General features: G+C 37.0%; 2 protein-coding genes, 1 long non-coding RNA gene and 2 pseudogenes across 6 annotated transcripts; 2 read left to right on the top strand and 3 right to left on the bottom strand.

Moving 5' to 3' along the window:
* Positions 1–366: 366 nt before the first annotated feature.
* UHRF2 (ubiquitin like with PHD and ring finger domains 2) lies at positions 367–77712 on the bottom strand. Of its 3 annotated transcripts, none has more exons than XM_025432123.3 (16): positions 77229–77708; positions 71486–71719; positions 59774–60033; positions 42031–42249; positions 28875–28984; positions 26080–26266; positions 22219–22342; positions 21850–21957; positions 19492–19596; positions 13830–13936; positions 10330–10492; positions 9508–9648; positions 7761–7857; positions 7425–7582; positions 2337–2435; positions 367–1394 (listed from the first exon to the last, which is right to left on the bottom strand). In XM_025432123.3, exons 1-16 carry the CDS (start codon positions 77379–77381, stop codon positions 1248–1250), a joined length of 2412 nt encoding a protein of 803 aa, XP_025287908.1. In that variant the 5' UTR covers positions 77382–77708; the 3' UTR covers positions 367–1247. The 3 variants fall into 3 exon arrangements, with proteins under 3 accessions (XP_025287908.1, XP_048972042.1, XP_025287909.1); XM_025432124.3 differs by having other exon boundaries at positions 1254–1394; positions 7430–7582; positions 77229–77712; XM_049116085.1 differs by lacking the exon at positions 71486–71719.
* Positions 77713–83758: 6046 nt separating this feature from the next.
* On the top strand, positions 83759–84331 carry LOC112650299 (60S ribosomal protein L21-like). Its single transcript, XM_035696656.2, has one exon. The coding sequence runs from the start codon at positions 83795–83797 to the stop codon at positions 84275–84277; it is 483 nt and encodes a 160-aa protein (XP_035552549.1). The 5' UTR covers positions 83759–83794; the 3' UTR covers positions 84278–84331.
* Positions 84332–86468: 2137 nt separating this feature from the next.
* Positions 86469–86561, bottom strand: LOC112650625 (small nucleolar RNA U3; annotated as a pseudogene).
* An 11525-nt stretch (positions 86562–98086) lies between these two features.
* LOC112650360 (60S acidic ribosomal protein P1-like) lies at positions 98087–98498 on the top strand (annotated as a pseudogene).
* Positions 98499–107776: 9278 nt separating this feature from the next.
* Positions 107777–110040, bottom strand: LOC125756044 (uncharacterized). 2 transcript variants are annotated; one of them, XR_007413965.1, is made up of 3 exons: positions 109775–110040; positions 108701–108885; positions 107777–108224 (listed from the first exon to the last, which is right to left on the bottom strand). It is a non-coding gene; the product is annotated as an uncharacterized LOC125756044 (long non-coding RNA). The 2 variants fall into 2 exon arrangements; XR_007413966.1 differs by lacking the exon at positions 107777–108224 and having other exon boundaries at positions 108542–108885.
* Positions 110041–117762: the final 7722 nt, after the last annotated feature.

Genomic DNA, 117762 nt, shown 5'->3' with positions numbered 1-117762 from the left:
GCAGGGAGCCCGACACAGGACTCGATCCCGGGTCTCTAGGACTACGCCCTGGACTGAAGGTGGTGCTAAACCGCTGAGCCACCCAGGCTGCCCAGAAAATGTCTGTTTTAAAATATAAAATGAGGAACACCTGAGTGGCTCAGTAGTTGAGCATCTGCCTTCAGTTCAGGGCTGAGTCCCACATCAGGCTTCCTGTGAGGAGCCTACTTCTCCCTCTGCCTATGTCTCTCTGGCCTCTCTCTGTGTCTCATGAATAAGTAAATAAAATCTTAAAAAAATATATGTATATATATGAAATACTGATTAATTCTTAAAAATATTCACTATTAGCCAGACAAATGTAAATAAATGAAGTAAGATGAGCTATTTTTCTGGTCATAAAATATTTATTAAGGTATACTTTAGGGAATATAGTGAATATAAAATTTAGGGTCACAATATGAAGCAATTTCATTCCTCTCAAAAGTCAGCCCAGCCCTCAATGCTCTGCAGATGTAAAACCACTGGTGAGACTCACTAAAAGCAGTTTGACTAGTACAGAATAGGCTTTCATGAACATTTACAACTAGAGCATCTGAATACCTCTTGTAAGTGCAAAACCACACCACATTACACTAATGCAGCAACAATGCATTCATATTGTTCTCATTAGTCATTAGTAGTCAACTTGCATAAAACACCAGAAAAAAGCACAATGGCGCTCACAAAATGGGCTAAAAAATGAACCTGTCCTTGCAAAACACATTGTAATGGAAGAAGACATTAAAAATGTATTATGCACAATACAGAAGCTGTGTTCCAAAGATCTTGAGTGTCATTTCCTTTTCTGTAAAATCAAATTACACGAACCAGGCACAACTAATATTTGGGAGGCAGTGCGTAGCTAAAATTTCATTTAACTAATTACTCAATGATTTAAAAAATTCCCATAAGTCTTTTCTGTCCTGAGGTAGTTGCAAAATAAATCATAACTTGGATATCAACTAGAGCTGAGGCTTTGACTTCTTACTCATTTAAAACTAGTTGTTACTGACAGGAACTACCTTTTGATATTTAAAAGACAGTTGAGAAATGGGCCTCTTACTACACAAACAACATAATGGCTATGTAGGAAAGAGGATTAGCTGCTTCAGAACGTGAGAGATATGGTCCACCATTGCGCTTCCACCCTCCCCGCTCCCCCCAACCATTTTAGATTCCTTATTGTCCAAAAAGCCATCAAGAGCAACACAGTAGAAGTAGACAAATCATCGTCCTTTGCTGTAGCCAGGGAAGAAAAGGTCAAGTAGAGTCTGCAGAATCTCATTGGGAATCATGAGATAATTCTGGCCCAGATCATGTCGGCAAGCAGGGCAGGAGAAAACTTGAGCCTTAAAGGAGCGCTGTAAGCAATCCTAAGGCAAAACCCAAAACACAAGAACATACCCAATTTCATCAGAGTAATAGTATGTAGAAAAGTCAATGATTTATACTTTTAAATAGGAACTAGAAACTTAGGATGAATCTGCACTGTGAAAACTTGTCTACAAACACAGATTCAAGTTCTACTTCTAGCACACATTGTGAGACTTTTGGTAAATGACCAACTTTTGTGTGCTTTCATTTTTCCTCATCCAATAAAATGAGAGTGTTAGAATTCATGTATGGTTTCCACTACCTTGATCTTCCAGGTTGGATTTTAATCCTGTTCTTTCATGATAGAACACCTAAAAAAAATTTAGGATTCCCTTGCTCAGAACTAAGTTATACATTTCATAAAATCACCAACGTAGAACGTGTCTTCCAGAATATAGGTCAGGCACAAACACGTATGCGGAGGGTTTACTTCCATTTTACTAAAGAAACTAAAGTTCAGAAATTAGGTCAGGGCACATAACCACTGAGCAGTAGAGCAGGACTCCATCCGTGGTTTGAATAAAACTCAGTTTTTCCCTTCACACCACACTAATAATATAATATTCAACTCCTCTGGGCATGCTGCCAGACAGCATCTGTTTTAGATTCCATTAAGTGGATGCAATTATTTCAGTTTGCATTATAATATAGGAAACCTATATAAGCTATAACGTAAAAAACAGCAATGACACCACACTTTCTCCATTTCAACCTCTTCTCAATAACTACAAACATAACATACCCCAACTATACATATTTGACTATTACTGCAGAACTAAAACAAATATTGCCACCAAAACGTAATGAATTAATTCTTAACTGACAAGGTTCCACAACTGTTCTGCTGCACAGAAATATGCTTTACATGCTAAAAACATGTTTGGGGGTTAGTGTATGCTTTCTCGTCCTAACAACGGAAAATGAGAAAGAAATCTACTTACTTTACAGACATTATGGAGGCAGTCTGTTGTCACTGGCTGGTAAACTAGCTCCTGGCAGCAGACACACATAAAAGATTGTTCCAATTTTTTCAGAAAATTCTAGAATGATACCCAAGGGGAAGAAAAAAAGGTTAGCATTTCATAAAATAGTAATAAGATTTTAAGTAATTAGGGAAAAAATGTCTTTGTCACTATAATACATTTTATATTAAAAAAAATGATGGTAACCATAAGCAAACACATAAAATAAAATTGAAGAAACTCTATTCATTCTATTAAGATACACACTTAGTTTTAAACCTTAGAATTGGATTGGAAAAGGTGCAAAGTCAAAATATACAGCATTAAAAAGTGAACGTTCCCCTTAAACCTCACATTCCAGAGATGACTATTATCCCCTTTAAAACAATCACAGACATATGTTAACAAACTGGAATTTAAATAAAAACCTGGAAAAAAAAAAAAAACAAACAAAAACAACCCAATCATGGACAGCTTGTCTCAAAGTCAGCACATACAGATCTTTTTTCAAAAAACGCTGGTGTATTCTAGTATGTGAACATATATTATTTATTCAGTCTTTTGCTGTTATCATACTTCAATATATATTTTTTTAAGATTTTATTTATTTATTCATGAGAGACACACAGAGAGAGAGAGAGAGAGAGAGAGAGAGGCAGAGACACAAGCAGAGGGAGAAGCAGGCTCCATGCAGGGAACCCGACGTGGGACTCGATCCTGGGTCTCCAGGATTGCACTCTGGGCTGAAGGCAGCACTAAATCACTGAGCCATCTGGGCTGCCCTACTTTAATATTTTTTAAGTTAAAAAAATAAAAGTACTAATACTCTGTATCTAATGCTTTGTGAAGAATCAACATTTTTCTTTTTTTTTTTTTAATTTTTTATTTATTTATGATAGTCATACAGAGAGAAAGAGAGAGAGCCAGAGACACAGGCAGAGGGAGAAGCAGGCTCCATGCACCGGGAGCCCGACGTGGGATTCGATCCCAGTCTCCAGGATCACGCCCTGGGCCAAAGGCAGGCGCCAAACCGCTGCGCCACCCAGGGATCCCAACATTTATTTTCATAAGATTATCTTCTGTGGTATTTTAACTCAAATATTAAAAAAATCCCGTATTTTCCTAATGCCAATCTTTATTCAAACTGAGACTAAATTATAAAGTCTAGTAGAGCCATCTTGGGGCCCCTGGGTGGCATAGTTGGTTTCAGTTCAGGTTATCATCTCAGGGTCTTGAGCTTAAGCCCCATATCAGGCTCTGAGCACATCAAGAAGTCTGCTAAAGCTTCTCTCTCCCTCTGTCCCACCCTGTGGCTCGCCCATGTGCTCACGCTCTCTCTCTCAAATAAATCTTTTTTTTTTTTTTTAAAGATTTTATTCATTTATTCATGAGAGACACACACACACAGAGAAGCAGAGACAAAGGCAGAGGGAGAAGCAGGCTCCATGCAAGGAGCCCGACGTGGGACTAGATCCTGAGATGCCAGGATCACGCCCTGGGCCAAAGGCAGGCGCCAAACTGCTGAGCCACCCAGGGATCCCCCCAAATAAATCTTAAAAGAAAAAAAAAAGTCAGAGCCATCTAAAGCAAAGATGATCAAATGGGTAGGTACTTTTATGCTCATCAAAAGCCATTACTGTTCCATTTTACCCAATTGTTTCTTTTAAACTAGAATGGTAAGTAGTTTTTTTGAATAGTCACATGCTAATCTTCCATTCAGTTATTTTGGGTAGTACAAGAATATATATATATATATATATATATATATATATATATATATATATATATATATATTTTAAAGATTTTATTTATTTATTCATGAGAAGGGGGAGGGGGGAGAGAGAGAGAGAGAGAGACAGGCAGAGAAACAGGCAGAGAGAGAAGCAGGTTCCACGCAGGGAGCCTGATGTGGGACTCGATATCGGGACTCCAGGATCACACCCTGGGCCGAAGGCAGGTGCTAAACTGCTGAGCCACTCAGGGATCCCCACAAGAATATATTTTATGTCTGTTTTTTTGGTCAACAAAAAAAGAATGTCCAAGAATTTCAGGCAAATTAAATCAAAGATCTCATTTTGAAGTTTTACCTTGGAACTTATTTATGAACACTATATAAATTATCAACAAAGTATTACCGAACACACTGAAAGAATATACCATTTAGAGGAGATATGGAAAAAACTCAAACTTTAATACCAGGTACCCTTCTCCATGACACACTACTTTGTTAATGACTGATAATTTCTATGGTATCTCCATGATATCTCTAACATGTATTACAAATATTATGAGTTCCTACAATGTGTCAAGTACTCATCTGTGTAGTGGTGATAAAAATGCGAAGTCTGTATTTTCATGGAACTTTATATACCTTTCAGTAAGCTATTTCAGTAAGCTATAAGACAAAAAAAATCAATATCAGATTGTAGTACCTGAGCAAACAAAGCAAATTAAAGCATGAGTAAAGAGTGGCTGTTTCTGAAGGGTAGTCAGGGAAGGCTTCTCTGAGGACTAGTATTTTGCAGAGACTTACAGGAATGAAGGAGTGAGCCACAAGAAGGTGTAGAGAAGCAGAAAAGGTATAATGGCTTAGGAGCAGGAACTGGTATTTATATAGCACAGAGGTCATTGTAGCTCAAGCAGTTTGGGCCTGAGAGGGTAGCATATAAAATATATGCATTTATTTAAAAGTCACCATTAGCTAATACTTGAAGTTTCCTGGTTTAATGAATGTGTTCCTGGTTATAAAATCATAAAATCTGCCCATGACAATAGTATATAAACATCCAGATGTATGTATGTATACTAGCAAGGTCACAATCATCTCAGGCAGTAAGATCCTGCCAATAACAGCCTACCAAATATTTTGTCTTTTTTTTGGTGGTTTGAAAACTGTCAACTGGTGACTATTTCATATAAAAATAACACTGAAAGAAGAGTTGACAAATGTTGATTTGCATACGTTTGCCAAGTCTCACAGGATATAATTACTTCAATATTTTTTTTAATTGATAAACAAGATATACATATTAAAAGTCTCACACCGAAGCCCAAATACACATGTCCAATCCAGTCAACAGATGTGCCAAAGAACTTCCCAGTACACTTATGTGGCCTTTTCCTTCACCTATATCTACTACTTTGTCTCCTGCCTACAAAGGAGCTGGAACTCACCTGAGTTATCTCTAACCATCTGTATCCTCTCCAATCAGAATAATTAGACTATGATCAACAACTGTTGGCTGTATCTTGCTTTCTCTAAGTGAAAAGGACTTACCAGAATCAGATTCTCATTATGCCTGGGTCTCTTGGCTAAAAGCAAGTTAACACTTCACATAGAACTAAATTAATTTCCTTCTGTCCTCCAAGCATGTAAGCCTCATTTACCAAGAATAACCCAACATTTCACTTTTATAAGTAAAGGAAATGATGACTCCAATATAAATCTAAAGAGTATTTGAAGGGTATGTGCCTGGGTAGCTCAGTCAGTCAAGCATCTGACTCTAGATGTCAGCTCAGGTCATGATCTCAGGGTTGTAAGACTTGAGCCCGCATCAGGCTCCCCCTACTGGCTGTGGAGCCTACTTAAGATTCTATCTATCCTCACAACACCCATGGTGCTCTCCTTTAAAAAAAAAAAAAAAAAGTATTTGATATAGCTCTAAAAGCTTAAAAATTAGGGGCACCTGGCTGGCTGCCTCGGTCTGTAGAGCATGAGCCTCTTGATCTTGGTGTTGTGAGTTGAGCCCTATGTTAGGGGTAGAGATTACTCAGAAATAAATACATACATAAAATAAAAATAAATAAAATAAAATGAATAAATAGGGGCACCTGGCTAAATCTGGCTCAGTTGGTAGAGCATGTGACTCTTGATCTTGGGGTTTTGTTTTTTTTTTTAAGATTTTATTTATTCATTCATGAGAGACACAGAGAGGCAGAGGGAGAAGCAGGCTCCTCAAGGAGACCCTGATGCAAGACTCTGGGATCACGCCCTGAACTGAAGGCAGATGCTTACCTGCTGAGCCACCCAGGCATCCCAATCTTGGGATTCTGAGTTTAAGCCCCATGCTGGGTGTAGAGATTGCTTAAAAGTAAAATCTTAAAAAGCATATATTTTATATGAATTTATAAATATATATTTAAAATGAGTATACAAATGTTTAAAAATTGTACCGGGGAACGTTCTTCCTTAATATTGGTGACTATTTTTCAAATAAAAAGCAACACAAAAACAGAGTTCTCTCTAAATTTAGACAGAAGGAGAACTAACCCCATTTCAGACACATGAGAAGTTCTGTATTGCACAGACAGAAATAAAGGGAACATTGGGAAGAAATTACTAGAAGATGACAGGATAAAAATTCAAGAGGAGGCTAAAGCTCACTCACAATAGTTGTACAGAGGTAACAAACCCAGAAAAGTAACTATATTACACCTAGCAACGGGTTGCTATCTAATAAAATGGAATATTCCAACTTCAAGCATAATTAAAGACATAATAAAAGTGAACCAAGAAGGAATAGACAATTCACATTTGAAATTCCAGCTTCTAGGATTTGATAAACATTTGCCTAATACTGCTTAACAAAACAAAATCCACACATCAATTTTAATTTCCTTTCACTTTAAAATTTCATGACTACCAAAAAGTGGGAAAAAAATCCAAAACATATAAAGTATTTAAAGAAATCAACATTTTTTTGTTTTTTGTTACTACCAGGTTAAGCATGTGAATTGCTTAAGACTTACACCATCAGATAACTTTGAACTACAGCAAAAAATTTCCTGATGAGTTTTTAAATTAAGTGTGCTACACAAACTTAAAATTCTTCCCATGAAAGGTGCCTTCAACATAAATGATTAGGTTCAGGCACAGAGAGGTCAAACCAACAAAGTAAGAGGCCTAAAATCAATCAAAAAGCATTTAAAAGTTTTACTTTGGATTATTTCTGAAAGGTAGTGGCCCTGGATGAGATGATTACATAAAAACAAAGTTTTGACTGACTTGTAAGGATATTAATTTTCACTATTTGTTAATATTACATTATTTAAAAAACCTTTACATACTGGACCTTCCACAAGAGATGCAAGCACTTCATCCCATAGCTTCTGGTTTTGGTGATCTTCTCTAATTAGATGCTGTTGTTGAGGGGTTAGTTGGAAAGCCTCAACTGCTTCTGCTGAATCTGATGTTTTTAACACTTTGGAGGCACTTGGACAATCACCTAAATTTATTTAAAAATACATAAGCAGACTTATGAGTGGTTCCAAGCAGAACTATGAGATCAAAGAGTTAACTGGCACCAGTAATGTTTAATTTCTTATGAGTTTCTCAATTTATTGTCTTAATATTTTTATCAGTAACTATGTTTTACAGTATTTATGTCCAAAATCATTACCTACCATCTGTAGATGGCCTTTTCGAGGCCTCACTGGCCTGCTTCTTTGACTGTCCTTTAGTCTTCTTCCCTTCCTTATCTGAAGGGTAACCTACTGGATACTGAGGGGGGGGGGGGAAAGTACAATATAGATTTAAGCTTCACAGAGAACGGGGTGGTTTCTAGATGCTGCTGAGAAATTAAAAAGGGGAGGGGTAAGAGTATATTTTTCCTAAACTGACTTTATATATAGGAAACAGACATTTAAAGGACAGAAGACCATCAATATCCCCAATTCAGTGTAAGACCATGTAGTTTTGACTGTTAAGATATTCCATTTCATAAAATAATGATCTTAGTTTCAGCTCTAAAAGAAACACAAGTTTTCAGCAGATTTGCCTAAGTGGCTTAAAAAGTTTAAGAGAAGAATCTAGATATAAAGTGAAGAGATCAACCAGAGAGCACAGGATAGTCCTCATACAGATGGTATTACACTCAGTTGTGGATCCAATCTTTAAAAAAGAAAACAACTCCCACCCTCCCAACATTAAGGGCCAAATTTCTTATCTCCCAAAATAAGAGGGGAAATGGGGCTTTTAAAAGACTGAATTCTTTATCAGCTAAAGGTCAGATTTTAAGGAATAAATTCTACCTATTTGTGTTTTATTGGATACCCATTTTTTTTGGGGGGGGGCATGCTTTGTAGATAACCCTGATATTTAAAGCTTAACATGTTTCAGGCCCCATCAACATTATTAACTTATCACAGTAGATGGGCTTACATGCTTCTGCTTACAGTTTCACATCTAACCTTTCTAGAACATTGCTCTGCTGAACAATGGATCTAAAAAAATCTTTTGAAAATGGATTTAATAAGTTATAAAAAGAATTATTTTGGCAGTTATTTTAGCAGCTGATGGGTCTCATTTACTTAATGAAACAATTAATTCTACAAGTTTAAAAAGAGAACAAAAACAGACAGACTTGCACTAGAAAACACACACTCACCTGCCTGGGTGGTCAGACACTTGCCCATAGTTCAGCCCCTACACATGCAGTGTGGGCAGAGCCAGGGGAAATGAAAAGCTGGTAGTCTTTACAGGAAGCACAACAATGGGGAATGATGGAGGATGAACTCAAACCATGCTCTGAAGTCAGTGTCAGGGACAGTCTAGGGTGCATAGGCAGTGGATGGGGAATGTAGCCATACCATCCATTATGCACACAAAACCAACAAAGTCTTATATGGGTTAACAGCTGAACATGGGCAAAGGGGAAAAAAAAGGCAAAGCACTAAAGGTGGTGACAGGACAGGGAAGCAGCTTTGAGGGGGAAGAGAAAAAAGGGGTGAGGAAAAGTGAGAAGGGTAGGAAGCAGACCACTCTTTCAAGCCACCTCCCCGTTCCCCTACCAGAAACATACCCCGTGCCCTCTAGAATACATGTCCCTTCTTAAGGCCTCCTTTATGTAAATTTTATGTACCCCTCTCCCTCATTCTTCAAGTCATTTCCAAATTGAATTGGAAATATTTTACTTTTCATTAAAGGCCCAGGTTTTCCCAAGCACAATGGTTGGTCTTAGGGGAGTTTTGACACCCGAGAATGCTACCTTTTTACTTGTTTTCCTCCTGCATACTTGCATGATTTCATTCCTCACCCCTTACAGTCTACTGATTGATTGCTGTGAGTTGTATCCAGTGTTAAGGCACAAAGATACTACAGAGGTATGCGTTTTTGTGAACATACAAGTGGCCTAGACAAATGTAATCTAACCTGTAAACGTAGACAAAGTCTCCTTGACCGTTCTATTCCTTCTGAGGTCCAAGGAGCAGGTTCAACATCATCTCTTCTTAAAAGGTAGCGCCAAACCAAGAATCCATGGCTTGATGAAATCTCTGGCCAGTATTTCACCACCTAAATCATAGTATTTTGTAGTTTGAGATTTAATATTTAAGCTTATTCATAATGTATTATTAGTTTACACTTGACTGAACTAAATGCAACTTCAAAAGATACTTGCTTTGCTATAGGAATAGTAAATAAAAGATATTTCTTTTCAAAGCACTAAAACATTGCTTTGACTTTATTTCCTAATTAAGATAGTTTCCATTTAAGTACACATTGCTATAAATTTGAAATATTAACAGGATTATGCTTACTAATAGAATCTTGCATAACAGTAGATAAAAATGGTGGCAGTAAATGCTTCTGTTTTTTAAACAAAGAAAACAACCTATTTTACAAACTGTAACATGCTTGGCTTTGAAATCTATTACAATTAAAATAATTATAAAGATGTAAAGAATCAGTATCTACAATGGCCACATTATGCAAACAGTTTTATCATAGAGAATATATACTTGTAACCCCAAATTTAACTTTGCCCTTATAGATTTCAAATAAGCATTAAGGGAAAAGCATCAAAGCTAGAAGGCTCACTTTGTGCATCTGTTACATTTCTAGAAAAAGTAGAAATACCAACTAAGGTGATCTACCGTTTCCTTTAGCCCACCCCAGTAGAGTAGTTCCCCATGGCAACCCTGTCTTGAAAGCCCAGGAAGAATGACGAACAAGATGTCATGCCAGATAGAGCACCTTATAAATGCCATCATATCTGTTGCCTTCTTCAGGAGCATATTTGCTGATCTTCCTCCCTTTAAAACTGCGTATCACTCTGACTGGCTTACCAGCTCTCCAATTCCGAGACTCTGCTCCAATTTTATCATCCAATGGAGCATCACAGTTTAGGGCCAATGCCCTAAAAAATAAAACAAAGTCTTTATACCAAGTAATCTTTAAGTATATAATCGCATTATTAGCTCAATTAAAAGGTGAATTATGCCTTACCTGATGGTTAAGATTCTATGATTCTTTCCATATTATTCCAGATAATAGGATTATGCTTTCCCCCACCAGCAGAGAAGACAAATCAGTTTTCTGATGTCACCCCCAAGCCAGGGGATTGGTTCTCAGATAGCCTGTAGGGTTCTTCTGAAAGTAATAACATCTGTGCCACGTATAATAGAAAACAACTAGAAATACATGGAATTTTTTAAAAATAACGTTTGTTGAGGGAAGGGAGAAAGTTGGAAAACTAAAGCAAGTGATTGTTGTAGTATTTATTTTTGATAAGGGAGTGAGGTAAATTGCTGGAATAATGTAGAAAGAAATTCAGGAAAATAAATTTGTCAGCAAGGTACAAATGACCTTTCTAAGTCTACTTTCCACATTCCAGATGAGAGAGATTCCTTAATGTTTAGAAGCTATTAAAGAACAAATTTAATATGAGAGTATCGTTTAAAAAGACTTCCAGTAAAAAGTTTAAATAAAACTGAAGCATTCAAATGCCTGTATTAAGTCATGACGATACAGATTTTTGGCTCCTCCAGATCACTATTTTTACAATGACACATGAACAAGGAGGAACACTGAGGGCGAAGCGCCTGATTTATTTGAAGCTTCCTTAGTATGTGTACTCACTTAGTAATTAATCAGTAAGGTTATGTTAGAAGACCTTTCTTGGGAGAACTTAGTCCTGCCAAAAAACAAAAACAGCAACAACAACAACAACAAAAAAAAAAAACCCCAAAAAACAAAACAAAACAAAAAACCCACCAAACTAGAATCTATTTAAAATTATTTTCTTCTTTTCAGATATCTACTTCCTAACTTCAGTGAAAAGAAACTACTGAGAACATATAAGATTAAAATACACACACACACACACACACACACACACACCCCGAATTTGGTAAATTCAGATATGATACAAAGTACTTTTTCAAGGTATAATTCTTTTTATGAAGGCTAAAAACAAAACAAAACAAAAACAAAACAAAACAAAAAAACCCAAAACCAAAAAAACCCAAAAAAAAACCACAAAAAAAGGCCTCATGACCAAATGTCTAATCTACTCAAATCTCTTGATCAGTTATATTGTTAAAGTAAATGAAGTGTTTTGTTAAAAAAAAAAAAAAAGAAGTCTTATAAATGTGGTCAAATAGTTAAAGTTGACCAAGTTATCTTTTTCATCTCAAAGGGAGATCCATTAAAATCTCTCAGAGGTAGAAGAAAATGAAGCCAACCTTCTAGGGCTAGTATTCCATCTTATTAATGTAATACCTATTAAGATATACATGCTTCATCTCAAAGAGCTAGGAAAAGGACAAATACTCTTTTGATATTAATGAGGGGAATACTTTGGTGCTTACAGGCACCTTCATTCAGAATGACTGTCACCGCTAACTGGCATAAATAACTCACTTCTAGCTTCACATAAGTATGTGAAGAATCCAGGAAGATCAAACTAGGTGAAACAAGGCTTTTTCATAACTCTACAGTTCAATCAATTGCTTGTAACTGCCCTGATAAAGGAAGGACAGGTTACCTTGCTGCCCTCTTCAGTTTCATAAATGAAAGAGCTGAGAAGAAATAGGAACAAACTTCTCAAAGCAAGAAGCAGGCGCCAAACTACCTTTTAGTGGAGAAGCAAAAATGAACTTGACCATATATTAGGAAAGAGTATAATATGTGTCAGAACTAAGGGTCTTTCATCTCAGTTTTCATGTTTATAAAAAATACAGGTATCCTTGCCCAGAGGTCTTTATAATCACAATGCGTACTCAAAGCTTTTCATGTATTAACTTATTGAATGGATGTCAGAGTCCCTATGTTAAGTCAATCCTAAATGGTTTGGAGTTAGTATTTTATATTTACTACCTTCCTTTCAATATAAATATTTTTACTACTTGTCAATTATTTCCTAATAAGATTATATAACATATGGTACACAGGGTTATACTTGATTCTTTAAAAGCTTGGAAAATATTTACCATGTATATTACAAGTACAGGTAGTTAGTAAACAAACTTCATTCAAGCAAAATAATTATTAAAAGGTAAATATAATTTTCAGATTTGACAACTTGAAAAAGCCCCTTTGCAAATTCAAGCCCTTTTGCACTTTCACTGACAAAAATACATCAAAATATCTCTAATTACTTTCAAGATCATTCCTACTGAAGAGCTGCTATTTTGCTAGAAAAAGACTAGCTGGGGACTGGATTCCTGCCTCAGGAATGTTTTCACCAGCAAATCTGACCTGTCTCCTCTGCTGGTTCAGTTAAATAATCCTACTGTCAGAAATAATATAGAAGGAAGACATAAAAAACAGACTGTATATAATTTGGTATGCAACAAATTCTTGAAATCATACTGGCATATTCTTTACTTCACACGGTAATCAGAAATTAAGGGCACACTACTTAAAACCGAGTGATTTAGACTCAAGAAAGAAAAATACTCATTTTTACTCAATAATCCATAAAACACCTTTAACAATAGGATATAGAAATTTCAACTTTATGAAATTGATCAAAAAATTATCAATATGACAAGTTATAGTATGGTCATTGCTATATGATTTGGTTCACTTTATTACTGCTACTAGCATGCATATAAAAACATTTTGAAGTCATTTTTTTTGTTTCCATGAAGTTGGAATATCATTAATACTCCTATAGAACAAAGTTGCACAAGGTGGCTCTTTTCGTAATGCTTTATGAGTATTTACTTAGAAAAGGTCACTTTTATAACTAAGCATTCTCTTTTATAACACTTAAAAGACAGTATTATAAATTCTAAAAGCACCCTGAGTGTGGTTCTGATTAAGTTATCTGATGTGGCTCCCAAAAATAAACGTATTTCACTAGTGAGTTTCCTTTAAAAAGAAGTTTATTACTTTAAAAGATAAATCTGTGTTGAGTAAAACATTACTTTGACCTATGGGGTAGTAGATAATGCCACCTTGTCCTCAATTTCAGTTATTAAGGTTCCCTTCCTTCAAATGTTTTAACATGTTTTCAAATACAAAGCACATATATTAAGACTGGGAATTATGTCATTTAAAAAACAGTATGAAGACATAAGTTAGAATGCTTACATACAATTATATAATAAGGTAATGGGATTTTAAATTTAGATCTTTTAACTCTTAATTTAAGATTCTTCCCTACAGTCTAACTTACAAATTATATTACTATAATCAAACTTTTATACAAAGCCCAAATAGTCTTTACAAACTCTAATAAAGAGTACCTGTTCATGTTTGTTAATGTTTGATCAGCCGACGGTGCACCAATTCTTTTATTACCAGCAAGATTTTTACCACCACTCCCAGTATATGTGAATTCATCACCTCGGTCCTACAGGAAAAGATTTTCAGCATTAAGATACCTAAACCCAAGTATATTCTTGCCGATTCTTATTTTACAGTGAGAACATCTGGTTAGGATGTTATGAATTTACACATTCTCTCAAGGTATGTTGAGAGATATTTGCCAAAGTATCTCAAATGCAGCTGTGTATGTAGTATATCTTCAAGTTATATATCACTTGATCATTTTAAAGTTAGAACTTCCAGTACCTCCAAATGTGGCCATTCTTATATATATAATTGAATAATCTCTAGAATGTTACAAAATAAGATCTTATGGATTAGGAATATTGTTTCATTTAATTCAATGTATTAAACATCAATACTATCTTATAGGTTTTTATAGACTACCATTTTAGTAAATACTTCATATCTGATTTCCTGTCAGCAATCTATGCCATACTCAAGTTTGCTGTTAAACTTCAAAATTAAAAAAAAAAACAAAAAACAAAAAACAACTTCAAAATTAAAATCCTAACAGCATAGTAAATTCCCCACATTTCATACTGTATAGGTTCACTCAAACTACCTTCAGGTGAAATAACTGCCTATCATTATAAAGAACATTGGAAAAGAATTTAAAAAGTAAAATTTGTATAAAGTGTCTACTAAATATGAGAAAAAAAAAACATGCCAAAGGAAGTAGATCTTACATAAACTAGGACCACAAATACCTCTGTGATAGCTACAAATTTATATTAATATTACTAAGTCTCTATTTGATTCAGTATTCAAAATGAATTGAGAAGAGTAAGAGTATACAAATTAACTCTACTAACATCAAAATAGTGGTGTTTTTTTTTTTTTCTGATTACAGTTGATGCACATTGTTAAGTCTAGGTGTATAACATAGTGATACAACAAGTGCATATATTCAATATGCTATGCTCACCACAAATATAGCTACTGTCACCATACTGTGCTATTGCAATACCACTGACTGTACTCGTTATGCTGTGCCTTGTATTCCGGTTATAGAAAGAGTACCTCCTACTACTCCTCTTCACCCATTTCCCCCACCCAATAGTGCTTCTTCTTCATTTCAAGATTTTATTAGGCTGAACTTAAGATAACAGAATTTTCCCTACTAAGTCCTTGTCTATAATAAAGGTCAATTATTTTGCATCTTTTTTTCCTTTGGATTAAGTCATAACTAAAATCTCATGTGTTTTTTTTTTTTTTAAAGATTTTATTTATTCATGAGAGACACACACGCAGAGAGAGAGAGAGAGAGAGACACACACACACAGGCAGAGGGAGAAGCAGGCTCCATGCAGGGAGCCCAACGTGGGACTCGATCCCGGGACTCCGGGATCACACCCTGGGCCAAAGGCGGCACTAAACCGCTGAGCCACCTGGGCTGCCCAAATCTCATGGTTTAAAAAATGTTTTTATCTATCCAAAGTCTTGACTTCACTTTTTATTCATCTAATATTGAAGACTACATTTTAAAGACTAAGGCATTAATGAATTTCATATTTAGTGTGTATTCCATTTGAAGGAAATCTGATAAACTACAAGCCCAGAACACTTCTTAATCAGAAACAGTCTTCCAAATGGTATCTGGATGGACTTCACAAAGTTCATATTCATAACCCTGTCAACTTACACTTGTCGCAGTGCTATAAAGGAAAAGGTACTGTGACTAGGAGAGCAACCTAAGCTCAGTAGTGTTTAAAATGAAAGAACAAAAATGAAAGTTTCTGATTATTGTTTTCAAAACGCAAATAATCAAGTAAGGGTACTTAAAATTCTATGTCATTAACTCATCTATACTTCAATCATCATACTGACAGAAACCCTTAATTATTAGGGGGAAAAAAGAATTGTTAGACTGTCAGAGCTCAGCCAATATATTAGTTCAGATTAATTTCCCTAAGGAAAAATGATCAGCCCAAATTTGTTACTTATTCTAGTCCATACTCCACAAAGTTGTATCCCTATGGGTCAATAGCCTAAAGAAGACTGCTTATCTGGAAATACCTCATCACATAAGAAGACATCAGCTATAGGAGATATACTATACTGCCCCAGAGTGACTCAATTTCCCAATCTCAACTCTTCTCTCAAGTTGTAAAGTAGCTGCCTAACACAGTAAGGTGGATGCTGCCATTCCTGTCATCACTTTTATCAAGCAAAAGACCTTTATCTCAATCTTCTCAGTACCTGTGACCAAAGACTATAAGGTAAATATCCTAAAGCATAGTTAAGATCATTAAACTTTTCCCAGACACCTTTAATGATTCCTTAATTCAAAGCTATCTAGAATACAGTTTTAATCTCTGCCAGTTTCTCTCATAATATCCCTTATGTTTGGGACACCTGGGTGGCTCAGTGGTTGAGTGTTTGCCTTCAGCTCAGGGCATCATTCCGGGGTCTTGGGATTGAGTCCCAGATCTGGCTCCCTCCAGGGAGTATGCTTTTCCCTCTGCCTGCATCTCTGCCTCTCTCTCTCTCATGAATAAATTTTTAAAAAATATGCCTGTTTGCAAAACCGGATACTACCACTACTGCTGATAACAATACCTACCTAGCATTTACTCTGTGTCTGTGTGAAGTTAGGCTAAGCATTATACACATGATTCTTTTAATATTCACATTAACCCTATGAAATAAGTAATTTTTAATTTCCCTCTGCCTTATTTTATAGATGAGGCAGAGGTTCATTAACTTGCATAAGGTCATTTAAAACTAGTAAGAGATGGCACCAGGACACAAACCCAGAGAGTTTGGTTTCAGAATCTGTTCCTGATCACTGAGCAAACTACTTCTCAGGACAATTATAAAAGGCAGATCATCTTTCTGGGTCCTCATTCCTCATGTAAGGTCACCCTAACAAAGGGCACTAAAACTAGCATTTGATTGTCAAATTACTAGACTAAAATATTAACTAGTTTATCAACAGGTATTCAGTAGTTTCACTTCCATTTATCTGAACAGAACAAGGATCATGGGCTCCATGAATGTTATACTAATGGTTTCAAAACAAATTTTTTTCTCAAATGAGAAAAATTTATTCACATTTCCTTCTCCTATTTCTGTAGATATGACCTGCCTGCACTAAGAGATCAAAAGATTGAAATTGCTTATAAAATATATTAACATCTCCAGATACATGTTAGCTGGCAATCTAAGCCCATGTGTTTTAGTTCCAAAATGAATTACCGTTACATTATTTAATTGACTGAGTTAATTGCTTAAGACCCATAATTAAAAGCTCAACAGTACTTTTCTCTACAAATGTTTAATGTTTGACTAGTAACTATATTCAAAAGATGAGGAAAACGGGAATAATAACCATCCCAATTCAACTTGGTACTTGTTTTCACTTCCACATGTTTATATTTTGTATATTAAGATAAGCTTCTGCTACAGACAATACAATTGTTTGAATCCTTGTTATATACTAATTCTACATAAATTACCTCATTTAATATCAAGAATTTTGATATAAAATGGTGATACTATTTTTTCTATTTTACACACGGGGAAACTGAGGTTTACTGGAGTAAAACAATTAGGCCAAGGTCTCACACACAAATGTCAGAGACCAGATCAAACACAACTGGCTCGATGCTAAAAACATGTTGAAAAGATCCCACTTTTAGTTGGCCTGTCTCCTTAAAAAGCCTTAAAAAAAAAATTAAGTGCCAACTGTAAAAAAAACATACAACATCCTTGTATTTCTGAAAAATACAGCTTAAAAATATGCATGTTAAATAAGTACTCAAATAATTACCTTGCATATTTCCATCTTCAGTTTCCTTTGCCATGCTAATGTAAATATACTGCCAAATCTGCCTGTCAGAAAAATGGCAAACTTTTCTACCTTTGTCTGAAAACATACATCTTAGCCTCTACATAGTTGCTTTAATTCATCATTATAATATACCATTGAAACAAACCAACGAAACAGACTGGGAGAAAATACCTGCAAACTACATATTCAAATAATACCAGAAAAAAAACTAAATATGTCTCAATCAGAAAATGGGCAAGATAAAAATATATCACCAAAGAGGCTATACACATAGCAAAAAAGCAAATCACGTCCATCATCACCAGCCATTAGGGAATTATCAACTAAAACCACAATGAGATCTCACTACATATCTATCAGAATGGCTAAAGTAAAATAAAGCAACAACACTGAATGAGGGCAAGAATGCAGAGAAACTGGATCACTTACACACAGCTAATAGGAATGTAAAGTGGTACAGTGCTCTGGAAAACAATTTGGCAGTTTCTTAAAAAACTAAACATTCAACTACCTTATAACCCCATAATGCACTTCTAGGCATTTATCAGAGAAATGAAGACTTATATTTATTAAAAAACCTGTACCCAAATGTTTATTGCAGTTATTTGTAAAACTCAGAAACTGGAACAATCTGAATGCTCTTCAAAGAGTGGTTAAACAAATTGTGGCAGACCTATAGCATGAAATACTACTCAGCAATAAAAAAGAATAAACTATTAATATATGCCACAATTTGAGAATTGTGCTGAGTGAAAAGTGCCATTCCCAAAGGTCATACACTATATGATTCCACTTATAAAACTTTTTAAAAAGATTTTGAGAGAAAGAATATGTGCACCCGAGTGAGGGGGGGAGGGGGCCGAGGGTGAGGGAGACTGAGAATCTCAACCAGACTCTCCACTCAGTGCAGAGGCCCACTCAGGGCTCCCCCTCCCCATGGCCCTGAGGATCATGACCCAAGTGGAAATCAAGAGTTAGATACTTAACTGAGTCACCCATGTGCTCCTCTACTTATAAAAATTTTTGAAGTAACAAAATTATAGAAATGGAGAACAGATTAGTGGTTGTCAGGGGTTAAGGAGAGTTTAAGGGAGGGCAGATACAGTACATGTGGCTATCAAAGGGCAACATGAGGGACACGTGTAGTAAGGGAAATTTTCAGTGACCTGAAATGTAATGTCAATATCCTGTTGTGATATTGTACTACAGTTTAGCAAGGTGTCACCACTGGGGGTGAAATGGGTAAAGGGCACCTCTGTAATATTTATAATGCTACATGCCAATCTACAATATCCCAAAATAAGTTTAAGAAGATGAACTCTACAGAGAATGTATTTTTATTGCCACAGTTACCACAAATATAAATAAATCAGAACATATAAAGATTAAAGACTGCCAATTGATTTATCTTGTAATTTTTAAAAAAAAATTATTTTTATTTATTTTTAAAGATTTTATTCATTTATTCATGAGACACAGAGAGACGGGGGGAGAGAGAGAGAGAGGGGCAGGGACATAGGCAGAGGGAGAGCAGGCTCCATGCAAGGAGCCTGATGTGGAACTCGATCCCAGGATTCCAGGATCACGCCCTGGGCCAAAGGCAGGCACCAAACTGATGAGCCACCAGGGATCCCATTATCCTGTAATTTCTATAGAAGTGACCACTTCACCATAAAAACTATGCTAAAAATAAAGATGGGATTTGATATATACGAGAAAAAGCTTCTGCATTTTACTGAAGGATCAGGACAAGTTCTAAAGAACAAAACTGTATCATGACTTACTACTTCATCTGCAAATCCACCAGCAAGGACAAGAGAATAAGCCCCATCGTTACTTCGACCATGAATTCCACCAACATGTGGCCGATGGACACCTGCTTCGCTCACCTATGAAATAAAGAGAGTCTCAAAATACTTTTGAATAGTCGTTATATTTACAAAATGTTTTCACATGTATTCTTGGAGCCTAAGGGCTTCCAACTAAGAACTGAATGTCATTTACAGTTCTTTTCTGCTCACCAATCTTATTTTTTCCCCAACCATATATCCCTTAGGTACTAAGGCTGATGACCTTAAAACTGCTCAGACCCAATATCGAGTTTCAAAATAATTATTAAATAATTATCATTTAAGGTCTACTGGTCATTACAACAAAACATGGGTAAAATAGAATTTGTTATCAGTGGTCCAGATGCCTTCCTATCTTATTTCTTCTCCTAATTATGGCACTGCTCGCTAGCCACATCAGAAGGCCAAGAATCATTTTCTTTTTTTTTGTGAGAGAGAGTTCATATAAGTGGGGGAAGGGGAGAGGGAGAGACAGAATCTTAAGCAGGGGCTCAATCTCATGACCCTGAGATCATGAACTGAGTCAAAATCAAGTAATAGGATGCTTAACTGAGCATCCTGAGCAGCCCAGCCATCCCAGGCAACAGTCATTTTAGACTCATTCTTCTCCACTATTCTTCAAACCTATTTTGGTCACAAATACTGCTGATTCAATCTCCTAAATCTCTCAAATACATCTTTTTCTACTCAACTGCTGTAATCTTAGTTTGAGTCATGAATGCTATAAACATCCTTTTTCACTGCCTCCAGTTTTTCCCTTCAAACCCCATTCTACCCATTACAAACAGAAGGATACTTTGAAGAACAAATCTGCTTTTTAATATTCAACTGCTTAAATCATAATTAAATGGTCATATTGTATAGTAAGCCCCAAGTATTACATATTTACCTTCTCTCAGTCTGGCTCCTACCTACTTTCTCAGCCTTAACTCTTATCCCAGCTTCTCCTTCATAGAACATATATGTTTGAGCCAAAACTATGCCATGTTATCCACACATGCTTCCTAATATGTTAAATTTATTCATGCTATTCTATTACTCCACTGGCCTACTGCTTCTTCCCACATATCTTCAATTTTGGTTCACTAAAACAGTGTCACTTTGTGTACTTCAAAATCCCTGAGCTAAGTATTAGAATTATTTATCATATTATTGTTCTTAGAGAAAAAGAAACTGAAATCCAAGCCTGCATAGTAGGGTAGGGAAAGACATACATTAGAAGCCAATGAGAGCTAATAAAAGCATTAGAACCCAAGTTTAGACCTTGAAAACACCAGGTACTCCAGAAGACAGGACCACTGGATTCCCAACCTCACCAACTCTGATGAAAATAAATCTAACTCTTCCCCATTTCCTAAATGGCAAATCCATCCTTGTAGTTGTGCTCAGGCCAACAACCTTAAACTCATCTGAGACTGTATCAATAGAGCTTTTAGAGTTTGGGAATAAATTAGTAACAAGGATACAAAAAAATGAAGCAAACAAACAAGGCAATTAAGAATATACTAAGTGTACTTTTTATTCTATTTATATTTCTTTGTAGTTTTTTTTTTTTTACTGTATTTAAAGAGCTAAAGTCATACTATAAAACATGCATATGGATTTAGCCAAAATTATAATATAACCATTGCAAGGATGGGAAAACAAAGAATGTGTTCAACTAAATGCTCATCTTCCATAGAAAAAAGTTCATAAACTAAAATATGAAGACAAAAGCAGTAGAAACAACGATTTTAAGTGGTTATCTTTGAGACAAAAAGATGAAAAACTTTTAAGTTCTCTATAATGATAAAACCATTCTAAACAAGAAGTTAGAAATGAATACAATAGAGCCTTCAAGATGAAGAGAGAAGTAATTTTATCCTTGGGTTATCTGGTCACTTCCTCTGATCAACAACTTAGCATTCATTCAAAAGGATAAGCCCCAGGCAAAACACCTGAAGCAAGCTTTCTTGAACTTCAATGACATTAAATGAGAACTTACAGAAAGAAAAAAAAATTTAATATTTTCAAATATTAAATTCTTAGCAAAAAAAAAAAAAATCCTCTAGAAAGCTTAACAATAATGTTAACTTTCAGAACATTAAAACTAAGTGATGAAAAGGCATAGGTGATGCCTAATTCCATAATGTATGGCCCTCTGTCTTAAAGTATAAGGAAGAGCTTACACATCCTATAGAGAATCTTTCATTCTAACACTATTTAGTCCACTTGTAATCAATAGATACTGACAATGCTACAGTTTTAACTATCTCCAACTTCACCCTTTCAAAAAGCCAATATAAAACATACCTGAACTCTAAATCTCCATGTCGATCCAACAGGAATCCCAGGAATAGGTCCATAATGATTAGAAGGAACAATAGTACATTCTCTAGTGCGACCAACACAGGCCATTCCCTACAAGTTAACAAATAAGCTGTTTGAGAAACTAGTTATGTCAAATATTAAAGCCCTTAGTTCCCATGAGAATAAAATAGAAACCTACTTATATAATTAACGTAACAGTTATAGCAAAAGTAAACAATACAGTAATTTATTAATCTTTTTGAGATAGAAAATGTAATTTATATCACTACTACTGTTGGTATTGAAACGTTATAACTTGCATTACAGTTATAAACGTTACAACTAGGAGGAAAAGGAGAATTTCTTCTTTACCCTGCCCCAGTCTCTCCGGCTTTCGGTACTAGCTGATGGCATCTTTGCTTTCTTTTTACTCATCTTGAGTCCTTCACCAGCCTTTACAACCTCACTGGAATCAGTTTTACAAGAAGGACAATACCTTTAAAATAAAAAGGAATTTTGATAATACCATATTATTAAAGCAGTGACAGAATGGCCTTTCTAGGTCAGAACAAATTTTAAGATGTAATACTTGGTGCATATCACAGATCTTCAGGTGGCATTTAAATATTAAACTTTTCAAAATATTTACATGGTTAAGCTAGCAGGAAAAAAATCCCAAACCAAAACCTTATCATTCCTTTAAAGAATGTAAAAGATTATTCAAAAGCCAGACAAAGCTGTCCAACTCAAATAGTACTATAAACTCTGATCTTATCATTAACCTGGAGAATAGAATTTATTCATTTGAAGTTCCTAATTATTAATACAGAAGTAGCAAGAATAGATGATCCTAGACTGAATATTTAATGATGCAAATGAATTGGTTACATCTCCATCTAAAATGGTTATTAAAACTCTCAAAGTCAAAAATGTATAATCTATCAGATATAATATACAGGATCCAAGGATGCTTGTTTATATAAGCCTTATCTCTAGGTTCTATTTTAATTCCTATACTTTTTGTCTTTTAGCCTATTTGCAGTTGGTCACACTACTATAATTTGTTTATCATTATGAGCTACCTTAAATCATTCCTAAAAAGCAAAGTATAAATAAGTCTGTAGAATCAGATGAAGCTGCCTATATCACCAAGGAATGCAAACTTGAACAAAGATCAACTGGCCACTGCCCCCTCATTAATCGTTAATGTGCCTATGCTTTCCGTTTTAATTATTTTTCCATATAGTCTCTAGAGCAAAAAAGACATCTATGCCCACCAGTAATTCTGACTGCTTAATTACAAAATATTTTGTTTAGTACTAGAGGAAAGAAAACCTAATTCTGTCCCTGATTCTAAGAAAATTAATTAGGTTGTAATATATAGATGCAAAATCAAGGCAAAAAATTAAAATACAGGAGAAGGTAATAAATATTATTAAGTAAAACCCCTTCTAATTGGGAAATCAGGAGGATTCAAAAAATTAATTTGTTCTTAAGACTAGATTTTACCCAATGTGCTAACCTCTAAAACTATAATTTCATCAGTGCATGTAGGGGCAAAGCAGATACCATTTCTGGTGAGAAAATTAGTTCAGAGGTTGAACATGTGAACAACTGGATTTGGAGAAATAAAAAAGATAATCAGGCACCATTTTGGTGCTGGGGATAACTGATCAGAATGTTTGTACAGAGTAAAGAAAACTAGTACATATAGTGAAACAATTTCAGAAAGTTCTATAAAGGAGATACATCAGGGTTATGTGGGTGCTAAGTGATTAGAAATGGTATGTGTTCTTATTATTTTTTTGTATATTTTTTTAATTGGAGTTCGATTTGCCAACACGCAGTATAACACCCAGTGCTCGTCCGGTATGTGTCTTTAGATAGAGTAGTTTGAGGTGCTATTACAGTTAAGACCAAAGGAAATCAGTCCTATGAAGAAGCCAGGGAGTGCATTATGGGCAAAAAGACATCATCAAGTAGAAAAGTCCTGAGAATGGTATGCTTGAAAAACATGAAGGTGGGTGGGTCTGAAGTTTAGCAAAATAAACTGCACAGAAATAAGCAATGAGGTTATACATCAGGCAGGGCCAAGTCTGAAGAAAACCTAAGCACATGCCATCTCAGTGCAAGAGGAAGACATGAGGGGGTTTTAGAGAGAGGAGTAACCTGATTCAGGACTAAATAAGATCGTGCTGCTGTTATGGGAGAAAGTATAGCTGGTAAAGCAATGCATAGTCAGGCATTTATTATGCAGTTTCAGGGAAGTGCTGGTTTGGACTGAAGGGGGAGAGTGGAGAAAGAGGACAGAGAACTGACAAGACCTACTCATGTATTATATGTAGAATACATGAGGAGGATGAAGAGAGAATCAAACATGAAGTTTAGCTTTTCAGCCTCAGTAAGTAGATAATTACAGCATTTACTGAAGACTGAGGAAGAAGCAGGATTTTAGGGGATGTATTTATGGAAATCAAGATCTCCACTTGGACTAATCTTTTGATGCCCATGAAGTAAACAGTTGAATGAATACAGGAATAGAGAGCTCAGGGAAGATTAGATACAAGGATCTTGAAAAATTTAAAACCTTGTTAGCTTGATATTTAAAGTCTCATGACTGGAGGAGGTCATCCAGGGAACAAGCACGGAGACAAAAAGCCAAGTGAGTAGTGCTATGGAAAACTCAAATCTGATAGGAGAAAACAGATGAAGAAGGACAGGCCAAGTGAGTATGATGAAAATTAGGTCATATAGTATCATACAACCTATAAAGACAGGGAGTTGAGAAGTACAAGTAACAAAAGGACCTAGAAGTGACCACTGGATCTGGCAACACAGAAAGTGTCTTGGAGGCTAACATAAGTACAGTGTAGCTGTGGAAGGAAAGTCCAACTGGAGAGCCAAGGTATGAATGGGAAGAGAGGAAGTAGAAGTCAATGCAGAGAGCTCTTCAGAAGCTTTGCCATAAAAGGAAGCAAAGAAATGGGATGAAGAGAAGAGGGTCTGTGTGTTTGGAATACAATAGATTCCAGGATACTAATGAGAATGACCCACTAATGGCAATTTGAGAACTACAGTAGTGAAGTTCCTGAAAATGTAAAGTTATGGAACTGTGAGGGCAGGTAGAGGAGTTTACACAGTAGAGAAAAACAACTATCCTAAACAGAAATAAAAAGTAAAATATATGAGACTTTAGAGGAAATATAATTACAGTTTATAGATGGTAAAATTCAATTGATGACCATGCAAGGTAGAGGTAGGGAATGAAAGGACTGAGTTATATGCCTTCCCTTCTCCCACCCTTACAGCCTCTGTGGTAATACAGTAACCACCTTCCCAGCAGGTGGGGAGAGGCCAAAGGAATGAAAACAATCTATTCTTCACAGTCATACCAGCTACCCAATTGTGAGGTTATTACAGGCACACCTCATTTTATGGCACTTCACAGATACTGTGTTTGTTTTCATATATATATAAATTGAAGTGCACACAATGTAGTGAGCACTGGGTACTACATGACTGATGAGTCAATCACTGAATTCTACCTCTGAAACTAATAATACATCATATGTTAACTGAATTTAAATTAAAAAAATTAAAAATTAAAAAGTGTAAGAAATGAAAATAATAAAATAACGGGGGGGGGGGGGTAGAGGGGACCACCCACAAAGGCTTTCCCAGTTGAAGTCATAATTAAGTGAGAACCTGAAGGATAAATATCATCCTGAAGGTTAAGCAAAGATGAAAATGCTTCCAAGAGAAAATGTGTCAAGTGTAAAAGCCCAGAGGAGAGAAAGAATACAACTTACTTAAGGAGCTGAAAGATATTTAATCTGGCCAGAGTATAGAACATTTGGGAAAATGAAAGAGGAAAATGACTAGAAATACATCTGGAGAAATCAACTAAAAAAGTATTTTCCAAGTCCCTGTAGGGCGACATAAAGCCTCTAAAGTAAAGGAGTTAACACAATCAGATTTGCATTTTTGAAAGAATACAGACTCATTATTAGAAGAAGGACTGCAAGGATTGAAAAATGGAGCTACAGACCAGTTCACAAGCTGTTGTAATAACCAAATAAAGTTGTCAATGCCAAGTAACCACTGGCTATAAAAGTTTTAAGATCTTTAATACACATTATATATCTTCAGAAATTTCCTTTTGGTGGTTCAAATACATATTTCACATTCAATTCTTAACACAGTAACAACAACAAAAAACCCTGATGATCATACCAGTACTCCTCTTCAGGGACCTTATCCAAAGGTGGATTCAGGCAGTAAATATGATAGGCCATGTTACATTCATCACATAGAAGCTGCATGTTGGGTTCCTGTTTTCCACCACATATATGACAGGAGCAAGAACGGCAGTTCTTATTTGGATCTCCACCACAAATGTCACACTCAGGATCATTTTTCCCTATTAATAAAATTGTAACAAGCCCAGTCTTAAGATAATTTTTACATCTATGAATCTTATAAAGAAAAACACATAAAATAGCAGACAGCTTTTTTAATGAATAGGGAAAAACTACAAAGAATAATCAAGAGTGAGACTTTAAGAATAAATGCCTGAGCTTCATTCTATACTTGTATACTCTTGCCTTTAAAATTTGTGTTGACTCGACTGAAAGTTCCAGGGGCAATGCAGTGAACTCACCAGGGCACCAAAAGGTATCTTTAAATTTCACGGGAATACAACATTCTGTGGAGCAAAGTTGTTTGGATCAAACTATTTAATAAATGGAACTATTAAATACCATGTATTCTCCTCAGACCTAAACCTTTCCTTGAGTGGGCTTAACCTAGGAGGAGGAGGACTGATTTTGTTAAGAGTAAGCAAGCCCATTTTGAATCCCATTCAAGCTATGCCCCCAACACACTTTTTAGCAGTAACAGAAATAGCATTTCTAAACTCAGTTGATTTTTATCTTATTTGTCAACTGATTCAGAACTCTGGCAAGTGAGAGGTGTAGCATTTATTGCCCCCCCCCCCCAAACTATCTAAATACAAACACCTTTGTCAAAGTGTTCCCTTGAAATTCTAAAATATACATATGCACGTGAAAAAATCTTCATGTTTGTAATACCAAAAATCAAATTTAAATATCTAAAGAGAAATGGCTGGAAAGATTTTATTAAAAATAAGGTAAGTTTACAAGAACTATAACACAGAGGTAATCAGATATCTAAAATTCAAAAAGGAAACTGCAGAAATTTTATTTTTAATACACAAAGATGAATTATGTAGATAATGGAAGATGTCTACAATGATATACATTGCTAGGGTGATTACATCCTAGGAGTCTTATATTTAAATTACTATTGTTCTAGATTTTGAATTTCTGACAAATGTACACAATACATTTGTAAGGAAATTTACCGTATTTGAGCTGATCTGGCAAATATGTGAGAAATGGGGAATCATATGGGGGAAAAAGAGGAGGAGGGGAAAGGCATGGATTTCAGTACTCTCTTTGAATGGTCACTGCTATTCTTGCTAATGAATGTCAGATGATAACTCTGTTTCATTTCCACTAAGGGAGCCATGATAACATATAAGTAATGGATGCATAAGAGATCTACAAACATGCCTTTGGCGCGTAGATTTCTGGTATGGAGAGTGATGTGATCAAAGACAGTCTGGCTGTGGCTTTGAAATGATTTCTTTACATACAAGTTTAAAGTTGTGGCTATTCTGTAATTAGTATTAGGCAGAGGAGAGATACGGACAATGAGAAAGAGCAGAATACATACGGACAATGAGAGAGAGCAGAATACATGCAAATATAACTGAGAGAGAACAAAGACAAAAACCCCTCATCTATCTTGGTTTTCTATTGTGTTTTACTGAGAATGACTAAGTCACATTACATTGGTTTACTCAGGGACACCGGGGTGGCTCAGTTGGTTAAGCACCTGACTCTTGATTTCAGCTCAGGTCATGATCTCTGGGTTGTGAGATGGAGCCCTGCTTCAGGCTCCAGGCTCGGGGGGTGGGGGGGAGTCTGCTTGAGAAATTCTCTTTCTCTGCCCTTACCACACCCCTGCACTCTAAAAAATAAAATAAGTTTTAAAAAAGAAAGAAAGAAAAAAGAAATAGGTGTACTTAAGTTACCTTTACTTATAGTATGTAATCATACAAGTCCTCATACAGAGTATGCCTGAAGGTTCTTAATTCAAATCTAGATATATCAGCGCTGCAGTCTCAAAAAAAATATTGTCTTGCTGTAATCTTGCAAGGTTAAACAAAAGGCTTTAGCTGGGAGTATTTTTCTAAAGTAATACTAAGATATTGAGGCTTGTGGCTGGCTCAGTTGGTAGAGCATGCGACTTTTGATCTTGGGGTTGTAAGTTTGAGCCCCATGTTGTCTGTAGAGATTACTTAAAAAAAATCTTAAAAAAATTAAATATACTAGATATTGACATATGGCACAAAGCCAATAAATTGCTTCCCACAAAAAATCCAGAATTAATAGAGTATGAGACAGTAATCTATTTGGAAAGATAGTGATTGAACCATGACTTAAGATCCAGAATCTAGTCTGTTATCAACTAGCTACAGAATATTAAGCAAATACAATATGTACAATGAAAAGGTAGGGCTACATTCTAATATTCTTACAATTGTTTAAACTTCATTTATTACCTCCTAGAAATTCAAGGCTCAACGATCCATTACTGTCAGTCAGACTCTATCTACTCATATAAAATAGGTCTCATTATGAAAAATCAATCTTAGGTAGTCACAAAATTACCAAATGGGTTATTTGGATAGAATCTACAATCAAGGAACCAAGAAAATGTCAATAAAATGCCGAGAAAATATTTTTTTGAAAACAAATTTTGCCATTGAAAAAACTCCATTAAATCCATTAAACCAAAATGGATCTTACATCAAAATTATTGTCTTGAAAATGTTTGTATGATCTACAAGTTTTATATTTTCTCAAAAGTTATTTCCTGGGTGGTTAAAATACCAACCAAATACAACATATGTACTCTAAATCCACAAGAAAAATCCATACTTAAAAACTTTCCATCTGCCAACGACAGGGGATGAGCTCCAGGTTTCTCGATCTTAAATATTTCATTTACGAATCTTATCTGGCAGTCATTTAGTTTTCCTTCAGAACCCCTGTTTAAAAAAAGAAGAAAAGTTAAATTTTGCCAGCAAAATCTAAGCCATATACAAACAATTAAGAGTCATTTGGGAAACCCACTGAACTTTGTTGATTTAAAATTGGGATTGTAGCTATTCTAATCACTTTGAGCTATTGTTTCCAATGGCAGGAAAAGTCCAACAGTGATTAGTTACTATTCAAAGTTAAGTGTAATTTTAGTGTAATATTAGGAAAAAAGCTACAGACTTCACCAAGATTATCTGGCTTGAATTGGTTATCTAGTAAATTTAAACACTAGATGAAATGATTATCAACCAAAATAAAAGATTTCCTTACAACATATTTCTAGTAAATATAGTCTCTGGGTAAAAAGAGGACATTAAAATGAAAAGTCCTTCAGATACTAAGTCATATTCAATATTTTGTGTTGAATTTACACCTGCTTGCATATGCTTCTTCAAAGTTTCCTGCTATTATTATGGATATTATATATAGATTTCTCCTTTTACTCTGTCAACTTTGGTTATAGATTTAGGATTTGTTTTTTTTAAGATTTTATTTATTTATTCATGAGAGAGAGAGAGAAAGAGAGAGAGAGATAGAGAGAGAGAGAGAGAGAGGGAGGCAGAGACACAGGCAGAAGGAGATGCAGGCTCCACGCAGGGAACCCAACATGGGACTCAATCTCGGGTCTCCAGGACAGGCCCCTGGGCCCAAGGCGGTGCCAAACTGCTGAGCCACCCGGGGCTGCCCTAGATTTAGGATTCTTAAATCATCTTATGAAATGTCTCTACCTCTAGAAATGCATTCTGCATCACAAGTGTACTTTTTGGGGGGTTAGAATGTGCTTGGTGAACTTTTGCATATTTTCACATGCAACACTTTTAAAACTTAATGTCAGATATTCACAAATGCAGACAACTGCATAAATGTATATAGCTTAATCAGTTATAAGGTATACATCCTGTAGTCACCAACCATGAGGAGACAGAACAGTTTACCTCAGAAGCCCTTGACAAGCTCCCTCCCAACATCAATCTCTTTTATTCCAGGAGTTATATTTACCTTAATTTTCCTCAGTCTTACCACCTGTCTTCCTAAGCATATCATATAGCTTTGCCTGTGTTACCCACATTAGCTTTTTCTTTACAACCTGAAGAACCATCACCATTTGTCCTATAGAGTTGCCTCAATATTTTATCTGACAGTCAAGTCTTATCTTGATTTTGGTATTTGCATTCCCAAAGCATAATTTAAGTAGATTTTTTTGGTATTTGTATTTTCAGTAAATTGATAGCTGTATCCAGAGTAGAGGTTGAAAACCCTGTTCCACTGCCTGTTTTTTAAATAAAGTTTTACTGCAATATAGCTACACCTAACTCACTTATGTATTCTCTATGGTTGGTTTTGTGCTACAATGGCAGAGTTGAGTAGTTGTGACAGTGGAGACCATTTGGCTGTCAAAGGTTAAAACTACTATCTGGCCCTTTTTGCCAATCCTTGCATTTAGAAATGTTTCATCAAATCCAGGTTCATGTTTTGGTGATTTATACGTCTATTCTATTAGGAAGCACCCAGTTTATTTAGTTGTCTTTTCCTATGATGACAGCAGCTATCTATACTCAATGCTAAGATTAATTCACCGGGGTTTAAAGTGTTGATGTTCTAGTTCTAGCATTCCTTTCTCATTTATTTGCTAAAATTCCATAAAGGAAACTTGACCCCATCAATTATTTGGTGACTCAGTGATACATCATATAAAAAATATGGATTAAGTGCTTTCTTTGGCAACTTTAATAAACAGCCTCTAAATAAAAAATATGGATTAAGTGCTTTCTTTGGCAACTTTAATAAACAGCCTCCTATATAGGTGACCAATGAGTTTCTTCTATATTACTAAGAATTCACATACATACTTGAGGTGCTTCAATCCAACATAGTTATCTTCTTTGTTGATGTTCCAACCATCTTTGACCAATAGGAACTTCCAGTGGACTCCCAATCTTTCTAACAACTTAGCAGCCTGTGGGTTTCCATGTTATCCCTAAGACAAGATGTGCCAAGTTCATCTTGCACATTTTCTGTCTCTACCCTGGAGTCCTATCTATAAGGAAGCCCAGTTTCTTTTGGGTGGAAATAATATTTCAAAATACTTCAGGCACTAGAAAAACTTAGTGCAACTGGGCTGATCACTTTGAGGTGGACAGAGCTACAAAATTTAAACATATACAGGAACATATGTACAAAATACTTCATGAGTTCACACAAATATTTTGTTCAAATTCAGGACCAAAGGGCAAATATACTTTTTAAAAAACAATTAATGTCTCTGTTTCTCCTTTCTCCCCCAATTAGAAAAAAGTAGTTATCAAAGACACTAGGAATGTCTAAATTAGAATGCTACAAATACTTCTTTGCCTTATCCTACATTACACACAGGACATTCTTACCAGTTGTCATGATTACTTAAAACAGTTTTAAATTCTCTTGTGTATTTCTGCCATCTTACAGTTGTATCTATGATGTCAGATCATATAATCCTTACATACTATACTTTCTCCTTTATATACCTCCTTTAGTCCTAACTTCTAAATGTAAAAATATTTTTTAATGTTTGTCACTACTCTTTTTTTTTTTGTCACTACTCTTTAGGTCAAATTTTCTTCAATTATCTTGATGGCCTGAAGCTAATTCTCTAGAACATTCCCCAGGAAGTGTCCATGAGAACAGCTCCCCTAGTTCTCCCAAGTTAATGATGGGGTCTCCAGCCTTTAATCTGAAGGCCAGTTTAGCTACACTTAAAATCCTTGGTTCATCTTTTCTCGACTCATGCATGTCTTTCTGGGAGACTCTCCTTAGAAGGAATGAGGATTAACATCCTTACTTTTTTTTTTTCCCTTTTCTTCTAACTTAATATAATTTTAAAAAGGCACTGATGTCAAATTACATATCTCTTGAACCCCCTAGAGGGTATAATTTCACTTAGCTCTACTAGTTCACAGCTACCAAGTTCCATAGAACTCACTTTTTTTAATTGTTATTTTTTTGAGAAGTATTCAAAACCATAGTAGCTAAAATCTAATCTGACAAAAAAGCAAGTAAGTAGTTGTCTGGGGCCAATGCTGATGGTAGTGGTGAAATCCAACGAAACCCGAAGGAACTTCCCGAGATGATGAAAATGTTATCTTGATTGTAGTGGTGATATGGCTATATACACTTGCCAATATTCACTTAAAATATTACATATTGCTTCATGTAAATTATGCCTCAAATTATTTTTTTTAAAAAAGGTACTATGGAAGCTTACTTTTTGAAATCTCCTAGCTCTATTCCCCTTCCCTATTTTTAACTAAATCTTTTTTCTTTTGTCTTCATTGTCCCTATTCTAGTCAATTTGGATTGCATTTCCAGTAGTTTTTCTGTATGGAGCTTTGTCCTGAATAGTTTTAGCTAGATTATTTTGAGAGCTCGCTGGACTCTAATCCTTTCAAAATCTTACTGCACACTGCTTGTACTCATCTAAACTGGTCTGCATACCCCTTTTAGCTTTAGTCTTTGCTGTCACATAACGAGTCATCCTAAAACTAGCAGCTTAAGACAAAAATTACCTCATAGTTTCTGTGAATTGGGTATTTGGGAGTAGCACAGCTGGGTAGTTCTCACTCAAGATCTTGCAAAGTTTCAGTCATGCTGTTGACAAGAGTTGCGATATCTAGATCTAATGGCTTAAATAGGGCAAGACCACCAGGATGTATGAATCCTCACAACACGGCAGCTGGCTTCCCCAAAAGAAATGATCTGGGAGAGCCCAAAATGGAAGCTTCAATGTTTTTATAACTGAATCTTGGAAGTGGTAAACCAACACTTCTGCCATATTCTACTGGTCACAAGAATAACCCTAAAGAAAGATGTGGGAGGGTACGGTGTGAATATTTGAAGTAGGAATCACTGGGGGTCATCTTGAGAGATGGCTACCATAGTTGCTCTTCTCAAAACCGTTTGCTCAACTAGTTTTATTATTTCAGAGTTCTTGGGTCCAGCATATATCCTATAGTTACCCTTTCCTACCTCTTGCACAGGTACTGATACCACATTGGTCTTGTAGTTTTCAGCTAATTATCCCACCAGCTATTTTGATGTTCGTAGGGGATACTATAAATATCCTGAATGGTTAAAGATGTTGCCCATGAGGTTTGGATTAGATATTTTAGTTGCCCTATATGTTTGCACAGGGACATTCAGGGAGATTAAAAACCTATGCTGTTGTCATCTACCTGGAATTCCATCTATCCTTGTAATATTAACTTGTGTGACTTCATATTTTAAGGAGTCTTTTGTATAAACAGCATATGAGTTTTGTTTTTGTTTTAATCCTGTTGATTTTTGTGTTTACCAGTAATATCTAGCTCACATTTAGTTAATATAAATGGCTGACATTTGGGTTTATTTCTACTCTTTTGCTACGTTTTCTATTTTACCTACCCTTTTGTTTCTTTTACTCTTAACTGCCTGCTTTTTGATTAGTCCATTTCACCCTATTAATTTGTTAATAGCTTAATATTTACATAATTTTAATGACTAAAATTTTATTTTAATAATTTTATTAATATATTTTAATTTAGTGGTTCTTAGAGAATATACCATGTAAATAAACCCTAGAAATCAATCTAAGTTTAATTTCACTACTTCCTTGATGTCAGAATTTCATAGCTTCATTTTTCAACCCCCATCTTTTGCATGGTTGTCATGCATTTTATTCTACACAAACTTTACTACTGTTGTGAATAGTCTTGTCTGTACTTACTCATATAGTTATCCTTCCTCTGTTCTTTCATTCCTTCCTGTATTTCCATGTTTCTATCTGAGATCACCTTCCTTCTGTCTACAGAACTCTTGAGTATTTTAGGGCAAGTCTGTTGGTACTGAATTCTTAGGTATGGTTTGATTACCAAAAAATGAAGCCAAGATAGAAATTTCTAATGAAAACAGGTAACATCTCTGAGTTTTTTTTAGCAGTGTTCCAGATGCTGTTCCATTGTGTTCTATAGCTTATATTATTTCTAATAAAAACAAAAGGAACATGAGCTGAGTTTTCAGCAGCATTACTGCAATATGCCGCTGTGTTTTCTTTGTATTTATCCTGCTTAGGGTTTCACAGGACTTCAATCTGGGCTAAAAGCTAGAAATTTCAAAAGTAGGATGATTTTCAAATATCGTTTCACCCTTCTCTTCTTCAGGAACTACAAATAGATGTAATGTGTATCTTTCACCAGGTCCCATACGTTCAACAGTTTTTTCTGTTGTTTCTCCTAGTTTTTTCCAGGTTTCACAATTTGGATATTTTTCACTGACTTGCCTTTGAGTTCACTACTATCTTCTACTGTTAAGCCAATTTAATGAAGTCTTACTTTCAGATATCGTATTTTTTAGTTCTAGAGTGATTTCACAGATTCCATGTGATTACAGATTCCAATTCTCAGTTGAAATTCATCTTCTCATCTATTTTCTGGAGCATATTAATCATAATTATTCTAAAACCTCTGTCTGGTAACTTGGGTTATCAAGATTTTTTTTTTTTTAAAGGATTTTATTTGAGAGAGAGAGAAAGCACAAGTGGGCAGAGGGAGAGGGAGAAACAGACTCCTTGCTGAGCAGGGAACCTGACTCTGAGCCTCAATCCCAGGACCCTGGGATCATGACCTGAGCAGAAGGCAGATGCTTGATGACTGAGCCACCCAGGTGCCCCAAGATAAGCTTCATTTTTATTGTTGGTTTTTCTTCTAGTTTTTGATTATGTAGACCTGTCGTCTTTTGGAAGCATGTTTTTGGCTTCATGGCAGGATGAATATAAAGAAAACACAATGGCATATTGCGAATAATGCTGCTGAAAAACAATAAAAACAAAGAGAATATGAACTAAGTTTTCACCAGAAACAATGTAAACTAGAATACAATGGAACAGCATCTGAAAACACAAAAAATTCTTTAGAAATACATTTCTAATGAAAACAGTTTGCAAAAAAAAAAAAAAAAAAAAAAAAAAGAAGCAGCAGCAGCAGCAGCCAAGATAAAGATGTTACCAAACCAAACTTAAAATTCAATATTATAAATATAAAACATTCAGATGTTTCTATGCCATAGGAGGGAGCAATCTTCCTTCTGCTGGGGAGATAATATGGTGTTTCAACATCTTAATCAGCAACCACGCTGAGGCAAGGCTTGTTTACAGTCTTGGTAAGGCTTAGTCTACACATCCACAGTTTTCAACTAAGAGCCTTTTTTGTATACTCTGTGGGACCATTCCAACCACCAGTGATCCCAAAATCCATGTTTGCTTTCTAAGACTGCCGAAAATTCCACTATCCTGTTTACCTAAATTTTTAGCCTCCCTGCTCAGCAAAATGCCAGTATTCAGCAAAAGTCATGTGAAGAAAACAGGTCATCCCAATTAACTGCCCAAAGCTCTGATTTCTGTCTCTACCATGCCCCTAGTTGCTTTAAACTACATCTGCTCTGCATCCATTACTAGCAAAGTTCCCAGGGCAAAAAGCAACTATAAAAACCAACTAACTGCCTTCTAAAGTTCTTTCCATTCCAGAGTCCTAGGCCCTGTAGTTCTCCTTGCCTCTCTGTTGCCTTCAAACAGATGATAATGATATTCAATCTGGATCTTCTGTAAAAATGCTAATCACTGCCAGCTATTCCATTCTACCGGGAAACACAAACCTTCCATGTACTTCATTAGGTGCTTCAATAAATATCAAAAAAAGTTTCAAAACTAGAATCACTTGTTCACTTATTCACCTATCATTTTAGTTGAATGATTACCACATCCATTTCCTTTGCACAAAGCTGATGAAGCCCTAAGTCAAACACAAAAAAAATTTCCTTCAAGAAATACTATGAATCTAATAAACTGACAATTGTAAAATGCATTATTTTATGTACTACCAAAAAAGAAACTGGCCTGCAATGGGGTAGTCTAAGAAGAACTCCCAAAGTTGGTACTCTAAATGGAAGCCAACGATAATTTTATGAAATTATAAGAAAGAAAGAAGTTTGGAATGAGGGGTCTAAGAAGGACCTCCAAATAAAGCTAGAATACTATATGGCTCTTGCTCTTCTCACAGTTTAAGATAAGTAAATAAACTACCTTCCTGGTAGAGATAGAAAATAAACAGGTCAAAACAAATACCCCCCCCCCCAAATGTCTATTTCAATGTTATCACTGGGTACAAGGAGAAAAAGTATCCCAAAAATTGAACTACAAGTTTTGCAGATATGAATTCATACTACCTGTGTGGTCTAAAGAAGCTCAAGCAGAGAATTTTAAGTTAGATGGTACTTGAGGTGCCTAGCAGAAGCAAACTCAAATCTCTGAAAGAACCCAACCTCAGGTGGCTCAGGGCATGATCCTAGGATGGAGTCCTGCATTGGGCTCCCCATAGAGAGCCTGCTTCTCCCTCTGTGCCTCTCATAAATAATTAAAATCTTAAAAAACAAAACCAAAAACCTAACCTCAGTTCAATAGTAATTTTAAGATACATTTTGACATGTTAAAAAACAAAAACCAAAACACAAAATCTATCTCAGATTCTGTGAAACACTCTATTTACTGAATACTCATTATAACTAGTGCCTAGAACAGGGCCTGGCACACAACAGCTAACAAAAATCAGGGCATTAACATTTCAGTGGTATAACAGGCAGAATTATGGGTGCCAGAAATGTCTATGTCCTAAGTACAGAAACATGCGAATATTATGTTACACAGCAGAAGGGACTTTGTAGACATGATTAAGTTAATGACCTTGAGGGACGCCTGGGTGGCTCAGAGGTTGAGCATCTGCCTTTAGCTCAGGGCATGATCCCAGGTCCCAGGATCGAGTCCCACACTGGGCTCCCTGCAGAGTCTGCTTCTCTCTCATGAATAAATACATCTTAAAAAAAAAAAAGTTAATGACCTTGAAATAGGATTATGCATGTAGACCCAAGATAATTATAAGGGAACTTAAAAAGTAGGAGAGTCAGATATGTAATGTTAAAAAGGGAGGAAGTGGGCCATGGGCCAAGGAATTGGGGTATGGCCTCTAAAATCTGAAAAAGTCCGGGAAACAGATTCTCCTTTTGAGTCCCCAAAAAGTAACATCTCTTCTGACACTTTTAGCCTAGCGAAATTCGCACAAGACCTCTGACTTACAAAACTATAAAATGATAAGTACTACTGTTTAAACCACTAAGTTTGTGGTAATTTATTGCAGCAAGAATAGGAAACACTACAAGTAGGCTAAGAGAGACCAATGTTAGGTGATAATCAATGCCATAAAGAAGAAAAAAAAAAAAAGAGTTAAGGAGACAATTCAAGGAATCTATGCTTGGTATGTGCATATATAATTTTATACATCAAGAAAGATGTTTTTTAAAGTGATGTCTGAACAAAGAACTGAGACAAGAGAGAGCAAACCAAATGAGTATCTATGCAGAGAACAAGCAGAGAGATGCAAAGGCTCTGAAGCAGACACAAGCTTATATACGTGATTAGGTATCACACGGCAGCCAGTCTGGTTAAAATACAGTGAGCTTTGATTTATAACTTGATAATGGACATCAGAATTGTGCTGTATAAGAATGTTAAAAATATCACTAAAGAGATTTGATGATAAACGAGTATAGATAAAATTTAGTAAATAAAACCTTATAAAAAAAGGACACTGAAAATAAAGTACATCTATAGTTTTAGTTTAAGCTTTAAATTATTTTCTTGTTAAGGTGTACATGTGAATTATTTTCTTGTTAAGGAATTCAAATTCTTATAAATATCTAAACTAGTCTAACTTCATATGGTATTAAATGCAATATGCATCACAATAGTAACTGAACAAAGCATTCTGAAAAATGGATTTAAACTCCAAATTTTTGTTCTGAATTTTCCTCAAAGCTAAAATAGAAACAGAAAATAATACTAAATAGAATTTGATCACTAGACAGCTTAAGCATATTCAGTTTTTGGTACTCACAAATTAAAAATAGAAATGAGCATGAACTTTAACTCCAAGTTCCCTTATCAAATATCCGAGGCAGATTAAAAACCATGTCCTGTATTTACTTCTTACTTTGCACTTTCAATATAGTAGAGAATGTATCAAAGCTGAAGGTTAGTTATCTGTAAAAGCCTAATAAAACTTGTTAGCCTCTGATGGGGCAGATTAAAAAGGCACAAACTAAACTCAGGAATAAAAAAGAGAACATCACAATAAAGACTGCACATTAAAAGATGAAGTTAAATAAACTTATGACAATAAATAAAATTTAGGTAAAATCAAGTTCCTAAAAAATAAAGCTTTATTTTAAGAAACAGATCCTTTGAATCGCCCTGTCATCATTACAGAAATTAAATCAATCATAAAAATCCTTCCCACAGGGCAGCCCGGGTGGCTCATCGGTTTAACGCCACCTTCAGCCCAGGGCGTGATCCTGGAGACCGGGGATGGAGTCCCACATCCGCCTCCCTGTGTGGAGCCTGCTTCTCCCTCTGCCTGGGTCTCTGCCTCTCTCTCTCTCTCTCATGAATAAATAAATAAAATCTTAAAAAAAAAAAAAAAAAAGAATCCTTCCCACAAGAAAACAGCCCAAGAGCGCTTTTACTGTGTAGCTCTACCAGTTAAGAGGACACAAAACCTCACCATAAGACAGAGACAGAATATTCATTCTATCTATTTTAATTATTTTTAAAAATCCGAGTAATTTGTGAAGGACAGCTAGATAGGAAAACTAACATGCAAATTTAACTCATTAACACAAATGCAAAAACCCCACAGGAAATTCTGTCAAAGCAAATCAGGACAGTAAATCCCCAAAATGCCCATGTCAAATACTATAGTTATTGGTGAAATTTTGAAGTTTATTTCTTAGAGATAAAGGAGAAACATCTTTCAACAATGTACTAAAGGGCAGCTGGTAAATAAAAATCAAAAGAAAAGACAAAAATGTTGCAGTTAAAAGATGATTATAAAAATTCCAAAAAAGAACTACATGTAAATTAAAACTAGTAAATCTAGTAAGACTACTAGATCCAAGATCAAAGGTTACTTATATGGGCACCTGGGTGGCTCAGTTGGTTGGGCAACTGCCTTGGGCTCAGGTTGTGATGATGGGGTACTGGGATTGAGCCCACAGTCAGGTTCCCTGATTAGCAGGGAGTCTCCTCCTCTTTCTCACTCTGCCCCACCCTTCTCATGCAGAGAGCAAATAAATAAAATATTTAAAAACAAATCAATAAACACAAAGGTTACTTATATATGAGTAACAGAAACAACAAGAAGAAAAATAGTATTTATAGGAACAAATAGTATCTAAAGTAAAGATAACAGAGTCATAAGATCAGATCTCTGGTGAGTATTAAATAAAATTCTACCATATAATTGCCATCACTCTATTTTGAACCTACAAAAACATTTTATACGGTTCAAGCTAATAAAAATATGATAAAAATACATTAAAGACCTAAATAAATGGAGAAAAAAAGCACATTCCTGGATTAGAGTCATCACAATACGTATTAAATTCCCAATGGTTTTTATATTTAAATTACCATGATGACTTGGAAAGTTCAAATAAAAGCACACAGACCTAAGAAAACAGAACTACTGAAGACCAAGGAACGAAGCCCTGTTCTGTCATCATCATTAAAACGTGGAACCGCTATTAGGATACACAAAATAGACCAGTGGTACAGAAGAGAAATCAGATAGATGCATCATATATACTTGATATGAAGTGATATTAAAGACCAGTGAAGGAAAAATGGGCTTTTTAGTAAGTGATGCTAGGAAAAATAATTATCCATACATATCAAGGTAAGTCAACTCCTTACCTCAAAACCTACTTCAAATGGATTAAAGACCTACCAAAGAAAGGCAAAACCAAAAGCTTTTTAAAATACTAATGGAGTATACTTAATGCATTTTGGGTAGGAAAGTTTGTTCCCAGCCCACTCCATGTTTTACTGAGATATAACTGGCATATGCTGTGCAAGTTTAAGGTGTACAACATAATGATAGGATAGATGTATACACTGACAAATGATTACCACAAAAAGTTAACTTCCATCACCTGAGATAGTTATTTCTTTTTGTAATGAGAACTTTTAAGACCTACTCTTAGCAAATACGTAATACAGCTAACTATAGTCACCATGCTGTACATTATGTCCCTGGAACTGTAAGTTTGTGCCTTTTGACCGCCTTCATCCATTTCCCCCACCTCCTACCCAAACTCCAAAAGGTTTAAGTCACAGAATGCAGAAGCATCAGGTGGAATAGTCTGATAAACTACTTAAAATTAAGACTATTATTCAAAACATGAGAAAAAGCTTAAAAGTGAATTTTTTCTCTACACATTACTGAAATGGTCAAGTCTCCACAATCAGAACTCCTAAAAAAAAAAAAAAAGTCAGTAATACAGACTAACAAAACATTAATGTCTGGAACAGGGTCCTTTACAAAAGATATCTAAATTGCCAATAAACACAAGGCTATCAATCTCATTAGTTGTCAAGGAAATGCAAATCAAAACCATAATGATATACTATTTTATTATACAGCCCCCCTGCCTAGCAAAAATTTAAGTCTGACAAAATTAAGTGTGAGGAGAATGCAGAGCAATGGGACCTCTAATATTGCTGTAGATGTGTAATCTGATACAGCCACTTAAATATTTGGGTCACGTCTATTCAAGTCAAAGATGGACAGGTTCTACAACCCAGCAATTCTACTTCTAGGCAAGATACACTCTACAAAAACTAATGCACATAAGCACCAGAACACAGTAGGATGTTACAACAGCACAGTTTGTAACAACCCCAAACTATCAACAGCAGAATACATTTAGACCTTCATTCTGATTATTTACCCACTCTTTCCAGTAAAGACAAAATATTTCTAATCATGAAAAAAAAATCCTATCCATAGCCACATGCCACACTTGCTCCTTTTTAGCTCTTATGTTCCTAACATTTGCTTCATCTCAGATTTGTTATACTATATCCCTTATGTTTAACATATATTCCATATTATCTGATCCAATTATATATCTATCCAATATATACTATATATAACATAATAATCCTGTTAATCAGAATGTGACAAGAATGTGAGTGTGGCTGCTTCATATATATATATATATATATATATATATATATATATATATATATATATATATATATACACACACCCACACACCTGCCAGAGTAATTCTAGAATCGCTAATGCTCCACAAAAATGTACTAAGAATTCATTCCAAAAAAAAAAAAAAAGCAAAGCACAAAATACATATACGACATTGTTTGAATATTATAAGAACTAGAAACAGTTTAACAGACTTTAAAAAAATTAGTGATTACTCATCCAATAAACTCTATTCAAAAGAACTAGACATAAAAAAAAAAAAAAGAACTAGACATAGATAGTGGTAATTTTTTCCTATGAGTAAAAAAGTACCTGTGAAACAATGCACAGTACACTCCGTCACTTGAGGGAAACACCAAAATATTTCTTAAAGAATTAATGATGGAAATAGTGAAGCAGTTTGGCATTTGGGTAACATTTTACATTTTGAATTCTCTTTATTAAGCTTGTTAAATTCTGTAAACTGAAGAAAATTACTATGAAGGAAAATTTCAGCTAGTCTTACAAGTACAGCAGAGAGCTGGTAAGGTTGATATTCACTATTTCACCAACATAGATTTTCATACAACCACAGCTATTGAATGCTTTTGTATATTACCTTTAAGAATCCTGTGAGGTAAACAAGGATTTCTCAAATATTCAATTATTTCCATGATGCTTTCAAATAATATCTCCAGCCTTAAAGTAGTGATGGACATTTAAGGGACATTCCCAATAAAAAAGAAAAAAAATCTCAATTTATATTAAAAGGTTCTCTTTTAGTATATAAATTTCTAACTTTCATATTTTTTTCCTAAAGAACATTTGTGTAATACCTAAAAATTATATTCACTGATTACTTCAGTAGCTAAAGGGCATAGTGTAAGTAATCTTACCCTAAGATAATATTCACACGAAGTTCTTTTTTGGTCCTTGAGATTGTCTTCAATGCAGTAATTTCTGCATCAAACCAAAATCCTCTATTACCAGGATTTTCTACAGAGTAATTAACCATTACCACATCACCGACATTTAGTTCATTCCATTTCAAATTGGTTCTAGCTCGTGGTCGAAGATCTTTGACATTTATTTCTACAGTACCACTTTCTGGATATCTGAGGAAAGAAAAAGAGAAGAATCAGAGAATGCTGTTTATGATTACTACCAAAGACTAGAAGTATACACAACATATATTTTTTCATGATTTTAACTGCCAAAATAAACAGTTCTTGCTAACATTTTAGTAAGACATTCTTTGCCAGCTTGAGGGGTACAGGCTGGGGTAGGTAAAAAAACACAAGCTCTTCTGCTCCATCTTCTTAACCTAAGCTTAAAAATTACTTTAACAGGACTAGACACTGAACTGTTCTTGAACTTGGGAGTCAGTTCACAGTGATCAGCTGTTTGTTTTACATATAATAAAAACATGAACTTAGTACATTTCAGTATGTTTCAAGAGCCTCCATTTTTCCAGGAGGCAGCAAAATTCTAGTTCTTACATGTAGCCTAGTAATGCCCTCCCCCCCCCCAAAAAAATGGAACCATGTGAAATAATTCTAGCAGGATCTTGACTCTGTGCTTCTTTAAGCTTAACTTAAACTGAAACCTCATCTGAACCCAAACCTTTAGAAGTTTCCTGAATTTTAGGCCTAACTTCTGGTATCAACAAGCCAAAGACAGCAATATAACAGTCCACATTGGATCCTAAAAAATTAAGACCGGTCACCTTTATGTATTGCTTGGTAGTAGGGGAACAAAGAGAGGAGTAGGAGTAGTGTCTGGTTCCTACTCTTGGAAAGCTCAATCTGTTGGGGTAGGCCAAACTACTATAATGGTGTTTCTTAAGGTATGGGCCCCAGACCAGCAATTAACATCACCTAGGAAGATGTTACAAATGCAAACTCTTGGGCTCCACTTTGGATCTAATGAGTCAGATAATCTGGGAATAAGACCCAACAACTGATTTTCATAAATCCTGTCAGTAATTGAAAAGCACATTCAAGTTTGATAAACCTAGTGTGAATAAGTATCATATCCTAGTGTGACAGTATTAAGGTAGAAACTAAGAGAAAAGACCATTAACCCTTAACTGAGAGGCCTGCTCAAAATGTAAGTGGGCCCGAAGTCGGAAGCAGCTCTAACAGGAAAGCCTTGGCCCTTCTGAAGAAACCAAGTACTATGCAGCAAGTCTAGGACTCTCACAGTATACCCAACTCATTTAGAGTAAATGGGTATAAATTCTGGGTGGGATCTTTAGTTAATCACCCAATTTACCGAAGTCTCTTCATATTTTAGCTTATTGAAAAAAATCTCAGGATTAGCAAAGGATGTCAGAGTGGATCTTGTCCATTTGCCTTCTTAGTGCCATAATTCCCTTTTACAAGCTTTCCAAATAAGCATGTAACCTCTGCTTGGACAGTGATAAGAGAGCAGTTTTAATCCTAAGAAACGCCATTCTATCTTCATAAATACTCTGACATAGCAAAGAGAAGATACTTGACACTGGATCAAGCTTTGGAAGCTTGGAACATAAGCTTTGGAACTCATTTTATGCCTAAGTTCCATGAAGAAATCTACACTCTGTCCACAAAAGACCTAATACTGGACAGTCTAAATGCCCCTGCCACCCTCAATATTTTTAAAGATTTATTTATTCATGACAGAGAGAGAGAGAGAGAGAGAGAGAGAGGGGCAGGCAGAGACACAGGCAGAGGGAGAAGCAGGCTCCATGAAGGAGGCCTGATGTGGGACTCGATCCCGGGTCTCCAGGATCACACCCCGGGCTGAAGGCGGTGCTAAACCTCTGAGCCATCAGGGCTGCCCTCGATATTCTCTTTTAAGTAAAAATACTTAAAACAGATTTCCTTCAACTTATATAAAAAGGTTTTGAGTCCTTTATCATCCTGGTATCTTCACTGGCTGGGTTTAAATTCCCATTTTGGCTTCTTACTAATGAGTATCCTTGGGAAAACTATCTTTATAAAACCTCCATCATGTGTAAAATGTACCTTAATAACAACTGTATCACACGTGGTTGTTTCAAGAAAATGAAAGTGCTTAAAACAGTACATAATGGGTTAAACATCAGTTAAAATTTTGTCATTATCCCACAGAAATAATCCTAAAGAAACTGACAAGTACAAAAATCATGTCTATGGTTCTGTTCTTCTCCCATTTCAATCTCATTTTCTATGGTCAAACCTAAAGTCTCTAGCCTAACACCTGGGGTTTATACACTTATGTTGTTTCATTCTGGTTTGGTCACAAAAATAACCAACATTTCTCCTAATCTGTAAAATGAAGTTAGATTACTTCTTTTTTTTTTTTTAAGGACTTCTCTAATTTTGAAGTTTGTGAATTTGTTTCCTGCTTCAATATTCTTAAATAGGATAGAAAACTTTTTAAAGGGAGATTCTTTTCTCAGCCATAATGTGAAAATTATATTTTGACATTATGACATTATGTATTTCTGTATTTTTAATAGAGAAAGAAAGCATAGTTCAATGGCAAAAAACCCCCACAAAACTCTATTTGCCTAAGTTTGTCAAAACTAGATACGATACCAAGGAAATATTTTAAACAAAGTAGAAATCTTGACCCAAGTCTCAAAATTGTATATAAAAATCATGTTCATCAGAGATAAGGCAAAATAAATCAACCTTTACATCAGAGCAAGAGAATTTAAGCTATATATGCCCTGGAAATAAATTTGTAAAATTTCATAACATAATTATATTTACATATACTCTGTTATGTATAAACTAGTCTATAAGAGGTAACTCATGAAAATGAAGCATATGTTTCCTAATTCCAGCCAAAAATATGCTAAGTCAATGCATTGTATAAAAACAAACATGGAAGGAGTACATAAAACTCTTACCAAAGTCAAGAACATGCCAAGTGCTCAAATATCATTACTCTTTTCCTGGGCATCTTTATCTACAGACATCTTAACACACATAGAATGGGAATACATAAGCTCCACTATAACCCCTTTCCTTCAGATTCATATATCCAACTACATTCCTAACAGATATTCCTCCTTATGCTGTGCCTTTTAACACTTAACACTAAACTATAACCCCTTAATGAAGGCCTGCATTTCTCTAAGCCTATCTGACATAAAAGCATAACATAGCTCCATCTTTAGGATCACATCTTAAATCCACATCACACTTTTGCTGAAGTCTAAGACACAGACCTACTTAAAAGTATTTTGTGAAGTTTGATAATTGTCTGTTCATAAATTGTGGGAAAACAAGTATTCTCATACCGTTGATGGGAATACAAAGTAGTAACAACCCCCTGTAGAGAGGAATTTAGCAATAGCCAGCAAAAATTCCTATGTTTACCTTTTGATCCGGGAATTCCATTTCTAGGAATCCATCCCAAACATTAAACAAAAATCCCCTTGGAGGGACACATACAGAAATCTATTTATAGCTATATTATCTGTAACAGGACTACAAACAATCAAATGTCTATAGTAGAAAACCATTTGAAATAGCATATGGTAGAATTATATAATGGAATATTATGCTCATTAAAAAGGCACAGAATACCTACAATGGAGTTATATGGAGAGCTATGGTGATAAAAAGCAAGATGTTGTGTTCATAGTGTGCTACTTCCTAGTGTGTGTGTAAATACAAATATATATTTGTATACATACACATACAGATGTGAATATACACAATTATATGTTTTTAAAAACAGAAGGATAAACCAAAACTAATATAGTTACCATAAAAAGAGGTAAGAGAAAAAACCATGACGACATTCTATTTCTCTTCATGTATCTTGTATGGAGATTTACCTACAGAACCATGCAATGTTTTTTGTAATTACAAAGCAAAACTTAAAAAATATAAGAAACCCCTAAAAATCAGAAGCATAGTGGCTTAACTACATAGGGACAAACCATTACAAGTGACTTAAAAACACTAGGTTAACAATACATGCCAAATAGGGTTATTTTCTAAGGACACAAAGTAAAAAAACCAACTTTTCAGTAATCATATTGTTTGCAATGTAACTACTGCCTAGTCTGAAACTACAATGAGTAGGATAAGGCAAATCAATGTTATTAGGAACTATGATTTTTGAGAAAAAAAATAAATGGAAGATTAAAGAGATTAAATTATCACTCTCAATTTCATTGGAAATATCAATATAAACCTATGGTATACTTAAGTATTTCCTGGCTGGGTCCAATGAGAAGACCTAGAAACATGATTAAACAAGTATCTATGGGCAGCCCAAACTATGTGCTCTAAATACCATCTCTAAGAAGAACTAGAGTTCCGTGAAGAAATGGCTGAATCCATGTCTGTGCAGGAAATAGAAGGGCTTTGGACATCCTGCTATACCTGAATGCAAAGAAGCCCTCAAGAATGGTAATGTCAAGTTCAACTTGAAGGAGCCTCCACAGGCCAGAGATGGGACAACTTGGGCACCAAGAACTTTAAAACATGTGTTAAAAATCTATTAGTTCAAAATAATGGATCTAGGTAAAGATTAATGGCTGTCAAACCATTAAAAGCTAATAGCATATTTCACAAGAAGCAGGTATTATGTGCCTTCCCATATTACACAATATGTAAGTAAACACCGTCTCTCAACTAGTCTTATCAAATAAAGAATTTGAATGCAATCAAACCTCTAGATAGAAGTATAAGCTTTCAGGAAACTAACATTAACAGAGGAAAAGTTAAATACTACTATGGGGATGTAATCAGTAAAGCCCAGACTCTGGGAAAACTGAATAAACTGTCACTTGCCTTGTATAGATAACCTTTTTCCCTCTTTGCTGATTTAAGTCTCAACTTACAGGTTTTACTCATCTATTAAAAGCAATGGATAGATCTTGGTTTTGATCCTTATTTGGACAACTTGAATATATTTTTTGAAAAGACAAGCCTATGGACAGGTTACTTGATATTTATGAATCATTAAGAATTTTATGCGAGATTTGTTTGTTAGGATCTCTAAAACCATCTCCAGGCTCAGTGATTTACTTGGGAAACTCAAAGGGCTCTTTTTCATAGGACAGCATGTGGTTATTTTCACAGCTATGACTTACTACACTGAAAGGATACAAAACAAAAAACAGCAAAGGAAAAAGGTGCATAGGGTAAAATCAGAGGAAACCAAGTATAAGCTCAGAATCCTCTCCCAGGAATCACACAAAATATGTTTAAATCCTCCAGCAACAAATTTTGACAACATATGTGAAATATTATCTACCAGGGATGTTCAGTAAAGAAAACATGGTTTTTATTAGGGGGTGACCACATATGCACTCCTCAAAGCAGGTGTTCAGCATAAACCATACTGTTTGCAAGTCAGGTACAGTGAGTTTGTTTTTTAAGTCAAGAAATGATGAGAATCTTCCTGAAAGGTAAGTTCGCAAACATGAGCCAAAGGTCCACTGTGCAGACTTTTCAAAGAAAATCAGCCTGAGATCTGAAATTTTTTTTTTAATTTTTATTTATTTATGATAGTCACAGAGAGAGAGAGAGAGAGAGAGAGAGGCAGAGACACAGGCAGAGGGAGAAGCAGGCTCCATGCACCAGGAGCCCGACGTGGGACTTGATCCCGGGTCTCCAGGATCGTGCCCTGGGCCAAAGGCAGGCGCTAAACCGCTGCGCCACCCAGGGATCCCTGAAATGTTCTTTTCTTACATACTTTAGAAAAAGAATCCTTTGGCTATTTTGTCAGCTGAATGCTCTGAAAGGTTATGATGAAGGTGAACCTATAAAAGATAGGGAGAAAGAGTAGGACTAGGTAGCAAAAGCCCTTAGACTATGTTCGTCTGCCACTTTGAAAGAAGAAAGGAGAGCTGGGCAAGAAAAGCATCAGACTGTGTACAACTCTGACGAAGTCTTGACCAGTCCAATGGTGAGCTCCAGTACAGAAACTGACCATAGGGATCCCACAGTGGGCAGAAATGGCCAGGCCACACTTGCTCACTGGTTGGAGGATGCCAGGAAAGTGTGGTCTTGGCTCAAACACTGTGGCAAGTCTCCAAAGTGCTGTTGCTAAAAGTTTTCAGCTAATTGCATTCATTCCTTGCAGCTGGTCAAGTTTTTTTTTTTTTTTTTTTTTCTTTCCTTGAAGGGAGGAAGAGTGCACCCACCATAGCTACTTAGGCCATTTACTGGTTGAAATGAGCTAAGGTTTGGGACTTGCTTCAAAATAATCCAGCGGTGCTTGGGGATGCTGGTTTAAACAAGACTGGCCAGGAATTCATAATGGTTGAAGCTAGGGGATGGATTCATTATACTGTTCTCTCAACCTCTGAATAAATTTAAAGATTTCTATAATAAATAACAGTGTTTTGTAGTTCAAGTTAAAATCCAAACAAAAGGCTCATCCTTTTTCAGTTTTCCCATATATGTACAAAATTCAGAAAGTTAACACTCAAGCCTTACAATGAGGACAAGCAGTCTCCTGCCCCAGCCCACCATATTCTTGGCTCCTATTCCAGAATACAACCATTTTCAATTGTTAGCTATTGCTTTTATTTACATCTGTATTTTAAAGTAACACGCTTTCTAACACTTTGTATTTTACTTTATTATTCTACCCATCCCTCATGTACAGTTCATTTGTCTCCATTCTCCTCTTCCTTTTAATTGGTAACACATGGCCCTGCTTTAAGTGTTCACATATTAACAACAACTCTTAGGATAGAAGTGCTATTCTACCTCCCATTTTGCAGATGAAGCACAGGTTTTTATTGGAAAGGAGGACCAGAGACATGATTCAAACTGATTATCTGGCTCTAAACCCATATTCCTGCAAGGACAAACTTTTTTCTGCTCTTACGCACATTATACAAACTTCATAAACTTTTTTTTGGGGGGGGGGGTTACAGTTAAAAAAAATGGTGATTAAGTAGAAATCACAGGTAAATGAAAAAGTATGCTTTAATTAATACCTGTCCTTTCTTCCACAGCTTTGGTTTCCATTGAATGCTTAACTGTTCTGCATCATTATTTTATCTCCATTCTGCCATGGTTGTTAAACTCCAAGGCATCCAGACATTTCAGGCATTCAACCAATCTTTTGGGCTTCAAAACATCTTTTAGAGACCACATTCTAATCTGGACAGCTTGCTCTGTAGACCTAGACCTGTTCCACAGCTTCATGCTGGGATCTCCTTCCATTATTTCCTGTTTTCCTGAATGCCACTGTCTCCCTCTTTCTTGGTTTAAAACCTGAGTAGGGTAGGAGTGGTTAAAATGATCTTACATATAAATTAACCAATCCTTTTGTTCTCAGTTTTATTCCATAAAGGCCTGAGCCTTCCAAAGGTTCTTCAATGCCAGTTCAGTTGCTTGTTGTTGGCTTCTCATCCTTAGGTTCCAGTTTTCTCTGGCCTGCTAAGTTAGGTATCATTTACCCATTAGCTTCTTACCTTCCAAGTTTGTTGCTTTCTTTTTTGTGTCTTTTACTCCTACCCCATTTTTTATCCTTGGGGGGTTTATGCATTGATTCTTTTACTGTCTTCTAGAAGGGTTTAAGAATGAGTGGAGACAAACAGGCATCTTAATCTGCCATGTTTAAGTGAAAGTCTTTATATTCACTTTTAGTTTCACTTCTTACTTACTATGTACCTTCTACGTTCCAGCCATAGTAATCTATCTACCCTCAGGTAACCCTGTTATTTCCTACTTTTTATCCTTGGAATAACTGGAATTAAATTTTTTAGAATTGGAATTAAAATCTTTTTTTTTTGGAATTAAAATCTTAAAATTAAATTGGAATTAAAAATTTTAGAGTACTACTTCTGCTATTCTCTTTCAAGAATATAGAAGTTATCTCTTCTGCTTAGAGCCCTGGGTACTCTCAAAGCAAGGGGTGCATGTTTCTATCACAGTAGTTAAACTATAAAACAGCAAGTTTTCATTGAGGAATAGGTACTATGTTCACACTTTGATGTGGCTAGGATATACCAAGGCCTACAAATGTTTTGGAAGCATATAACTCATTAAATAGAAAAGTCTGCTTTTAAATAGCTAAGGCTTTTAATCAACTATAATAAACTATGACCACTTGGGATGTCTGGGTGGCTCAGGGCTGAGCATCTGCCTTTGGCTCGGGTCGTGATCGAGTCCCACATTAGACTCCCTGCATAGAGCCTGCTTCTCCTTATGCCTCTGTCTCTCTCTCCTCTCTCATGAATAAATAAAATCTTTAAAAAAAAAACAACAAAAACCCAAAACTATGACTACTAGATTTCAAAGAGATTCTCTTGATTTTGTTGTATCTCCTCTTCATCCTTGAGCTAGATAGTTAAATAGGATCACAGAATTCAATGAAGAGCTAAATAAGGGCTTTTTAGATTGTTCTTAATCTTTTTAAAAACAAAAAACCCTGTAGTCAGTTCAACTGTTAATTATGTCAGTACTCAGTTTAAGTATAGGCAGTCCCCATAGTATTCTCCCCGCTTCCTCTGAGGTCCAATGTATGGCTGAAGACAACCTCTGCAAATGGGTCCAAGCAACTAACTTCTTTCACAGCATTTGTACTAAGCAAAACTGTGTAGACTATTTGAAATATCTCGCGAAGTGCTAGAACCTTGACCAACTTCTAAAACAGACCTCAAGATAACCTCAAACTGAAACACAGAGGAAGGAATCTATCAAGGCCTACTTTACCTATATGGTGCTAAGGGCCAATTCTATAACCCATGAAGTATGAAGCTAGGGGTCCTTCTTTCTCTTGTACTACATGACTTCCTATTCTCAGAACTGAAAGTCAAGGTTATCTTAATATAAATTATTCTAGTGAGCTACTTTACTTTGCATCCTTTTGAGTTTGGACCACTCAGATAAGCCTTAATCTCCAAGCTTATTGTTGATTCACTCTATAGTACACTTGCAACTAATAAGATTGTATGTTAACTATATTGGAATTAAAAATTTTAAAAACCCCTAAGTTTAAGTTTTCTCAGTAACATTTTCATCACTAAAAATATTTGGATATCTTTCAGAGCTATCCTTTGGAGTACATGCTTTTGATTATTCTCATCTATGTGACATCTTAGCAAAAGCCAACTGTTTTCAATCGACAAAACTATCAATCATCAAGTACAGCCTGGGTAGTTAAATTTCAGGGAAATTAAGCATCGTTCCTCAAAAATAGGTTTAACATAAATAGTAAGCTACATTTCCTTGGATGTCTTGCAGGCTAACACTAATTTTAGACTCAAACTGTATTAAGTATAGTAATATCACTGAAACCTTCCTGCAAAACATGGCTTCCTGGAGCTAATATGCTTAAATAAGAACACCATTCACCTGGAGGCATGTTCTAATTTAGCAAATTTTTAATGTTATAGTGCGTTCAAAAAGCATTTCTTATTCTAACAGATAACACTGCTAAGTTTCACATCTTAAATGTAAAGCATACTCACAGACAATATATAACTGCTTGAAGTAGGGCTTTACATATTACATGGAAATCTCATTTGTATAACCCATTTACAATGGTAGACAACCATTTTAGTAATGTAAACAACATAATTATGCGAAGAAATACCTATGCCAAAGATAAAACTCTATTTAAGAATACTTACCAACTTGGTTTTATTAATAAATGAAATGCAGAAAATTTGATTCTATTACTGGGTACTTTAAGGTTATTAGGAAAAAAAATAGGTCACGTAGATATTTACAGATGAGGAAGTCAAAGCTGTAAGAGTTCAAACAAAACAAAAAACTTACCAATAAACCTAGAATCAAACCAAATTCTGATTCTAATGCCTGTACTGTAAAAGAATTAACATTCTAAATACTTAACAGATCTCTGGAGGGTACCTATTTGAAAAGCAGATTCCTGGGCCCTACTGCAGGCCCACTCTAAGCTGAAGTAGAGGTTTGGTATCCCTCTGGAATCTACATTTTAAATACCTTTCCCCAGAGCATCTGCTAACCAACCTTCTGAGAAACACTAACGTAAAGGGATGATATACAAATTTGAAAAGGTGAAATCAATCTGTAAAGTCATTCTTCTAAGCACTAAGTGATCTTAGAATAAAATACAAGAGCAATGATAAAGTCAGAGACCTAACTTCTTGCGCCCTCCTTTTGATTATAATCTATTCAGAATGTGGCATGTCAGAGAACGTTGGAGGAAATATTTGAAGTCTTTGGTAAATATATTAGTAATAGTCAAGTACCAATGGGGCAGACCAGTTGCTGCACATGAGTTCTGAAACAAACCTCTCATTCTTGCTCTCTATACTTAAAAATAATCAAGAGTACACTGACTTGATTAAAGAAAAATCTCCTACTTTCCCTCCCATCAAAACCCAGAAATTCTATTTTGACACTGCCTTTAAAGTATTTCTGGGAGTCATTCAGAAATAGATCACTACACATCAATACAGTCAAGTAAATCAGTTTTGTTAGTTTACAGAAAAAACTACTTTAATCTAAAAATACCACTTGATTCAGAACTGGCTGACTTCTATATGCAATAATTAAGGCTACTCAAAGACATGCAACACAGGCTGAGAATAGTTTGAAAAATCTTAAAGGATGCTGAAAGCAATGACAACATTATACTAAGATACTTGCCAGATGAGCTTTTAATTATAGCCTAGCAGAAGTTACCTTCCAAGTCCTAAATGATGCTATGACATTTCCATTTGATCTCAATGCCCTGGTAGAGCCCTGACACTGTTAAAAGCAGCTTATCCTATTTGATTTAAAGTCTTAACACTGGGATGCCTGGGTGACTCAGTGGTTGAGCGCCTCCCTTTGGCTCAGGGGATGATCCCCAGGTCCTGGGATAGAGTCCCACATCAGGAGCCTGCTTCTCCCTCTGCCTGTGTCTCTGCCTCTCTGTGTGTCTCTCATGAATAAATAAATAAAATCTTTAAAAAAAAAGTCATAACACTAACGAACTACAGATTCTCCCCACAGAAAAGGGGCACACAGGCATGTATGGACAAGAACCTTTGGTTCAAGGTATCTGTTCTGCTAAAGCCATTATTAACAGCAGAGACAAAAAAAATTATGTAAACAACCTTATATGCTACATAAAGATATTTTACTATATTTTATAAGCATGCTTCTCTCAAAATTATAGTATGGTAGAATGGTTGCAAGTATGTGCTTTCATGAACTGGGGTCTACCACTTACTAGCTGACCACCATCAGGCAAGTTAGAACCTCTAAATCTCAGTTCTTTTCACTTAACACATAAAAAAAGTACCTACACTTCACTGAGTTTTTATGAGGATTACATAAAACAATCTAGGTAAAGTACTTGCTAAAATAACACTCTCAGGCACTGTACAAGAGGATTATTAAGCTACTATACTTTAAAAACACTTTGGAATTATTAAAAGTCAAAACAAAAAGAACATTTGTTTCTGAGGTAAACTGACATTTCTATTTTAAATGGGAACACCATAGAGCATGAAAACTCTGAGCAACCATTTACTCATGTTTAAAGATTTCAACTTTGCCTGCCTACAGACAATAATTACTCATTCTCAACATACGATATAGAAATAAGGGGTGCCTAGCTGGCTCAGTTGGTGGAACACATGACTTGGATCTCAAGGTTTGAGCCCCATGTTGGGTGCAGAGCTTCCTTAAAAATAACCTCCATAAACATTTTCCTTCTTAACATATACATATTTCCTTATTCAAACTAGTAGGTATTTTCTGGCTTACTTTTCTCTTTATAGAAATCAGCTACAATTTGGAAATCAAGATCTCTACATTAAACTACTAAGTTTAATAAAGCAATTAAGAAAGCAAATCACGGGATCCCTGGGTGGCGCAGCGGTTTGGCGCCTGCCTTTGGCCCAGGGCGCGATCCTGGAGACCCAGGATCGAATCCCACGTCAGGCTCCCGGTGCATGGAGCCTGCTTCTCCCTCTGCCTGTGTCTCTGCCTCTCTCTCTCTCTCTCTCTCTGTGACTATCATAAATAAATAAAATTAAAAAAAAAAAAAAAAAAAAAAAAAAAAGAAAGCAAATCACTTGGGGCACCTGGGTGGCTCAGTGAGCTAATAGTCGGACTCTTGGTTTTGGCTCAGGTCATGATCTCATGGTCGTGGAATCAAGCCCCAAGTCAGGCTCCACACTTAGTATGGAGTCTGCCTCAGATTCTTTTTCCCTTTCCCAGCCCTTCTGTCCTTCCCCACTCATATTCTCAGATGCTCTCACACTCTCTTCTCTAAAAAATAAAATCTTAAAAAAAAAAAGATCAAATCATCAACAAGAATATTCCCAAATTCACTTGTGTAACAGGCAATAAGACTAACTAAAGGTGCACTGTGAACCTTAAAAGCAAGAACATATCAGGGTAGATTTTTGAGATCTAGTTTAACCGTAGGTCAAATTCAGAAAGTTCTTAGAGGGTTCTACTGTATAATTAAGAGCCCAACTTAACAGGAAAACCAGGATTAGTCTCAGAACAAAGCATTATATTTTCCCTCCACTCAAGAATTTACCAACACATCATAATAGATCAGTTTCCTATAAATACATTATGGACATTGCTTTCTATGCAAAGTTAGTACAGATAATTTACTGCATAGTGGAACAGAGTTCTCCTTTCAAAGTTACATATAGATGATTTAGCTTGACTGAAATATCTTTTTTTTTTTTGACTGAAATATCTCATTAAGAAACTTAATCCTAATAATTTTGTCTATATGAAGACAAAATGGAAAACAAGCTACAAACCACCCAGACATGTGCAAAATAGGATGAACACTCAGATTTCTTAGCTATTACGTATCACCTTTGACCTTTAATAAACTATATTTACTCAAACTGTCATATCAATCCCCTTTCTCCATATTGCTCTTTAGTAGCAGGTGTCTGTCAATTGTCTTTGGCCCAGCCTTAACAGCTATTATCAATGAGTGGTTTGCAAACATGAATGTGCAGCAGATTCACCCAGAGGACTTATTAAAAACAGACTGCTGGGCTACTCCAAGATTGATTCATTGTATATGGAGTGAGCCCCAAAACCTACATTTCTAAACAAATGATGCCGATGCTGCTGGCTAAGGAATACACTTTACAGAGAACCACTAGTCGAAGGGCAGTGGTTCTCAACCGTGGCTGCATGTTAGAATCACAGGGGAACTTCTGTAAATTCCAATGCCTGGGAGTCCCTCAGAACAATCATACCAGAAGTTCTAGAGCTAAGTTCTAGACAACTAATGTATACCCAGGGCTGAGAACCACTTGTCTAGTTAATTAAAATAAATCTAAACCAAACCCATTGAGAATAGATATTGCTTAATACAAAAACAGAGTAAGATTTTTTTAGCCCTCATCTGCTGATAAGGCAGCCAAATAAGGAGTCAAGATTAAATTCCTTATGGTGGCCTCAGTTGCTTACATACTGAGGGTTAAACTCAACAGAAGTTTCATGTATGCTGTCTGCTTTAAATCCTAGGCAAAGTCTAAGTAATAAGTCGTACAAAATGGTTGACTTTTGAAGGCAACAGAAATGTAGGTTACTCTCAATCCCATGTACCATGTTTAGGCTTACTGCATATTGGTTAACTCTTGGCTCTGGAGTCAGAGCGTTCATAGATGTTACCTTTGGCAAGTTACATAATTAAGCCTTGGTACCTTTATTTGGGAGTTAATGAAATGAACACTGTAGTTAATGCTAAAGATCACATGAGCATCCACGTAAGAAGTTAGCTCAGAGTCTGGTACCTAAGATATAACATAATCGAAATGGCTGTAAGCTATGCCATACACATGCTACCTAGAAACATTAACCTACCAGAAATACTAAAAAAATGATTGTCCTTCCCAAGTCTACTTCTTCCCCTTCAGTCAACATCAAGGTGCTTATAAGATTATATTCACACCCTTGTTAATTTATTTTTAAAGATTTTATTTATTTGTTCAGGAGAGACAGAGAGACAGAGAGAGAGAGAGAGAGAGAGACAGACAGACACTGGCAGAGGGAGAAGCAGGCTCCATGCAGGGAGCCTAACATGGGACTCGATCCCGGGACTCCAAGATCATGCCCCGGGGCCAAAGGAAGGTGCCGAACTGCTGAGCCATTCAGGGATCCCCACACCCTTGTGAATTTAGATGTTCAGGACTGTTAATAGTGTTAAACTTTGAATACCTTACCTACAGAGAGTACAGTTAATGGAAATACAGCTTTTAGAAAGCTATAGAAGTATACAGTACAAGCTTACTAGGAAATAAGGGAAAATTTCATGTTCCCTCTCTTGACTGCTTAACCGTTTCATGATTTATAATTGTATTACTCTGAAAAATGCTTATTTCTGAATCTTCTTCCCCCTTTTTGTCCAAAATACCACAAAAAAATACATTTTCCTCAGACATAGTCTCCCCAGTAATCACGGCTTTGGGAGGAAAAATGGTAGTTTTCCTCACAGTCATTCTGTACATTCCTGTTAACTGGGTACTTTTAAAAAACTTTGAGGATTTCAGAATCCCTTGGAATCTAAATCTTTTAAGTATAAATTTAATGCCAACTTCTTTCCTCTCAAGTACTTACGAGGATGGTTGAGTTCTACAAATACAAAGCCCTTGGTAAGACAAGGGTGACAACAGATAAGTGGTATAGAACAGCAATTAGGAACTCCCCTTTTACCTCCCCACAAATATCTACTTCGTACCATGCACTCTGATGTTAACCCACATGTCTGCTTTATATTATTTGCAGTAAGAAGTGAATCATAAAGCTAACAAGACTAATCTAGGCCTTATGATTCAACTACAAAATCTTCCACTAGAATGCCCTCAATAATTCAGTCTGTGTTTTAAAGAATCTATGGAAAAGGGAACATTACAAATAGTAAAACTCTTAAATCTTAAAATATTGGACAGCCCAGGTGGCTCAGCGGTTTAGCGCCACCTTCAGCCGGGGGCCTGATCTTGGAGGCCCCAGATCGAGTCCCACGTTGGGCTCCCTGCATGGAGCCTGCTTCTTCCTCTGCCTGTGTCTCTGCCCCTCTCTCTCTCTCCCTCTGTCTCTATCATGAATAAATATTTTTTAAAAAATCTTAACATTTTTCAAATAAATCTCTTAACATGTTTATGGATTTATAATGTTTTAATCTTTAATTTTTGAAAGGAAAAATGAAGATTAGGAAAAAAAATTCATTTATGTTGTAGAACCATGTCCACCACTATATTTTATTTGGCTTTTTGGGGTTTTCTGATCCAATGTACCTCCTTGCCGTGGTGAAATGACAGCTTTCTCAATCACACTATTATACACAGAGGTTTGTAGATATGATTAATTAAGCAGATTACTTTCAATTTACTCTACAGGAGAGAAATGAGGTTAGTTCACTGAGGGATATGACAACACTCAATTAGTATCAAAAATGGAATGGGATGGTAGCCTAATAAGTACTTAGCACCTATTTAAGTAAGCTTAAGTACAAAAAACCTGAGGACTTCTGTCGCAGAAGTTATACTAAGTTAGGGGTCACTCAAACTTTATAAGTTCTCTTTGCAATGTAGCATCTCTACTAATTCTCTGTTTATATGGCTGAAAATCGCCAATGCTTGTACCATTCAGGGCAGACCATTCTCTATCTTTCAAGATTTGATTGGTTTGAAGTTTAGATTATCCTAAATTTACCATTTATGTTGTATAGAACTTTCTCCTATACAGAACTTTTAAAATATGAAAGCTATAATGATCCGTGTCTTTTCAAGCTAAATACTTGGGTCCTTCGGTCATTTTTCTTAATTTTACATTTTGGGTTCTATTCTGAAGATGCGCTAGGTCCTGTTGGTATTCTTAAAGCATGAGAGATGGAAAACAATATTCCAAGTAGGGAATAACCAGCTCCGTACAACACAGTAACATCACCCTGCTTATTCTAGCTATCTTTCGATAAAATATCCTCACAGTGTGATTGTTTGATAGCCACATTCTACTGACTCACTTGGAGCTTACTACTCCAAAAAAAAAAAAAAAACCAAAACAAAACAAACAAAAAAACAAAAAACATCCCCCAAACAAAGAAACCCCACAAAAAACAAAAACAAAACAAAAACTATCACATCCCAACAGCACTCCTCAATGCATCATCCATCAAGAAATCAAGAACTTGATCTTCTTCTCAAGAACTTGAGAAGTTTATTAACTTATTGAGATCAAGAAGTACTTTACTGGAGTTTTTAACTTAGTTTTCCAATAACCATGAGGAACAAACTGACAGAATTTGTTATCATATCCATATTGGGTCATGATTCTTTCTGGGTGGATACAACAGCCTTCTGTTACTTGAGACTCTTAACCAAAAGCTCATCTATGTTATACTTTGTTTTATATATATTTTTCTCTTCTTAAAGATGTGAATGACATTATCTACCACTTAAGTTTTTGTCATATGTTCTCAAAGATAGTTCAGCTATCCTAAGTTGCCAGCAGTGAAACATGTAAAATTACATGTAATTATATATCACATAAAAAGTATTTAGGACAATTTTAGTTTTCTCATGCATGTTGGATTTAGACTTTTACTAACATTTATTCTAATTAAGACTAAGTTCTCCTTCCAAAAAACAAACAAACAAACCCCCCAAAACCAGTCAAATAAATTCTAAGGTATAGGGATTTGTGCCCTAACGTTACACCAAACTCAGGCCTATCCCTTGGGAAGTCTTAGTCCAAACCAAGAGCCCCCAAATTAAAAAATTTAGTAAGCCTTAGTTCACTTAGTGTTTAAAGCTTATTACACTATTTCCATACTGTGCCATTCTGTATAATATTTGCCAAATAACTCTTCTTCTATATTTTAAGAAATAAAACTCAAGGCAAATCAAGAACTTTACTTGTTGATAACACATATGGTAAGCAAAAGTCATTTTAGGATCTTGAACCTTATACTCAATAAAAGATTTGGTAGCCTAATATTTTCTATACATATTAAGGTTATCACTTGAGTGATTACTCAAGTTCATTTAGTATGTTGAAAAAATACTAAACCTGCCCCAATGGTAACTTTTATACTAAGATACTGAAAATAGGTTAAAAAAAAAAATCAAATTTAGAATCTTGGCCCTCAAGGCAAGTTCTTAATACCGTTTTCATAAGAACATTTAAAAACATTTCATTGGATGAGGGAAGAAAAGGGAGTGACTGCCGGGTATGGGGCTTTTTGTGGGGAGGGGATAAAAATGTTCTACAACTGGTTTGTGGTAAAGCACAATCCTGTGAATACACTAAGAACAGCGAACCATACCCTTTAAAAGAGTAAACTGTGAGTTTTCTCAACAAGCTATTTGAAAAACATTTCAATCTCATCCCAATAGCTCTACAGGTTATAACATACCGAAAAAAACAAAACAAAATAAAACCCCAGAACAAAACAAAACCCAGAAAACTACATCATAAAGAAAGAGACCAAGAAACTCTTTACATACTAAATTAAACCAGGCATTAGGATACCAACAACAAACCACTTAGGAGCCAGGGATGACTGAACGTTAAGAAGCTCTTATTACAACCACTAAACAAAGGGTAACAGACCGAAAATGACCTCTAAAAGATTTCTTCAGACTTATTTGAAAACAGTCTTGACATGGAAGTCCCTGCCTCTATAAACAATAATATGAATGAAGTCCTCAATAACATGAGCACTTACTCATCATACTCGATATGATAAATAACGTCTTCATCAGCAGCAACAGAGTCTGAATTAGACGTAGAGGGTACACTGTCCAATTTATTTGTGTTCTCTTTGGAATTATGATTTACATTTCCATTAGTCCTTTTACAAGAACTGCCATTCTTCAGTGGAGTTTTGCCACGTGAATGTCCATCAGAAGCTCTAGTAACACTACGTATACGGGCTTCAAACCAAGCACCAAGGCCGACATCTCTGGCATCCACCAATTCATTTACCTAAAAAAAGTTTAAAATTAGTTAATGAAGCTTAATTTCATTTATTGCTTCAAAAACCATACTACAACTCAAGTTATTTTGAGCGTTATCATGGTTAACAACATTTGCAGCTATTCCCGTTTAAAGTAATTAGAAATATTAGATCAAAACTATTCTTTTTGAATTATACTGTCAAATCTGTTATTTACTATTACGAAAATTAACTTTCCTTCCAATTTTCAATAAAATAGATATTTTCTTTATTCCTTGCCTGGGTCTACATCACACTTTAAAAAATATCATTCTTATGTACCCAAGTGTTATTCTAGCAAGTTATTAAATAAGAATGTCACTTAGTGAAAAGTCAAGACTTCATAGTATTGTGACTGTTGCTGATTTGCTTCATCAATTTCTTCCGAATCCTAGAGATAACTTATAGTCAGTCTAACAGAAAACAGTTAAGTATTAGAAAAAACTTGATGGGGGAATTATACATGTATAAAGGAAAAGAATCTAGCGAACCCATCTATTCAAAATGGAGTAAGTTCTATCACCAGTTAATAACACACTAGGAAATGCACTACTTAGTACCTCAAAGAAGAAAACAGAAGACAGAGCTGTAAGACACAGAACAGATGAATGCAAGTCTAGTGGATGATCCAGAACTAAAAAACGCAATCTGATAAAAGGAAAACAGTACATTAGAAAACATGTATATCAGAAGAGTTACAATATGGAAGCTGGTTAAATAAAACACACACACACACACACACACACACACACACACACACACAAAATCTCTCCTAAAAAAATCTGAGGAAATTGGTCAAGCCTTTAGGTCAGGGCTCTTTCAAGAGCAATAACCAAGAGACATCCCTTCAGTTTTTTCCATTTTTTTTTTTAAGCCCCTTAAAAAAAAAAAAAAAAAAAAAAAAAAAGACATTATTGTCTTTTTTGTGTCATTATTGTCACAGGATGATCATCTAATTAATGAGCTCGTTCTTCCTGAGGGTATTAGAGACCACTTAAGGTATCCAACAGAATTCTGACAGATGGTATAGCTTGGGGCTGGGGTGGGGGCTTATATTAAAAGTTAAATACCCATATATTATGCAAGGCGTTCTTTAGGCTTGTCTAACTCTTACAAGCTTAATAATTCCTCTTTTACAGGATAAGAAAACAAAAAGCTCTGACAAGTTAACTTGCTCCAAATGAAAGCTAATGAAATGTAAAGCTAGAATCTGCAGACATAGACCTTGAAGCTTGTTTTTCCTACTGTATTAGGAAGCTTGCTGAAAAGATGACAAGATAGGTAAGCAGGACTCCAAAGGTTAAGTTAGGTTAAGTGATGAAATAAGGTTTTAAAAGGTAAAAAAGGTTTCAAACCACCAAGCTAACACAGAAGGTAGACTACAGACAAAATAAAAAATTATTAATGATCACTGCAGATGAGGTACAATATCTGACCAAAAGCACTATAAATAAATGAACATGACAGCAAATAAAAAGCCTGAAGCCATAACAACGTTTGACATGAGAAGAGTTTAGTAGGAGAGAAAAAGATGTAAAGATCAACCAGGCTAGACAAAGAATCAGAGATGAAACACAATATACATCACATAAACTACTCTATGCATTAAATGGACACAAGTGCTTTCCTTTCTTAATAGTCACTGATAAATTTAAAGACATACTTTCTTACAGGCAACATTAGCTAAAACAAAAAAATAATCAATGTTAAGGTCAATCATACTTGGGAGAATAAACAGACTTCTCTCTCATAGCAAATCAAAATTTAAGGGTTTATGTAGCACTACACAATTATTATAGCAGAGAATGGGGCATAGAGTTGATACTGATATAGCTAATAGAAACATAAGGCAATCTGAACAATCTCCCATTTCTTATTTATCCCACAAAAAAGAAATTACTATCTCATAAACACAGGCATTCTTTAAGTAGAATCTTAGATTTATAACCATAAACAAGAACTATAAATTCTCCATTTAGTTAACCACTCATGTCAATGCATAAAAACCAGGTGGGAAAAAAAAGTTTCTAAATTGAAAAGTAAGGATTTTGCGCATTACATAGACATAGTGAATTAGGTCAGATTTGAATGGGCTGAAATGCATGCAAGAGATTAAAGATCCTAGCCACAACGATTAGACAACAAAAAGAAATAAAAGGCATCCAAATTGATAAGAAAGAAGTAAAATTCTTTTTTGCAGATGACATTCTATATAAAGAAAACCTGACTCTACCAAATAACTGTTAGAAGCAATAAGTAAATTCACAGTAAAGTCACAAGACACAAAAATCAATGTACAGAAATCTGTTGCATTTCTAATACACTAATAATGAAGCAGCAGAAAGGGAAATTAGAAAGCAATCCCATTTACAATTGCACCAAAAACAGTAAGATTACCTAGGAATAAACTTAACCGAAGAGGTGAAAGACCTATACTCTGAAAACTCTGATGAAAGATATTAAGGATGACACAAAGAAATGGGAAGACATGCTAATGGATTGGAAAAATATTGTTAGAATGTCTATACTACCCAAAGCAATCTACACATTCAATGTAATCTCAAAATCAACATCATTTTTCACAGAGCTAGAACAAACAATCCTAAAATTTGTATGGAACCACAAAAGACTTCAAGTAGGCAAAGCAATCTTGAAAAGGAAAAACGAAGCTGGAGGTATCACAATTCCAGATTTCAAGTTCTACTACAAAGTGGTAGTAATTAAAACAGTATCGTACTGATACAAAAAGACACCGAGATCAATGGAATAGAAAACTCAGAAATAAACCCACAATTACATGGTCAATTAATCTTCAACAAAGGAGGGATAAATGTCCAGTGGAAAAAGTCTGTCTTCAACAAATGATGTTTGAAGAACTGGACAGCCACATGGAAAAGAATAAAACTGGACCACTTTCTGTCACCATACACAACAATAAACTCAAAATGGATGAAAGACCTAATTGTGAGACCTGAAGCCATGAAAAACCTAGAACAAGAGCACAGGCAGTAATGTCTTTGATGTTAGCTGTTGCAACCTCTTTCTAAATATGCCTAAGAGAAACAAAAGCAAAAATAAACTATTGGGACTACATCAAGTTAAGAAGCTTCTGCACAGCAAAGGAAAACAACAAAACTCAAAGGCAACCTGTATGGGAGAAGATACTTGCAAGTAACATACAATAAAGGTTTAGTATCCAAAATCCATAAAGATCTGATACAATGCAATATCCCAAATCCTAATAATCTAGTTTAAAAAAAAAAAGGCAGAGGACATGAATAGAATGTCTGCAAAGAGAAATACAGATGGCCAACAGACCCATGAAAAGATGCTCAACATCACTCATCATCAGGGGAATGCAAATCAAAACTACAAGAAGATACCACTTCACACTTGTCAGAATGGCTAAAATCAAAACCACAAGAAGCACCAAATATTGGTGAGGACACGGAGAAAAAAAGAACCCTCTTGCACTGTTGGTGCAAATGCAAACTGGTGCAGCCACCATGGAAAACAGTACAGAGTTTCCTCAAAAAGTTAAAATAGAACTGCCCTATGATCAAGTATTCACACTGCTGGGAATTTACCTGAAGAATACAAAAACACTAATTTGAAAGACTTTATGCACCCCTGTTTATAGCAGCTTTACAATAGCCAAATTATAGAAGCAACCCAAGTGTTCATTGATAAGCAAATGGATAAAGAGGTACAGGTGTGTACACATGCACATACACACACACATGATGGAATACTATTCAGCCATAAAAAGACTGAAATCTTGCCATTTGCAACAGCATGGATAGAGCTAGACTGTATTATGCTAAATGAAATAAGTAAGTTAGAGCAATACTGTATGATTCCACTCATGTGGAATTTAAGAAAATAAAGGGGGGAAAATCACAAAATAGACTATTGCACAACTGGAGCTAATATAACTGTTAATTACACTGGAAATAAAATAAAAACTTTAAAAAAAATCTAAATCTCTCTACATTTAATAAATAAATTAATTTTAAAATAAAAATCATCCTACCACCATAGGGCATGGGTTGGAGGGTTGGCTCACTGACAAGCTGTTTCCTGTCTCTTTCTAGAAAGAGGTAGCCTAACCTTCACCAGCAAGTACCTCCCTCGAAGATGTCAAATCATAAGAGATAAAGGAAAACAAATTAACGGGGGAGGAGTGTTTGAGCTAAAGTCATGAGATAAAGTTAAAAACAAACCCAATCACATAAATGTTAGGTGAAAAGCTAGACTTATTCATATAAAGAATTTTAGAGAAGAATCTTCCATATTCAAGTAGGTGATATGAAATAAAGGGTATGGGAGGCAAGAAAAAAATCATTAGAAAAATGAAATGCCAATACTGGAGAACTTACTATATCAGGCATACTTCTAAGCACTTTATATGTTCCATTTAAAACACACCAGCTCTCTCATTTAAGAACCAGCCCCTAACTTAGTTAAAAAACAAATCAAACACACACACACACACCTACAAAAAAACCCCACACAGCTTTGCAGATAAACCTAGGTTTAGGTTTGTGTTTATCATCTACCAGATATAACCCTGAATAAATTAACCTGTCTCAGCCTCGGTTTCTTTATAAAATAACATACTTTCCTGTGTATTAAGAGATTAGGTGACTAAATCCACATGATGCGCCAATGAAACAACTGTCTCCTTCCACTAAGTATCAACATGTCCAATTTTAAGACTCATTAAATCTCAGTATAGTCTTAATACCGTGGTCTTCTTAGTAAAGATATTAGCAATTTACTTGATGTATATTATCTACTTTATTTTTAAAGATTTTATTTGGGGGGGGGGGGAAGGGCAGAGGGAAAGTGAGAAACAGACTCCTCACTGAGCAGGGAGCCCCTATGGGGGGGTTCAATCCAAGGCCTCTGGGATCATGACCTGAGCTGAAGGCAGATGATTAACTGCTGGGGCCAACCACGGGCCCCTATTACCTCTTTTAATACCTATAATACAAAGTCATTCTTACTTTCCAATGAGGCACAGAAGGAAATACACTAGTCCTCAGGAGATACACAGCTAGAAGTGGGAACCAAGCCAATAAAGATTTTTCTGACTCTGAACAGGATCTCTCATTTTAACATGTTTTTTTTCTAAAATTTACAAATCAAACTACAATGTGGTTCCATTTACATAAATTTCAGAAAGAAAATAGGGGATGCACACATAGGTTAAAGGTTATTAAAAGGCTGTTAAAGGGTAATGATAGGATCAAGTTAATAAAAAGTGAAGAAATGACTGCTATAGAAGTTTGGATATTAGTTACAACTAGGGAGGAAGGAATACTAAGAGAGGAGAGCCCATGAGAAGTTCCTGGGGTAGTGCTTTGTATTTCCCAATCTGGTGGTATTTGCAGACATTGACTTCCTATTTCACTAAGCTCTACTTTTTTGTATTGTTTGTTTCCTAATCAAAAAGGTTCAAAATCAAGAAGCAAAGTTGTACTGTATATAAAAGCTAGGAGATACTAAAATATCCATGATTTTTACTTAATTATTGAGAAGTTTCCCCTTTCCATTATTTCCTATAATGAATATTAGAACATATGTAAAACTTTAACAGTGCCACACACTTATCTGAACTCTAAAGCTTTATTATCCTAATATAGCTTTATTATCCTCATTCTAGAGTTTAGGCCAAGAGGACAGTCATTTCAACAGGAGGATCTACTGTGAGTTATCCAAAACTTCCAGGTCCAAAAACCAGAATTAGCTCTATTTAGGTATCAAAAGTCCACCTTGTTTGAGAAAATTATTTCCCAGAGATCATGGAAACAGATGGACCTAGTCTCTGTACAATCTTCCACAGGTTCTCCGAGTGTGAATAATGATTTATCGGACTTCTTACAACATATAAAAAGATGTCTAATACTGACCAAATGTCATGTAGTTATCAAATATGGCAAAGCAAGAATGATGGTGGACAAAAACTTCAGATTAAAATTCTATCTTCATGTATTACATTTAAATGTTTATCTATGCCAGTTTTGAGAAATACTGACTTGAAAATTCACTCTTTGTATCCACTTACTTGAGGTCCAAGGAAAATTTTAGGCAAAAAGGAAAAGCCCCAAATCTGTTTGCTCATCCATAAAGCAATTTTAATTATAGAAAGCCCTATGTCTATAAAAGGAAACTCTTTATAAAGTACAAGCGACATAAGTGGGAATTCAAGATAAAGGCAAAAAACTTCTCCCAATTTTAGTGATCTAGAACAATTTTGATATACTATTCATAGACTTGCTCAAAGGATAATATTCAAAACAAATCAATTTAAAAGTAGCAGCTTCTAAGTGTTTTCAAGTTAGCCAAATTTAAGTTTTAATAGCTAGTAAGAGTCTGTGAAAGCAGGGAGTAATATTTATCCTTCCATCTCTAATATCTAGAATATATACTATACAACCAAATATTCATCCAATGAATGAATTATCCAGAAATAAGCACTTCTGGGTTTAAAAAAAGTGAAAATTTCAAATAACTATGACAATTACTGAGCTTCATCATAAAAGCAAATAAATCTGCTAGCCTCTTCAACTAGTAAGTTAAATGCAGCTCTGACTAAACATTATAAGCAATAGTATACCCTTTTGAGAGTTTAAGTTCTAGCTTTCATGTGTATTTCTAAATGAGGAAAGGAAGACAATACAAACTACACTTATACAACTGGGAAGAAGTTGAATTGGAATCTGAAAGCAAGTCTGATGACAAAAGTGGATTTCTTAATCTCTGTGCTATATGTTAATATGAGTTGTTTAAAAAGTGAGATATTAGTAACTGGTAAGTCAGTAGAGCATGTGACTTGATCTCAGAGTTGTGAGTTCAAGCCCCACATTGGATGCAGAGCTTACTTTAAAAACAAAATAACATAGGAGCACTTGGACAGCTCAGTCAGCTAAGTGCCTAACTCTTGATCTCAGCTTGAATCTTCGTCTCAGGATCATTACTTCAGGCCTGTATTGAGCTCCACGATGGGCATGGAGCCTACTTAAAACAAAACAAAACAAAACCAAAACCACCAACAAAACCAAAAAACCCACTCCTGTGTCCTATGAATATAATTCTCTTTAAAAAGAAACAAAAACGGGGCACCTGGTTGGCACAGTCAGTTAAGCATCTGCCTTAGGTCCTGATTTGTGGGTCCTGGGATCAAGCATTGCATTGGGCTCCCTGTTCAGCAGGAAGTCTGCTTCTCTTGCTGCCCCCTCCCCACCTGCCTGGGGCTCACAGTCTCTCTGTGTCTTAAAACAAACAACAACAAAATATATATATTTAAAAAGTTAGTTACTAGAAGTATTGACAAAGTACTAACACAAGAAAAGCACAGATATGCTGAGAGAAGTAGTTTCGCATAATACTCTTTTGAATTAGGTTGGAGACATGGCAGGGTACTGATGAATATGCTCAACAGAATTTTTTTTTAATAGCTATGTGAGAGAGAGAGAGCATGCGCATGTGCAGGTGCCCAGGAGCAGGAGGTAGGGGAGAGAGGGGGAGAGGCAGAAAAATCTCATACGGATTCTGCGCTGAGTACAGAGCATGATGCAGGGCCTGAGATCATGACCCTGAGCCAAAAGAGTCAGACTGCCTAACTGACTGAGCCACCCAGGCACCCCTGCTCAACAGAAAGAATTTTAAGTTAATTAGAACTGCTTAACCTTAAGCTCAGACCTAACTGATACATATATAAGCTGGCCCTCTTTGAAAACAAATTCAGGCCTTCACTGCCCAAAACATTAAGTCAGAAGTAGCAGCTTCTGAACTATTGCCATTAACCAAAAAGATAAAATAATGTAAGCTTAATATACAGATGGCTACATACTTATAGTCCATCAAGATACAGGAGTTCTCATATATACATACATATGCCTCCTCAGTTTGTCAGCTGAGAGCCCTAAAACCAACAATATTCCAGTAGCAAGGAGCATACTTAGACCCTAGAAGAATCAAGGCTCTTTGAAGAAACGTTGATTCCAGGTCTGGGGCAAAAAATAACTAAGATGAGCCAGGTGCATCTTCTATTGCCAGAAAGAAAGAAAGTACTTTAACATAAGCAAACAAACAAAAAACCCTCACAGAGAACACATATCCCTACTGATGTGAATGACTAACTGAATAAATGGGGGAAAAGAGATAAGTCTCCCATGTAGAATTCCTAAATACATTTTTAAATAATCTACCCTCAAGGAAGTAGAGTTTGTAACTATCCTACCTCCTTAAGTGTGGGCTATATATACAGACTTCATCTAAAAATACAATATGGAAAAGGGGTAGGGGAAGACTAACTTCACAGTAAAGAAACTCGACAAATGCCACCTCATCAGCCAAGTGATTAAGGCTCTCAACAGTGTAAGTTCCTACTAATATAAAAACCTAAGGTATAATTAGCAAATAGAATGTTGGTAGTTTGTGCCCTAGATAGAATGTGATAAAAACAGCACTTTACTTCTGTGGTCTTCCTCCAAAAAATATGTAAACAAGATGAATACTAATAGAAGGGTATTCTACAAAATATCTGACCAGTATTCCTAGAAACTGTCAAGGTCTTCAAAAACAAAGTCAGTCTGAAAAACTGTCACAGCCAAGAGGAACCTAAGGAGATTCAACAACTATTTAGTATAGCACTAATGTAAATATAATGTGGTATCCTAGATGGGATTCTGGAATAGAAAAAGGATGTTAGATAAAAGCTAAACAGTTATGGTTAATTTTTTATAACTCATTAATGTAAAGTGTTAGTTAACAGGACAAACCAGGCATGGGATATATGGACACTGTAGTATCTTCTCAATTATGCTATAAATCTAAAACTGTTCTAAAACAATTTTTTTTTTTAGAAAACGTAGAAAATACTGCTTACTCAGAAGGATGAAATCAACAGGTGATGTAGACAATATGGAAAGTAGGCATTCAATATTAAGAATTCTAAATTTTGGCTACATAAAAAGCATTGTTTTAATTGATATAAGTCTTGCCCATATTATGTAAATTTACCCCTAGACTTTACATTTTGGAATTGTAAATTTCTTTTACTAAATGATTGTAGCAAGGAACACTATTAGTATTTAAAAAGCCACCTTACTGATTGCTCATAATACTCTAATATGTTTATCTTAGTCTTTCCAGATATTCATAAATAATAACTTTGCCTACTCCAATATTTACACTTTGTTGTTCTCCTATCATGCAGAAAGATATTAAGTAACAGCATTAACTGGCTTCCCTGTCTGGCTCCTATCTTTAATGGGAATGCTTCTGGCTTTTCCCCACCATTAAGCATGATGCCGGGTAGAATTTAAAATATTCATCTATTCCATCTGTTCCACTTACAAAGGATTTTTTTTTTAAATTAGAAATGGATTTTTAGATTAGATCATTTGTTTTCTTTGGTTACCACAATGATTACATTAATATTACTATATTTGGGGTTGGGTGAAATGCATGAAGGGGGTTGACTATGTGATAATGCATGATAACTAGACTTGTGGTGGTGATCATCTTGTAGTGTGTCAAATTATAAAGTTATAATCCTGAATTTTAGAAGGCAAATGATAAAGCTATATACCTGAAACTTCTATTGAAAAAAATCCAAATAATGAACTATCTCACTTCTTGACATACCATCCTTGATCAAGGTATTATGTTCTTTTAACATACAGTCATAATTTTATTTGCTAAATAGAACTTTGGTTTTACATCAATATATAGTGATATCGGTGTGCTTTTGTTATATTTGAGTATCAGTGTTAAAAAGCAATGGGAAACTTTTTAAAGCTGTGAATCAATTTAAATAATATAATTATTCTTCAGAGCTTTAAGATAATCCATCAGTATAGTCATCTAGTCCAGAGACTTCTGAGATACAGCTCATGACCAGTTTTCTTGATTCTATATATATGGATTTCTAGCTTTCCTTAGATCAAAAATTATCGGGATCCCTGGGTGGCGCAGCGGTTTAGCGCCTGCCTTTGGACCAGGGCGCGATCCTGGAGACCCGGGATCGAATCCCACGTCAGGCTCCCGGCATGGAGCCTGCTTCTCCCTCTGCCTATGTCTCTGCCTCTCTCTCTCTCTCTCTCTGTGTGTGACTATCACAAATAAATAAAAAATAAAAAAAAATTTAAAAAAAATTATCTCTATTTGCATTTTCTTAAACAATTTACTTCAGCTAATTTTTTTATTTTTAGCCTGAAAAATTGAGTCCCAATTTGTCCTAAATGGTAAGAATTAAGAAAAAAGTTTTAAGAATAGGAGAGGATGAAGCAAAACTTTCATTATTTCTACAAAATTTATTAGAATTTGAAAAAGTTGGCAGATATAAGGGTCAATAAATGTATCAAGTACATTTCTCTATGTAGGCAAACAAATCACAATTTTAAAAGATAACTACTTATAGGAGTATTAAAAATGCATCCACTAGAAATAAGATACGTAGAGAAAACTGATAAAGAGATCAAAGATCTAAGATAGTGGAGACATCTATTCTGTCCATGAATGGACTCAATGCTGTAAAGTTGTCAATTCTCCAAGCTATTTTATAGATGTAATCTCCACCAAATCCTGTATTACTTATCTTTAGAGTTTGACAAACTAATTCTAAAATTCTTTACATACAAGTGTTAAAAACCAAACACCAAGACACACTTAAATAGGAATAGATTTGGGAGATGTGGGATAGGGAGATAACAGTTTACTGGGGCTACAGTATTCAGAACAGCAAAAGCAGAGACACACACGCAGACCCACAGAACAGAGTACAGAACAATTTGCCAGTATCCTGTGAGTGAACCAGCACTTTGGATTTCTAGGTAAAAATTCCTAAAGAAATTCTACAACAGTGTACCAGGTTATACAAAGAAGGTTCAAAACAGCTGAAACTGGGAAAAGCCTAAATTTACCTATTAATCATGGATTAAATGTGGCATGTTAATAGAATAGTGAAAAAATAAAATACAACTATATGCATGAGAATCAAAGCTGATAAAAAGAGTTCTGTTATATAAACTTCAAATACAGGAAAAGCAAAAAAAAAAAATTTAAGAGATAACAGAAGTAGTAACACTAAAACAAAAAAGATCAGAATAGTCAGAATAAGTAGTTTACCCCTTAAAGAGAGAGGGAGACATGTTGTGGTAGTGGCACACACAGGCTTTAAAAAGGAACTGATATTATTCAACTTAATCTCAGTGGAATTACACAGGTTTTTGCTTTATATTCTTTAGGCTATACTTACACATTTTATATACTTATCTACATACTGCACAATTTTTAAAGACTAGTTTTAAAAGTTAGCGTATCAACAGCTCAGTCTTTACTTTGAAATGGCAATCAATCTTCACTTATTTGCAACATCCTAAAGAACAGACATCTGTATTCTCACAACTATCAAGTCTAAAGACAACATACCTTATACAGCCCAATGCCAGGATCAATAAGAAAATCACAAGTTGATGTAGACGGCTGACTAGAAGGTCCCACCCTTGGGGTTTTCTTTACTTTAGGTGGACTACTAGAACAGGGTTTGGCCTGTACATCAGTCTGTTTAGATGTGCTAGGAAGATCAGGGTCTGGGCGAACTAGTAGCTGAATTATGTCATTCAGTCCAACATCATAGTCAAATAAAGTATATCCATTTTCCAACTGGAAAAAAAGGATAAAAAAAAGATTAAAATGCTTCTGTTAAAACTTGATCTTTCTACATCTTTAGTTACCCAAATGTCCTAGCCAAATTATAAAATTCATAGTAATGCAATTTAGTGACCTTGAAACCATTCCTATTACTTTATGGCCTCTAACAGTAGTACCTTCTGAGGACTTAAGTATATTTTTAAGAATCATTCCTTATTATCTATCAGGAACATGGATAGCCACTGAAACCAAAAATATATCACTGCTTATGTGACTTCAACATGGAGGCAGAAAAACTCTAGATTTCTCACCAAGTTTTATTTAAATTAACAGTACCTGAGTCCACTGTTAAGAAGGGTGAATTTTGAAGGTGAGTGGTTTTATGACCTTGTGTTCATAAAGACATTAACAATTTTAGATTCTGAAGCACTGTAGTTTTTTTTTTTAATAAAGCAGAAAAGAAATTAAAGCAGCAGTAATTACAATTCTTGTTCATGCTATTCCACTTGCCTTAAGTTCTCTAATTCTATCCATTTGTAAAGGCTGTCAACTTGTATCATGAAAAGTCTTCCAGGATGAAAAATGAATAAAATTATCTTGCAACTTACCCATATTTTGGCAAAGTCTCTGCAATGGATTAAATTGTGACAACCCCTCCCTCAATCATACTAAAATGCAAATCCCAAATATCTTAGTATGTGAGTATCTGGAAATATGGTCTTTATAGCAGTAATCAAGTTAAAATTAGGTCATATTGGGTGGGCCATAATCCACTGTAATGGACATCCTTATGAAAAGTTTAAATTTGGATCACAGAAGATGTAATGGTAGCCACATGACTAGAGCAATGCATTTACAAACCAAGGAATTTACAAAGGATTGTGAGCAACACTAGAAGCTGAAATAAACAAGGAAGGATTCTCTACTAGAACCTTCAGAGAGAACATAACCCTACTGATACTTTTGACTTCAGACTCAGTCCCTGGAAACAGGGAGACAATAAATTTCTACTGTTTTAAGCCACTTAGATTTTGGTCCTTTGTTACAGAAACCCCAAAAACTAATAACTAATAGTCTCCATTTCGCTTCTTTGTAAAATTCAGTTTGGCTATGTTACAATACAGTAAGAAAAACCAAACTCCCTCCACCCCCAAAAAAAGAATGAAGAAAACCAAACTCTATGAAGATCAAAACTATCATTTCCCCAGAAACATTACCAATTTAATCATGGTTCATTTTCCTTCTTTATAATACCTGTCACCATCCTCAATTCCCTAACATAATAAGGCTATATTTCCAAAATCCACCAAAGGGAAGAATGCATTTGTCCTTAAATGATAAATTTACTAATATACACATAAATTATTTTAATTCAAGTGGTCCCAAAACACATCTAGCACAATCCTGCATGTAGATATTCACAATTTTAACTACATAAGGGAGCGAAGACTTCAAAAATTTCCCAGTGGGGGTTAGAGATTGTCTTTTAATAAGGTAAGCAATAGTAACAAAAAACAAAACACAACAACCCCCCACCCCCTTGCAATCCTGAACTCCTGGAGAAAAACTCAAGAAGCAAAAAAAACAACTATACATTCACATTTCCATTTTGACATTCTCCAATACCCCTTTCCCCCAAAAAGATAAGAACTCATGCTGAAACAGTTGAAAAAGTACAGCTTAATTAAACATACAACTGTTGTATATTATGAGTGTTCAAAGTAGAAAAAAAATTTGCAGTACAGAGCATGTAAAACAAAAAACCCAGTATACAACATGCAAATTAACTGGAAGGACATTCCCCAAAATGACGAAAAGCGGTTAAGGTGGTAAAATAATTGGAAATTCAAAGTGCTTCCACAAACAATTTTCCATTGAAATCTAAGGCACAAGAGTCAAAAGGACAATGGGAAGGGACATTTTTATAATCAAGCCCTCTGACAAGTTTCTATTAAGTGACTGGTCAAAATAACAAACTGCTTAAATGGTATTTGGTTTGAAAGGAAGAGCAGCAATGTCTTAAGTCAGTAAAACACTAAGCATATCAAGGCATGAGGCCCTATCACAGAAGTTAGGCCCACATTAATGTGTAACTTTTCCTTCCATTATTCCTGCTTGCTAGGAGAGCCACTTTTACCCAGATTATCTACTCCTTCCCTAATTCATAGGTATTCTTTTGTTTTCCTAAAACAGTGACTACTATCCATTGCATAGTAATTTCCATACAGCTAGGCTTTTGTGAAGAACTTTGGAATCAGTTGTTACATGAAAAGTAGTAAAGTTCTCCCAAACTTAATGAAAATGTAGACTGGAAGTTATTATCACTTATACACCAAGCGGAGAAGGGTGGAGTCATTTAGGAATTACAAACACCAGTGAGTTTCAGGCACGTAACTATAGTCCATCAATGTCTCACAGCTGAAAATGTTTAGGAACTGCCATCCCAGAAGATGGGAGCGCAGTATTTAAAATACTAGAGAGGCAAGAAAGGCCCTAGAGTTTTTGTTTTTGTTTTGCCAGACTGCTGTCCTGAATCTGTACTGGTTTTAAGTAAGAAATTCCAGGTAACAGGAAGAACTGCAACAGTTATGCAAAGTAAAACTAGGAACAAATACTAGTACTGGCAATAGCTGAGAAGGCAGTGGGAGAAGTCATTTCCCAAGGGGTTACTAATGATGCCCTCTACCTGTATCCCTTAACAACTTTCATTTATCTTTCACATCATACATATATATATACACATATATAGGTATGTATATACATATATAAAACATTGATATGACACACTCTCTCCCCTTTAAATAGGCCAACACTTTTACTTTGTATTCCATGTAAAAACAAAGAGTCCAGGGGCAAGAGTACTATTCAGTTTTCCTTCAGCTCTAGTTCATGTCCCACCTACAGTGGTATAAACAAAAGAATGAGAGGAGGTGATAAAATCCTTTCAAAGTAGGAAAAGCTCTGGATTCTCAAAATACTTAAAGATCTATCAATGTAACTCTTCCTTAAAGACCTGATCCCAGGAAGCATTCTCAACCTCCCAGAGTAATATAGCAAGTGAGGTTACCCTACTCTAACCAGAACTTAGAGCCCTGAATTGCTGCCCTCTATTCCTACCTTCAAAAGGAGTCAATTACAGAATTCCTCTGCTTCTCAAATTTAATTTGCATAGAGATCACCTAGGGACCTTGTTAAAAAATATGGATTCTACTTCAAAAGGTGTGAGGCTCCTAGGTGAAGCTAATGCTTCAGGTCCTGTTGATTCAGGGACCATACCTTGCATATTAAGAAATTAAGTGATCAACTATTCTTCAACATCCATTTTCAAACTCTGGTGGTCATCAGAATCTCCCATGGGGGCCTTGTTAGATGCAACCACTTGCAATTCTGAGATGGGCTGTGCACCTAGAATATCCTCAAGTGATTCCGATATATACCAAAGACTAAAAGCAGTAGACCTAACATAAAACGGGTGCGGAATAAGGGGGAAAGGGTACCATTTACATCACACTGTAAATTCGTTTTTATGATATTTTTCACTATGTGGCAGTAAAGGAGTACCTTATTCAAATAAGCACAAAGGCATTTTAGAGGCTAGGGGCAGCCCTGTGATACCAATCCCCAGTAGTTATCTACTACTCTGTTCATGGACTGTGAACTCCAAAGAATAAGAGAATGGAGGTAATAATCATTGCCATGGCTACTCCTCAGCTCACAAAGTAGACACAGCTGAAGCAGTGTCCTCCTTTCGTCTTCACCTCAATGGGGGCACCAAAGGCCCACTCCTCCTCCCCCTACTGGTTTACCGAGCTGAAGAAATCAAAGTAGTGAATTATCAACTGTTCTGGGGGAAGAAGTACAAAAGGGTAATTATCCTCAACAGTTTCTCCCGGAATGAGTTTCCTGGTTTACTGGAAGTCTACTTTGTTGATCTGAATTTAACTCAATTTGTACTTTTTCCTCAAGACAGCCAGGTGCAGGTCTTTTTTGTTTGTTTTTACCCCCAATATACTTAATAATTAGACTCATGCTTCATTTCATTCTCTGGTGCTGAAGTCACCAAAGTATCCTAGCAATTTATGTAGTATTATCTTTGGCTAGAAAATAAAATTCAGAAGATCCAATTACATAATCTTTATCTTTGACCAAAAGAAAAAAAGGTATCAGTCACTGGAGGTGTAGTAACAAAGCTAGGTAGTGTTTAACACGTGATCATTTCAAAAGCAAAGTCTACAACTAAATTGAACACCTGTTTTTACAAGTCAAACAGTAAAGGTTCAATATAAAACAGCTCCAAACACCTATCAGAGATGCTATCACTTATTTAAAAAATTAAACTCTGGCTCTTTCTCTCTCAGTGTAATCTTGTTACTCTGACATTTCTGGGCAGTTTTTGAAGCCAAGCCCATGAAGGGAAGAAAAATATTCCTTTCAAATCCTTTGTAGCTATAGGAAAACACTACTTCCACCAAATCAAAGAGCTACGTCTATTCCAAACCACAGAACTGAAGCCAAACTATCCAACTGGAGAATGCCACCTTTTGGGGGGCGGGGGTGGGGTGGAGAGATAAAAATCGGGTGGGCTTGGGTCTCTAGGTATAGACTTGTGGGATAAGAAAAATCTTCAATGGGCCAGAGTATGGCCATACCATACAAGTACCAGAGACAGCCACAGACACCCTCAGTGCCAAAACCACTTTCAGCCTTCAAGTATGTACTGCTGGCTATGCTCCAGTTGCTGTTTTAAAAGCTGGTCTGAAGGGGACGTCAGAAGGTGAGAAGCAAAAAGAGCAAAACAGTCTTTCATACTCCTCTCCACTCGGAATAGCCCCCCCCCCCCCCCCGCGCCTGTACCTGGGAGTTTAAACCCTATCCGGAGTCACATCAGTAGCTCCCTCCTCCAGCCCAAGTCTCTAATCTTCAAGACGGATTCCAATTCTAGGAGAGGAGGTGAGGGAGGGAGGGGAGCCAAAAGTTTTAGGCACCCTTCGAATCTTCAGTGCGTTCAAATACCTTCACGTGAAGAAGCAGAACTAGGGTTCTCGTGCCTAAGAGGAAGCGATCTGCACGCTTCCGCCCTACTTGGGAGCCGGGAGCGCGGCGGAGCCACGGCAGCAGTGCGAGCCGTTGGCGGGGTCAGCCCCGCCGGGCGCTGCAGCCGTCGGCCCTCCCCGCCGGCACCGAGGCATGGCCGCCAGAGCCCGCCGCCTCCGGGAGCCCCGACCCCGCGAAGCGCGGGAAGCGAAGGAACCCAGGCGTCCGGCGGGCTGTGCCGACGACGGGAAGGTCTCCTGCCCTGGCGCCCCCGCCTGACCCCACGGGTCGCACCTGCACCGTGGGGCTGCTGGGACCCCGCTGCGCCCCCTCGGCGGGCCCCGGGCCTGCGCTCTGAACCTCGTGGGCTACCCACCCCGAGCCGAGCCGAGCCGAGCCGGGTGCTCTCGAGGCGCGCGGCGCACCAAGCCCTCGGGCCCGCCCAGCCCTCGCCCCGCGCTTCCCGGGGGCGCGGGGGGCGCCTCACCTGCTTGCCCCGGTAGAAGAGGCGCTGGCACTCGGGCCTCACGTCGAACAGCGCCCACACCCGCTCGCGCAGCTCTTCAATCGTGGCTTTGCGAGACACGTCCTCAATGGTGCGCGTCTGGGAACCGTCGATGGTGCGCACCTGAATCCACATCTTGGCGCCGGGAGCGGGGCTGGCCCGGCTTTGTCTCCCCCGGCGCTCCGGACGCCGCGCCCCGCCCGGCCCGCTTCCCCGGCGGCTCCGGCTCTCCGCGGGCGGCGGGCGGCGGGCGGCGGGCGCGAGCGCGCACCCGTGAGGGAAACCGACCGGACGCCGGGCCCTACAGGCAGCGGCGACCCTCAACCGCGCGCCCGCCCGGCGGGGCTGAGAAGGAAAGGAAACCGGAACCAGTCGCAGGGGCCGCTACTACCGCAGCCCCCGCCTCACAGGAAGAAGCCTTGTCTGTGCAGCGCCGACTGTTTACTTATAGAGCTCCAGCACCCACATGGAGGTCACGGCGCCAACCCGGATCTCGCGAGATGGGCGCCAGGCTCCGCCTTAAAGAGGAAGCGGCGGGGGGCGGGGTGTGCGGGGGAGGGAAGGCTCGGGACCCGAGCGGCGGGAGTTGGGGGGCGGGCACGGGGGGAGCGGGGCTGCGCAGAGCTGTTCCTCGCCGCTCGGCCGGCGCCCGGGCCCGGATACGCCTTCTCTCTCCCGCTGCCGCGCAGTTACAAAGCCCACCCGCGAGTTCCCGTCGGAGTCCTGGCTTGGGGACCCAGGGGGCGAGCGGCGCCCGAGCCCTAGCGGGGACGGTTTCTTTGGTCCCAAACACGCCCCAAATAAGCCGGTCTGGCGTGCGCCTGTGCGGTCCTTACAGTGGGGTGCGGCGGCGCGGCCTGCGTTTCCGAGAGAGCACCGGGGTTAGGGAGCTGCTCCAGGCGCTCGGCCGGAGACGGCCGCCCGCGGTGGGGGGGGGACCCAGGACCTTCCCGCCGGCCCGAGCGCCGCGTTCGCGCCGAAACCTGCTTCCTGGGTCTCCCGCGGCGGGGCCCGCTGGGCCGGCTGGGCCCGGGTGGGGGCTTCGGGCCGCCGGCAGCGCCCTCTCCGACCCGGCGCGCTCGCACCGGGACCTTAGGCCGCAGGGGTGTCGGGGTTGCCGCCGCAGGGCCGCTCGCCAGAACCGGGCGTCTCTGTTTGCGGGCCTTCCTGGCTAGTGCGCCTTGGACCCGAGGGATCCAAGGGTCGTGGAAAACACTCGTAAAGGATGCAGCTCCACACCTCAGAAGAAAAGGCTCCAGAGATCTTCCCAGGAATAGATCCTCAGAAATAAGCCCAAAGTAGCATTACCTAACAGTAGATTTATTTAAAATGAAAATGTCCCGGGGCGCCAGGCTGACTCTGTGGGTTTGGGGCTGCTCTGCTGAGGTCATGACTCCAGAGTCCTGGGAGGGAGCCTCCACCGGGCTCCCTGCTGGATGTGGGCAGCCTGCTCTTCCCTCTCCACCGCTTGTGCTCTCACACACTCTGTCCCAAATAAAATCTTTAAAGAAAAATGAAAATGCCTTCCTAAGAAGGAAGAGAACATATGAAAGTAGAGATATAGAGGAAGATATAGATACAAAGTAATGTATATAATAAAATTTGGATTTTATACTTGTCAAAATCCATAACTTAAATATTGGCTGGTGCTAATTATTACCCTAAAGGTAGCGCAGCAATTTTTTGTAATAACCGATTCAAAGAAGTCTGGCAAAGTCCAGAGGTAACATAAAAAAAGAATGGCCCAACATGCAAGAGACAAAAAATGGAATACATACACATATTTTGGGTCTCTGCCCTTGATGAAAATTTTACATTCACTTATATCCTCTAAATATAATTCATCTTGCCTGCTCCTCATTTAAGTACAGCAAATATTGAATATTCATTACATGTGTAAATGAGGTGATGGAGATATGTAAAGCACACTTCTAACCTGCCCCAATAAGGAAGAGCTATTTGCTATTATAAGAATGTGCTATACCCTTGTGCAGACATGTTAAGAGTTTAATTCCCTGCATATAGAGAATTTACAACCTACTTTAGTTAAGATGTAGAAAAGATGAAATACTAAAGAATCTTTTAGCACTAAGTAGTTGTCAGTTTAAACAGTAATTAGTAATGAAAGAAGGGAGACTAGAATGATCTGGAAGTGTAAGGATAGGGGGACAACTTGACCTGAGTTCCATGGTATATTGTAATGGGGGCAGCGTTTAAATGTTCAGCTCATAGACTGAGATAGATCTGAGTTATAATCTCAGTTTTGATGTTTATTTAAAATATGATCTTGGACTCGTTATCTGTTTTAATTTCCTTGGTGTAAATGGTGTCTATAACATTTAGTGAGTGTATAGTGCTTAGCATAGCATAGTGCTCATGTGTTGGTAGGATACAAAAAATTATTTTCATGCTATTGTTATGGAGGGGATTTACTTAAGCAGAGAATGCTCAAAGAGAAGAGCGTGCTTACACACAGACGGAAGGTATGCATTTTTACAGGTCAGAAGAGATTGCATGTCAGAGAAAGGTTGACTAGATAGTGTAAAGATTAGTATTCAAAGCAGTAGATTTTGCAGGCCCCAGGGAGAAACTAAAATTTGTAAGGAGTCCACTGATGTGATTAAATATGCATTTGGAAAGATGACGGAATGTTGAAGGATACTTTAGGGAAAAACTAAAGGACTGGTAAGAAAGTTTAGTGAAGAGGCAACTGTGTCAGTTTCAGTGAAATTTTGTGGCAGTGGATAAGAGAAGAAAGAGCAGATTCCAGAATATTCCAGAAAATCAAGCCTACCAGACTTGTAAGATGTGTGAATATGAGAGATGTGGAAATGTGAAATGCTGAGATTAATTTCTGAGTTTCTAGTTTGGGAGAAAAATGGATGTCTTGGATAGATGGTGATTCTCTTAAACTAGATGGGGATGTATAACGGACCATTGGAAATATAAGTCCAAAGTTTTGAAGGGAAGTAGAAAAGTTCTGAAAGAGGAACTAGTTAAAACCTTTTGTATTCATTCTCATGAGGGGATTTATCCTCGTTAAGGTGGTAAACTAGGGGGGAAACAAAATTGCTATCTACTTGGACTGTACAGGATTTGTGTTAATCTAGTCAATATAGATCCCAAAGGATCCACAGGACAGGACTTAGAGGTGTGAGATTCAGGAAAGATATATTGTTCTGTGGAGACCCAATTAATTACTTCTTGAAACATAAGCTTATGTGTGTAGTAAGTTACTTAGGATATAAATAAGTAATTGCAAATGTGATTCTATATGTAGCAAAACACACTCTTCTGAGTTTCTCTGCACAGTACATATTGTAACTAAGGTTTCCCCTCTTTGCCTACAAGCTCTTATCTGCTTAGGAAGTGGCGCAGTTGAAAAAGCAAGACAAAAGTTCTATGACAAAAAACAAAATATCAGACAGTTCTGACATACCATGCCTTATTATCACACAAGTAACTGAAACAACTTGGATGTGAACAAAGAGGAACTTTTTACATGGATACAAAGCAAATACTAAAATTTATGACATCAGTCATGACTCAATATTTGTTCAAGTCAAAACAGGCAAAACAGAAAGTTTGATTTTTGAACTGATTATTCTAGTTAGACTCCTCACACCACAGAATATCTCCAGTTTTCTCACCTAATGTCCTAAAATCCAGAACTTTTGTGTATTATAAAGAGGGGATTTTTAATTTGCTCCCTGAAGCTGAGTCTCACCTTTTCACCAGCACCTCTATGTTGGTGGTCTTCCTTTTGTTCCATCAGAGCCACTCTACCTGTTTGCTGTCCTGGGTTAAGGAATATATCAATGGAATCAGTGCTCTCAGGTTTCCAGTTGAATCTGGCCAGTGGGGAGGAAGCACAAATAGGAAACTAAAAGAGTTAGGTCAGTATATTTATTCCACTGGTTTTCTCCCTGAAAGTTCATCTTTAGCTGTCTGTTGCCTTCCTGAGAAGTCACTACTACTCTTAAAGTAGCCTAGTCTACGTGACTCGCTCTTCCCTGTTTTGATAATCTTTCTCTTGTTGCTTTGGGTCTACAGATCATAATAGTTCTACAGTCCTAGATTCATGCATATTCCTTCCATTCCCTGTAGTATGGCCCACACCCTGCCAGTTGGTCCCTTGCTGTGTGTGTCTATGTGTGTGTGTGTGTGTGTGTGTGTGCGCATGTGCGCGTGCCATTAAAGTACCTTAACTGAAGGTTTTGTTCCAATCTCTAGTGCTATTTCTAAAAAAACTATATGTAATGAAAATTTCCATTGACTAAAAAACACTTCATATTGTGGCTCATTACTTAAATTAGCTATATTTTAAAGGGTATTCTCCTTTTTAATAGAATCACAGATTTTTACTGTGGACATCTGTTTTAGAGATCATTCTGGTTCACCTCCTTTTTGACAAATAGGAAAATGATGTGAACAAGGATATGTAATCAATGAATGACAGTGTTCGAGCTTAGAACCCCGCCCCCCACCTCGTGTCCTTCCTCTTTAGCCAATGATCTTTACCCTTCAGCTTTCCCTCTTTTGTTTATCTCAAGGCTTCTCCGTTCACTTTGTCTAGAGAATAATCATTGTCCTTCAGATAGAAGCAGGGGTCTGAGATTCTCACTAAAGATTTACATTTTTAAAAAATATTTTATTTATTAATTCATGAGAGACACACACAGAGAGAGGCAGAGACACAGGCAGAGGGTGAAGCAGGCTCCATGCAGGGAGACGGATGTGGGATTCGATTCTGGAACTCCAGGATCGTGCTCTGAGCTCAAGGCAGACACTCAACCCCTGAGCCACCCAGGCATCCCAAGATTTACAATTTATCCATGCTTTCAGTCACATGCTTTCTCTTGCCTTCTAAAAAAATGTTTTAAAAAGATTTTTAAGTTATCTCTACACCCAACATAGGACTCAAACTCAAAATGCTGAGATTAAGAATTGCATGCTCTACCAACTGAGACAGACAGCCAGGCACCCCTCCTGCCTTCTAGAATTGGTCCTCATCTCTTTCTTTGGATCAGTTCAGCTTAGATTTCCCCACTGAAGGTAGGTAAGGCTCTACTTTCTGACGATGGGGTCAGTTCTAGTTACAACTTGCTCTATGAAACAAATTTTAGAGGTTTAAAATCACAACAGCGACTTTACTGTCTCCTGCAGTTTCTGTAGCACAGGAGTTCTGAATTGGCTCAGTTGGAAAGCTGGAGTTCTGGCTCAGAATTTATTATGCTATTGTAATCAGATACAGCTAAAACTGGAAGAATGGAGATTAGAGCAATTGGGAACTAACCAGGCATCTCTCCCTGGGAAGTCTTAGGACTTCTCTGTGGACTTCTCTCTGTGGGTAGTTTGGGCTTTCTTACAGTGTGGCTGCCCTAGAATAGTCAGGGTTCTTACATGGTAGCTGAAGACTTCAAGTGAGCAAAGTATAAGCTGCATCACTTTTTATGGCTTTGTTTGAAAGTCATATAGTAGCACCTCTACCACACTCTTTTGACCAAAACATTATAAAAGTTCATCCAGTGTCTGGGGGAGGGGATGGATACCCCACCTCTTGATGGGAGAGGTGTCAAAAATCATATTATAAGAAAAGCATATGGGATGGAAGATATTGTTGCAGCCATTTTGGGGAAATAGAAACTTCTATAACTTCTTCATTTAATTTTTTCCATCTATTTTTTTGTGTGTAACCAAAGAGTTTTTAAATTATGACATACATCAGTCATACAAAAAAGGTATAGAGAATAATATAATAAACACTTTTGTATTTACCACCTTGCTTTAGAAATAAAGCATTTCAAGTAGTTAAAACTCTGCTTACATTCTCTCCCTTTTCCAAAGAAACATCGTCTTGAACTGGATATTTATTATTGTCATGCCCATCTTTATACTTTTAATGCATGTATCTCTAAAAAATGGTAAATTTGAGGCCCTTTTAAGGTTTATATGACATGATTCTTTATAATATTGAAACATGTTTTAACTCATTATTTTTCTGAGATTTATTAATCTATAGCTCTAGTGCAAACTCTATTAAAGGTTCAGATGGGGAATATGTTAAGTTTTGTGGATAGATGATGCTTTGCAACTTTTCATCCTGCAGTTGTAATACCAAAGCATATGTAATAGTGTGCCTGTGTTCTGATAAGACTTTATTTATGAAAATAGGTGGCAGAGTGCAGAATTGCTGACCCCATAGTTAATATAAAAATTATAACACTACAGATATCTTGAGTTCCCTAAAAGTTACTTTAGGTTATAACCCATCTCCAATTCCATCCTTATCGTAATCCTTTCCTTAAGAAATTTTGAGCAACACCAGCTTAGCAATGAAATTGGCAGATCTGCTAAATTTTGATTTGTGGAAAGCCTATTGGATGATAGTTTTCACCTTTTATTCTTAAGGGTAAAGGTCAGTAAACTACTGTCTTTAAGCCCCTCTAGCCACCTACTTTTAAATGTGGCCAGGCTCTTTCTTACCATGTCTTTTCTGCCTAGAAAATTTCAACTTGGGAACCGCCATCTTCCAGTAATTTGCCAAAATGACCAACACAAAGGGAAAGAGGAGAGGTACCCGCTATATGTTCTCTAGGCCTTTTAGAAAACATGGAGTTGTTCCTTTGGCCACATACATGCGAATCTATAAGAAAGGTGATATTGTGGACATCAAGGGAATGGGCACTGTTCAAAAAGGAATGCCCCACAAATGTTACCATGGCAAAACTGGAAGAGTCTACAATGTTACTCAGCATGCTGTTGGCATTGTTGTAAACAAACAAGTTAAGGGCAAGATTCTTGCCAAGAGAATTAATGTCCGCATTGAGCATATTAAACACTCAAAGAGCCGAGGTAGCTTCCTGAAGCGTGTGAAGGAAAATGATCAGAAAAAGAAGGAAGCCAAAGAGAAAGGTACTTGGGTCCTACTGAAGCGCCAGCCTGCCCCACCCAGAGAAGCACACTTTGTGAGAACCAATGGAAAGGAGCCTGAACTGCTGGAACCCATTCCCTATGAATTCATGGCATAACTGTAAAGAAAATAAAAGACCTCAGGATTGTAAAACAAAACAAAACAAAACAAAAAAAATTTCAACTCATATGTCATGGTTTCCCTCAAATGCCACTTCCTCCAGGCTGCCTTTCTTGATATTCCCCAGCTGAAGGAGATGCTTCTCCTGTATTTTCATACTTAGTTCATGTCTCTACTAACACTTAACTCAAAGCTGTAATTATTTGTTTGCATGGCTATCTTTCCCCATTAAATTTTTTATTTCCTAGAGGGCAGGGACTTAGTCTACCTTTGTTTCCAATACAAAAGTCAGAGCTTAGTACCTGTATACTCAATAAGGAGTTGTTGAAGGATGGATGGGTGGGAGGGAAGAACTGGAGTCTATTTAGGTGTCTAATTGGAACAAGAAACAAATTTGCATAATCTGCAAGCCTCTAAAGGTGGCAATACATCTTTCTTCATCATTCTATCCCACCTCACCTTACAGCATTTCTTCATGCCCTCCTGCCTCATCTTTTCAGGCAGATAGATAAATCATGTATTCTTTTATATAGATAATTATAATTTTTGTGTAGAAAAAACTTTGCTGTACCTTTTCTTATATTCTAAAATCCCAAATTCTAAGAGGTTGAACACCTTTAAAACTATCATTTATGAAGAAGGATAAGAAAATTGGGGTAATAAAAAATAGGTTTTTGTCTAGACTACTACAGAGGAAAAAATAAAGTGTTTCAATTTCGCTAATATAGTATTTGGTTTGCTATTAGGATTACTGCCTATGAAGGGGAAAAGTTATTAATGTAAATACTTTCCAAAGAAAGGTGCTTTCCTCCATTTTCCAGTTGAAAACACATGTTGACATTATTTTGCTGATTTGCATGAGCAAGAAATCCTTTATAACTGATCCATATCTATTTAGCAATTAGTTTGTTTAATGCAGGTTTAATGAAAGTGTGTAGCATGATGGAAAGAATATGGGCTCTAGAATCAGAGACCTGAATTTGACTCTGCAATCTGCTAATTGCCAGAGTCATAGCATTGGGCAATCTACTTAATTTCTCCAAGCCTTGATTTCTGTATCTGGAAATAGAGTGCCACAAGAACGAAATGAGACAAAATCTCTTTGTATAGGCACTTTTTTTTTTTTTTTAAGATCTTATTTGTTCATGAGAGACACAGAGGCAGACACACAGGCAGAGGGAGAAGCAGGCTCCTCGCAGGGAGCCTGACATGGGACTTGATCCCAGGACTCCAGGATCATGCTCTGAGCTGAAGACAGATGCTCAACCGCTGAGCCACTCAGGTGTCCCTGTATACGCACTTGATAATGGTTACTTTCCTCTGTTTTGTCACATTATTTAAATGCATTTTGTCAATAGAATTTATTCTGTTATTCAAATGATTCTGTTGGTGATTTGAGACAATAAAGAATTTGGATTGGGAAGCAGCGTTGTCATTTATAGTCCATTTTATGGATTTGGTTTTATGAGTTTGAAGAAACTCTAATAGGGTTCAAGTCAGCATAAGATGGAGATGAATTATGAAGTGCTAACTTCTGCTTAGCAGATTTATGTATATCTAAATTATTTTTGTGTTTCATTAGTTCATCAAGCAAATGATAATATTTATGAGGCACTTTAAGAAGCTTTCTATCCTTTTTTTTTTATTGGAGTTCAATTTGCCAACATATAGCATAACACCCAGGGCTCATCCTGTCAAGTGCCCCCCTCACTTTCTATCCTCTTATGAAGTCCCAGAGGATTTCCAAAACTCAGAAAGATCCACTGTTTGCCTTCTCTCTGCTCACTCTCAGATTCCAAGTTTAAAATCTAAACCATAACTTTGGGGCAGCCTGGGTGGCTCAGCGGTTTAGTGCTGCCTTCAGCCCAGGGTGTGATCCTGGAGACCCGGGATTGAGTCCCACGTCAGGCTCCCTGCATGGAGCCTGCTTCTTCCTCTGCCTGTGTCTCTACCTCTTTCTCTCTTTGCTTCTCATGAATAAATAAATACAATATTTAAAAAATAAAATAAAACATAACTTTGTAAAGCCAAAAGAAAAAAATCACAATACAATTGCAAAAATATTTACAGTGATATAATAGTTTCATTTTCTTTCTGGTACCTAAAATGATATTTACACTGTGCAAATAAGCCAAATACATCTATGTACTCCCTATAAAATTGTACTGTTAACATTTCATTTTATAAAGTTTCCATACAGTGAGGAAATTTTGTTATCCCTTTAGGTTGTTGAAAGAGAATTTTTAACAAACTATAGAAATGATCCCTAAAAGTATAGTCTTTGAAAGAGAATTTTTAAAAAATTTTGTTTATATATTCATGAGAGACACAGAGAGAGAGGCAGAGACATAGGCAGAGAGAGAAGCAGGCTCCACACAGGGAGCCCGATGTGGGACTAGATCCTGGGATTCCAAGATCACACCCTGGGTCAAAGGCAGGACTGTTAAGCCACCCAGGCATCCCAAAAGATAATTTTTAAAGGATATTTAGCCTACACATTTTCTTTTACAAACTACCATGGAGATTTTTTTATTATGAACATTGATATAACTTATAAACTACAAAGAATTTTAGGAAAGACTACATTAGACTAGGAGGTAGCAGGGACTAGTTTGAGCAAATCAGTTTTTCTTGGCTACCAATTTCCTATCTCTAAATTGTAATGAGCAAGAAAAGTAGTATTGGGTTAGAATAAACTACTAGTAATTAGCTGGTAGTGAGGTGGCTGATAGCTCCAGAGTCAACTCTGTGAGGCAATCCTCAGTTTTCTCAACTTAGAAACTTATGGTAAGAATAAATGAGATATCATATGTAAGTACTTAACCTACAATTCAGTAAATGCTGAGTACCATTATCAGCAGCAACACCAATTGGCAGGACTCAGAAGCAATTTATGTTTGAGTTTTTCATAAAGATAATTAAGAATTTTTTTTAATCAAGTGCTTGTACTATACTTCCTGTATTTGTTAGATTTTGCTGCATAGCAAGCCACCTCAAAACTCAGAGGCTTAAAGAAATAGCCATTTATTTAATTATTCTATGTTTTAACAATTTGGCCTAGGTTCATGATAGCTAAAGCTGGTCTAGAATGTCCTCACCTGAAGTGATCTGTTGCTGCACCATATGAGTCTAGCATGGGCTTGTTCACATGGTGGATGTGCAGGGTTCTAAGAAAATCAATGGAAGCCTATAAGACCTCTTGAGGCCTAGGCCTAGAATTGGCACAGTGTCAATTTATCTCAGATTTTATTGACCAAAGCAAGTAACAAGGCCAGCACAAATTCAAGGAGAGGGAAAATTGACTCCCCTTCTTAAGAGGAGGAACTGCAAAGACTAATTGCAAAAGGGTAGGGAGGAGAATAATCATGGGCATTTTTGTAATTAATCTAAAACACCATCTCCAGGAAACCTGGGTGGCTCAGCGGTTGAGCGTCTGCCTTCCGCTCAGGTCATGATCTCGGGGTCCAGAATCGAGTCCCACATCGGGCTCCCTGCATGGAGCCTGCTTCTGCCTCTGCCTATGTCTCTGCCTCTCTCTGTCTCTTGTGAATAAATAAATAAATCTTAAAAAAAAAAATAAAGCACCATCTCCTACTAATCCTAGAGGTAATAGATTATCCATTGGTAATCTTATATGGCATTAGTAAACTTGTTACTCTATTTCTCATAATCCTCAATCTCTCAGTCTAACCCTACATTGCTAGTATAAATGTGCTTCATGTATTTGCTGGTTCAAGCCGAATTTTTTGTCATATGGCCAGTTGATGCTGGTAAACTTTGATCTACCTCAAATTTGTGACCCAGTATTATTTTATCTAGTCACAGCGAGGGCAAAATTATATTCTTTCTTGAGTGACCCCTCAGAACATATTATGATGCAATCTGAAAGACCTGAGGAATCATTGTTTTGTTTTATAGCCATAGCAATAAAAAATGTTTTTGTGAATACCACAACAATGTTTAGTTTCTTAAAACTTACTACAAATACCAGGAAAATGGACTAAAAATAAAGGCTGACAAAGCTGAGCTTTAGCAAGAATAAAGAGCAATTGGGACTTTCATACCTTACAAAATGGGAATGGGAAGTGAACCAAATTTGAAACCTGGGCAGTTTCTACATACCTACCCTAGGAACAATTCTACTCATAAGCATATATGCTATAGAAATTAATGCATATGTCCAGTAATATATGTAAAACAATATACTTTTACTTTTAGTGCTTTTAGTTATATATATTTTATTTTTTTTAAGATTTTATTTATTTATTCATGATAGAGAGAGAGAGAGAGGCAGAGACACAGGCAGAGGGAGAAGCAGGCTCCATGCAGGGAGTCCGACGTGGGATTCGATCCCGGGACTCCAGGACCACGCCGTGGGCCAAAGGCAGGCGCTGAACCGCTGAGCCACCCAGGGATCCCCCAGTTATATATATTTTAAAAGATTTTATTTATTTATTCATGAGAGACACAGAGAGGCAGAGAGGCAGAGACATAGGCAGAGGGAGAGACGAGCTCCCCATGGGGAGCCTGATGTGGAACTCAATCCTAGGGCCCCCAGGATCTCGACCTGAACCAAAGGCAGATGCTCAACAGCTGAGCCACCCAGGCACCCCTGCTTTTAGTTATAATAGCTCCAAGTTGGAAACCACCTAAATATCTATAAATATGAGAAAGAACAAATTGTACTATATTTACATCATGAAATACTACACAGCAATAAAAAATGGGCTACTAATATATGCCACAACATGAACCAATCTTAGCCCTCTTCCCTCTCCCTCAGCCCCTCTCCTCCCTCAGCCCTACTCCCCCTCTCTCAGCCCTTCTGCCTCTCTCTCAGTCCCTCTCCTCTCCCTCAGTGCCTCTCCTCCTTCAGCCCTTCTCCCTCTCCCTCAGCCTCTCTCCCTCTCCTTCAGCCACTCTGCTCTCCCTCAGCACCTTTCTCTATCTCCCTCTCTCACATCCTCTCCCTCAGCCCCTCTGCCTCTCCCTCAGGCCCTCACCCCCTCCCTCAGCCCCTCTCCCTCTCTCAGCCCTTCTCCCTCTCTCTCAGTCCCTCTCCCTCAGCCCCTCCCCCTCCCTCAGCCCCTCTCCCTCTCCTTCAGCCACTCTCCTCTCCCTCAGCCCCTCTCCTCTCCCTCAGCCCCTCTCCCTCTCCCTCAACCCCTCTCCTTCTCCCTCAGCACCTCTTCTCTCCCTTAGCTCCTCTCCTCCCTCAGCACCCTCCTAGCCCCTCTCCCTCTGCCTCAGCCCCTCTCCCTCAGCCCCTCTCCCTCTCCCTGTCCCTTCTTAGTCCTTTTGTTTCTTCTGCCCTTCCCCCACTCTTGCTCTTTCTTTCTCACTAATAAATAAATGCATAAATAAGTATAATCTTTAAGAAAAAAAGCAAAAATAATAAGCAAAAATGCTTTTGCATTTAGCTTTCTGATTCATGAAATTATGGGAACAGATAGAAACTAAGAACAAATTTTTGAAGTAGACTTAAAATATATTACTTGAGGATTTAAATTTTTCTGAATTATTCATAGATCAATGGGGGGAAAGTCATGGATTAGAAATGAATGTGGTGACATTGTGGATACTTTCAGCAACTTTATCTAAAGTCAGCAAAAAGGCTACCTACTTTTAATTGTCAAAAATGTCAAAAGAAACTCAAGGAAAGTAAGTGCAATTGAGGCAGAGGCATGCCCTTGTCATTTTTTGTATTCAGTAACTTCAAAGCAACTCTTTAAATATTACTTGAAAAAAATTTGTTTTAAGATTTTATGTATTTATTCGTGAGAGACACAGAGAGAGAGGCAGAGACATAGGCAGAGGGAGAAGCAGGCTCCATGCAGGGAGCCCGATGCAGGACTCCATCCCAGGGCCCTGGGATCATGACCTGGACCAAAGGCTGATGCTCAACCACTGAGCCACCCAGGCATCCCCAGAAAATATTATATTTTCCATAGTCTTGGAATGTAAGTAGAAACAGAATATATGCCCCTGAATATCTTCTTTGAATGTGAAAGTCCAATCAGACCAATACTAGGACTAGTATGATTTTCCTGTGTCGTTTCTGGGCTCAGTCCCAATCTATACATAGTGATTAAGATGGTAACTCTGAATGTTGCTCAGTTTTGGAGCAGTCAATTCTACCATGGTGTGTAGTCAGTCATTAAAGCATCTAGACCCACATAGTCATTGTATTTGCTATTTGCTATTGTATATAGAACCAGTTTATTTTTTTTCTGTTAAATTATCTGCAAGATTCCTGAAATATTTTTTTTCTATTCTCATTGGTAGACATTTGTTTGTGGCTTACAAATACTTGGTGAATGCTTCAGATGTTGGATTAGTTTGCTAGGGCTGCCATAATAAGATACCACAAACTGGGTGGCTTAAACAACAGAAATTTGTTTTCTTAGAGTTTGTAGGATGGAAGTCCAAGTTCAAGGTATCAGCAGGTGTGATATCTCCTGAGGCCTCTGTTTGTGGCTTGTAGATGGTCACCTAGTTGTTCTGTCTTCACGTGGTCTTTTCTCTGTGCATGTGCATTCCTGGTGTCTTTCCCTCTTATAAGAATGTCAGTCATATTGAATTAGGGTCCCACTCATATCACCTATTTTACCTTAATTATTTATTTAAAGGCTCCATCTCCAAATACAATTATATTGGGGGTTAAGACTTTAACATTTGAATTTGGGGGGAAGGGGACACTATTCGGTTTGTGGGATATTGCCACACTCGCGATCTTGAAATTCTATCATTATCCATTTTCCTTTTAAGATGACAACTTACTGCTCATTATAAGCAACAAAATACCTTAAGTAAAGGATTAATTATTTAATTAATCATTAATTATTAGTGGAGAAACCCTTGGAACTAATTTAGGGATTTTAAAATTTATTTCAGCCAGGTAGAACCTCAGATTGCTAAGAGCTGAATGAATTATAACCACATGTTGGATATTCTTAGAAAATTCAGTTATCTGTTAATAAAATCACTGACAAATAAATAGCAACTGTGAGAAAGAATACATGGATCTGATCTTTTTTACTTTGCAAATTTAAGAGAATCTAGATTTTTTTCAGAGTTTTTTCCTTTTTAAAAAAATATTTATTTAAACAATGGAATACTACTCAGCCATCAAAAAGTGAAATTTTACCATTTGCAACAATGTGGATGGAACTAGAGGATATTATCAATCAGAGAAAGACAATTATCATATGATCTCATTATATGTGAAATTAAAGGAACAGAGGATCATAGGGGAAGAGAGGAAAAAATAAAATAAGACAAACTCAGAAAGGGAGAGAAACCATAGGAGACTCTTAATCATAGGAAACAAACTAGGCTCGCTGGAGGGGAGGAAGGTGGGGAGACAGAATAGTGGGTGATGGGTATAAGGAGACGTGTTGTAATGAACTCTGGGTATCATATAAGACTAATGAATCACTGACCTCTACTTCTGAAACTGACAATACCTTATTAATTAATTGAATTTAAATAAAAAAAATCAGTGAAACTAAAGAAAAAAATTTATTTATTTGAGAGAGACAGAGACAGAGTGAGCGAGCAGGGGTGGGGGCAAGGGGCAGAGGGAGAAAGAAAATCCTCAAGCATACTCTCCGCTAAGTGCCTAAGTGCGCAGCCTGTCCCAGTACTTGATGGTCACAACCTCATCCAAAATCAAGAGTTGGCCATTTTACCAACTGAGCCAACCAGGCACCCCCAAAGCTTTTTCCTTTTAACGAATCATATTACATCCTAAAATAGCCAAAGTAAAGAGTTTTGCTTCCTAAAACTAAATAGTTAAGATGCAACATTATCCTTAAAAAAGCAAAGAACCCCAAAATGTAAATTAATATGTTCTAAAGATACGTAGTGAGAAAAGAGCGCGCTTTGTATCTATAACTTAAAGAGATAGAAGTGATATGTATGTTTTGTGTTAAGAATAGCTACTCCTTCTAGAAAAAGAGGAAAGAGTACTGAGATAAATCATTTTGAAAAATGATTGTTGTTCTGATTTGGCTTTCTTACTTTTAAAATAAACATGGTGTGGATACAAGAAAAGAAGCCTGTGGTTTTTCTGCAAATCTGGAGAAGCTCTTGTGTGTTGGCAAGTTTTGATGGCTCGTTCTCAGAGAAATTCTTCCTATTTTCAAAGTCCAAACCCTTAATTAGAGTTTAAAACATGATATTATGGTCACATAAAGTTATAGATATGAAAGACATTTTTAATTTACTTTTAAAATTAAAGTTAGAAAAATTTATAATCTGTTTCTTTCCCAAGCACCTATAGCCACAGGTTTTATCCACTGCAAATATTTTAATTTTTCCTTGAAATTCCAGGTAAGATTTTTTTGTATTTCCTGCTTAATGATGTTTTCTGAAAGAAATGTTTATATACCTGTATGCCTAATTTTAGTAGTTTCTAGAATGGCTTATGAAAATAAAAATGGAAAAAGACTTTCTTCCCCTCTGGCATTGGTAAATAAATACCCTTCAATGATATAAAGTAGTGATAAAAATCTATTGCAATACCCACAGAAACTCCATTATGGTAAGTTGCTTTCTAAACATTGTAGTAACTTGCTTTTTAGGAGAAAATTTAGAGAACATTTTTGTAATTTCTGTTGAGGTCCAGAAAGATAAATGTGGTGTTAAGTAGTCAAAGAATCAGAATTGGTCAATTTTAAAACATCAATTATTATCTTTCTGAGCCCCAAACCTTTTCATTTGTCTTTTGTTATCTTTAATACCTAGGCAATATATATACATTGTAGAAATTAGGGAAACTTACTTGAATTTCTACCATCTTTTAGAGCAAAGCATTGTGAATTTTTTAATATAAACACTCTAGACATTTTTCCATGTGTATGTAACTTTTGCTTAACACTTAACAGAATAACCTGAACGATGTTTCCTTGTTACTACAAGTAGATTTTGGTATTTTTGATGGTTCTGCATAATATTCCACTGAATGGATAACATGTTTAACAAACTCCCATTGATGGATATTTGAGAAGCCTCTAAGTTTTGCTAATGTAATCAAAGCCTACATGAACATACACACAGACACACGCAAACATGTCTATAGCTATATCTATATATTTATCTATTCCTATCCATTTTTATGATAAGTGATAAATGATATTTCTTTAGAATAAGTTCCTAGATATATTTTTCAGGATTAAAGAGCCTGCATATTTTGATAGATAGAAGCCCTCTTAATCAAAGAAATAAAAACTGGTAAATGCCCTATTAATCAAAATAAGTGGCTAAAGAGAAGAATCATAAAAATATTATATATATATATACACACACAGAGACATACACACATATACATATAAAATGTATATACACATACACATATCTTAAGCATTTTATTTTTACTTAAAAATATACATGCATATGCATCCACTAATTTAGATTAACTTAGAACTTCTTTTTAGGATTAAGGAATTTATTGTTGTTGACAATGGGACCCATGATTAAAGTTGTATGTAATCTTTCTTGAATGAATGACATCTGCAATGAATTGCTTAGGCTTTTTAGTTTCCTTTTTTTTAAGGTAGAGTAAGACCTGAAAAAATGTATGCTCCTTCTCCAATCTTTTGCTCAATTTGACATTTGTATGTGTGTGATGTACATTTAGAATCTATCCAAAGCATTCAAATTAGTTTTTCCTGAAACATTTCTTTTTCTTTTCTTTTACATAATCCTGATTAAATAATATAATTACAAACCAAGTACAATCAACATAAAAGTATTTTTTAAAAACCAAAATACTGACTCTTGATAAGCAGAAAATTCAAAATGTGAAGAGCAGATCAAAGAGTACTTATATAAAGGACTCAATGGGTCCTGGCCAGCAGTGTGTTTTATAGAAACAATAAAGTGTCAGTTTATCTGATAATTAAGTTAACTCAGAGTTGGTTGAGAGAGTTACTACTAAACTGCTTTCCAGTAAAGTACCACTGACTTCAGCAAGATATGAAAGTGCTTATCTGCTTCCACTCTAGTTCTCAAAATTCAGTGCCCATAGGAATCATTCAGTTTGTTAAAAATGCAGATTCCTAAAAATATAAAAATAAATAAATAAAAATGCAGATTCATGACACACCATTCTAATAGATTCTGACTTGGGGCAAGTTGAAGAAATCTGCAAAATATCAACCTAGGTGATCAGGTCAAAATATTTAACCCAAATATGAGATTCTATGATTTTCATTAACCCACAGTCTTCTAACAAAATTTGATTAAAGTAACAAAATTACCCACTTAGGTAATTTTGGAGAGATAACTTTTAGGGAAATAATTCTCTTGGTCCAGCTTTTCTGTAACTTTTACGAAGTCTTTGAAACTTTTAGAGAGATAACTTTTAGGAAAAGAATTCTCTTGGTCTAGAAAGACAACATGTAGGAAAAGAATTCTTTTGGTTCAGCTTTTCTATTATAGAGATTTTGACAATCTAAACATTCAGAGTTATTTCTGAAAAATTTAAACTAGATATTTGAAAAATCTAAATGCCTCTTAGCAGTAGGGAATAGATCCTCTAACACACACCAGATAAGATTTTTCAAAGTTGGATTAGGATTCAGAGATGACTCAGATTCTTTTTTTTTTTAATTTTTAAATTTGAGTATAGTTGACGTACAATATTATATTAGTTTCAAGTGTACAACATAGTGATTCAACTTCTCTATATGTTATGCTATGCTTATCACAAGTGTACCTGTCACCATACAATGCTATTACAATATCATTGACTATATTCCTTATGCTGTGATTTATTCATTCCATAACTGGAAGCCTGTATCTTCCACCCCTTCCCCAATTTGCTCATCACCCCTATCCCCACTCTCTCTAGCAAGCGTCAGTTTGTTCTCTATATTTATAGGTCTGATTCTGCTTTTTGTTTGTTTATTCATTTGTTTTGTTATTTATTTATTTATTTATTTATTTATTTATTTATTATTTTAAAATCTTATGTATTTATTCATGAGAGACACAGAGAGAGGAAGAGACAGAGACAGAGGCAGAGGGAGAAGCAGGCTCCCCGTAGGAAGCCCAATGTGGGACTCAATCCCAGGATCCCGGAATCAAGACCTGACCCAAAGGCAGACACTCAACCACTGAACTACCCAGGTGTCCCTGTTTTGTTTTTTAGATTCCACATATGAATGAATTCATATGGCATTTGTCTTTCTCAGTCTGACTTACCTCACTTAGCATAATACCCTCTAGAGCCATCCATATTATAACAAATAGCATGATCTCATCCTTTTTCAGGACTGTGTATTACTGTGTTTTATATTTATATCTATATATCTATATTTATATCTATCTCACATCTTCTTTATCTATTCGTCGATTGATGGATACTTAGGTTGTTTCCACATCTTGTCTATTGTAAATAATGCTCAATAAACATAAAGGTGCATATATCTTTTCAAATTAATATTTTTGTTTTCTTTTTTTTTCTAAAGATTTTATTTATTTATTTGACAGAGAGAAAGAGAGTACAAGCAGGGGAAAGGGCAGAGGGAGAAGGAGAAGCAGGCTCCTCTCTGAGTAGGGAGCCCCATGTGACCCTGGGATCATGACCTGAGCTGAAGGCAGATACTTAACCGACTGAACCACCCAGGTGTCCTCTGTTTCTGCTTTTTTTTGTTTTTTTTTTTTTGTTTTTTTTTAAGGCAAATACCCAGTAATGGAATTATTGGATCATATGGTATTTCTATTTTAATTTTTTGAGGAACCTCTGTACTATTTTCCACAGTGGCTGTACCAATATACATTCCCACCAATAGTGCATGAGCATTTTTTTTCTCCACATCCTCACCAACACTTAATATTTCTTTTTGATTTTAGCCATTATGACAGATGTGGTAACTCAGATTCTTGCCTATATATATTTAATATATACATTAAACAATTTCATAGGGGCAACCTCTACCTTAGTTTTTACCTAGGTCACTTTGACATTAAATGGAATTTAAATAAGCTTCCAGCCAGGTAGTGAAATAATTTTTTCTCTAAAAACCATGTCTCTCAAAAAACAAACAAACAAACAAACAAACAAAAAAAAAAAACCATGTCTCTCGTAAGCCAATGATGTTAAAACCTGAATTTATAATAAGTAAGTAATGCCCATCATCTTCTAAAACAACAACAACAAAATATTCATTTTGGGGGGAATAGAAAACCACAGTTAATTTATTAACATTTTTAAAAAAAAGATGTTATTTATTTGAGAAAGAGAGCGAGTGGAAAAGAGAGCATGAGGGCAGAAGGAGGATGGCAAGGGGAAGGGCAGAGAGAGAGAGGGAGAAACAGACTCCCAGCTGAGCAAGGAGCCTGAAGCTGGGCTTGCTCCCAGTACCCCAGGATCATGGTCTGAGCGGAAGGCAGATGCTTAACTGATTGAGCCACCCAGGCACCCTTTTATTAACACTTTTAAAGGTTTAAGGACTTCATTAATCTTGACTAAATTACAGTGTAGCTACTTAGTGTCTTGCAGAGAAGAGGGAGTGAGGGGATTTTTATCTTTTTTTTTGCTATTTTTTCAGGGTTGAGAAGTGATATTCAGCTGCACAAGAAGATGATTTTCATACTGGAATGAATATTTCTGAATTTTTCTTGCCAACCTAGGGCCCTAGAACACTGAGTTAGCCTGGAGAGCCAGAGCTAGTGTGATGGAGTCAATGGATATCAGGAGGAGAATGCCCAGAGGTCAGGGAATAGTTGAAATTTGAAGAGGCTATCTGTGGCTCTAGGAAGCTGAAGCAAGAGTCTTATTTTAAGGTGCTTGAGGCTTTCATCTATGAGTCAGGCAGGAAGTGTTAAAGGCCTCAGCTTTCTTAGAGAAGTTGGGGCGTAAACATAGGTGAGCATCAGGCTGAAAGTCCAGGGCTCCACTGATCCATTCAACCCCACAATTTCCATGGTTCTTGGCTGCTTATCACAGTAACTCTAGGGCCTTGTCTGATCCAGCTGGAACCAGTGGATGTCCAGAGGGAACGTGGAAGTGTAGGGGCATTAGTGTTATATAGGTGATCATGACTAAAGGGAGATAGGAAACAGGAAGAAATCAGCAGATGAATTGCCCTCCCTTTCTAACAGAAGATTTCAAGATGGAGAGGCTTCATATGGCTTCTTTTAGAGAGGTCCTGTGAAACTGAGCAGTCCATTGTGGGCTTATGAAGCTATGGCCAGTTTAGTAATGCACTATTGTGTTTGCTTTCTCTCCTTACCTGAATGAATTCTTTTTTTTTTTTTTTCCACTCTTGCTTTCCTGAGATTTATACTCTTAGTTAAGACGTTAGCACAGGCTCTTTATTTTATTTTATTTTATTTTATTTTATATTTTATTTATTATTTTCTTAGGAAATCAAGGCTAAGAAAATGGATTCCGGGATTATCCCTAAAAAGAAAACTCTCAGGATGGAATTTTGGAATTGGGTTACCTACTTGAATAAAGGCAATAGAGACCTCACTGCTGATGGTAAGTGGGACGATAATGACTCCTGGCAGTGAAATCACAATTTATGAATTTTTGCCTGTGGTTAGTTGGGAAGAGATGCAAGGTAGAGGGCAAGACATTCGGAGATCATTATGTGGAAAATAATAATTGTAAGAATTGTTACATGGTGTGACTGTTTTTGACCGCAGTGGAAGTATTTTAAAAAGAAAATGATACTTTCCTCAGCTGCCACTAAGGTGCTCAGTCCTTCTGAAGCAGCTAAGTCTGCATTGAGGTCCTTACTTTATCTGGCAGCTAGCACTGAGCCTGGCAGTGCCCTTCAGCATTCACTTGTACATGGCCTCTGTCTAGGAGCTTGCCTGCAACTTTTCAGCCCTTATTGTGCATGAGGATGAGGTGTCAGTCATGGAAGATAAGATCAATGCCCTCATTAAAGCAGCAGGTGTAAATGTTGAATCTTTCTGGCCAGGCTTGTTTGCAAAGGCCCTGGCCAATGTCAACATCAAGAGCCTTATCTACAATGAAGGGGCTGGTGGACTTGACCCAGCAACCGGTTCTGTACCAGCAGGAGGTTGGTCCTGCTCCCTCCCCCACTGCTGCCCTAGGTGAGGAGAAGAAAGTAGAAGCCAAAAAAGAAGAATCAGAGGAGACTGATGATGACATGGGATTTGTTGTTTTGTTTTGTTTTGTTTTGTTTTGTTTTGTTCGTTTTTTACTAAACCTCTTCGGTAAACTGTTGAATAAATAGCTGAACTCTAGGTGGCTTAGTCCGGTAAGCCTGGGATCAAGCCCTGCATCTGGGTCCCTGCTCAGCAGGGAATCCTCTTCTCTTTGTGCCCCTCCCCCACGCTTGTGCACACACTCTCTCGTTCTCTATCTCTTAAATAAATAAATAAAATCTTAAAAAAAAAAAAGAACAGAACTCTTAAAAAAATGGGGGCACCTCGGGGCTCAGTCAGTTGAGTGACTAACTCTTGATTTTGGCTCAGGTCATGGGTTTGAGCTCCAAGTTGGGCTCCATGCTGGGCATGAAGCCTGCTTAAGATTTTCTTTCTCTTTCCCTCTCCCTCTCTGGTCCTTCCCTCCACTTCCCTCTCTAGAAAGAAAAGAAAAGAAGGGATCCTCTGAAAACCAGAAGTTTCAATGGCAGTCTGGCCTCAGGGTAGACTGGGTTGAAAATCAGATCCAGATTCTAATTATAAGGACAGTAGAGAGGTAAAGGAAATTAAATTTGTAGCTTCCATGTATACATACTATATTAAAACCAGGACCCAGATGGGGAAGAGGGCACAAAAGATCTGTGATAAGGATATTTCAATGGATAAATCTAAGAACACTGAACTAAAAAAATTCCCTGAAATATTCCTGGGCCAGTGGAATCTACTTGTTTCCCTTGCCAAAGGAGAATACCTTCCCCTTTCCTAGAGTCCATACAGTGGCCTCACCCAAAGCAGGCACCTAACAAGATGATGCTTGTTCTCTTTAAAAGCTGATCTTGGGACACCTAGGTGGCTCAGGGGTTGAGCATCTGCCTTCGGCTCAGGGCATGATCCTGGAGTTCCGGGATCGAGTCCTGCATGGGGATACTTGCAGGGAGTCTACTTCTCTCTCTGCCTATGTCGCTGCCTCTCTCTCTGTGTATCTCATGAATAAATAAATAAAATCTTAAAAAATATAAAAATAAAAGCTGCATCTGCCACAACTCATTGCCTCCAGGCCAACAGCCAGGATCATGTTTCAGCACAGCCTGAGAAGAAAGCTACAGTCCCTGCTTAGGGAAGAAATAGACTACCAATTAAACAAATGACATAATCTGGCCATTATGTATCACGGGAATAATGGAATTCCCATGAATAAGGGAATAAGGGAATATGTATAGAAGTAGATTTTTGAGGATATCTGATTGGGGGGCCATAATCCTGGATAGGGGAGAATTCACAGGTATGGAGTATCTTGTATGACTCAGGATTCAGTGTTCCAGGACCTAGAGTTGCTCTAAACACACTGTCAGGTTGGCTCCTTGAAACTTGGCCATGATAATGGACTAGAGTATGTGAGATGAATTTACTAGTTGTCTTGGAGTTATTTTGAGCAATGAAGACCATAGGGATTAGGGAAGCAGGAATGTTAGAATGGATTTACTACGTACAACCTGAGACCTCTCACTGATTCTAAGTTCCCAGGAAGGACTCAGAGCTCCCTTCTATCTTGAAGGCGATAGGAAATATGCTAGTACTGGGTATACCAGTTTCTTTAGGAAGCTTAGTGATCCTGCTCTCTCAGACGATGACTGAAAATGTGGCGTGGAAATTAGGCTGTCTAATATAAATGAGGACAATGAGATTCCAGAATGACAGAGACCTTTGTCAGGACTTAATTCTCAGAGGCAAGATGGACATAATTAATGCAATGGGCATCAAAATTAGAGTAGCAGTTTGAGTGCCTTGATCTACATGAATATAGTGATTTTAGGGGCAAGATGCATGGAGAACTAATCAGGCATTGTCTGATTTGGATAATAGAAAATTGAGAGCTGGAAAGCTGACATCAGCGATACAAGTAAAAATCACCCAGTTTCTAGAACTAAATAGACGCAGAGTCCATTGACTCAAGGGGAGATCAGGTTTCCTTGAGGAAGAACCTAGCAATGCCTCTAGAGTACATTTGACAAATATTCTTCTGATCCTTCCTGAAGGGGATCTTTGGTCATTTGTGAGTATGCCAGGGGAAAGGGAAATAACCAGGCTTTTCAAATCTGTTATATATGAGATCTGAACTGGCACTGGCATTAACATTAAGAGTCCCAAAATACCATCCACTTTTCCAGTTAGAATGGGAGTTATGGTAGCCAGATGATAAATGGAGTATTAGCACAAGTCCAATGCACAATAGTATCAATGAGTCCGCAGACCTGCTCTGAGTTATTCTCTACATATATTCTAGTTATTCCTTGAATATATAAATGGAATAGCTATCAGCTGGAATAGGTATCAGGACTCTTACATGGGTTTCTTGTAACTGTGTGGGTTAGGGGCCATTATTTTCAGAAAGACCAAGTGAGAGTGCCAGAAACTGACTGCTCACTCAGTAAAAAATGTAAATTATAAATAATGCCTTATTACAGAAGGGATTGCAATGATTAGCACCACTACCAGACTTGAAGTATGTGGGACTGTGGTCCCCATTGTATTTCCTTTCAATTCACCTCTTCACTCTCTTAAAACTGTGGGATATTGGTGGATGATGGTGGACCACCATACATCCAGTGTAGTGACTGTCTCAGTCATAGCTCATAGGCAGGATATGGTTATCTTAACAGAAGCACATTAATTTATTCTCTGGTGTTTGCCATGTGGGTATTGGTTTAATGAATGTGTGTCTTCCAATCCTCATCCATAGGGAGTATCAAAATCTGTTTGCCTAAAAAAAAAAAAAAAAAAAAAAAAAATCTGTTTGCCTTTATAGTGTAGGAACAGCATGGAGTTAATTGTCCCTGGGGCAAACTTTTACTTATGGGAAAGGGGAGATGAAAAAAAACTGAAAGAGGGATGCCTGGGTGGCTCGGCGTTTGAGTGTCTGCCTTTGGCTCAAGGCGTGATCCTGGAGTCCTGGGATCAAGTCCCACATCAGGCTCCCTGGGATCAAGTCCCACATCAGGCTCCCTGCATGTGGAGCCTGCTTCTTCCTCTGCCTATGTCTCTGCCTCTCTCTCTCTCTCTCTGTGTGTGTGTCTCTCAAGAATAAATAAATAAAATCTAAAAAACAAACAAACAAACCCTGAAAGATAAATTGCCTGTCTTCCAAAGATTCCAAGATGCAGCAATTCCAAAATGCCTTTTCAAAGATATCCCACATTACCAAAGAATTTAAGTCTCTTTTATAAGTATGACCAGCTCAGTAAATACACAAAAGATTATATTATCTTTTTGTCCTTCCTTGCCTCATTTACATTTTCCCTTTGTTACTTGCCTCTCTGGGACTGAATCTCCAAGGAAGAAATAGCAGAATTTTGCTTCATGTTTTTTTCTAAGAATCTGAGCTAAGAAAATGGCTCTCCACACTCTACTTACCCAACACCAACTAGATGAACGTAGAAAAGGAAATATAAATGTGTAGGTAAGCACATGTTAGTTTTGAAAGACAGCTGCTCTCCATTATTTCTATGAAAATCAGTGGAGAAGATGAAATAAAATTCCAATAGATTGCTTAAAAATTAACTACAGATCGTATTTAAAGATATTTACACAATAAGGGGGCGCCTGGGTGGCTCAGTGGGCTAAGCGACTGACTCTTGATTTTGGCTCAGGTCATGATCTCAAAGTCCTGAGATGGAGCCCTGTGTCAGGCTCTGAATTCAAAGGGAAGACAGCTTGGGATTCTCTCTCTCCCTCTCCTTCTGCCCCAGCCCTGCTCTCTCTCTAAAATAAATAAATAAATCTTAAAAAAATATTTGCACAATGGAAATATAAATTCTATTTACCTCTGTAATAACTGGCCAGACTAGACTATAAATTAACTTACTATTCATTAATATTGCTTGGAGCTATAAACCTTCTGAATAGCTGTATAGCATCTGATCATTTTTACTCACATTTATCATTTAGTTCATGTCAGCAAGCCAGTATCTATAAACAACTGTTTTAGATTGTAAGTACTGAATGTTCTAATCTCTGCACCAGAATCCAAGTATGATTGACATTCTGATTTGGAAAATATTTTAAGGAGACAGTTTTGACCATCGATAATAAAAGTTGTGTTGTAGCATTAGTTTCCAGTGAACTTATGAAGTGCTGAACTTAATCCTCAGACTTAGGCATTGAGTTTATTGGAAGACTAGGAGCAAATTCCTGAAGTTTTATCAAAAGAGATAAGAATAAAGGTGTCTTGAGGGGAACTTGAGTTCTGAGTTTCCCTGCCTTTCTGGTTTAATAAAGCCTTAATGAGTTGATCTTCAGGGAATAATTTCAAAGGCACTGCTTTTAATTTAATCCTTTTTTTTTTTTGTGGGAAGATCTAACCAAACATGTTATTTAATAATTTTTTTTGATGTCATTGTACTCTACGATATGCTGTGTACCACAGGTTCTACAGATGTACACACCAGTGGGAGTGGCTGCCTCAGGAGGGTACACCTGGGGAAGAGGTCCTTGCAGACTCTTGCAGGCTTGATGCTGTTTGGACAAAGCTTTCTGTGGTCCCAGCAATTCCATATGTAATTTAGAAGGGTGGGAGATACTGGGTCTTCATAGGTACATCCCTTGACCTGTGGACCTCATTCCATAGGGTGGAGCATGGATGAAGGAAGGCTAAATGGGCCACTATAAATGACAGGATTTGGGGCAGAGCCTGGGTCTATGGGTAATATGGGAAGTTGGCATGTTTAAGGAACAAAAGGACTGGTGAAGCTGGAAGGAGGTAAAAATGAGAGGCTGTGGTAACAGGATGAGATTGATGAGATAAACCTTGAAGATCATAAGGCATTTAGAATTTTATATGCTTCTTTGCCAGTCAGACTGCATTAGGTCTGCAGAGCCTTCAGTAAGAACTGATTAGGACATTGTCTGAGGCTTATCTGCAAAACTTTGGGACAGGAGACCTTCTGAACGAAAGCTTGAGATTTCAGATAGTCTGTGGTGAAGCAGAGGTCAAAGTAGACCAGAGTATTCAGATGCAGCTAAGATAATATCATAGCTCTGAGAAAAGAACTTATTCATAATATTATTCACTATGTATATCTCAGGGCCTATAACTAGAAGCAAGGCCAATTTTAACTCACCTAAGAGCTGGGTAGGAGATAGAAAGTTAAAATTTGCTATGAAGCTGACAAATGTTTGTTTCATGTTGTCTTGGTTTCACTTTACAAACATCCTGAGGTTCTTTACAGCAGTGCCCTTGGACCTTTCTTTTCTTTCTGTCTTCCTGTAAACTGAACCCCTGTTTGCCTGAATCTCAAATCCTGGTTCTGCAATTCCAGCCTTTGGCCTTAGATTAAGTATTAGCTCTTTGTCTTGCCAGCTTTCCAAAGTAAGCTTTCCCTAACAGAGCCTGACTTAGCTGGCCTGTCTGACCTCCTGGTGCCACATGGCAACCACTGTTCCAGTTCTGACCACTTGCAATCTAACTTCTGCCCTAGCTAGAATAACCTCTGCCTCCAGCAAGGAGAAATTAAGCATTTTGTTATGAACCACTGAATTCAGAGCACCTGCTCAGTTGCCCTGGCAACAAGGCAGTGGCTCCGCTTTTCTTTAGTCCCCGGGCTTGGAGGATATGACACTACAGAAGGAAAATTCAGAGCCCCAAGGACAGGTTCCTGTTGGGTCTACCCAGGTAGAGGTAGGGATGCAGATACAGACTGCTTTCACAGACTGGGGCTAGCAGTTGCTGTAGGCAGCTAGGCCTGTCTCTGTTTACCCATCCAGAGGAAATGTAGAGACAGTTTAGCAGAAATTTCAGAAATTAAGTAGTCATAATGATTCATTGAATATCCAGAGCTTTGGTTGGGAATTAGAGGAAGGGGGTGGTGCTGGTGGGTGCAAACTGATTTCATTTCTAATATCCTAAAAAGATGTGGACGGTGATAGTTCTGCTCCTGAAGCCTAAAAACCATGTCCAGAACATGTCCAGAAGGGGAATAAGGAAGGTCCACGCATAAGAACTGATAGATATTGCTTATCTGCTAGGAGGAAGAATTGACACCTCTAGAGTTTTATGGGCCATCCTGGAGGAAATGAGGTGGGGTGATCCAAACTTCCACCATAATTTAGCCACAGCCTCAAGAAAGGATTATGTAATAAGCTCGCTCAGGACACCAGGCTTGAGCCTTTATATATATATATTTAATTTTAATTTTAATTTTTTATTTTTTTGAGCCTTTCAATATTAACAAGCCTCTGGACAAGGCTGGAAATGGGACTAGCACACACTATGCCTCTCTTTCTCTTTCTCTCTCTCCTCTCTGAGTAGTAGCAGGGCTACTTTCCCAAGATGTGTGCATGTGTGTATGCACATGTGTGTACATGTGCGTACTTGTCCCCATCTGTTTGCCAGCTCCCCCAAGCAGGGCACCTATATCCCTGTCATACATCATGCCTATTTTTATGCAGATTGCATTATTCCTATTCTACTTCTAAAAGATACTTGCTTAAAGATCATCTATTGCACAAAAAGTATAGATTAATTTTAAGGCAATTAAAATGTTATTGGCAATTAATATTCAGGAACACCTCCTCCAGCAAGTGCTCCCCCTCATACAGAGGAAAATCAAAATCAAAAGAGGAAATTTTGGGGAATGTTTTGTATATGATACTTGCACTATGAAGATGTTCCTGGACAATCCTTGGTAACAATGACTAATGTTTAACAGTGGTGGCAGGACTTCTGCCCTTTGGGAGGCAGCAGATAGCTGAGAGTCTGAATCTGAGTCAGATGCACCTGGATTCAAATGTTCACTCTGCCTTTTACAAGCTGCAGAGACTTGGGCAAGTTTCTTATCTGCCTTAATTTTTTTCACTTATGAAATTTCTTCCTGTAAGGGACTTTGATGAAGATTAAAGAAGATAATAGATGTAAAGTCCTTAGCACAGCATTCAGATAAATGCATGACATGAAAGTTTATAGGACTTTATCACTGTGCTCATGCTTATGAATGCTCTTTAAATATTTGCAGGGCATTTCTTCTTTTTTCTTCCTTTTTAAAAAGAGATGTGCCAAGATATTATTTCTTTAAAAAGAACAATACGTAAAATTCTATAATTCAAAATGATTATGTATAATACCAAAATGACTGCTAGGAAAAACCTAGAGCAATGCCCCTTCAGGAGAAGGAGGTACTTAAGTCTATTCATTATATTTCTACATTCTTTACAGTTCCTTGTCTCCACCATTCTATTTGCTGATTTGCAAGCTGGTTATTTATGTAGAGTCTGGGCTATCAATATTAGACAATATCCTGAATTAGTTTTAAAAAGTTTCTTGATACTCTACCCACTCCAACACCTCGATATAGAAATCAGGTTTTTTTTTTTTTTTTTTCATGTAACAACTGTAAAAGAACTGTTTGTCCAAATGATTTGCTTTACTGAAGACTAAATGGATTGTTACTATTTTATCACAAAGCAAACAACCAGTTTTCATTGTTATTGATTATAATGAAAACAATACTCTTAACATCTGTGCCTACAAACCACAAACTTTAAAAATACATATTTTGCAAATGTTTTTTTCTTTCCATAATATCATTTTAGAACCGCTACAGTTATTACACTGCTATAAAAATCTTTTGAATAATTCTGATAATTATGAATTGAGCTATATATGCAAAACAAGTCAGCCTTTGCCTTCTAAAACTGTAAGTAGGCTGTGGTTCTTTTAGGAAGCACTTTAACCCCAAGCACAGGTCAACTAGCCTTACTCATCACCACTGTTTCAGACACATAGTTACTTTTGAAAAAAAAATATATAGCTAGATTTGACAGGCAGATTAGATAGGTCACAGATGCAAACATATATATGCATATGGGTGATCTCTTGGTAGAATATACAGACATGCATCCTGCTGAAATGTTCATTTTTATGTAAAGTAATAAAGAACTAAGGGACATAAAACTTGTTAGGTTGCCTTATGCCTACCTACATATGTAGGGAAGAGATGATTAAATCCAGCTCCTCAGGCTTTGAAATACAAGATTGAGATGTCATGGCCACTAACTAACTTGATCAGTAATATTTGATTTGCATGCCGAAAATCCAGGACAAACACCTTCAAACTCCCAAGTTAACAACCATCTGAGCTAGAGATAAAGAAAGGAGGGTCTCCCCAGATGTAAACTGACACTGTAAGGAATCTATATTGCAATAAAAAATAATTTAATTTAGCAATTAAAAAGGGATCTGAGTTAAAAATGACAACAAGGAATATTTCATTTGCTTATATCTCTTTATAGAAGGAGGCTGTTACAAAGCAAGAGAAAGGAATCAGTGGTTCAAACAGTAAATTGTGTTCTCTTTCAAAACAACAAAATTTAATGCTAAAGTAGTTATAATCAAAAGCTGTATAGCATTTGTTGGAAAACATTTTTCCACTAATATCGTTTAGTTCTGGCACTTATAGCAATAATTAAATTACAAATGATAAAAATGGCATCAGTGGATATGTATTTACAAAAAAAATTGTTACAAAAGGCAACTATATACTAAATGTCACAATCTGTGTAGAGATAACACCACATCCTCAGCCTGAAAAAAATACTGAATGACAGTTTCAATCTCATTTGACAGAAATAAATTCACAAGCAAAATGCTTTCAGGAAAAGTTCATAAAACATAAAAGTTCATGAAAGAAAACATAACAGGACTTTGGCATGGTTTAAGACTGTGAAAGTTTAAACAATCACCACTAAGGTGAAGAATTTCCATCAGTTTAACATCACCACCACTGCCAAGCCTTCTAAAACTTCCTCTCAAGAAACAGGACAGATTTGAAAATGAACCGAAGGAATTTAGGAATGGGGTGTACAGAGAGTAAGAAAAAATGGGAGGAAAAGCAGTGAAAAAATTTTTTTGAAAAAAAAATCCTTCTAATCCCAAAACATATTTTCTAATCCTGGGAAAAGGGTGTGGCTACTTTTGGATCTTGCCTCCAAATCTTCCTGGACAATTGCAATTCACAAAATGTAATCATATGTATGACCTCTTGCCTTAAAACTGCATTTCCATCTGATTGGTGTTAGTTTTCTTTTTAAAATGCATTTGAAAAAAAATGCATTTGATCCATTCCATGGTTAACAGGATTTGTATTTGTGTTTTGTCCTCATAGATGCCATTAAAATTGGGAGGAAGTCCAGGTTTGTGGCTGGTGTTAATCTGAATTGCAGAAGAAGTTATAGTAATATCTTTGCTGTTTGCAGGAGCTATAGCTTGTGGAGTGGAGAATTCATAGCTCAAATTGGCAGCTGGGGAGGAATCTGACCCTTGAAATTCATGAACCTTCGTGTGCTTGTACAAAAGGCTCAGTCTGTATATAGTCTGTATATAGGACTTGTGGCACAGTTTGCGGATATAAGGCTTGTCTGAGGCGTGCAAATGCATGTACTTCTTGCCGTCACTGCAGTTGGCAAAGTGTCTGTCACAGCCTTCACATTCACATTTGAAAGATTTCTTACTTGTGTGAGTGCTCTTGTGGATCTTGAGGTTCTTAGAGTGGGCAAAGATCTTCCTCCAGCCTGGAGAAGGGGCATGGGAAGTGCTTCTGGCCCCTATACAGTTGAATGTGGTTGCCCAGTTTGTACTTTGCCTTGTCCTTGTGAGGGCACTCTTCCCAGTAGCAGACATGGTTGTTCTGCTCCAGGCCCCCCACATGCTCCATGGTGACATGTGTCACCAGCTCCTGCATGATGCTGAAGGTCCTGTCACAGCTTTTTTTGGGTTAGCTCAGCTGAGTCTCCTGGATCCACAAGCATGACACTGCAGGACATTTCTTATATGTAAAAATGTTAATTACAAAATTATCATATGAAAAAGCCTGTTTCATCTGTTGCTATTTCAAATTATGGTGTTTCTTTTCCCTTAGAAAAACAATTTGCAAACAGGAATATTTCCATGTACTAGAAGTTGATTGCATTGTTTTGCTAAGCACCCCCCCAAAGGATAAATATGATTTGGTGGCTAGCTTGCATATAAACAATGAGCTATATATAGCTCACATAGTAATGGGATCTTTACAGAGCTGATTAAACTTTTAATTTCACTAAGAAGATTGCTTGAGTTGTTTTCTCCCTGCCCTCCTTCCCTTATACACACACACACACACACACACACACATCCACACATGTATGTATGTATACACACTCAGTTAAACTAAAGCAGCTAAAATAAAATACACTTTAATAACCTGAATTTAGATAACTTAATTTTCTGAGCTTCAGTAAAGCAATGCACTTTAATCAGATATACTTTAGTAGTTTTCAGGATCAAACGGCCCAAGAAGGGATGCTTGTGGCTCAGTGGTTGAGCATCTGCCTTTGGCTCAGGTTGTGATCTCAGAGTCCCAAGATGGAGTCCCACATTGAGATCCCTGCAGGGAGCCTGCTTCTCCTCTGCCTACGTCTCTGCCTTGCTCATGAATAAATAAATGAAATCTAAAAAAACACAAAATTATATTGTAGGTGAATTATATCTTAATATAACTCTTTTTTTTTTTTAAAGACTCTCATATGGCTTCATTATGTAGCTTTCTGATAATTCTAGCTTAATCCAAAAGTAAAATTTAGAGACTCTATAGCAGTGTTTCTTAACTGGGATTAATTTTGCCCCCAAAGTACATTTAAAAATATCCGGAGACACTTTTGTTTGTCACAAATTGGGGGACAGGAAATTCTACTGGCTTCTTGTGGGTAGAGGACAATGATGACATCCTGCAATGCACAGGACAGTCTCCTGCAAGAAAGAATTGTCTGCTCCAAACTACCAACTGTGCTGAGGTTGAGAAATCCAGACTTTGAGAAACAAAAGGGCAATATGTCACTGACATCATTCCCTATAACCATTACTTCTGACAAGTAGCTTAGACAAAAAGCCAGAAAAAATTATCTCATATAGCTCACATGTATGTACAAGGTATAAGGAATAAATGGTCTAGAGGTCTGGTTGCCATGTAGAAAATAGTACAAGAAAGTACATTACTATGGTCTAGCAAGAATTACCTTTTAGAGTAGTAGATAGTAGGCCTTAAATGTTAAGTCCCTTCCATCAGTCTAATAGTCTAAAAATCAGTGAGCCCATAGCTCTAGGTTCCTCTAACATGGAAGATCCCTTTCTTTAATAGGTATGTCCTCAGGATGAACTGGGAGGCACCAGAAGTCTGAAACCATTCCTTTACTTGTTTCTCTCTCACATATGTTAATTATACTTCTTGTTGGCCGACTTAATATTAAATCACAGTGAAAGCATCTGAAAACAAATTAATAAACCTATCTAACTAAAAAAAAAAAAAACCCCAAATGCCCAAGGAAACTAAAATTAAATTACCTTCAAATTTTTGCTTGTTCCCTTACATTTCTAAGCAAGTGAGATGCTAACACCTTTGCTTTTGACTCTACAGGAATCAATGGATGTGTTGGTCAGTAGCCTCAGAGTCCTTCAAGACCTAGCTAGAAAAAAGGAAACATATTTCTTTCTTTCTTTTTTTGAAATATATTTCTTGATCTTTATAATGATCAAAGGCAATACAAGAAAGTTTTCAAGCAAAAAGAACCTACAATCTTTCCTTGTCCTCTGAATCTATCTTCCTCCCTCATTTGAATGTTGAACAGGCAATCGTCATGTCAGAATGACAGAATTCCAGTGGCCCATTTGAAGTAAGTTACGTGGAATTCAGGATGCATTTTCTATAGAAACCATGGTATGGTTAGCTATGTTTAACCCATAATGCTCTGAAGTAGAGAGCCAATGGAAATAATAGGACTTGGCCATATGATGAATGATATTTTTACAGGGAAATGTGTTCAGTGGTCCAACAAAGGATGCCAGGAATGGGAGACTCTTCCCTCTCTCATTATTCCCCACTTCTGAGTCTCTGTCACGTAGGGCAGGGAATCTTCCTAGGAGATGAGTAGAAGGTGAGTAATGAGGTATAGAGCTGGAGGCTTTCAAAGTTTGGGGACAGGGGAACAATGTGCTGTAAGAAGCTGAGAATTTTCCCTTGCTCAGCTTCAGAGCAGTTTCTTTTTTTTCCCTTTCTTTTCAACCACTGACCCTAATAATTGATCCTCCTATTTTCCCTCCATTGCACAAATAATCTCTTCCTTCAGAGAAAGATTTCTTCCTGCTTATTTTGGATCAGAATAAGGAGCTCCCTCTACTTCCCTGGTCCTGAACCAAATACATAAACTTTTCAAATACTCTATAGAGTTAACAACAACAACAACAAATTCCCCCTGGACCCTTTTCAGTATTGCAGATAGGTTCTACAAGTTAAGAGTAAAACCCTAGTTAATTATAAGTCTTTTTCCACTTAAGGAACTGTTGAAGTGAGGTTTAGCCATATATCAGGGGGAATCATAGATAGGCTTTAATGATAAACATTTCATCAACACGTGGCTGATGGAGGTTTAAGATGAAGAGCATGACAGTGGGATTTGTATGGTGCAAAATAGAATAAAATAGCAGTAGTAGTAGTAGTGCCCCCTAGCGTCAAAGAGAAGCTGTGAAGTAGGGAGATGGCTGGAAGAACAGGCATATTACAGTTTCTATTCTGTTGGTCCAAATCCACTTCTGCAGGAGCCCTCTATGCTTGATTTGGCTGCTGAGAGACTTCTTAAAGGCATTTCAAGAGACAACATCCAGAAATTAAGTCACAGCTAAGACACCATCAAAAGGGACCAGAGAGTGAGGTGAAACCCAAGTGGCAGGCAATGAGATAGGACAGTGGGAGAAATTAGGCCAAAGCAAGAGATTCCTGATGGGACCTGGGGAGACTCCCAGTGGGGAGTGATATAAGCACTTGCCTTTCTAGGCCTCTCAAGCTCTAGGAGGGAAGGAAACTTCTGAAGGCACAAAGTGAACTTGTATATCATTCTACAGATCACCACCAATCTTGCTTGGGCTAAGGGCAAGAATGATGACATAGAAAGGAGAAGCCTTTAAAGAATTCTGGAGGCCAACATCTGAGCAAGTGAAGCAAGCAGAAGTAAAAGACACAAGGCTTAACAGCCAGGTATATGGCAGAGTTTGTTACTGACTGTCTACATGCCCTTAAGCTTTTAGTGGCTTCAGATGACTCCTTGGTTTGGACTTAGTTTGTTTTTCTGAATCTGGCTACTTTGATCTTTTGTTGAGGTTGATACTTGTCATCATCTGACTCTGTTCTATGTATAGACCAGGTTTCACTTACTGCTCAAGCCCTGTATCCTTCCTGTCCTATGGAATTTGATGAGATATGAGGAGGACCCAGTCAGCTCCTGGACTTTCTTCCCTGCTATCATTTATTTATTGAGCACTTACTGTGTCCCAGACACTACATTTGATGCTGGGGGTATAATAACGAACAGAATGAACAAGAATCTCTTTCCTTATGGAATTTATATTCTAGTAGAAAATGTAGACAATAAACAACATAAATAGCAAAAATATATGATTTATATATTCTAAAGCCAGAGATGGAGATATGGTGGTTAAAACCGTGCATAGGGTGGCCAAAAGGGATGACTTTTGAATAAAAATGAAGGAGACTGTACTAATCTGGTCGGCCTATCATAAAAATATACCACAGACTGGGCTGCTCAAATAGCAGATACTTATTTTCTCACAGTTCTGGAGGTTGGAAATCCAAGAGCAAGATGCTGGTTGAGTTGGTTTCTGGTGAGACCTCTTTACCTGGCTTGCAGATGGCTTTGCCTCTTACTAACTGTAGATTTTAGAGAAAATTACTTTACCTCTTTAAGTTGTGGTTTCCTTATCTGTAAAATTGGGACAATAAAAATCCTACATCAAGGGACTACAGTGAGGATTAAATCAATTAAAGCATGAAATACATTAGAATAGTTTCTGGTGCATAATAAGTTGCATAGAGATGTTAGCTCTTATTATTATAAGTGTTTGACTTTTTGATATTTGTAAATGACATATATGATAAAGGGCTAGTATCCAAAATCTATAAAGAACTTATCAAACTCAACACCCTAAAAACAAATAATCCAGTTAAGAAATGGGCAGAAGACATGAATAGACACTTTTCCAAAGAAGACGTGGCTAACAGACACATGAAAAGATGCTCCACATCACTCATCATCAGGGAAATGCAAATCAAAACCACAATGAGATACCACTTCACAACTGTCAGAATGGCTAAAATTAACAACACAAGAAACAACAGATGTTGATGAGGATGTGGAGAAAGGCGAACCCTCTTGCGCTGTTGGTGGGAATGCAACCTGTTGCAGCTACTTTGGAGAAGAGTATGGGGGTTCCTTAAAAAGTTAAATATAGAACTACCCTACAATCCAGCATTTGCACTACTAGGTATTTACCCAAAGGATACAAAAATACAGATTTGAAAGGATACATGCACTCTGATGTTTACAGCAGCATTACCAAAAATAGCCAAACGATGGAGCTAGCCTAAATGTCCATCAACTGAGGAGTTGATGAAGAAGATGAACAGATTATATATATACACACACAATCAAAAAATGAAATATTACCATTTCAATGGCATGGATGGTGCTAGAATGTATTATGCCAGTCAGAGAATGACAAATACCATATGATCTCACTCATATGTGGAATTTAAGGAAAAGAACAGATGATCAGATAGGAAGAGGAAAAAGAGAAAAAAGGAGAGAGGGAAACAAAACATAAGAGACTCTTAAAAATAGAGAACAAACTGAGGGTTTATGGAGGGAGGGAGGTGGGAGGTGAGTTAGATGGGTGATGAATATTAAAGAGGGCACTTGCTGTGAGGAGCACTGAATGTTGTATGTAAGTGAGGAATCACTGAATTCTACTCCTGAAACCAATATTGAACTGTATGTTCACTGACTAAAATTTAAATTAAAAAAATAATGTTTGTCTTCTTGGCAACTATACACACTGCAAACTAGACAGTCTTTAGTGACTTCAAGTGTATGAGTTGCCCATCACCTGTCCCGTAACATTCAGATAGGCTTATTAGGCTTTCATAGACAACACAGAATCAGAGATCAAAGGAAAAACTAAATAAAAAAGAGTCCATTGGGAAAAGACAAGAGCCATTTGATGGAAACACTTGGTTTGAATACCAAATCCACTGGGTTAGAGATAGCTCAAAGTTTGGAATGCCAAAGGTTTGGGGTCAGACATGGTGGGGCAGAGTTCAGAGGAAGAGAGTTCAGAGTGTCAGCAAGCCAGCAATAAGGGAAAGGATGTCCAGAATGTTTGATGCAAATGTTTGCTCCACTCCCCTTAACTCTCCACCCAATCGCATCAGGAGAGCTCCATGAAAGACCTTGACCAGGGTCTAGGGTATGCTCGCAATGGATGGTTGATTTCCACTACCATTTTTTCTGGCTCTATATCTTTTCTATGGTTTTAAGTATAGAGGGAGCCAAAGTAACAACCAGCATGTGGCTAATACTTCTATGTGCTCCGGCTTCCCAGCCAGGTTTTTGGGGCTGGGAGATTAAATATGAAGATGGATAAAGGTCCAGATGCACCACCAGGTCCAGCAAGGATCAATGGAAGGCAAGATAAACATGCAGAGAGGGGAATAATGAGATATGAGATTTCATAGGATATAACAATTTTGAATATGCTAAGAAAGGTACCTTCCAGTTTTGTTCAGGGTTGAGTGGAACAGATGTTCTATCTCCAGTGCTGCCTTAACCTAATCGTGTATTTAAAGGTATTTTATACTTCTCCATTGGTAGTCTGTGGCTTTTCTAGGTGCCAACCACTACTATGTTACCAATGATCAGTAATTTGGAAATATGGGGTAAATAATGGTCTGGAAACTCGAACAACTATGGAATGGTATATGTTGGATGGTGGAGCAATGCAATAAATTATTATATGAGATTTTTGTGGTAGTAAGGGATGTTGACCAGCCAAGTTTTTTGTAAGAAATATTTACAGGCTGGCATGGAGGCACAGTGCCCTTTGCTTGTGTTTGTGGAGCTTTGGGGGACCATTTTGTAGGGCAGCTTTGTATTGCCTGGTTTTGTTGTATAATAAAGAATTTGGTTGGTCCTTATCCCAGACTCCTTTGAGAAGGTCTCTATACCCTTGGAGTTTCCTGAGTGATAGAAGTATCTTTGTTGTTTATGGTAGGTCCCTAGATAATTTTATTTATTTATTTATTTATTTATTTATTTATTTATTTATTTATTTATTTTTAATAAATTAATTTTTTATTGGTGTTCAATTTACCAACATACAGAATAACACCCAGTGCTCATCCCGTCAAGTGTCCCCCTCAGTGCCCGTCACCCACTCACTCCCACCACCGGCCTTCCTCCCCTTCCACCACCCCTAGTTCGTTTCCCAGAGTTAGGAGTCTTTATGTTCTGTCTCCCTTTCTGATATTTCCCACACATTTCTTCTCCCTTCCCTTATATTCCCTTTCACTATTATTTATATTCCCCAAATGAATGAGAACATACACTGTTTGTCCTTCTCCGACTGACTTACTTCACTCAGCATAATACCCTCCAGTTCCATGCACGTTGAAGCAAATGGTGGGTATTTGTCGTTTCTAATGGTTGAGTAATATTCCATTGTATACATAAACCACATCTTCTTTATCCATTCATCTTTCAATGGACACCGAGGCTCCTTCCACAGTTTGGCTATTGTGGACATTGCTGCTAGAAACATTGGGTGTTTCATTGCATCTGTATCTTTGGGGTAAATCCCCAACAGTGCAATTGCTGGGTCGTAGGGCAGGTCTATTTTTAACTCTTTGAGGAACCTCCACATAGTTTTCCAGAGTGGCTGCACCAGTTCACATTCCCACCAACAGTGTAAGAGAGTGTTCCCTTTTCTCCGCATCCTCTCCAACATTTGTTGTTTCCTCTGTTGTTAATTTTCCCCATTCTCACTGGTGTGAGGTGGTATCTCATGGTGGTTTTTATTTGTATTTCCCTGATGGCAAGTGATGCAGAGCATTTTCTCATGTGCATGTTGGTCATGTCTATGTCTTCCTCTGTGAGATTTCTCTTCATGTCTTTTGCCCATTTCATGATTGGATTGTTTGTTTCTTTGGTGTTGAGTTTAAGAAGTTCTTTATAGATCTTGGAAACTAGCCCTTTATCTGATATGTCATTTGCAAAAATCTTTTCCCATTCTGTAGGTTGTCTTTTAGTTTTGTTGACTGTATCCTTTGCTGTGCAAAAGCTTCTTATCTTGATGAAGTCCCAATAGTTATTTTTGCTTTTGTTTCTTTTGCCTTCGTGGATGTATCTTGCAAGAAGTTACTGTGGCCGAGTTAAAAAAGGGTGTTGCCTGTGTTCTCCTCTAGGATTTTGATGGAATCTTGTCTCACATTTAGATCTTTCATCCATTTTGAGTTTATCTTTGTGTATGGTGCAAGAGAGTGGTCTAGTTTCATTCTTCTGCATGTGGATGTCCAATTTTCCCAGCACCATTTATTGAAGAGACTGTCTTTCTTCCAATGGATAGTCTTTCCTCCTTTATTGAATATTAGTTGACCATAAAGTTCAGGGTCCACTTCTGGGTTCTCTATTCTGTTCCATTGACTATGTGTCTGTTTTTGTGCCAGTACCACACTGTCTTGATGACCACAGCTTTGTAGTACAACCTGAAATCTGGCATTGTGATGCCCCCAGATATGGTTTTCTCTTTTAAAATTCCCCTGGCTATTCGGGGTCTTTTCTGATTCCACACAAACCTTAAAATAATTTGTTCTAACTCTCTGAAGAAAGTCCATGGTATTTTGATAGGGATTGCATTAAACGTGTAAATTGCCCTGGGTAACATTGACATTTTCACAATATTAATTCTGCCAATCCATGAGCATGGAATATTTTTCCATCTCTTTGTGTGTTCCTCAATTTCTTTCAGAAGTGTTCTATAGTTTTTAGGGTATAGATCCTTTACCTCTTTGGTTAGGTTTATTCCTAGGTATCTTATGCTTTTGGGTGCAATTGTAAATGGGATTGACTCCTTCATTTCTCTTTCTTCAGTCTCATTGTTAGTGTATAGAAATGCCATTGATTTCTGGGCATTGATTTTGTATCCTGCAATGCTACCAAATTGCTGTATGAGTTCTAGCAATCTTGGGGTGGAGGCTTTTGGGTTTTCTATGTAGAGTATCATGTCATCGGCAAAGAGGGAGAGTTTGACTTCTTCTTTGCCAATTTGAATGCCTTTAATGTCTTTTTGTTGTCTGATTGCTGAGGCCAGGACTTCCAATACTATGTTGAATAGCAGTGGTGAGAGTGGACATCCCTGTCTTGTTGGTCCCTGGATAATTTTAGAGTGGGGACTGGCCATGTTGGAAAGATCTACTTCTGTGTCTCGAGGTTTGTGGACTTGAGCCACACAATATCAGCCTAATCCCTGACCCTCTGGAGATGGAAAGGAGGCAAGAGATTGAATTCAGTCATGTGGCCAGTGATTCAATCAATCATACACCTATGTAATGAAACGTCAGTAAAAACTCCGGATACCTGAAGCTCAAGTGAATTTCCTAGGTCAGTAATCATACTTAATGTGCCGGGATGGTGATACGTTCTGAGTATGAGGAAGCTTCAGGTTTCCTGCCAGATCTAATTCTATGTGTCTTTTCATTTGGCCAGTCCTAATTCGTGCCCTTTATAATAAAACTATAATTTTAAGTATGGCGCTTTCTTGAGTTCTGTGACTCATTTCAGTGAATTATAGAATTTGAAAGGGTAGCAAGAACCCCTGAAGGATTGTAGCCAGTTGGTCAGAAGTATGTGTGCCCTGGGTTATAATACAAGTTTCTAGGTCAATATTAGAATATTTGAAGCCATTTTTTCAAGTTAAAACATAACAAAATGAGAAAGAGAGGCTAAGAATGATGTGAAACCAGGCTAATTAGGAAGGAATCAGTTTCACCAGCGCTTTTCATAAAGTAGTCATAGTCTCTGGTAAATAGCTATGCTTGATCTTACGTTGTGTGGTGAATGCATGGGTGTTTGTCATGTTATAATTTAATTTTCTCCCATATGAATGTAAGCTCCATGAAGGCATTTTTTTGTCTGTTTTGTTCACTGCTGAATCCTTAGCACTTAAACTGTGTCTGGCACACAGTAGGTGCTCAATATTTATTGAATAAGCCAATAAACTCATAATTAAAGAAACATGTTAGGAGCAAAGATTCCTCCTCTTCCAGGAAGGTGACCAGGTACCAGTATCTTCCTAGTTTTCCCAGTGGTTCCAAAGACTGCCCATCTGACCCATAACTCTCCAAGTGGTAATAATAACTGATTTCTGTTACCTTAAAAACCCAGGTGACTCTTTTCTGGCACGGATACACACTTGAGGAGTATTAGAGA

This window comes from Canis lupus, chromosome 11, assembly GCF_003254725.2.
Source record: "Canis lupus dingo isolate Sandy chromosome 11, ASM325472v2, whole genome shotgun sequence".
Taxonomy (NCBI): Eukaryota; Metazoa; Chordata; class Mammalia; order Carnivora; family Canidae; genus Canis; species Canis lupus.
Note: the sequence above shows the minus strand (reverse complement) of the source record. Positions and strands in the feature narration are given on the sequence as shown.

Coding starts and splice junctions, on each gene's coding strand:
- UHRF2 (XM_025432123.3), bottom strand. CDS start 77,381: ATGTGGATTCAGGTGCGCACCATCGACGGTTCCCAGACGCGCACCATT. Junction 2,436..7,424: donor CATCTCTTGTGGAAGGTCCA/GTATGTAAAGGT, acceptor GTATCATTCTAG/AATTTTCTGAAAAAATTGGA. Junction 1,395..2,336: donor GCCTCCATAATGTCTGTAAA/GTAAGTAGATTT, acceptor GTTTTGCCTTAG/GATTGCTTACAGCGCTCCTT.
- LOC112650299 (XM_035696656.2), top strand. CDS start 83,795: ATGACCAACACAAAGGGAAAGAGGAGAGGTACCCGCTATATGTTCTCT.